Raw genomic sequence first — 126,409 nt, 5'->3', positions numbered from 1 at the left:
GCGGAAATGTTTCGGTGTCTGGATGACACGAGAAGAGATATCGCCACGCTGCAGGGCTATCCGGATATGAAGGCGGTATTTATTCACTGTAACGCAAATTTGTGATCGTATGCAGCGGTAGAGGGACTTTTCTTCTGTCGCGAGTCTTGTGCTGAGGCCGAACCGACGCTGTCTAGAAGACAGCCTATTTGAAATGCTCACACAGCAACCTTCTCAGCAAAGCAGAATTTATGTGCAAAATAAATGTATACTTTTTTCTCTGCTCACTGGTGTTCATTAGTGATTCGAGTGATTTGCTTAAACTGTGCAATTTCTAGCATAGCTCATTTTGTTGTCGCCAAGTATGTCGATTTCGGTGTCCAATTCTTGTTACTGTTGCTGTGAAATAGCGTATTTTTTTATTAGAATTGATACGTGCTATTATGTCATTATTACTAATTATGTACTTTGTAACCCCCCCCCCCCCCCGTCTGTAATGTCTTAATGGCGCTGAGGGTGCTGTAATAAATAAATAAGTGAACTGAAGGTATCAATGTATCAGTGCGCTGCTACTTTACTTACAACATTATGGTCCACTTATAAATGTCTTTGCGGAGTATGAGCATCCTTGAAATAAAAAAAAAAGTATTCCAGTATCTGTATTGCTGTATCTGTATTCCGGAATACTTTTTTCGTCCTATTGCGAAAGTACCTCCGAAATATCTCGTTACACTAAAGGCAAATATATCTCAGTATCTGTATTTTAGGCTTCCAGTCCATGTATTTCGATATCTGTATTCCGGAATACTTTTCCGAGTATCTCTGCCCAGCCCTGCCTTAGACCATGCAATGCATAACGTTCGCGTGTGCTCGAAAGCCGGACTTACGCCTTTTAATGAGCGGGTCCGAGTCCGACCCGGCCCGCAGCCTCAATCCCGCCCCAGGCCTGCAGCCTCAAGCCCGGCCCAGGCCCGCGGCTTCAAGCCCGGGCCCGGCCCGGGCACGCACTTTCAAGCCCGAGCCCAGCCCGGGTCCGCTGGAAAACGCTTCGGACGACCCGGGCATTCGGGCCGGCCCGGGCCCGTGCAGTGCTCTAACGTGGGTACAGGTGTGTGCGGGGGGGGGGGGGGGGGGGGGGGTACGCCCCTTTTACAGCGAAAGCTGTTATGAGATCATTTCACCGGCCGTTTTTGGCGCCGTAGTTGCCCGCCGCCGCCGCCGCCGGTGTCCGTAACCAGTATCGCTCGAAATAAGAAAAAAAAAACGAAATAAGAAAAAAATTCCAGGATGGAACGAGGTTCGAACCTGGGCCCTCTGCGCGGGAGCCCAGTATTCAACCTCTGAGCCATGCCGGTGCTTGAAACTGCTTTGCAAAAAGGTCCTATACAGGCTTCATGTCGGGAAGGAACCACATTAGCATATGCAATATAGCGTGGTAGAAGAGTAAAATAAGAACCAAGCGTCGCACAACGCGAATTCTGTAACCAGGCGTCACACAATGCGAATTGCGCAACGAGTAGGCTGTTGAATGCTTCCAACCCATTACAAAGGACTCTGCCATAATTCTTCATCGTCATCAGGCACAGTATCAACAATGTGCGCATAATGCCTTGCATGCGTTTAGCAGGTACCAACGCTCTCCGTAGAATGACGAAAAATGGCACAGTGCCTGCTGCCCTACTTCTCAAAAATTACAATGATTTATAGCGTAGTGGGCTCCTCGCAAGTGCACTTGTATTGGTTGCCAAGGAAGCCCATAAGCGCATGATCCATTTCCTCGGGGTCTCAGTAAAATTACAATAATTTATAGCGTAGTGGGTTCCTCGCAAGTGCACTTGTATTGGTTGGCAAGGAAGCCAATAAGCGCACGATCCATTTCCTCGGGTCTCAGTAAAGTTCTTCACCCCCCCTCCCCCCGTCTCTCTCCCACGTCAACGTATGTTATACAGCATGACGGGAGAGGGAAATAGCGACTGGGCGTCACCCAATGCAAATTACATAACTGGTGGGCCGTTTAAAGCTTCCGACCCATTACAAAGAGCTGAGCCATAATTCTTCATCGTCATTAGTCGTCGCGTCAACAAAGTTCACATGCCTTACAGACATGTAGCTGGTGCCTCGCTTCTCCGCAGAATGACAAATAATGACTTAGAAGGTGCTTCCCAACTTCACAGAAATTGTGATTTATGGCGTAGTGGGTACCTTTCTAGTGTACTTGTATTGTAGCCCCAAGAGAGTTTACAACGCGCTCTAGAAAGCTTTCGCTGTGACTGTGCTGCGGTTTCAGCGCAGGCCTGGCGTTTTTTTGTCCTTCATCCCAATCATCTCAGGATGGCGCCAAGTATGTCCCATTTCTTTAACAGTAGAAAACAGCGCTAAAAGACGGGACGAAGAAAGGACACAAACCACGTTCAAACTTCGTCCCGTCTTTTAGCGCTGTTTTCTGCTGTTAATCATGAACCAACCAACCCAAATGCGTAACCTGCTGCAGCCTATTTCTTTTCCTCAGGCGGACCTGTCCCGTTACTGTTTGATGTTCAGATTTAATATACTATGTTTTTCCGAAATGTTCTGCTTTCATCCAAGTGCTCCTTTTTTCGCCCAACCATGCAAATGTACCTTCGATGTGACGTTGAGACCACGTTATCTGAACTCGGTCGTGTCGTCATTTCCGCTCTTATTTCTCTTGCAGGATACGGATCGTGGTTTTACCTTATTGTTAGGAAAGCGTTGGATCCTCTCCCCAATTGGATATCCAAAAAGGCTAAACGGTATCTTGAGAATGTCCGGATACAGAGGAGAACTTCGGTGGCGTGTTAGATCTCGCTGTGAAAAATTCACTGGTATAGACGGTGGCTGTATTCCCTACACGATCTCCTTAGTATAAAAAGATCCGCCTTCGAAAAGAGGCAAATAAATGCACTCTTGCAAGATGTTGGCATTTTTGAACAAGTGTTTTTTTTTTATTTAAGCAAAACATTGTAAAGCTGCTTGCACGGTACTCTCATTGGGTTACACTTGAGACTTTCAGCGCAGGAACGAACAGCGCTGGGACAGAGTGATATATATAGGACAATGACAGGTGTTAACTACCAATAGTCTTATTTTCAGCGACCTTCGGTCCTCTGTTTCCTGAATGAAAGAATTTATGTGGCTATGTATTTTCAGTAGCGTCACCTACGTACGTAGCGATGTCCCGGCGCTCCTTTCGCCAAGAGTCAAGTGCTTCCTCAAATCGCCACGGGGGACCTGCGTTCCCGTAGCCATTTACGGGTTGTTTGTATACCCCGCACAAATCGTGCGTGCAAAACGAAATCATGCTGACACTACGACGAGTGCAGGCAATAAACGAAACGGAAAGAACGCGTTTAAAATAGCCCAAGGTTAATTTTACGCCAGTTGCCCGCGACGGCATAGCAGTCATGTAGCTGGGGGTTGGCCCACATGGTACGTGCCTCCCCCCCCTTCCCCCCAATTTTTTTCTGCCATGGAACAAAGATCAACAAACTGGCACAAGAGCACATCTGCCTGCCTGGCCCCCACTTCAGATCAAGGAGGTGCCACTCAAAACCTGGGAGGACATGGAAGATCTCGCTACGCTCCACCAACCCGGCAAGGCAGAAGATTGCCGCCAGCCAGGCTACCAGTGTCATGTACCTATTAGACATGAACGTTTGAGTCTGCTAAGGTCGCGCGGGGTCCCAGGGAGCCTGGAGGACCCGAATTCCCTCGCAATAAAGTTTCTTCCGATTCGACTCGACTTAAACTATCCTAGAATCCCTACTGCAGGTAGTACAGTTGCGAAGTGACCACTACGCCATAATTCTTTCTTTTGCGAATTGGCGAAGTACGCACTACGCCTCTGTAAGGCAACACGCGGACCTGCACACTTTGTCGCTGTTGTGATAATGATAATTAATTATGCATCTGCGCTTTGTAATTGGCGGGACACTAAAAAATTACTCTGCGCAATTCACATGTTTCGACGCATGGTGTGATTCTACGCTTCTGCCACGCAATATTACATGCGTTGAGTGCAAGCACTGGCGTGGCCCTATGGTAGAACACCTGTCTGCCGCGCGGAAGTCCTGGGTTCGATTCCCACTCGAAGATTTTTATCATTTATTTATTTGCGGCTATCTAGAATTTTCGCTCACCGACAACGCTGATTTTTTCGCTCACAGACGCCGACACCGGAATTTCTTCGAAATCGAAACGAGCTCTTTGACGCTATCGCGTTAAAAATGATGGAAGGAAGGAAGGAAGAAACAAGCGGAAAACGGAAAGAGAGGGAGGTTAGCCAGTTCTTAGACCGGCTGGCTACCCTGCCTCTGAAATGAAGATGTATAACTAGCCTAAAGGGTATGTGCCACAAAAATTGGGCAAGCTGCCCTGCTCACCTCCGGTTCACTAAACGTTCTGAATTTGAAATTTGAAGTACCTTCACTGACTTAACGTCGCGAAGACTGGTTAAACAGTTCAGATGGTGGCAAAACTACTATATAGAGCACAGTCAAGAAGCGAAATAGCAATATGATGTGACCAGCTGTAAGTCAGTGATGCTGCTTCAAGTTTTCAACGCCATTTCGCTAGATACGTATGCTCTGCAGCAAATTATGGCAATGCGTTCTCCAAATGCAGTGACGTTCATGGCGTCCGACCTTTACTTTTGATGGATGTCATCGCCACCATCGCTGCTATGCTCACGTGCCAGGAAAGAAGAAGAATACAGGCTCGTTCAAGCTGCTCGTTTGTTTGGTTCCTGATCTCGACCAACGAAGGCGACAACCTTCCGCGTTCATTCAGCATGCTACCTTCGTGTAAGTGGTTACAGATTGTTTTCAGCAATCGTACGCATTAGGAGACATTTCTTTAAACTTTTTTTTTTGGCAAAGCGGCTTGTCACTCAAGGTAACGGAACTTGGCATATGACACGGATAGTAGCGCTGCTTTGATACGTGGCTGTAAATATGTAACAGTTCGCGACTGTGGGGTGCGTGTTCACATAAACACAACTGAGATTTCCGTTAAGGCTGAACATCTTAGCAGTGGCTGTAGAATTCGTCTGGCGGCTGTGGCGTTGTGCTGCTTAGCTATACATATAGTGTGTTCGATCCTGGCAGCCTTGGGACACATTTCGATGGAGAAGAAATGCAAGTACGCCCATGTACTTAGGTCAGTGGCGTAGCCAGGGGGGGGGGAAGCAAACCAGGCCCGTGCCCCCCCCCCCCCCCCCAATTTTTTTACCATGGCATCCAAAAAATTTCTGGCTACGCCCCTGACTTAGACGCATTATAAGGGATTCCACGTGGTGAAAAGTAATACGGAGTTCTGCACTCGCGCGTGCGGCATCATTAGATCGTGCTTTTGACGAGTGAAACTCGACCATTTATTATAACTCGACAATTATTCTCTTAGTTACTTCTCTGAGGAAACCAGAGAGCCTTGAGCGTAATTGCAGCTGGTTCGTTCTCAGGCATGAACTGCCACGGACAGCGCGGTACACCCATGTTCTCGGTGCTGGTGGCCATGTGGCTTCTCTGCTGGTCCTTCCAGGGTTCAGAGCAGTCGAGAAGATCTATGCGACGGTATGTCGCCGGTCGCTCCCTGACGCCACTGGGATGTGAGTTGTGGCTATCAGCTAATTGCAGGCCGATGAAAAGCTTTTCTACAGTGTCGAATTTTCGGTAAATTTATATATGTGTTACTGGCGATGTAGTTGGCATTGTTTATAGAGCGAAATAAACCAATTGCTTGCTTATCCATTTTCAAAACCACGCAGCAATGCGAGGACGAAGAAAGATGCAACGGCCATCGTGTTGCTGAGCTTTTTTTTCATAATGAACCATAACCAACTGGCCGGAATGTCTGTTCTACTAATGTTTACTAATCGTTATGAACCAGTAGCGCTCAGGAAGACCTTAAGGATATTATCGATTATTCGGAAGGGGTAAAAGCTAGACGATGCTTAGGAACCCGTTATTAGCTAACCGTGGTAATGAATCATATGAAAGTTTGTAAGAAAATTTTGTCAGCTTGGCACGACCTGTAGTCGTGCGGTGCATATCCTAATGTTAATGGGTGCATCTGTTTTGCGCCAACAGCTCTAGGGTACTTTCAGAATGTAAGCCGCGTTCACCAACTAAGACGCTGGCTAATTAGGGCACCAATTAAGCTCGTGCCTTAACTGGTGCCCTACATGAGTGATGGGCGCAAACTTGCCCGATTCGCTACCCAATTTTGCATATTCATCGCGCCATTTGCGTACAAAACAAGGCATGGTGGTCTCAACTTTGATGCATGGTCATGTGCAACTCTGGTACTATATACATATCATAAGGCCCATTTCAATTTGATACGGCGAAAGCGCACACAGTTCTATAGAAATAGTGGTTTGCGTTCAAGCATCAAAGCGTGCATGCCTTGTGCAGGGGGCGAGTACTGCGATGGCACCAGGTGGGCTTACAAGACACCGCAGTGCGGAAACACGAGCAGGGCGGACACCGTTGACACGAAAAGTGAGTGAATGTGTCGACGCTATACGCGTGCGTCAAGTTGCGTTGATAAGAGCGTTTGTTGACAGCAGCGCCCTTGATACAAAGATTAGTGGATGAACGTCCGTGTTGCGCATTCAGCAACTGGGGCGTTGATTTGAAAAGTGAGTGAACCTCCATGGTGTATTCAATCTCGCGTCAACTGCGCCACGAAACTCACAGGGTCCCCTATGCATTCGCCTAAGACGACTCGAAGGCGAAAGCCGTCTTCTTTTTCGTCTCAGTCGATGTATTGATCGTGCACCACCCTCTTGCGGGTTGAGATCTGCACCGACAGGTGCCGCAAGACTGCCAGCCTTTCTCACTTTATTCTCCTGTACGCCTACAATCGGCAAACGCCAAGTAAGCGGACAAACAAAAAGTATTTGAGAGCGATCACCGATAAGCGTAAACACGGGCAATGATGTTGCGTGTTCAGGGACGGCGTTACAACAGCAGACGCGTTGATCCTGGCGTTGATCGGATAGCGAGAGCCTGACGCTCACTGCGCCGACGAGCTGAAGCGACTCCGCTCGCCAATTGCCTTACATGCCCTACACGATGTCGCAGCTTTACAAGTTACTAAGCGCTAGACTTGCGGCACACAACTCAGCTAGGGCAATTCATGGTGTCCGAGAAAAGAAACCTCGAGATACGTACTGTCGCGCAGCTCACGACAACACGGAGCACCTTGCAACACAAGCAGACGAAGCTCGCTGCCCACTGGAGGTTCGATGACATAGACTTCACATGATCAATCAGATTGATCGAAGCTGCTACGTAATATGGAACAATGCTACGTAGAAAGGACGCGGGAAATTTAAAACTCGTTCGGCTGAGTCGCTACGATCTGTATCGATTCGCATGTTTAAAGTCTTGTAAGTTACACAGTCGACGCAGAGAGCTTAAATCAGCCTGAAAATGATTCTTAGCACTTGCTCTACCGGCTCGATTCGCTTTTGCAAAATTTTAACCGTAAGTTGGATGAACCTTGCGTAGCCTAATGCGCTTATTATTCTCTAGAGACAAAAAAAAAAAGTGGAAGGAAGGGCCGACATTGCAAATGCATGTTTTTGTCAACTTAACCCAAGAGCGTCACTGAATGAGGCCGATCAGTACGGCGGAAGGCCCCAACAGAGAGGACGTTTATGAAAAGAAAAGGAAAAATTCACCTATCGGTATATAGTCCGAAGCTACACAATGATAGCACTTGGCTTCTCAAGAAGTACGCTTCGAATTTCACGAAAATTTCGTCCTCGGACGGGAATCGAACACAGAACCAAAGCCTTTGTATATAGCTCCCTGCCGATACCTGAATGACAATTTTCACTTTTAAGCATTTTAGTGAAGAATGGTCGTTCGTAATAAAATGGAAGATGAAGACATTTCGGTTAGATTAAGTGCGTAATGTGAATATCGATGGTGTTTAGAAACGCGATCAAGCACGTTGAAGCGTTGATGCATCGAGTAACAAGATTTGTATCAACTGTGCAGACGAGGCGGGCTGGCCGGCCTTCGAGAGCGCGTGTGGCAGTTCGGGCCAGTCACCGATCAACATCAACTTCTTGCAGACCAGCTTCAAGAGCTTCGGACCAATCTCCTTCCTCGGCTACAACGTGCCCTTCCGCTTCACCATCGAAAACGGAGGACACGCGCGTGAGCTCACTTATTTAAGTACCGTCGAGTCACTGCTCACCTCTGGCTACACTATGCTCACACCCCTGGAGATACCATGGCGGCATCACGAGTTAATGCAGATCTTTTTAAGCTCGCGTAGACGTTTCATTGTGATCCGAGTGATACAACTTGAATACATCGTGAACGGGCGACTTCATCTTTAGAGGGAAAGCTGTTACGAGATCACAACAGCCGATTTTTGTGCCGTAGTTGTCCGCCGCCGCCGGTGTCCGTAACCGCTATCGCGCGAAATGAGATAAAATATGATCGAGCGGGATTCGAATCCAGGCCCTCTACGTGGCAGGCGAGTATTCTACCACAGAGCCACGCCGGTGCTTGAAACTCTTGCGCAATAAGACAATATACGGGCGTCATATCGGGCAAGGAATCGCGGTTGAATATAGCGTGGTGTAGAACAGTAAAACAGCAACCAGTCGTCACACAATGCGAATTGCGTATCGATTGGCTGGTTTAAAGCTTCCTAACCGTTATAAAGGACTCGTGCCATAATTCTTCATCGTCATCAGCCACAGCATCAACAAAGTGCATACAATGCCTTAGCAGTACTGCAGGCGGGTACCTCGCTTCTCAAAGAAAGATGAATAATGGCATAGTGGGTGCTTCGTTACTTCGCAAACATTATGATCTATGGCGTAGTGGGTAACTTGCAAGTGTACTTGTAGTAGTTGCCGAAGAGAGTATACAATGGGCTCTAGAAAAGCCACTCCCAGCTTTCACTGTGACTGGGCTGCATGCGTGACAAGGACCAAAATAGGAGACTTCGTTTCAAAACTTTTGCTTTAAAAGAGCTTTCAGGACTAATATATCCTATGACCGAAATATTGGTTCGTTCGACATTCACGTAATTATAGTGCGGATATCTTTGTCTTTTATAGCTTTAAGAAAAACCACCCACCCACCCATTTTTTGCTGGCTTTTTAAGTACTGTGCTTAAGACGTATAGGTAGGCTCGTAGGTTAGCCATGGTGGCTTGTGCTGAGACAAAGATGGCACCTGTGCCAAGGAAATCAAGCTCAGAACATAGTGCTAGATAACTTAAAAGACGTAAGCGCTTGCGTCTTTTTTATACTCCTAAGTTTCTGTGTTGCCCTTCTTTCATGAAGCGCACTGCCATAAGTTATCTAGTACGCTTAATTTCTTTGGTACAGCTGCCATCTTTGCCTTAGCACGCTACATACATCGAGGGAGGCCGCAATTTTTCTTCCAACTTGCTCACCACAGCAAATGGCAGGGCTTGACGTCCCGAAGATGCTGTCGCAGTGTAACTAAGTGAGTTCAAATAAAATATTCTTATACAATATTTCCTTCTGAATGAAGTCTGCAACATCCGAGCTGTTCTGCAAAACGCGATTGGGCTACACGGCCGTTCTTGCAATAGGAAGATGAAAAAAGAAAAATGGATAGAGGAGACGCGTCAAATACAAATGTGGATTACCAACGTTCAATAGAACACTTTCAAAAAGGGTCCTCAAGCGCGCGGCGTCGAAGCACTGACTACTTAGCGAGGAAAAAAAATTATATATATATATATATATATATATATATATATATATATATATATATATATATATATATATATATATATATATATATATATATATATATATATATATATATATATATATATATATATACCAAGAATTTTACATATAGCGCGCAAAAATTACCCCATAAACGGAATCGCGAGTTCGAGCGATTCAATTAGTAATAAAAAAGCAGCGAAATGACCGCTAAGTTTATCAGTCATCGTTTTACTGAAACAGACACTAAAGTGAAACAATTGATCGGTTTAGATTGATAAATTTTATTCTGAAAACTCTAATGTCGTTAATTTCAGCATCATAGCTTTAGCTTTAATGGTAGAGGAGAAAATCAGGGTCAAAGTCTCACTTTTCGTCACGGATGTCAAAGTGCGTTCTTTATATTTTGGCGACATCGACCCAACGAAATTTACTGAAAATTGTTCATTCTTCATTTACCTCAATATAACCGACAATTCATTGTTCCCGTATTCGCTCTATGAGGAAGTCTGACTGGAATTAACTTTCATCGGCATCGTTTATTTGAGTCAAGAGCCAGCCGTTCCGTGTGACACCGCAGTGTACATCACGCCAATGAACGCCAACCTCGAGTCGTACGGTGGACCGCTGCCCGCGAGATACAACATGTCCAAGGGCATCTTTCACTTCGGCAACGAGACCAGCCCGCGAGGTTCCGAGCACACCATCGACGACCAGAACTTCGCCGCCGAGGTAGATGCAACACGCTTCACCGTGGCCTCCGCGATTAGCTCCGACAGCGGCGCGTTGCCGGAGCTGATCGCGGAGGCCACGTGCTTCACTATAAACCTCTCGCACGCGACCACCTTCATGAGCAGAACGCGAAATGTCGCTGACGCCAGTAGTAAGACCTAAGAATTGTGTCCTTGTGCACGCTACGTCGCTAATAATAATAAATTAATTATTTGCTGGGGTTTTACGCCCCAAGACCACGGTAAGATTATGAGGGACGCCGTATAGTGGAGGGCCACGCCGGTGCTTGAAACTCTTGCGTAATAAGACAATATTTAATCCTTTTGTTTTTCGGTCTCTTGCGCATGGCGAAGCGAGTGTACAGAAATCCAATATTTCGACAATATTTCGTAGAACCCTTGTCTTAAAATATATTAGTTGTTAGGGAGCGTTGGTCCTGTGTCTTTTCTCCCAGCGTTTCTGTCGTTTACCGCGCTGACTCAAAGCATGAAGAAACTTCTTTTATCTCGGAACGATTTTTCTTCCACTTGGAAGAAGCGAGCCATACAATATTGGTTCGTCATCGCATTTCGTTCAACCAGGCCCAACGTATTGGTGTATTATCAAATTCGTTGTTTAGATATCACGTGGCTACCACAGCACATTTACGCTATGGACCTTATGCAAAATTGCTGCCATCTGTCGGAGGTTTGACGAAGCTACTGATTCGGCGCCATGTTGGAGGCTTGTGTCCGAATCGTATTGCTGCCGCTGCTATAACTTCTTGCTTGTATCTGCTTTGGTAGTAATCAATCGTGGCACAAAATTGTCAGAAGAATCTGTGAGGACCTTCACATGTTACCGGCATTTCCTAGTCACTGCGTTGACATTTATTGCATGTAAAGAACTGCATCCCAACAGAACATGTAGGCCTGCCGTCGTTGAGAATGAAGCTATGCGATAGGTTATAAATTCTGTTTTCAGTGTAGCGAATAAAGCGTTGTTAGCTATCTGAATATCCTGCGTGTAGTGTAGGATGGTAGGGAAGAGGCTTTAGCCCGCGACACGACTAGGCACGGCGATGACAGTAAGAAAGTGCTGTTGACCTATTTCAAAGCGTATTTTATAAGCGACAGCCTACGTACTGATGTATTGTGTATTTAATTGAGAATAAAACGTTGTCCTCCTTTCTCCTTTAACAAAAAAATACTGTTGTCCCTTACAAAAGTTATGTATAGAATTACTGTGCGATGAAAATGTAAAAACAATTACGCATCTCACGCGCGTAAAAAGTGCACATAAAAAGTGTTACTTGCTCCAAAGAGTAGGTGCCGATTAGTTGGAATTTATGCAATATCTGTCTGACATGTGCTCGTAAATAACACGATACGCCATTATTATTCGCATTCATATCGTCGCTTTCGGGGCCTACTGCAGGAGTCCACGTTTCACTCGTTGTAGCAAGGCAGTCTTGCGTCGCCGACTGAACGCTTGCGAAACCACGCCAGCGCGTAACCAACGATAGCGCACCCGCGGTCGAATGCAACCCATTTCCCGGAACACTATTTTAAATGCGAATGCATTTCTTAGTCGGGCTATGTCAGGCGTCCGGCGTTGTCCGTGCGCCTCTCCGCTCTCACTCCCTCTCCCATAGCAAGAGCTTCGGGCGCGCGCGCTTATCCTCGCCCCTGGCAACCGGAGCAGGTGGTGCGGGCGGAGTAGCGGAGAGTGGAGAGGAGGAGCGCGCTCTGGTGTGTGAGGGCGCTCGCATCGCCGGAGCTCGGCGGAGCTCCCCAACATAGTCTAGGTGGTGTTGAGCTCCCACGTGTGTGGAGAAAGTGTACGAGAGGGTAGGTGCAGTGCTTCGCCGCTCCTTCTCTCGCCGTTCACTCTCTCTCCTCCCTACGCCGCGGCCTCAATGCAGTGCGTTTGAAACGCGTTTGTAGCGTTTGTGCTGCCTTGGCACAGCCTGAAAATAGCGCGTTCTAAACGCGTTTGTGCTGCATTGAAGGCGGTGGCAACCACTGATCTCCACTAGGAGGAGCTGGATGGCGCATCGAGCACGCGGGCGTGAAGCCACCGGAAGCCGCCGTTTTTGTCCCGGAAAAGAGCTTTTCTCTTCTTTTTTTAAAGAAATACTTGCTTGTAGCGCAGTAAACTGTACGAATCGACCGGAAAAGTCGTCAGGGAAGACATTTCACGCGTAAGTACCTCAAAGTTGCATTACTTTTTACGCATTTTGTGCGTTGCAGCACTCCGCCGTATTCGGACGGTGTCGGCACGGCGTCTGTCATCTTTCGTGTAGCGTTCGTCGGCGTCTAAAGCGACGCGTAATCGCAGAGTTTGAAAAAATAAAAAATAAAAGCGATCATAACAACAGCTGCCACCCGAGAATATTTGAATTGCGCGACTGAGACGCACAGAAGACGCCGGCTTCCGGGACAAAAAGGGGACCTTCCGGTGGCTTCACAAGCGCCCGCCTCGCAGAGCGGGGATGCGCCGTCCAGCCTTTTTAATGGAGGTCAGTGGTGGCAACATCCCTGAGGTGATTACGAACGCATGTAGGAAGCGTTCGTTGAAAGAGGCGCCCAAAAGGGAGACACTTGAGCGCGTCGATGTGTCCAGCTTTACGCCAATAAAATTACTACGCCGTGTACTCTCGGCGCAAGAAATGCATTCGCAGTTCCTCACGATTCCCTTCGGGGAGGTGGGGGCATTTTTTTTTTCAGTTTCATACGAAAAGTGCCACGCACTTACAGCATCTGTTAACATTTTATAGCACACATGGGTGGATACAGGATTTTTCCGAAGGGCGGCCGCGGGATCAGCTTTTGGGAGAACCTGATATTTCCTCTTCTTGGCGTATACATAAAAAAAGATTAACGGGGGCGGTCTGTACATGCGGGCCGCCCTTCTGAATTTGGCAGTGGTAGCACGTGAAATTCTTAAAAATACGCATAGTGAAGCAATACGCGCTCAAATCATTCCATGAAGCGGTACCTTGCTATGCCCCGCGATCGAAAACAAACTACAGACAACACGCTTCGTTCCGTTCGCTGAGAATGGATGACGCGCACAAGCTACATGTCTAACATGTAACTGTTATCGCAATGTGGTAAACAAAGTAATAGCGTCAACAGCAGTAGAGGTGTGCACGGGCTCCGGGTAGCCCGAGCCCGACCCGGCCCGCGGGCCGGGCTCGGGCGGGCCGACGTATTCTCACCTCGGGCCCGGGCCGGGCTCGGGCTACTTGGAGTTCTATCGGGCCGGGCTCGGGCCCGGCGCAAAGCCCGACTCAAGCCCGAAATATAGAGAATGAGCGGGAATTGTTTTCCAGCACGCATACAGCGCCTTTTTCGCGACCGCCCTTTACCGCTTTTCCTTTCCATTCGCTACTTTAAAAAGGGGAGCAGGTAAAGCACTGCCTCTGTTGCGCTCCGACAAACAGAGAAGTAACACCACCTGAGCTAGTGACGGCGCCACGCGACTGTTTGCGTTAGATTTAAGGCCAAATCCCATATTAGTGAAAATGTACGCGACAGCGCGAGCGACCGGACGTAGATCGCCTTCGTGCAAGCTTACGCTTGCATGGGCATAACCCATACACGTGACGACTTTGGCGAGCGAACTCTATTGTTGCTGGCATGAGGCCGTCTACTTGCTTGCTGTTTTTGCACGACAATTTGTAATCTGTGTAATAAAGACTGTTCGTCGTGTGTCGTCTGATCACATTTGCTATGCTCAATATAACGCCAAATTACCGGAAAACGATGTTTTGTTTTCGCAGCGAAGCTTCAAAAAGCCGGGCCGGGCCCGCGATTATGTTTTCGTACGTCGGGCCGGGCCGGGCGGGCTCGCAGCCCTTTGCTGTCGGGCTCGGGCGGGCCTTCGACAAAGTGAGCGGGCCCGGGCCGGGCTCGGGCTCGGAAATACGGCCCGTGCACAGCTCTAAACAGCAGTGCAGGGCATGCGCGAGTAGCCGAGATGCAGCTTCGAAGCTCGTACACGAAGCCGGTTTGTCTGCGCCTGCAAGCACACCGCGCGCAAACTGTCTCGTTCCAGCATGACACGAAAGAGCGTTCTCTGATGTGCGCCGATGCTGTCACACGATGTATCAAGAGTGGCGAACGTAAACACGGCGTTAGTCGTGGGCATGTAGCCGGAACAACGGAACGATCTGCTGCTCCTCGTCGGCCGCTAGGAAATCTAATAATGGAGGTTGCAGACATTTGTTGAGCATCCCAATTTCCTCAGTCTGAGCAACACGGCACACGAAAATATGTCGTCATTGCCGTTCCTATCAGCCGCCACACGTCGATACGTACACTCCGCGTGTTCACTTCACATACGGAGCACGCTTAGCCTTCAGCATGGCGGAAATGCACACGGCGGCCGCTAGATGGCAGCAGATTTTGCATAAGGTCTATAGCGAGTAATTACAGCATATTTCGTTAGTAAAATAGCGAAGTTTTACATGCTCGCTAAACTATCTCAGCAAACTCAAACAAATCAAATGTCAATGTTTATATGACCGCATACCATAGGACCTTACTGATAAGGGTGAGTAAGCGAACACAGTTTAAAAACGAACATCCCCTTTTTTGAGCCTCTGTGTAACTGAGAACACTTCCAGTTTACTACGGCATCTACCTGCCATGCATTATTCGTCTTTGGCGTTGCACAGCGAGCGTAAAAAGTATAGTGACTACGAGGCACAAGAAAAAGCCGAATAGTCTCGCTGCTTGGACAATGGACAGGCAGCCAGAGAGAGAGAAGAAACTTTATTAGCACTTGGCCGGCAGTTTGGTCTTGGTGGCCTCAGATGGCGGCGCTGAGTCCCTGAACTCGGGCGGCATCTTCGGCCTGCCGGACGGCCCAGAGCTGGTCGTTGAGCTCCGAGCTTCTGAGCGCCGCCTCCCAGCGGCGGCGTCGCCGACGGAGAAGGTCCCCCGCGGCTCCCGCAGCCGGGACGGCGGCGGGAACGAGTGAGCCCGAGGCTTCCTGTTGCCTGGTATTGGCAGCAGCCATAGGCGCATCGCGAACGGCGGGCGTTTCTCGACTGTTGTTGCCGGCGCATTCCCAGAGCATGTGGCGTAGCGTTGCTCTGTGCCCGCATGTTTTACATAGATCGGTGGTGTATAAGTGTGGGTAGCAGTGGCGTAAGACGACCGGGCTGGGGTAAGAGTTTGTTTGTAGTAAGCGATAGCTTACAGCATCGTGCCTGTTTAATTTGTCATGCGGTGGCGGGAACTTACGCCTTTCCAGTCTGTAGTGTTGGGTAATGTCTCGGAACGTGATGAGACGATCACCCCACGACCATTGTGGTCCGTGTTGTTGCTGCGTGTCTGTCGAAGTGTCTCGATCCGGCAGATCAGAAGCCCCGTTCTCGGGAGCGGAGGCGGTGGCCACGGAATGTGCCACGGCTCGGCGAGTGAGACCTCGAGCCGCGGCGTGGGCTGCCTCGTTGCCCGCAAGCGGGACCTCGGTGTGTGCCGGGGTCCAAAGGAGGAAGACTGTTGAATTTTGTGGTGGCAATCGCGACGCTGAGTCACCATCACCGCACATCTTAAGGATGCGGGCCGCTTCCCGCGAGACGCGGCCGCGCGCGAAGCCGCGGATTGCCGCCTGCGAGTCGCTGATTACTATCGTAGCGTTGGGCGCCGTGGCTATTGCTAGAGCTATCGCGGCTTCTTCGGCCGCCTCCGTATGTCCCGTGGTCACCGTGGCGCTCGTGAGGCATTTGCCCGTACGGTCAACGACCGCAGCGGCGTGTGCGTCTCTCCCGTCCCCATATCTCGCGGCATCTACGTACACAACTTCGTCGCTAGTGCCGTACTTCTTTTGAAGGTCCCTAGCTCGCTGGTTACGGCGCCCGACGTGGTGCGTCGGGTGCATATTCTTAGGAAGCGGCGGAACAATTAGGCGGTCACGAACCGAGGCAGGAACATTCGCTTTTTCTCCCTGCTGAGTGTGGTATCGGATGCCAAGCGACGCGAGGATGTGTCGACCAGTCTTAGACCCCGACAAGCGTTCGTTTTGCGAAACGACATGGGCCTCAATTAACTCATCGAGTGAGTTGTGCAGTCCAAGTTCTAGAAACTTTTCAGTGCTCGCATTCAGTGGAACTCCGATCGCTCTCTTGAAAGCCTTTCGAATCATGCATTCAATCTTGTTTTTTTCTGAGCCTGAATTAAGATTTACTGCCTGTTCTAAAACGCGCTAAAACATGTACTGTGCAGCCCGACCGAATAGAGTCACATTACTGGGATATTCGAAGTCTTTTCAGACTTAAAGTGGTCTCTAAACTTTTGACGCCGTCTGTACGTAGAACGAAAATACCAGATGCTTTTCGTCATGCTATGCGATTTCCAGCTTCAACTACTGGTGTCCTCGGAGAAGCCCACGCCTACTGAATGCATCCGTCGTGGACAAGGACTGGCCATCTTCGTCATACTTTTTGAGGTGAGCTATTATAAGCAGCCCGAGCATGTAGAGACACGCCCCACTCTGTTTCGCCGTCCTATTTTGAGGACATCGCTACAAAGGCTCCGAGGGTTATCCCAGCAAAGAGGCTTTTCTGGTTGCTCTCGTCTGCTCGAACGAGTGTGTTAAAAGGTTTTTAAGGCGAAAGCCTTAGATTCCTCATCAAACGCGAAAACTGACCGTCGGCGTCCGCGGAATCAACACGAGTAATGCAAAAAATCACCCCGTGATGACGTCGCGTGACCTCATCGTGACTTACAGATCGACAAAATTTGTGACGTCATCATGATGTCACGCAACGTGACGTCGTTTGATGACGCCATCACATGATATCGTCGCTTGGTCAAAGGTGGGCCGATCACGGAGGCAGTGCAAAACCACGTTAGGTGCAGAATGCTTTCGCAGGGGTGCGGGGGGGGGGGGGATTAATATAACCACTGAGAAGCAAAAGAAGGTGGCTTTCGTCTACGGGTCGTCTTAGGCGAATGCATAAGGGACCCTGTGAGTTTCTTTTTTTCTTTCTTTGCGGTGCTTTGGATATTCCTATGGGAACTGCAATTTGCAGACTTGTGAAGTACATTTCAGCAACATACTTCACTTGGGAAAAACAAAAAGAAAGAAATTTTGCATCCTTGTACTTGTGTCCTGCTCGAGCCCCATTAGAAATAACGTGCTTTTGTACTCTACAATCAGCTTGTGAAATTGAGCCTAAATAGAGAAAATCACTTACCTGTATGCTCTGAAAAACAATGGCAATCGTGTCTCCTTGGTGAATATTGAACAGCTAAACTTGCACCTTTATTTTCTCTTCGAATATTCAACCCATGATGGCGAAATCAACGACAATTAAGTTCTCAAAGAATGATTTATCAGTTTAAACTCATTTAGTGTTGCACTTTAGTGTCTCTTTAGAGAATGCAAACCCTTGTAGTCGGTCAAAATTATTCAAGGATCCTCAGCTATACGGGGTGTCGTTTCTCGCACGCCTGCGTTGCTTTGAGAGGTATGTAACTACAATTAAAAGTCGACCTAACGAATACCGGTTTTACGAAGTTCCCAATCGAACGAAGAAATTTTCATTCGCTTGCAGGTGCCCATAATGTTCATTGTTGTCAGTACCCGAATTACCGAACTAACTCGGCCACCAAACCCAATTTAACGAAGCTTTTTTGGGGGTGAATAAATCAGTCAAAAAGCGTTTATTTCCTTCTAAGTTTGACACAAACGGGCTTTGTTCGAGCGTCCTCGCTGAAGCTATCGCGTTAAAACATCTAGGCGCCCTACTAACGGCACTTCCTTTATCTTGACGAGCCTGCAAGCCACGCCTATGCACGAATCAACGGGACTCGGCTTTCGGTAGCACTCTTACGTGCCAAATGGTGGTGGTTGCTTTCGTTGTTTCATGGTTTATGCGATAGATAGCACTGATCGCCTCCTCGTAACTTTCTCGCTCGGTTGGCTTTAAGAATCACTATGCATTCGTTCGCCTCGTCTTTGCGTATCTGTATACCCTGTCATAGCTTCACGTGACTGTCCACTTGGCCTGCATCGCCCGGACGTGGAGCTCCCCATGGGTGACATGGGAGGCTCCATGTCTGGCCTTCCATGTCGTCCGTGGCCCATGGCCCATGTCCTATGAGCCTCCCATGTCGCCGATGGGGAGCTCCATGTCGGGCCGTCCTCGGGCTGCCCTCACCGGTTTTTCACATGAGCAGTCGTTGGTCGGCAGCTAAAACAATGCCGTGGTAGCTTTTTGGTGCTGCTACGTTACAAGTTTAGATATAGAAAGGACCGAAAAATCTCTTTCTCGATCTTACGATCTTCTCGATTTAACGAAATAATTCGAGCGTGGTCCGTCACTTCCCTAAATCGAGTTTCAAATAACAATAATAACTGTTGGGGTTTAACGTCCCAAAGTCACGATATGATTATGAGAGACGCCGTAGTGGAGTGCTCCGGAATTTTCGACCATTTGGGGTTCTTGAACGTGCACCTAAATCTAAGTACACGGGCCTCAAGCATTTTTGCCTCCATCGATAATCCGGCCGCCGCGGCCGCGATTCGATCCCGCGACCTGCTGGTCAGCACTGCTGGTCAGCGCCGTGGCGGGTCTCAACTGTATCGCGATTTCTTCTTGCAACGTGCACAGAAGCAGGAAGAGAACAATCCGTACCTGGACACGCTCATCAACGCCTCAGAGCACATGACGTTCCGCGGCAACAAGACGGAGGTGACGATGCCCCTGGCCTACCTGCTGCCGAACACGACGCAACACTACTACATCTACCTCGGCTCGCTCAGCTTCCCTCCGTGCACCAGCGACGCGTTCGTCGTGGTCTTCAGGAGCACCGTGGCCATCGGCGAGCAGCAGGCGAGCGTCCATCTCTCTCATTTTGATCTATCTACCTGTCTATTGCCAATACTCCTTTCATCACCATCTAACTAAGCTTTTTCTCTTTTCTGCGTTCACCTTACAGCTGACAAAGCTGAGGAACAACCTGTACACCTACACAGGCGGCTGCAAGTACAGGATCGCGGGAAACCTGCGTCAGCTGCAGCCCCTGGGGAACCGGGTCGTTTACCGCTCGTTCAAGTTTACCCCCTTCGCGGCCAGATCGAGGGCACCGTCGCAGTGGCCGCTAGTGATTGTAGTCGCAGTGACGTCTGCATCGCTGACCGTTGGCATCGGCCTGGTATAAGGTCTCTAGACGATAAGACGTGCACGAGGTGTAGACCATGGGTCGTGGGCCGCCTCGTTTTTTCGCTCCTTTAGTCGCCTCTGTGCGCACTAGCTGACACAAGCGACCATGTAAACTAAGAACAAAAAAATATAAAAGAAATGATGCGCCTTCGTAATATAGTTGTTGGGTGTTAATTGAGCAAGCTTCGATAAACGTTAAACGAAGTGAGAGAGAGATAAACAAAGAGGGAAACACACGTATCGGGTTGGCTACCTTTTTCCCGTTTTACAGCGAAGGTTAGAAGGCTTTACAGGATGGCTAGGAGGTTTAAAAATTCGTCGGTCCGAGAGTCCGTGAGTGCGCAGAAATTACAATGAAGCAATGCTATAGCATACCCTACCTCGAGGGATCTCAGTGGTTGCCCTAGTTTCTCTTCGGGTTTTGTCAGCATATATAGCTACAGGGATGATACCCGCCGCAGCATGAATCGCTACCCATAAAATCCTTTAGGTGTTCTTAAAGGGACACTAAAGAGCAACACGATTTTTCTCGCATTAGTAAAGTAGTCTTCCACGATACCAAAAACACCACGCTTGCTGCGAGAAGACGCTTAATAAGCGAGAAAACGCGCAAAAAGAAAATACAGGTGGCGACGCCACATTGGAATTCCCGCACCATTTGCCGCGACGTCACATATTTTTGACGCCGCCTGCTTAGGCCTACGTAGTTCCTATCGGTTAAATCGAAGTACATTGTCCTCTGAGGGGGCCAGAGACTTGACATAACGAGTTTGTGGAAATTTCGTCGAGCCAGTGGCGCCAACATACGTTAAATGATCTTTGAAGTTTTTTACGTCACGAATTACAAAGTTCGGCGCGAAATTTAAAAATGAAACTTTAAACTTGGTTTTCTCCTCTAATAATAAACCTATGGTGGTGAAATAAACTACACAAGAGTTCTCCGAGCACACTTTATCACTCTAAACCAATTCATTGTTTCTCTTTAGTGTCCCTTTAAGAACACAGGGTAGGGTAAAATGCAAAAAAAAAAAAAAATTTGGTTTTTCCTTGTTTGGAATGATAAGGCCTTCCTTAACAATATCCAGTGTCCCACACATTTTTGCGCGTTTTGATTGAGCCAAAAGGACAAGGTTTTCGAGACCAAATGACGAGCAGCCAAGCCCCCTTTTCTCAGACCGTGCACAACCTGAGCTTTCTGCCTCAAGCGACCATTTTAAAAAATCGAAACTGGTAGTTTCTCTGAGCTTAGCAGGTTTATAAAAAAGTACCCGGCTACTAAAGGCGCATCGTGCAGTTTTTTTTTAACACGCGTGGCATTTACCGAGTCCACTTGCCTTGCGTGTGTGAGACCCGCATGGAGGCGGAGTTCTGCGCATTTATTTTGAGTTTAGTGGCTCCTTTGTTGATTTTGTTGCGGCGGAAGAAGACATTCTCGTGTTGACAAATCAGATAAATTGTTTAGAAAGCGCATTATAATTGGAAATCGACACGCTTCGGCTACCAACAGAAACGAGACCGGGAGCACTCGTGCGAGCACTTCAGCAAGTAAGGCTTGTACTCATTTCGCGTCGCCGCAAGGACAAAATGTTACCGGGAGTAGAGGTGTGCACGGGCTCCGGGTAGCCCGAAAGCCCGAGCCCCACCCGGCCCGCGGGCCGGGCTCGGGCTGGCCGACGTATTTTCACCTCGGGCCCGGGCCGTGCTCGGGCCCGGCGCGAAGCCCGACTCAAGCCCGAAATATAGAGAATGACCGGGAATTGTTTTGAAGCACGCATACAGCGCCTTTTCCACGACCGCCCTTTACCGCTTTTCCTTTCCATTCGCTACTTTAAACAAATGGGGAGCAGGCAAAGCACTGCCTCTGTTGCACTCCGACAAACAGAGAAGTAACACCACCTGAGCTAGTGACGGCGCCACGCGACTGTTCGCGTTAGATTTAAGGCCAAATCCCATATGAGTGAAAATGTACGCGATAGCGACGAGCGACCCGATGTAGATCGCCTTCGTGGAAACTGACGCTTGCATGGGCATACCCCATACACGTGACGGCTTTGGCGAGCGAACTCCATTGTTGCTGGCATGAGGCCGTCTACTTGTATAGCAAAAGTGCCGCGAACAGTCTCTATTAGAGAGTGTTCGTATAGTGTGTCGTTTGGTCATATTTGATATGCTCAATAAAATGCCAAATTACCGGAAAACGATGTTTTGTTTTCGCACGAACCTTCAAAAAGCCGGGCCGGGCCGGGCCCGGGATTGTGTTTTCTTACGTCGGGCCGGGCCGGGCGGGTTCGCAGCGCTTTGCCGTCGGGCTCGGGCGGGCCTTCGACAAAGTCAGCGGGCCCGGGCCGGGCTCGGGCTCGGAAATACGGCCCGTGCACAGCTCTAAACTGTAGTGACAATGGCTGCGCTTTCACTTATGTGGATCTTCTACAAACCGTGATTGCGTTAAGAAAGAGAGCGAGAGAACAAAACATTTTAAATGAAAACTAGGGGTGTGCGAATATCAAATTTTTCGAATACGAATCGAATACGAATATCCACCTTCGAATATCGAATCGAATATCGAATATCAAAGGTAAAATGCCTCCACAGTAACAATATTTTATTTACACGTAGCTATATGAAAAAAAAAAAAAAACGTTAACAGCCTAAAGGGCAACACAACATACACTGCTATCTCGAGAACACAATGTCCAGGCTAGCACAAAGCACATCACAACACAAGCAAATATCACGGCACAATGAAAGTAATGAATAGATGTTATCATGAAGAAATATGAGTTGCTCCACATGATCAGGCAGCAGGCGCTCCCTTCTAACAGAGACACCCCCCCCCCCCCCTGCCACTGAAAAGGCACGCTCGCTTGGAAAAGAAGTGGCTGGTATAGGGAGGCACATGGGGCAAAGTTTTGCCAGACTGGGGTATCTGAAGGTGCCTACAGTCCGCCACCAGTCAAATGGGTCACTGTCTTTCTTCAGAAGTGGTCCCGCATAGTGAACGAGTGGTAGTGCGGCACGTTACGGCCACATAATATCGAAAATGTACGGTTACATGATCGCCAACAGCGCTGCACGTCGGAGATCCACCAGCAATAAATCATACTTATTGGGGCGTTCGTCGCAGGCAGATATCGTGCTTACGATATTTATTGCTCCTCTCGGCAACGTTTTTAGCTATACGAACGCAACAGAAATATGGAAGACGAGTTATTTTATGCATGATAATCGAATCGCATATTCGAATTTTTCGAATATGCGAAGTTATCGAATATTCGAAACTATTCGAATACACGATTTTCGAATCGAATACGAATATTTCGATTGTAATATTCGACGAATATTCGAAACTTTCGAATATTCGCACACCCCTAATGAAAACCAATGGCTTCCTCGATTGTGGGAGGCGACGACGGTTAGTCGGCCAGGAGCCCCTGCTCCTTGGCGGCTGCCTCTGCCCGCCCCGTGATCCAGACCTGCACGGCAGGGTCGGAGCTGAGCAGTGTGGCCTCCCATTGCTGCGGAGTGGTAATTTGCGAGTAACTGTGTCTGTACAGTAATGGGAGGAACCGTGGCACTCGTAGAGAACCCTTAGAACTGGAACCCTCAAAACTGCCACCTTTGAAATCGTTCGAACTTTCAAAAAGGCCTGCATGGTCCGAATAAACTTTCTCAAGGCCGTTTGGCATATTGCCGATATAGTTGGGTGAGATCGACCGCCATCAAAAGTATTTGGCCAATATAGCGCAAAAGATACAAGACAAGCCAGGAAATCAAGGAAACAAGAGAATCGAAAAACCGGTTCGTGTCATGACTATATGGCACGTTGTTATTAAATAAATTGTTCAGCACATCATCTTTTTGAACAAAACATGAAATAAACTTGTTTTTCTCTTTAACTCCCGATAACTCGAAATCAACTTTTTGTTACATTTGCGCCATTATCAAAAGAACTCGAAAAAGCAGAAGGCTGATTTTTAACCAGAATAAGCGAAAAATCAGTACGAAGCTACTAAACTAGAATGGTGTACGTACGCGGAATAGGTTTCATTTTTTTTTTGGCAGATTTATTTAAAATAATGACAATAACTACCTGCTTTGCAAAAAAATAGCACAAATGTAAACATTAGAAATAAAATTGTAATTCTAGTTCCATTGCAAGAAGAATCGCCGACGAATAAAATGAAACAAACCCGAACGCTTTACATATAGTAGTTTCTGAGAAAATGAGTCTTAAGAAAGCCTTAAAATACATGGGAGCTATAGGGCCTACCCTGTGCCCTTAAGATCATTTAAGCTAACGTCATCGAACACAAAGTCTCAAGCACGCACCTCTTAAATGCGGCGATAGAGAAATAAAAAGCTACAAGAGAAAACACTTCCATAGATCCCGGCTCATGGTAAACACCGGGGCTCCAGTTTCACTGGTTAACCACTTGTAATAAAGGGCTTCGGCGGCGATATTAACGTTCGAGTGATGTGACCGACCATGAACGAGGCTAAGATGTAATCATAATCACCTGATTCTCATTCCAAACCTAAATACACGCTCGAGCGGGACCGAACGGTTTCCAATGGACATTCTTACCTCCTCCGCACTTCTTCATCGTAGAACTCGTCGACGGGTCGCCTCAATAGTCAAATAGTCATGGCGCTGATCCGGCCACTAGTACTCTAGTCTGCAGCACCAACCGCTATGCGTTCACTCAGCATAACACGGCTGTCATTATGTTCTGCCATTTACCGAATAATTTCGATGGTTTTCAGGGCCCTTCTAGTTGTATTTCAGCAAAATGGGCACGATAGGGAACGCACGAGACCTTAGCTGCAGCAATGTTGACTACGGACCCGGAGGTCGCGGGATTGAATCCCGGCCTCGGCGTCCGCATTTCGATGGAACCTAAACGCTAGATGCCCGTGTGCTTAGATATAGGTGCTCGTTAAGGAAGCCGATGTGGCCGAAATTTACGGAGCCCTCTGTCATCATATCGTAGTTTTGGGACGTAAAACCATAACAATTATTGATTATTAGTTGCCGCAACAACGTTAACAACGTCAAACTGAACAAAATGTTGCTATAGAAAGAACGGCCGATCGTTTGCGTTGTTTTGCACAGAGGCAACTTCGTTTAAGTGCTAGCCTTCAGAGTTTTCTTTAATGCGTTAGAATCTCTTGGGTATACGTATAGATTGATTTGATTGACGTCAAGAGGGCACGAGGCGATAAAGGCAAGGAATCACTGTCACTTCGCGGCCATGATATATGCAACGTCGTAACCACCAGCGAATGTCTTAAAACTATCGGGGTACGAAGCTGTCATGTCCCCAACAAATGGAGCATGCAGCAAAGTCCTCGTTTATGTTCGTCGGGAACTCACTTATTTGTTGCATCCAATTGCGCCTCATGATGGCAATCAATATGTATGCCTGACAATTAAGAAGAACAAACTCATGTTCACTCTGATAGGCGTTTATATATCGCCTTCAAGTAATTTTGACTCAAAATGATTAGATAGTATCTTGGCCGTGTGTCCAGCTCCATGGGTCATCATAGGAGACTTCAATGCACATCATCTGGCATGGGGAAGTACGAGGACAAATGCAAGAGGGCGCCGATTAGCAAGTTTCGCTCACAATCACGACCTCACCCTCATGAACGACGGCAGCCCCTTTTCTTCGAGGTGTGACATATGGCAGCTGCCTTGTTCTTGCTTTCGTTTCCAACTCGTTCGCCAGGTGTGCTGATTGGTTTTCGGATATTGAGACACACGGGAGTGACCATATTCCCACTTATCTTCACATCAAAGGGATGTCCAGATCTGGTCCAGGGAAGGCCGTTCGAAGAATTGACTGGACCACTTTTAAGTCTGACATGGAAGATGCTTGCCAAGCGGGTCTAAGCACTGGGATAGAGCAAGTAATCAAGTGCACAATGCAAGATGCCACGCGCACGATACCGATTACATCCAGGCGGAACGATTTTCATGCCGAATTGGAAAGACTGCGAGCGCTTCGCTGCCGTGCGGAACGCAGATATTGGCGCACAAAATCCGTCCACGACCTTAGAACAGCCAGAAGAATGCAAAAGAAGATTCAGCGTCGTATGGACAAGTTACAGCCTCCGAACGTTGGAGAACGTTTTGTCAGACACTAGACCCCCGCAAGCCCCTATCTCATATCTGAAGAACGGTGTGTGGTCTGCGCTTCGTTTTCCGTTCAGGGCGCTCGCGCTCTTCCAAAAGCGGCGAGACATTGATGTCGCAGAAGACTTTTGCGCGAGGATAGCAGACCAAGTAGTTCGTCCAGGTGCTCTGGCCGGAAGTGACGCTCCTCATTCCCGTGACGGCCGCATGGACCTTCCATTTTCAATGGAGGAGCTTGAGGCGGCACTAGCCCTATGCAGGCGTTCTTCATCACCGGGGCCAGATGGTATATCATATCGAGCTCTGTGCAATCTGGGTGAGTCTGCGCGGGGAGAGCTGCTACGTCTGTACAACGCATCCTGGCAAGAGGGCAGTGTTCCTGACGAATGGAAGACAAGTCGTTTGGTACCACTTCTGAAGCAAGGCAAGTTGCGTGGCCAGCTGCGTGGGAAAGATAATGGAACGAATGATCTTTAGCCACCTCGAGTGGTATCTCGAACATTACAAGGTTTATCCAAACTCCATGGCTGGCTTTCGACGTGATCGCTCATCTATCGATAATGTCATTGATCTCGTAACGTATGTCCAACAGCAGAAATCACGCAGGCGTTTGTCTGCAGCCTTGTTCCTAGATGTAAAAGGCGCATACGATAACGTGCTACACGAGACCATTCTCGACGCCCTTGAGATGGTCGGCCTGGGTGGTCGAGGTTTTCGATGGATTGCTAGCTACCTGACAGCTAGATCTTTCTTTGTGTCAACCGACGACGGCCCAACCGCAGGACGCTATACGTGCAGGGGCGTTCCTCAGGGCGGAGTACTAAGTCCTACTCTGTTCAATCTCGCTCTCATTGATGTTACCGAATCCCTGCCATGCACAATCGAGACATCTATATACGCAGACGACATATGTGTCTGGACATCAGCCGTCACACGCCTCCAGATACGAGCGAGGCTTCAAAAAGCTGTAAGTTTGACAGCGAGCTATCTCGGGAAGCAAGGCCTTACAATATCCCCGGAAAAATGTGCATTAGTGGCCTTCACACGTAAAACAATGACGCACTATGCCACTTCTATCGAAGGACAGACCATTGCTTATGCCCGAAACCACAAATTTCTGAGTATAATCATAGATAGAGACCTTCGTTGGAGCCCGCATGTGTCTTACATGAAACAGCGCCTGACAGCAATCTCCCAGCTGTTCAAGTTCCTGGGTGGAAAACCTGGGGGATGTCGGTCGGCGCAATGCTGGAACTGTACAGATCACTGCTTCTCGGTTTTTTTTTTTGAGATATAGTCTGCCTGTACTGACTAATACATGCAAGACAAATATTCGCACTCTGCAGGCTGTACAAGCTCAGGCTCTCAGAGTTTGCCTTGGCTTGCCAAAGTGCGCGTCGACTGAGGCGACTATTTCCATCGCACGGGACCAACCAATGCAAACGCACATTGCGGTGGAAGCCTTGAGAGCTCATATTAGGCATTTTTCCCGGGCCCATTGCCACCACCTTGCAACATTGCCTTCATAAAGACCACGGGCATCGTATTGAGCAACGATTGCGAACCATTCTGCCCACCTTCCGTCAGGCTTCAGCCCCTCATCTAAGCCAGCGATACCTCCTTGGTGCTTCATTCGACCTCAACGTACCGGGAATCAGAAAAAAAAAAAACTGAGCTCTCATCTCCAGTGCTGAAACAGCTATCTCTGATTCTTTTACACGAGAAGTACGCTGATAATGTGCATGTTTATACCGATGGGTCAACTACCCTCCAGTGTTCGTCCGGAGCAGTGGTCGTCCCAGCGAAAGCTATCAGCGTCAGTTTCAACACAGACCACCCGACGACATCGACAGCAGCAGAACTTGCCGCTCTTCTCGCTGCACTTTGTGTAGTCAACCGCCAACTGCCTCAACGATGGTCGATCTTCTGCGATTCGAAGGCAGCCCTGCAATCTTTGCTATCAGCCCTGCGACACGGACCATACGAGCAGTTGGTCTTCGAGGTTAGATATCTCCTCCATACTTTGTTAGAGAAAGGACACCACGTGACATTTCAGTGGCTGCCAAGTCACTGCGGCCTGATAGGCAATGAACACGCCGACAATGCTGCTCGATCAGCTCTTCAGGGTGACAGGATCGAGACGATACCCCTATCAAGGACCGATGCTGTTAGCCAGCTTCGAGTGGCTGCACAAGAAATGACTTCCTCCACTTGTAATACAGCAAGCAGAGCGCACAACCACCACCGCCACTGCCCGACCAATTTGCGTCTTCAGACACCTACGGGACTACGCCGAAATGATGCCACTCTGCTTTGCCGTTTATGGCTAAGAGTGGCTTTCACAAAGTCATTCTCCTTTCGAATCCAAATGGCTGGCAACCCGTTTTGTGACAACTGTGGTAGCGAGGAGACACTACAGCACATATTCTGCGACTGCCCTCGCTACAATGCGCAGAGAAAATCCCTCGCAGTCGCTCTTGCTCGCATAGATCCCAGACCGATGACGGCAGAAACCATTCTGGAATGCCGTCCTGAGAGGTCATCGCGGGTGAAGGCGACGAAGGCAGTGCTCAACTTCTTGAAGGCATCAGACCTGCACCGTCGGTTATAGACTAACGACGTTAGCATGACTGTGAGATGTGTGTGACTTTTTGTGCGAGCGTGCTCTTTGTCTTTATATCTCCTCATCCCTTCCCCCAGTGTAGGGTAGCATACCGGTCCTTCTAGACTGGTTAACATAGGCGAAAGCCTTATCTGCCTCATGAGAAGGGTCACAAGGCGTACGAAAAAGCACTTGAATTACAAAAAAGCCAACCGCGTGCGACCCTCTGTCATAACAAAGCCCTACCAACAGCCCACGTTTTGTTTATTGAGGCTGTAGTTACATGCAGGGCTGGGCAAAGATACTTTGAAATTGTATCGCGATACGATACAAGATACTTGGGCAAGAAGTATTTGAAATACAGATACAAGATACTGCTGCATTAATTGTATCCGATACGATACTTTGCGATTGTATGTTAAGATACTTCGATACATTCGCAAATTTGTCATTATAGATCTATACAGGGTGATCAAATTTACCCTTGATGATTTTCTTACAATGCCCCAATTGCAAATATGTTGTGTGGTCAGGGGGACACAAAGTGAGAGGGTAATTTTCGCTGCAAGCCGCCCAGTTAATATGCAACGATGGACTTTTTATTTGCTATACTAAGCGGGCATGTTTGTATGGAAAAGTTAGGAGCAGTCGCTTTTCTACACAGATCAACATGAAAAAAATTCTAGCATTTCTGTGGTCCCAATTACCCAGCTGTAAACTTTAATTGCGGTTCAAATGATTAAGCATGCATGTTTCTCCGTGATGTGACGCGTAGTCATTCCTTGATATCGCCTGCTGGTAATTAAAGGATAACCGTCATCTTTGCCTAAACGCCACAAGAAACTTCCGCGGGACTTCGGAGCGTTGCTTTGCGCCAGTCTGTATACTGCCTTGCGTGCGTAATCATGTGAACCGCAATTAAAGTTCGCGGCCGGACATCCAGGTGCACGGACATGTTAGAAGAATTCTTGCAAGTGGAAGTGCGCAAAAACACTACTGACTTAATCTTTCAATACAGACATGCATTCCCATTTACTACAGTAAAAAAAAGCCACAGTTTCGCCGCAATGGCGAAGCAATGAATACGATAGCAACAAATTGGAATGTAACGCGAATAACGGAAAGCAGGTCGAAATTGCCGGTGCGTCGCTCGAGCCCAAAGGACGCACGAAAAGAACGCACACAGGACGAGCGCGAACTATCATGCGTCACAGCTCCATGAAGCGCACTGCTGAAACATAAAGCAGGACGCACGAAACGAAAGAACAGGTACACACAGGACGAGCGCGAACTAAATGTCGCAGTTGTTACTTATTTCTGCTTGAATAGAGCGCTCCTTTCGCAAACGCGGCCGCTGCAACGAGCGAAGTGACCTTCGTACGCTCTTTGATTTCAGCGTGGACATCGCGGGGAAAGCACAAGACATACAACCCCCCGCTCTACCCCCCGCCCACCCCCTTCTTTCCTCCAGATAAGCGCTCGAAGGTGACCACGCCTTGTAGGGCGAAGAGCATCGGCGTTCGCAGGAGCGGGGCGACGACCTTTAAAGCGCGCCTCGCGCACTTCACGCCATCTCGCTGGTGAGTAAGAAAGCACGCTGAAGTAAATGGTGTATATAAATAGCTCGCCGTTAGCATGCTGAAAGACGCGCGTTTCGGAGCGAGAGGTCGGCCGTTCGATTCCGAGCGTCGGAAAGTATTTCTGACTTATTTTTCTTTGTGGCTTTTATATTTATATATACACATATACATATACGGTGCATGAAGGCGGCGACGGCGACGGCAAAAACCAGACGCGCCTGTCCATATAATTGCTATCGCAATAAAAGGGTCAATGTGCAATCTTACATTGTTAAGTGGGCGGGCGTCAGCGATAATTATCATCCCACTTTGTGTCGTAACTCATTTGGAAAGGTGGTCTTCATGTACCTCAACGTGGGGAATTCTAAGAAAACCACAAAGCTTAATTCTGATCACAATCTATATTTTAGCATCAAATGTCTATTCGCAAAAATGTTTGCATTGAAAATTTTTTAACTGCGATCAACTTTGTGTCACTTGAACGAAATGTTTTTTAGTATCTCATAAGCTTTGTATTTCTTGCTCAAACTACAATAGTTTCATTCAGAAACAACTTATTTGGGTTGTTTTAGGTGCTTAATTCCCTTCCCTCATTATTTTCCCAGAAAGATATTCGATAAAACGGGTGCAACATTCGACCCAATGCATATGCGGGCTTTCCGCGTCTAAATGCATCCTTGTAAGCAAACAGAAAACAATTTCAAGCAGTCTCAAAAGTTGAATAAAGTCTCTGACACTTATGTGACAGTCACTCAAGAGCTTGACGCTTCCATAACAGTCAATACTATCTTCAACTGCCGACAGGACTTTCTCCTGAGGAATGTTGTAAGAGGCCTTTAGCGCCAGCGGTTAGGTAGTACATCCCTGTTTCCGAGTCATTGAAGTCGGTGGCAACTTCGGTATAATTGCTCACTAGGAAGGGAATGAACTCTTCGGCAAAGTGCGAACGTTTTTTGTGCGTCTTGTGTGTGAACATTGTTGTCGACATGTGGACATTATGCATGACGTGAGAACATTCCTTTTAAAATGACATCGCCATGAGTGAGTTTTACAATACTCTACTTTTATCTATAAGTTCGTGACGCAAATGAATAATAAGGTGATGTGACCGAGGAGGGTTCAGGCTGCCACCGAGGTTCCGGCGAAGGACGACTCTTGCGGCGCTTTACACGTACAAGAAAACCTGTTTAATTTACATATTTACATGAGGTTTAACAACCAAGGCGTAGAGACGCGCCTTTATATCACAAGGGCCCAGAGCGAGACGAGAGGGCGAGCGAAGGCCAGTGAGTCCCCAACGCACACCCGACGCGCTCCTTTTATCTCGGTCCGAGCACGCGCTAGACGCTGACTGCGTATAACAGGCCTGCCGATGCGCGTTCCTCGCAGCGCACCAGGTGATTTCTCGCGTTCCTGTGGAACGCGGACAGCGTATAGCAGGTACGCTGATGAGCGTCCCTTGCAGGCCGGATCCTTGTATTGCCGGTTACAACAAAGGGCAGAGGAGTAGCCGGAGCCATCTATAGGCACCAACCCTCTCCTTAAACACTAATATTAAAAAAAATTCGGCAGATCCCACGTACCGTGGGAATCGTTGTTATGCGAAGCATGCGCGGGATAGTGACTGTGGCATAATTTTTCATGTTGAGCGAAACGTTACGGAATGACGCTAAAGAAATGTGGAAGTGGTGTAAACACACTCATGTGCTGAAGAGTCGCATATGTTTTGTATAACCAGTTTAAAGTTGCGTAACGATGCCAAAAGCAACATGGGTGTTACCATGTTGCTTAGATGTCTACATCCAAGCCGTCTTTCACGCTGTATAAAAACCAGGCCTTGTTCGGTCTTGATAAGTCAATGTTGAAGCCACCGGTAATGATGAGGGACCTGGTCCTCTCGGCAGCTTACCAGACGCGGTAAGCTGATATGTAGTGCTTATATTCTTCAATACTGGATAGCGCGAATGCGAACAGCACAAAGAACAAATACAAATGCACAGGACAGGCGTAACTCGCAACTAAGCTTCATTAAGCAAAGTTCCCTTGGATAAACACACAGCTGAGTGGCACGCGCAGGCGCAGTCACAGTCACGGTACAGTCACAGTTGCAGTTGTTACAGTTGCGTTACAGTTGTTATGCTTATGCTTATCTGTTATGATGGGAACACACGCACGTTTCACGAACCCGGGTGTATGTGTAGAAGGGGTTCTTGACAGTTCTTGAACAAGGTCATTATCACCGTGATCAGTGAGCACCAGCAGCTGGACCGGACTTGTTAATCGGATCCGTTCGTGATCGCGGCTACGAGGGGTCTAAGTGTAGTGAAGTGCCAGGTGTAGCACAGCTGGTGGAAATTCTGGATGCCTCTTACGATGAATTGATCTATGATGCCTCCTGTCGTGGACGTGGCAGTGAGCTCTTTTGACGCCCTGTCCACATCCAAGCCGTCTTTCACGCAGTATAAAAACCAGGCCTTGCTGGGTCTTGATAAGTCAATGTAAGCTACCGGTATTGATGAGGGGCCTGGTTCTCTCGGCAGATTTATTGTAGGAAGCATTGACCCCGGTTCTTGCGCAATCGGCGTGGTCCAGTTGCGGACCACGTTACCGAGTGCATGGTAGTTGAGCGTCTTCAAGGGTTCTGTCTTCTGCTTCCTCATTTTCCTTGTGTCCGCCACGGTAGTGTAAAGGTTACGGTGCGCGGCTGCTGACCCGAAGGTCACGGGTTCGATCCCGGCCGCGGCGGTCGCATTGCGATTAATGCGAAATGCTAGACGCCCGTGTACTGTGCGATCTCGGTGCACGTTATAGAATACGAGATGGCCAAAATTAAAGCCCCAACAATTATTATTATTATCACTTTCCTTGCGTGTCAATGTGTGTGTTCGCGTTTACTGTGTTGGTTGAGACTGTATCACCTGTGGCACATACCCGCATAACTTAAACTCTGGTATGCGGGTATGTGCCATACATGACTGAGAGAAAGGGTTTCATGACGTACGCTACAGGTATTTTGCGTTATTCATGCCATGACCAGTGAATCGCGTTCACCATACACTGATGCCAATTTTGGTATATTAGAAGTTATGGAGACGACCAGGAGAGCGCCCAGAGGTAGGCGGCTAGATAGATAGATAGATAGATAGATACGTAGATAGAAACGCCCAAAGTGCCTGAGGTTCGCTAAGAAATGCTTCGCATTTAAAAGGGGGAGATGGATCTTGTACTTGTAGTCGCTTGAGATGAACTTGTGGAAATACTAACAGGTTGCGTGGCCAACACCTTTTGTCTTTCAGTGTTACCCTGAAAGGGCTGCCTTTTCATGTATGCCCCGATTTTTTATTTTCAGGGCATTGCATGTATGCCCTGTTTCTTTCTTTTGAGGACTGCATTTCATTAACTTCTGGTTTCGTGTGACAGAATAGTTGTGCCCTAATTTTACTTGTGCTCGAGCATTTCGTTTTGTACTTTGTACCACACACACTGTAGCCTAAACCATCACCAGCATGCTAGCAGCACGGTGTAAATCAGTCGCATTAAGCTGTTCCCAGATAGCTTGCAAAAATAACTGGAAAAGATTTTTACTCTCCTAATCCCTGCAGAACTCACCGGACATTTTTTAAATAAAGTTGCTCTCTCTATCTCTAACAAAGTTGTCACATTTATCCAGAAAATATTGCCACGCCCACTTCTTGTATTCGGGTTTGGCGAGCAAGGATGGTTATCAACGCTCGACGCTGTCCGCGAAGCAGTGTTCGAGAAGCATCGTGATTATAGTAGATCGTCTTGTTAAGATTGCGCGCCGCACGCGGATGTTCCAGCTTTGTCGAGAGATAACGCCGCCACCAGCGATATTGCTGGAAAGTTCGATAACGCCTGTATAAAAGCCGACGCGCTTGACCGCTTGTCAGTTTTTCGACGGTCGACGCTCTGTCCGCCGCTATCAGTGCATACCGTGTGTATTGCTGTAAATTAACTTTCAGTTTGCCGGCCACAAGTTCGGCCAAATAAAGTTTCTCGGACACTCTGACTGCTGCCTTCGTCGACGTCACAACCACGTGACATCTGGTGGAGGTGCTGGGTATCTTCGCGACGTGGGCTGGGTTCACGACTTGACGGGGGCGTCCGGAACATGAACGAACATGAACATGCCACGCCCACTTCTTGTCGGTGGGTGGCGCGAAGTCGGTGATGGCAATATTTTTAAACACTGGAAAAGACAAACATGAGCAACCTGGCATATGTCATTTTGCACGCAACACCCAAACTGCACATTTTGAGGTGTGTATCAGCGGTGGTACATAATGAATGACCAAAGTTGCTGATTCGGAAGTAGAGGAACAGCTTTACCTAGTGACATAAGTTGTTTGCTGTATATATACCGCAGAAACGATCGGGAGGAAAAAAATGATAAAGCTTCGGAAAACAGAAGTGCACTGTGGGCAACGCGCCCACGTTCTTATCCCCCTTCCACCGCAGCCGGTCAAGCTTTACACTATACAGTGACAGCCGACAACGTAAGCGGGGTCTGGACAAGCTCCTAAGCATTCCTCCTTTTATCGAAGAAATGTCTTTGACTTAGCCAAGCCACCACAGTGCACCCGGCAGTCAGGCCCAGGTGTATTCTGTAGAAACACCCACAACCAATTTACCGAACGAACTCGATATGACCACCTACCGATCAATGTTAGTTGCTTTTAAGCAGTCGACCTTTGATCTGGTGATTACTACGGAGGTTTAGAAGTTTATAAATCGGTTGTTAGCCAACCGGTAATTTTAGTATACCATTGCAATGCGATGAATCTTGGAATGTGATATGTCATTTTCGAGCATTTGGTCCCACGATGTGCTAGCAGTATATGCGCGGGACACAATTTATGCCGTGCGATTTGATCACGTTGATCCCAGCAGCGACCATTGGGAAAGCGCAGGACATACAACCCCCCGCTCCACCCCCCCCCCCCTCTTGTTTCTTCGAGATAAGCGCACGAAGGCGACCACGCCCTGTAGAGCGAAGAGCATCGGCGTTCGCAGGAGCGGGGCGACGATCTTTAAAGCGCGCCTCGCGCACTTCGCGCCATCTCACTGGTGAGTAAGAAAGCACGCTGAAGTAAATGGTGTAGATAAATAGCTCACCGTTAGCATGCTGAAAGACGCGCGTTTCGGAGCGAGAGGTCGGCCGTTCGATTCCGCGCATCGGAAAGTATTTCTGACTTATTTTTCTTTGTGGCTTGTATACTTATATATACACATATACATATACGGTGCATGAAAGCGGCGACGGCGACGGCAAAAACCAGCCGAGGCTGTCCATATAATTGATAACGCAATAAAAGGGTCAATGTGCAATCTTCGAGATAAGCGCACGAAGGCGACCACGCCCTGTAGAGCGAAGAGCATCGGCGTTCGCAGGAGCGGGGCGACGATCTTTAAAGCGCGCCTCGCGCACTTCGCGCCATCTCACTGGTGAGTAAGAAAGCACGCTGAAGTAAATGGTGTAGATAAATAGCTCACCGTTAGCATGCTGAAAGACGCGCGTTTCGGAGCGAGAGGTCGGCCGTTCGATTCCGCGCATCGGAAAGTATTTCTGACTTATTTTTCTTTGTGGCTTGTATACTTATATATACACATATACATATACGGTGCATGAAAGCGGCGACGGCGACGGCAAAAACCAGCCGAGGCTGTCCATATAATTGATAACGCAATAAAAGGGTCAATGTGCAATCTTACATTGTTAAGTGGGTGGGTGTCACGGCCTCCGCGATCGGCTCATCTTTGACCTATCGACGACGTCAAATGATGTCATCATGTGACGTCATGTAGTTAGGTCTTAGTGTGTCGTCATGATGATGTCGCATATTTTGGTGATCTATGACGTCGTGAGGACGTCATGGCTCGCAAGGTGGTCACGTGGATTTTCTCCACAGCCTCCGGGATCGGCCGACCGGTTGCATTGCCTCCGTGATCAGCCCATCTTTGAACGATCACCGATGTCAATGATGATGTCCTGTCACGGCATGACGACGTCATCACGACGTCACCAAATCTGGCGATCTGTGACGCCGTGGATGATTTCGCATATCGCTTACTGGGAGCCCACGCGTTTTTTTTTGTTGTTGTTGTTCGTGGACGGACGCAGACAGAAGACACAAATCGAGCAAGTGTTCAGCTCTGCTGTACTAAATTTGAAAAAGAATTTTCGGAGTTTATAGAGTTGCCGCTGTAACGACGCGAGTTTTATTATTATTACTGGCCCAAGGAAGAATACGTAAGTAAATAGAAGAACAAGAATTGCGCGGTTGAGAATTGCATATGATATCACAAAAAATCAATATCATCATGGGAGGCGTTGTTGAGAGCAAGGCTCATTCGCCTCCCTGGCAGCGTGTCACTCTGGAACACGAAGAGGCCGACGGTGTTCATGAGCAGGAATATGGCGACCAAGGCGGTGCACTTGAAGAAGACACCGTAAGCCACCTGCGTAGACAAGTAAGCCACACTCGCACAGCACTGTCCCAGTGTTTGAATCGAAATTTCGCTCGCGCAATAACACTAGATACACTGGGTGTTTCTCCGGAATGTCAAAAAAATCTTTAAAATGGAGAACTATGAGATGCGAATTTTAAAAGCTTAATTATTCAATCAAAACGTCAGAAAAGTTACGTGTAATAATATCCTAGCTAACTGCGCTGTCAATTGGCGTAGTTACGTATCTACTCACATTGGGAAGTTCGTAGCTACTGTCGAAGTGACACCATCAGAATTGGCTGAAACTTTCTCTAACGAACAAAATTGTAGCGTAAGTGCTTACTGCGAATATGAGCCCAGGCATGTAGGAAACACCAGCTGAGGACGTGTTCTGACGTCTCACACTTTATACTCGCGTGGAAACTAACTCGCGTTGCGTTTACAAAGGTTTAACCGAACCTTGCGGCTGGAGGGCTACATATCTAACAGGGGCTGCGTAAACGCACCGAACACGAAACTCTATTGACGCGTGACCCAGGGCAAAACTTGACCTCTCAAATTCCTTGCCGGTTTAGAGTATGCCAAGAACTAATAATAATAATAATAATAATAATAATAATAATAATAATAATAATAATAATAATAATAATAATAATAATAATAATATCTGGTGCTTCACGCGCGAAAACCACGATATCATACATGCACGCCATAGTTGAGGGCTCCGGGAATTTAGACCATCTGGTGGTCTTTTAACATGCACTGACATCACACAGTACACGGGCCTTTAGCATTTCGCCTCCATCAAAATGCGACTGCCGCGGCCGGGATCGAACCCGGGACTTCCGGGTCAGCAGACGAGCGCCGTAACCACTGTGCACCACCGTGGCGGACGGTGCCAAGAACAAAAGGGCTGTGTCGTCAATTAGTCTTTCATGCCACGGACTCGTCGCCCAGAGGTGGTTGCGGATCGATGTTATGAAGATAATCAGGGGATAAGAAGAAAGCTCACTGATGTTTTGTTGTTAGATCCCCGAAATACCATTGGCTGTACCAACACACGCTCACCATCTGTGCACACTTGGTGTGTAGATACTCGCGCATGACGAGCAGCGGCAGTGACACGGGCAGCATCACGTTGATCGAGGCGGCCAGACTCACCGGTACCACGTAGAAGGACACCGGGGTCTCTGTCACTAACGCCTGCGAAGTCACGATCGAAGTTGCACTTTAAACGGAACATCCGCGAACAAAATACAGTTCTAAACATTTCTATAGTGTATACATACTAGCTTGTTTTCGTTACCTTGTATGATATAGAAAGCATTTTTCTTAGCTGTGAAAAAAAAAAAATTACGCTTTATTTGCTCGAAATATTCGGATCAGATAAATTTCTTGTTGCCTGTCACTTGAACTTTAAGACACGACTCGACTAAAGAGGTGGCCGATTTTTCCACCTTAAAGAGGCCCTGAGTGACTTTTTACAAGTAATCATCGATTGACCTCAGTACCGGAGTTCATTGCTCCCGAATCGATCACCGCCAAAATTTTTCGGAACCGCCAAGAACGAGCGGAGTTACAGAGGTTTGCTGCACGCTTTAATGGGGCATTCACACTTGAGAAGCGAAGAGAAAGTGAAACCCCCACAGCGACCGGAAAATCATGTTCGCGCGCGTCGAACATGTTTACATTTGTTCTGCCCCTCCTGCATGCCGTCGCCGCCGCCGTCTTCGCCACTTCAAGAATTCATTCTATTTTGTCCAAGCATTTCCTGAGCATTTAATTTCTTACCGAATTCAAGTAATGCATGCGAAACACGGAAAAGAAATAGCTTCCACCTTTTCAAACCGTTGTTTCGGGAGGTACACCAGCAGAAACTGCATAAGCGGGCACGCCAGAAGCGACGGCGGCGGATTCAGCCGGCTGTGCAAAAGCGAGATATGTTGCGGCACCCCGACTCGCTGCTGCTTCATCTTCTGCGAATTCCAGATATCTGGGCACTCTTAATCGAAACCAGGTTCTCGAGGAACACGTCCTTGTCGAGGCTGTGAGTTTTGTCGTACTGCACGGGTAGCTAGCAATTGCGCCGATGCGAGCCATCGCCGACGCCCTGGCCGCCATGTTGAATTTGCGGCCAGCCGTTGTCTACATCACGTGGCGGTCATCCTCCCGTACCGGGTACATTTGTGCACTTAAACGTGGGAGTGTTAGTCAGCGCCGCTCATGGCCATAAAGGTGAGTGTGGAACACTCTTCTATTGCCTGCTGGCGTCACGTAGCACGTGATCTTTTCACGGGCTGGCACTGACCAATAATCGCTCGCATACTACATGAAGGCATGAAGTAACACAAAGTACGAGTGATTTAATTAACACGAAGCAGCATAAATATGAACTCTTCTTTTGCTGCAAGTGCAGGAATTGTTGGGAAACGGGAAGTGAAAGTGATAGAAAAGGCAGTTTGTCTTTGGTCGGAACCTACACTCTAAGCCAAAAATGGAAAAAAAGAGAGTAACTGCCGGTTTTAGTACTAAAGACCAACTGTTACTCCCCAAAAAGACCAACTGGAACAAGATGGCTGACATGGCACAAGTTGGGGGAGTAAGCGTTTAGGGTTAGGTTGGAAGGGAGCAACAGAAGGACGAACGGCAACAGTTTCTCTCGGCGCGCAACCGCTGCTCTCCTGCAGGACGCACCCTGTATCGGTCGATGCATGGGCCACATTTTCTTGCGGGCTGGCATAAGGAAACTAGTTTTTGTAAACTGAACAGAGAGATACGCACGCTAATAGGGACATTACCGGAACACATGTTTTAGAAAGGTTTTACCTCCCCGTACGTAAACGGATACCTTTACGTTTGAATAAACCATGAAATGTTGACGATAACGGCATTTAAATTATATTTATTTATATAAGATTGTATAACCGCTGCAGAAATATCTCGAGGGGTTTTTAGCGTAGAATACCGGGTTATCCGACGATGGTGTCGCCATCTTGTGACGCTTCGTGCAACCATAGTCGTGGACACGTTTGTTTTCGCCTAGTGTTTTAGAGGAAAAAAAATGATTGAAAAGGTAACTCATTCGTAATAATGCCGCGGCAAGGCATTTACACCAGAAGTGGAACGCACGACGTTTCTGAAATAACAATTTTTGCTTGCCTGCTTCATCTTGTTCCCGCTAGATGGCGTCACCTATCCAGCCTGTTCAGACACCAATGGCAAGTTATTGCTAGATCTCTGCGAGCAACATAGTCTTGAGATAGTTAACGTGGGGCCTAAGTGTGAGGGGCAGATCACGTAGGAAGTCAGAAACAGGCAATCGAGCATTGATTACTGTCTCATGACAGAAGGAATATATGACAAACTTAGAGAGATGAGAATAGACGAAGAAGGCATTAACAGCTTGGGTAGTGATCATAAACGCATAATATTACAAATGGGATATAAAACTGAAAATAAGAACACAGAATCAAAGTTTGGCAGCTCGTATCTAAATGACAAACAAATAACAAATATAGCCGCAAGAGTCGAGGAAAAAGTAGACGAACTACCAGGCAAAGACTGGAAGTATAGTGAGCTGCTACATGTAATCACGAAAGAAATGGAAATAGAGAAGAAAACTATTTGTTGGAAAGGAAAGAAAAAGCCAAAAAGTTGGCGGAACAAAGAAATCCGGGAAGCAATCGAGATGCGACGTCAGGCATCACGGGAGCACAGACAGGCAAAAAAGGAGAAGCGGCCACAGGACGAAGTCAACCAAATATGGGAAATATATTTAGAGCAAAAATCCATTGTGCAGAAATTAGTCGAGGCAAAAATTAAAGGTGAAAGTGAACGCTGGATGACAGAGATTCGCGAAAAGAAGAAGGCCGCGCCTAGGATATTTTGGAGCCACCTAAAAGCGCTGGGTAGGAAGTCTGTCACAATGCAACAGCATATGGTAGATGAAGGAGGAAATAAATTGGAAGGATATGAAGCGCTAGGTTACATCCGAAAGATAACAGCCGATTCGTTTAAAAAGGTCCCCCAGGGGATTCCCCCAGTGAGTAAAAGTACGCAAAGGAGTGCAACCGACGAAGATGTAGTACTAGAGAATTTCAATTGGAAGAAGGCCGAAGGAAAAATTCCTAAGCGCACTACTCCGGGCTTAGATGGGGTTCCCGTCAGCCTCATTAACGAACTCGGACATAACACTAAAGAAGCACTGCTGAAAGCCGTAGAAAAGTGCTTGCAGAAGAGGGAAATACCAGACAGTTGGCGAAAAAGTAGAATGAACTTAATCTATAAAGGCAAGGGAGAAAAGGATAACATTCGCTCGTATAGACCGCTAACAATTACATCGGTGATATACAGGTTGGCGATGCAGGCAGTAAAATTAAAAATAGAAGCGTGGGTAGAACAAAATGATATTTTGGGAGAACTTCAGAATGGATTTCGAATCGACAGGCGGTTAGACGATAATCTGTTTGTTCTTACCCAGTGTATAGAAATATCTAAAATAGAAAACAGGCCCTTATACGTAGCTTATCTAGATATCACCGGGGCGTATGACAACGTTAATCAGGAAATTTTGTGGGATATATTGAAGGAAGTGGGCATAGGTGACGACTGTGTACAGCTTTTGAGGGAAATATACCGAGAAAATGCAGTTTGTATAGAATGGGAAGGAATAAGTGGCAAGGACAGCGTTAAAATTAGCAAGGGGCTGAGACAGGGATGCCCTCTGTCCCCGCTGTTATTCATGCTGTACATGGCGAGGATGGAAAAAACGCTAGAAGGTAGCAACATTGGATTTAATTTGTCACACAAACAGGTCGGAGCGATGGTTGAGCAGAAGCTTCCTGGTCTATTTTATGCTGATGATATTGTCTTATTTGCGGACAGTCAAGATGATATACAGCGACTGGCAGATATATGCGGAAGGGAGTGTGAGGCTCTAGGACTAGGATTTAGTGCAACAAAATGTGGATTGATGGTATTCAATGATCACGGAGACCATACGGTCTTAATACAGGGCCAAAAAATACCGAGGGTAAGCGAGTACAAGTACCTCGGAGTATGGGTAAATGAGGGGGATAGATATATGGAAGTACAAGAGAAAGCATCGGTAGCAAAGGGAAAGAGGAATGCTGCAATTATGAAGCACAGAGCTTTATGGGGATACAATAGGTACGAGGTGCTTCGAGGGCTGTGGAAGGGTGTGATGGTTCCGGGGCTTACATTTGGGAACTCAGTGGTGTGCATGAAGTCAGAGGTGCAATCAGGAATGGATGTAAATCAAAGGACGGTGGGCCGCCTCGCGTTGGGCGCTCACGGGAAGACGACAAATGAGGCGGTAAAGGGTGATATGGGATGGACAGGCTTTGAAGTGAGGGAAGCGCAGAGCAAAATGAGATTCGAAGAGAGGCTGAGGAAAATGAAGGAGAGTAGATGGGCAGAGAAGGTTTTCAGGTATTTGTATAGAAAAAGCGTTGACACGCAGTGGAGAAAAAGAACTAGGAGGCTCACCAGTAAATATACGGCTGGCAGTGCGGGCGATATGACAACAAGGAGCATTAAGCGGAAGGTCAGAGAGGCGGAGAGGACTTATTGGATGACAGCGATGGAAAAGAAGCCGGCTCTGAGTAACTACCGAAAAGGAAAAAACGAAATAAGGAGGGAAAGGTTTTATGATAATTCAAGGGGAAGCGCTTTACTGTTTGAAGCAAGGTCGGGCTGCCTTAGAACGCGTAGTTATAAAGCGAAATTCAGTAACGAAGAAGAACAATGTACATGCTGCGGGGGAACTAAGGAAACGATGGAACATGTACTGATTGAATGTGGCGATATTCACCCAGGTATACGTGTGGGCACGAGTCTACATGAAGCCTTGGGTTTTAGGGACAACAATGGAAAGCTGAACACGTCCGCGATAGAAATAAGTAAGAGACGGTTAGAGTATTGGTGGCAGAAAAGTAGAGATAAAGTACAAAAATAAATAACTGGGAAAAAAAAAGGTCATTCTGCCTTAAGAGGCAGAGAGATGGACCGTGAATTTATATTTTTTTTTGGTATAATAACGTAGATTTATTCAATGTAGATAAGGCATTAGGACAACATGAAACAAGGAAGTTTATTTTATTGCGATAGCAATTATATGGACAGTCTCGGCTGAATTTTGCCGTCGCCGTCGCCGTCATGCACCGTATATGTATAAGTATGTATATATACATAAAAGCCCCAAAGAAAAATAATTCAGAAAAATGCTTCCGAGGCGCGGAATCGAACCAGGGACCTCTTCCTCCGCAGCGAGTGGCGCTAGCCACTACGCCACGAAACGCAGATCCTCCACGGAGGTAACGGCGAGCGTTATATACACACCCTTTAGCGCTGGACGGACTCAGAGACGGCTGCGCTCATAAGCGTTTCTTCATTACCAGCGAGATGGCGTTAGGAGCACGACAGGCGCATTTAAAAGTCGTCAGCTCGCGCGCTCGCTTCTTCGTATACTTGCGCAGGGAGAACCTTGCCCTTCCGCTGTCTGCTCGCGCGGGTTTCTTGTGCTGAGGGGAAGAGGAGTGTTTCACGCTTTCACCGTGATGTCCGCGCTCATGTTACGCAGCGTACGAAAGCCACTCGAGCTCAAGGGACGCCGCTAAACGAACAAGCAGAAGATGAGCGCGAACTATCAAGTGTCACAGCTCGACACTTGAAGCACGCTAGTTTCTTTCGCTGCTTCGGCCACCTTTGCAACAGGAGCGCTGTTCAAACTTAGAGTATCCATTGGCGAGCCTCGCTTGATATAGCATTTAGTTTCTTGCTATCGCATTCATTGCTTCGCCCTTGCGGCGAAACTGTGACTTTTTTTTTTCTTTCCTTTTTTTTCGCCTTCGAGCCTGGTGGCAGACATGTCACCGCCCCGTTATAAAGGGGACGCTCATAGCATCCATCCATCCATCCATCGTCGGGGTATTTATGTCAAGGCTTCTCACGTTTTTACCGCTTCGGTAGGGTTAGCTTCGGTATTGTAATTCTAGGTCACTCTAGTGACTCTAGCCGCTGAAACAAAGTGATCGCAATTACCGCTCGCACTTCGGCTTATTTTTACTCGGCGGCTGGAGCCTCGGCAAAGCGGGCATCGCGAGTAGCCGCGAACGAATGTGGATTTTCGAGATAGGGCCGTAAACGTAAAGCCAATCCGGCGAGTAGTTCACGTTCCGTAAAGGCCCGCGTATGCGCAGATTCGTTCCGGCAACTCGTAACACGGTAACGTAAAGCTAAAAGCCCACAATACAAGCTAAAATCGCCCAATAAAAGGCATGGTTGCACTAGAACGCCAGCACCTGAAGCTGTTGTCGTCGCAAGTCAAATGGCGTGTTTGCGTATAACATTTGGCATAAATATATAGCCTGAGAGTGTGGCAATAAAATGCGAAGCTTCGCGAGACTCCGTGTATACTTCGCGACAAACAAGCGGTTGAGAGAAGTACACAGTTGATAGACTTTAGATTTGCGGTTTTATGCTGACAACGAGACTGACAGCGAGCTAACGCCGCTGCCTCCCCTACCCCCTCATCTCTACCTTGTCACTGGCTGATTTTGGCGGGAGGACAGTTATCGCAATCGGGTCCGGTAGTTTGAATTTGTGTTTAATCTAAGAGCAAACGGACGTTATCAGCTCGGGCGGTGTTGTCTTTTCAAAGGGGAGGTGACTCTTCCGCAAAAAATAATATTATTAATATTGATATTAATAATAACAATGATAATAAAGAAGAAGAAAACACACCTCCGGGGAAAAAAGAAAAAAAGAAAAAACTGGCCTTTTAGCTAGCGCAAAGGGAGCACGGCAAAGCCTGTGTTTTCGCGAGAGACTCATTGTCTTGACGTTTTCAGATGTATACATTGTTACCTTCTATTCTCTTTCGAACATCACCAGTGGTTCTGCACGCCTATACTCATTTCACTAACATGTCAGAACGCGCAACGACCCGTCGGTACCTACATAACCCCGTTTCCTTTCAGACGGCGCCGTAGCGTTTGGTGGCGCAGTGGTTAGCGTGCGCGCATGGTGATTAAGTGGTCGCGCGTTCGAATCCTGTGTGTTTGTTGCGAATTTTCTGAAATTTCTTTCTGAACGAGATGTCTGTGTATCATTTGTACATCCCAAAAAAATATGTGTATAAACGTCAATGTGCTCTAGAAGTCAATCAAAAACGAATTTTTTTTTCGGCCCAAGAAGAAACTAAGGAGTAACGGGAAGGAGCATCCGTTGCTCCCTTGAGGAGCATCAGAAAGGAGTAACAGTTTGTCCTCAAGGAGAGCAACGATTCGTCCCCTTGCCGTTGCTCCTTTTAGGAGAGTAATGGGAGTGGCAATGCACTTGCTCCCTCAAAGGAGGAACCCCTATACCCCCGTTGCTCTCTTTTGGCTTAGAGTGTAAGCTCATACCATCTGCGCATGCGTCACCCGAGCGGTACTTCTTTTTTTCTCGTAGAACAATATCCCATTTATTTTCTTAGCCGCCATATGGTTTCAAACAACAAAAAAAAGGGGGACCATGAGGCGATGCGAAGCCGGAGCACTTGCACGATCGCGTTCCGTTGGCGTTCGTTGGGCATGCTACCGACCTCGCGTCGTGGAACGCGAGGAGGGACGCTACGCGCGTCGTATCTTCCATCTAGCCTGGCCGTTAATTCTCACAGGGCGAGCGGGGAACCAACGCCACCTAGACAAACTTTTGTCTAGGTGGCGTTGGGGGAACGCGGTCGACAGGCGGGCGAGAGGGGGGCAGCGTGGGAGAGGAGAGAGAAGCGGAGGGGACGCGCATGCGCTCGAGCTCATCGCGGCGTTGCGCAGGAGGGAATTTCGGCATGTCTAGCCCGCGTTTCAGAGGAAGAGTGGAAAGGGGGAGGGGAGAGGGGAGAGGGTGAGTGGAGAGGAGGTGTGTGGAGAGGGTATGCGCATGCGCAGTAAGGGTGGTCACGCCGCACACCACCACCACCACCACCGGATTGAGCTCCGCCTTAAGATACTTCGCATCTAAAAAAAAGTAACCCCTTGTTTCCGCTTGTCCTTGTGGTATTTGGTATTGACAAATTTTTGTGGCGTTATTCAAATGTACGGACCAGCAGTGACCGCGGCGCCGAACCTATAGTGTAACACAGAAATATCGGACATCTATGTTCTCATCCGGCACAAAAGCACGACGTTCCACGACACTCCACCGCATGGAGAAGCTCCACCATTGAGAAGCTTACCACTCGAAGAACCGTGGTCGCCATCGACCGGGCGAGCGAGTCTCCAAGCACGATCTCGGACAGAATGGCAGCCACGCTGACCAGGATGAACTGGCAGGACTTGGTCGACCGCTGTGACCAGAAATTGTCGTCCAGCTTCGACAGTCCCATCTCTACCAGCTGGAAGTCCTGTCATGTTGTGCGTACGATATGTTACACGGTAAAGAGTTTAACAACATCGTTTATTCAGCAGAACATGCTGCTGGGCTAGTTGGTACACAACTCCGAGAAAAACCTAGATGCCTAAGCACCACCAGCAGACAGAAATTCCGTATCATTTGCTCCGCTTAGTGATAGCCTGGCAATCCGGTGCAGCTGGGCTAATACTATAAACGCTAGGCTAATCGGAAGATAAACGTTCGTTGCTTTTAGCGAAAATATATTTGACCGAAGGCTAATATCAGGATTCTTCTAGCTATAATGGGCCAAGACCGTTCAAATTTCATCCCAAAGGCACTGAGTTAAATATGTACGGTAAAATTAACCGTTTTACATAGGCGAGAGCCCCTTTGCGTCACTTAATTGAGCGAACCTAACTGACTGGTACGTCTACACAAATTCTCCTTGAGGCAGAGATGAAAAAAGAGAGTGACTACAGGCGGAACATGTTTGCATTTCCTAAGTTGTCCCACACACTGCGCCTTCCGCCTTGTTCATCATAGGCGAGGTAAGGGGGGGGGGGGGGCTCCACATCTATCACCTGAGGAGGGCGCAAAGTATGGCACACACTTTTAGTCAGTCGGACCTGTCCCAACATTGCTTAAAGATCACGGTTATGGACACGCAAGTTTTTCACGATAATGGCGGTCGAGGGACCCTGATGTTGCATTCCAAGTACAATATTTACTTCTTATCTTTACTCCTGGAAAGTCAGGGACCAAAGGCAAGTGAGAAGTACGTCGCTGCTTCATTTAGTACATCATTTCTCCGTCGTGATTATCGTGAACGACGTCATTGCTCCATCGTGGAGTATGTTGTCTTTGGAACACGATCAACAGAGGGAAAATGCACTTGCCCCCCCCCCCCCCCCCAATGGGAAACTCCGCGCACTCTTACGTTGTTCATGCATGGCTGTTGCTGTAGTTCAAAGAAGCAATGAATTGGGCTAGTTGTTGGCTGTTAGTGGTTTTTTTTGCGCATCGTTTGTTAGTACATTGCGCCCCAAGAAAGCATGAATGCTTTCCCTGTAATGCGTTCAGAAATGACCTTCGCAGCAGCTAGACCCGGTGTTCCTCTCAGCAATCACTGTATTCCAATCTATATGCTACGAGAGGCGTTCCTCCGCAGGCAGGTGTTTGCACCTCGATGGTCCTGGTGAGCGCCGCGACCGAGCCAAGCATGAGGATGATGTTCCACGGCATGCGCGAGCAGAGTTGGCGCCAGCAAAGCATGCGATGCGTCCAGCAGCTACGCAGTGAATATGCCGGCGAAACGCTCAGTCCAAGCAACGTGAGGCCCAGTAAAGGGCCTTCAATGTACCTGCATGCGGTGCGCAACATCGCGTATTGGAATACAAGTGCAGTCGTATGTCTAAGGCACTCCTGTCACTAACGAGACGCTGACGAACCTGCAAGCGAACATGTCCTTCTCAAAGTGTTTGTTTACCGCTTATTGCTGCGAGAGAACCTCGAGCCTGAACGCGAGAGAATAGATATTGAACTAAACTTCAAGGATCCGACAACACAGCGCACTGTGGGCTCTAATACGCTGTTAAGCCGAGGTAGAACGGCGCTAGCGTGAATGACTCCGGTGCGACCGTATATTTGCATTCGTAATCCAAACAGGAGCACTGCAGTGCTTATAACATTCATAAAGCAATAGTTCTGGATAAAGCTACACCTGTCAGACTCCGCTATGTCCTATAAATGGCCTAAAGTTAACAACACAGTTTTGTCACAAACAGCATATTCATAAAACCAAGTTCCTGCTGTAAAATTTCATAATTGCAGTTCGTGCATTCTATGAATGCTAGCTATATGAGTTTAACGTTTAAGAATTGCAGGTGATGACGGTGGCAAAAAAAATAAAAAATACTCATTCACAACAAGCAATTGAGTCGTCGGGAGCTTACTTATCAGCGTTTGTAATATACGTTTAAGACCAGTGCCTTGTTATGCGAAAGTGCAAGCTACGAACTAACCCCACATCCTGTGCTGGAACATCCAAGTGCCGTACGTATAGCTCAACCTGCTCAGAGTAGCCTTTCGAATTTCTTCTACATTCCAGCACTAAAATATCCGGTAAACCAACGTGACGCTTATGGAAAGGCTATGGCGCCCGCCCTGCTATCTGTAGCCAGCACCTATATAGTCGGATACAAGAAGTCTGAAGAGGCCCCGCCTTGATGACCGAAGCGCGGAAGCCGGTCGCCTCTGGGACAAAAGAAATAGTCCCGTTCATGCACTCGGCAATGCTCTCAGAAGGCGGGGCGGGGTCACCGGCCGTCCGACTCATGACGTCGGTCTGGACTGCGTGCTCATTGGTGCAGGCCTGCGTGCATCCGCCTTTGAGAAAGAAATGCTGCCGACTTCTACAGTTGCATTCGACTATAGTTCCTTCTCACTTCATGGTACCGCAGCAAAGCTTACTTAATCAATACTCCAGTGTTATGGAACAGTTTATTTGGAGGATAGACGCACATTCCTATGCTGATGGATACAAACTGGCACTGATGAAGCCACTTACTCATCCGGGTGGCGGATGCCGTATGCGCAGGAAGCGGCGGGAATTCCCACAATCCAGTAGAACACCACGGCTTCCCACATGCTGCAAGGGTAGACGTAACGTGGCGCGTTGCTCATGCGTGCTGCCGCTTGAACGCGTTACGCAACAAAGATGTGCGAAAGGAACGGTGACGGCTTCAAGCGATCGATAGCGAATCATCAATGGAAACTGAGAGAATTATAAATATATATATAGTATAAAGCCAACATAGGCTAAATAGTCGCTTGGAACACTTTCTAGATACCTTCGATGATTCACTAACAATAAAAAATATATAGAGCTTGCGTTCTAAAAACGTCTAAAAACTCTAAAACGTTAGAGGGCGTGTACTAAGAACTTCGGTATTTCACGGTTTTTTGTTTAATTTTTAAGCGAAGCAAACTACGGTAGCTAAACTGGGTTTTCAGAAGCAGTCTTTAAGTAAGCATAAAAAAGACAAACTTGATACGAGCTAATATTGGTAAAACAATATCGAGATATCTAGAGTAGGAAATACAATGTATCTTTTAGAATCAAGGCTAAATACACAAATTAGTTTTGAAGATAACAAAAGGTGTATATAGTTTGTTTGCAACTGACTGTGCTTACACGCATAATACTAGCATTCGCTAATGTTGGTTATGGTTGGCTATAATGTACACTACAATGTCGCTCCCTTATTGCATGACACGTTTCGCACACTACAACAGTAGTGCTTAGAAAAATCACACGATTACGTTTTTGTTTGCCTATTTCGCACTATTTCATAAAGCGAATCCGCACAGATATAATGTTAGTTTATTTTGTTAGCGAACAAAATGAACATTCCTTTACGAGTAAGTTAGCTAGCCTCAGCCATATGATGTCCCAGCTGCAGCGTCCATCTCTTTCGTGTTTCTTCTGCTGACACGTGCGCTTCCTCTAATATTACAAACGAAGGAAGCCTTACACAAGGCCGACATTTCAAAGAAGGCGACACATGTTCGTCAGCGTCACTGCTTCATTTTCTCGCTGTTAAAGGAATGGTAAACTCACGTGTGCCTCTTCAAGTCACGATGGCGTATGCGGGCGCTCTTGGACATGTCGTCATGTATTTGCTCGTTGATGTCGTCATCGCTGTTGTGGGGGAGGCAGAGGGGGGCCTTGTTAAAACGTGACACTATGAATAGCAACAAAAGAAGCTTCTTTACGGTAGTGACTTTTTCAAAACACCTTTTTAAAAGGCGAAAGCCTATAGGGGTGATTCCACGTAAGATCGAACAAACGATGGCTGGTCGACCTCTTAAATTTATTTCAAAAGTTTATATATTATTGCCTGATGAGTGGAAAGAAGAGATCCGCAATTTGTTTTGCCGCCAAAATTTTTTTCTAAGAACAGGAAATCAATAATGACGAGGAGGTTGAGTGGAGCGCTCATCCGCTCTGCTGTTTTGGCCAACTTTCGTTATGATTTGCACAAAATATATTAAAGTTAGGTAGCTGAAATTTCTTTACCTAAATATATCCATGTTTTTGCTTATGCTCAGGTATTTTTAGTTTTTATGTGTAGTGCAGACGTTTTTATAAAAAAACCTCAAAATTGGCCCAGGAAACGTTATTTTCTTTACTTTGAAGGTCTTTATCTCAAACAAAACGTTGTAGCAGAGCGACAAAAATTCCGCATAACGTTCTTCGCATGCTTATCTACCAAACTGCCGAATCTTATACTTATATAACGTTTCAGTAATGAGATATAATCGGGCTAATTTCAAGAAAACACCGATCAATGGAAACTTCTGACGACAATTAAAAAAAAACATTTTTTACATTTCTTAAACTTTGTCCACTTATTCTCCTCCACATCAGCTTTCGCAATCATTAAAAACATGTTGCATAATGTCGTTGCACTAATAGTTACGGCCCCTCCAATAAGACCCTTAGGCAAGGATTGGCAATTCCGACTTCTTGCCCAGCAAGTGTATAAAATGCAGGCAGATTGAATTTCTTTTTATTAAAAGGCCAGCAGCACCGAAAAATGTGTTGCCGGCACTGAAGACGTTAATGTTGAAATTATTTGGTCACTGCAGCGTCCACGGGCGCTGGGCTACGAGCAGGCGCGCGCGCACCCGAGATGCTCGTTGTAAGAGACGGCGCAGTGAGAGCTCGTTTTCGCGTCCTCAGACCGATTGAGTTCGAAACAGTAACACCTCTCGGGTGACTTGAACGCACGTGCACCGGTAGTTGCAGTGATCTGGTTAATGACGTGAATTTCTTTTTCAGGGGGCATAAGAATGTCATCGTTAAATTGTGCGTTCCGTGAAGATCTTTCATTGCAGTGGTAGCAAAAGCACGCGTAGCACAAGTAGTCCGTCTCACTGACAGTCGCTGATCTTTCGGGCGTTAACGTTCCTTCAAAGCATTTATGCCTAGGTCGGGAACTCTGCGAAATTTTGGCTTCTTTGCAATAATTAAAGGAGTACTGACACGATTTTGAGACATCGCAAAAGGGACATTTTTTTGCTTCGTTGGTACGTAGTGTCAACGCTGTGGAGTCGGAGAACACGTATAAAATATTTTAATTTGATTTTGAAGTTTTCGTCGCTGAGCATCTGCAAGCCAGCCCCACTGCAAGGACATTATCCCGACGAGTCAAGACAGTTCCTCCGAGTTTGCGAGTTCTGCATCCTGCATGCAGCCTAAATCGTAGAAATCACTGTCAGGGTCACTCGACGACAATTCACTCATCGTTGTTTATGTGCACCACGAGCAGATGACGGATTTGCCGCTAGTACGTCGCGAGTTTCTGTATCTCCGTGACGTCACACTGCTATGAAACGGCAAAGGTGGCGCTAATTAAAATATATACGATGCATTCCGAGGCCCCACAATAGTCGTTTAAATTTCTCGACACCAGTATTTTTATTTAGAGCAACAATCCGAAATTTTTTAAAATTCGTGTCAGTACTCCTTTAAGCTTCTTGTGCTTCGAAAGGTAGTCTCCACAATACACTCATTCAGAGCTATACTTTCTCGCCATGAGACACACAGGAGGAGCAGAGTAAGAGAAAAGCACAAGAACTATCCGCGCCGAATGAAGTGTGAACTGCGCACCGAACGCGCGGCCAGTTCAGGCCGTCTGCTGCCGACATCTAAGATAGGCAAGCGCATCCGGTTACCGATAGTGATGCTTTTCTTTCCTTTGACATTCCATATTTTGCTTTGCCACTGGAGCGCCACGTTCATGCTTTCCACTGATAGCAACTGGCGCAGCGCAGTTTCTGTGGCAGCAGCGTGCGTGAAGCGAGCGCTCATAGCTCCCTTATAGAGTTTTCATCTTGCTTCCATCTCCGCCGTGTTATCAGCGCCTAGCTGCGATGGGCACAGAGGGCGGATAGAATAGCGAAGCTCCAGTGCACGTGCGTTCAAGTCACCCGAAAGGTGTTGCTGTTTCGAACTAATCGGTCTGAGGACGCGAAAACGAGCTCTCACTGCGCCGTCTCTTACAACGAGCATCTCGGGTGCGCGCGCGCCTGCTCGGTAGCCCCGCGCTCGTGGACGCTGCAGTGACCAAATAATTTCAACATTAACGTTTTCAGTGCCGGCAACACATTTTTCGGTGCTACTGGCCTTTTAATAAAAAGAAATTCAATCCTGCCTGCATTTTATACACTTGCTGGGCGAGAAGTCGGAATTGCCAATCCTTGCCTAAGGGTCTTATTGGAGGGGCCGTAACTATTAGTGCAACGACATTATGCAACATGTTTTTAATGATTGTGAAAGCTGATGTGGAGGAGAATAAGTGGACAAAGTTTAAGAAATGTAAAAAATGATTTTTTTTTATTGTCGTCAGAAGTTTCCATTGTTCGGTGTTTTCTTGAACTTAGCCCGATCATATCTCTTTACTGAAACGTTATATAAGTATAAGATTCGGCAGTTTGGTAGATAAGCATGCGAAGAACGTAATACAGAATATTTGTTGCTCTGCTACAACGTTTTTTTGAGATAAAGACCTTCAAAGTAAAGAGAATAACGTTTCCTGGGCCAATTTTGAGGTTTTTTATAAAAACATCTGCACTACACATAAAAACTAAAAATACCTGAGCAGAAGCAAAAACATGGATATATTTAGTTAAAGAAATTTCAGCTACCTAACTTTAACATATTTTGTGCAATTCATAACAAAAGTTGGCCAAAACAGCAGAGCGGATGAGCGCTCCACTCCACCTCTTCGTCATTACTGATTTCCTGTGCTTCGAAAAAAAATTTGGCGGCAAAACAAATTGCGGATCTCTTTTTTCCACTCATCAGGCAATAATATATAAAATTTTGAAATAAATTTAAGAGGTCGACCAGCCATCGTTTGTTCGATCTTACGTAGAATCACCCTAGATGCCTCATCAAACGCGAATACTTACTGTCGGCGGCGTCGGCAGTTTCAACACGAGTGATGCAGAAATCATCATCACGTGATAAGGTCACCATACGACGTCGTCATGACGTCACAGATCGCCAAAATTTGTGACGTCATGAAGAATTCCCATAACGTGACGTCACATAATGGCATCATCACATGACGTCATCGCTTTGCACTGCCTCCGTACGTGATCGGCCCACGGATCACGGAGGCAGTGCGACACCAGGTGAGGTGTAGAAAGTTTGCAATGCCTCGGATCCTGAAGGCAGCGCAAAACCACGTTACGTCAGAAAGCTTTCGGAGGGGGGGGGGGGAGGAACGATACATCGGCTGCAAAAAGAGAAGACGACGGCTTTCGCCTTCGAGTCGTCTTAGGCAAATGCGTAAGGTACCCTGCGAGTTTCTCCTTTTCATAATAGCGGAAAGCTAGCTGCCTTTTTGTTTTGTTTTCTGTAGCTTGACAACACACAGGAACACAAAAGAAAACTAGAACGTTACACATAAGATACGAGACAAAGGTTTATTGGGCAGTTGCCTAGACGCTCGTGTCCAACGTGTCCGCTACATACCGTTAGAAAGGCATTCAATGTTTGCCGCTATGACTATCAGGCGATAAAGGTTAATTCGCAATGTACTGCGCCCCTCCATGCATACGGCGTGCTTCTGCGCAGCCACTTTCAGGTTTATTCTACGAAGAGGAGTTTCTAGAACCGACACTAATTATGGCTGCAGAAATGTTGTGTGTGTGTGTGTGTGTGTGTGTGTGTGTGTGTGTGTGTGTGTGTGTGTGTGTGTGTGTGTGTGTGTGTGTGTGTGTGTGTGTGTGGTGTGTGTGTGTGTGTGTGTGTGTGTGTGTGTGTGTGTGTGTGTGTGTGTGTGTGTGTGTGTGTGTGTGTGTGTGTGTGTGTGTGTGTGTGTGTGTGTGTGTGTGTGTGTGTGTGTGTGTGTGTGTGTGTGTGTGTGTGTGTGTGTGTGTGTGTGTGTGTGTGTGTGTGTGGTGTGTGTGTGTGTGTGTGTGTGTGTGGTGTGTGTGTGTGTGTGTGTGTGGTGTGTGTGTGGTGTGTGTGGTGTGTGTGTGTGTGTGTGTGTGTGTGTGTGTGTGTGTGTGTGTGTGTGTGTGTGTGTGTGTTGTGGGTGTGTGTGTGTGTGTGTGTGTGTGTGTGTGTGTGTGTGTGTGTGTGTGTGTGTGTGTGTGTGTGTGCGTGCGCGCGTGCGCGCGCGCGCGCGCGCCTTGCGCTTCATTCAAACCTTCTTTCAGACCTGGGGCCCAATTCCGTAACAATTCCGTTTCCGAAGAGCTCACTTTGCCAACATGCGAATGGGTGACACGCCGCGGGGGCGTGTCGATAGCATACCCCAATCGCGCGTTGGCAATGTGATCTATTCGAAAACCGAATCGTTAAAGAATATGGCCCCTGGTGGCAGGTCCTTGCGATAACGGCGAGTCGAAAACCATGGAGGGAAAAAGACCGATAAGTTAGTGAGACGAATAGTCACAAAATCTGATACGGGCAGCACAGCCGGCAACTTCTTAATTGGTTGCTTTTTTTTAAACATCTTTGAAGGCGGGCGCTCACCAGCTGACGAGGCTGGCGCAGTAAATGGTCATCCAAGACGTGACGCAGCAAATCAACGCAACGGGCAGCGACACTGCCAGCCAGCTCCAAAAGTTGACCGGACATTCGTCGTCTTGGCTGGAATGTTAAAAAAAAAAACATTTTTCTCTTTGCAGTCAAAGAGAAAAATTCCTAAATTCTGCGAATAAAAAATAATGTGCAAAACTGGAATATAAATGGCATTTATTTTCAGCACGCACGTCACAATTCAATTTACTAACACAGGTTACAAGAAAAAAAAACACTTTCGATGCGACTTTTGGTGCTAAACATTCTTAGCCAATTCGCAAATATCTGCATCAAGATTGCTCACCGACAGACGCAAACGTTCGCGGAGGTTTGCGAAGTTAACCAGCACGAAAGACGAGACGAAACACACATGTACAAATAGGACCACATGTGCAAACAGGAGCACATGTACAAACAGGAACAGGACACATAGGACCAGTACAAACAGGACCAGCACTGGTCTTGTTTGTACATGTGTCTTTCGTCTCGTCTTTCGTTCTGGTTAACTTCGCGAATGTCGCACCAACTTGCCCAGGCAAAAACACTTCGTGGAGGTGTTCGTCGGTTAGTCGGGAGCGCAAGTTTGATGAACTTCGTTCTCGAGAAAGTCTGTTCGCAGACGTATGTACTGCCGAGCACTGCTGTCATGGTTGCTGCTGCTTTCCACAAGCTCGAAAACTTTGAGGCTTGGAGGCGAGCGTACACCTTGACAGTGTCTTTCGCGTCAAGTGCGTCTTTGAGCTCATGGTCCGTCTGCAGATCAGCCAGCTACAACTGGTACACATTCCCACCTTAAAAATTATGCAAGAATTGGATGCTACTCGAAGATTTTGGAATATCAGAGAACCCAACTTCTCTAAATTGACTCCATCTTTAAATTCCGCAATATTTGATGGAGCTATTCAGCGGGAATAGGCGTGTTCGTATCTCCCACAGACCTTTTGCAGCAAGGAAATTGACAAAGATTATACTCACTAGCCTGCTGTTGGAAAAGGTTGAGTTTCAGCTCAAAAGCCTTAACGTCTGCGAGCATGCCGAACACGAGTTTCCCTTTTTCTTGGATGAATGTCCTTCCCTCATCTAGTATTTCCACAAAGAATTTTTCTTGCCCCTTTTTTGGACCTATGTGCAAAGAAAGGAAGTGAAGACGTTATCTGGCTGAGTGTGAAGATGGACGATGCCAAATGGAAGCGATCTTTCTTTGTTTCTATCTAACCCCATTTGAGGTCAAAACTGCCGTGTCGGCCTTCGGATAGGAAGTGACATGAGGAGGGGGTGTGTGTTTCTGATATCATGCCGGGGACCGCATAAAACTGCCCTACGGGCCGCAGGTTACCGTCCTCTGTCCTACGCAATCAACTCCGGCAGAACTGCTTCTGAAACATGTTTACTTCTGGGAGAGTTCTTCGCAATAAAGCACATAAACAAACAAGAAACGCGCGTAATACTGACTGCATCGTTTAAAAGCAGTGTCATTGAAATGATCGGACCCGCGTTTTGAGCCGTACGAGCCTGACAAGCCATTGCACAGCGGCGTTATTTGCGTCTAACCATCTAGAAAAGCTTGAGCCACTGTGAAGGTAATGTCGAGCTTAACACGGCTTCTTTTGCAAATGTTACCGTAGCATCACGGTTTATCGTTTTATCTTCCGCATTATTGATGTTAACCGTCTGTGATAATAAATTTTTCTAAACACCTTTCTCGTTTTTCTTCGATAGCTTGCCGTTTTCATAAGTATCTTAATTGTTTTCCTAAACACAAACAGTACACATGGTACTCTAAATTGTTTTTTTTTTCTAAACACAAACGCCGTTCACTCATTCATTTAACAGAGATATATTACTGCACTTCTATAGTAGAGTACATTCAGTGCGCAGTGCTGCAAATTGTATCCATATTTTGTAAATGCGCCTGCTACAGTTTTGTTACGATTGCCATCGAAACTAGAGCTTGCAGAGTGAGCACACTAGATGGAACCCTGGGACCGCTATCGTCCAGATGTCATGACAATGGAGCTAAGTACGACGCGGATTCCCCTATGGCTCCGCTCACTACTGTCTACCTTTAACGCTCATGAGTTCGCGATTATCCTATACTCATCTAAACGCAGATGCCAATAAGGCGCTGCGCGCATCCGCAGTCACTGCGGACTTTTTAAGAGCGATATCTCGACGAAAGTCTGTTTGTATAGCCATAAGAGCCATAAGGACAGACATGTTTGTCTTTTCTATGTTGATTGAACGGATCATCTTTCAGATTCAGCGTACATTAGCGCCAGTGTTTCATTTAGGAATTTTGGTAGGATAAACACTGCTCTAAAAAAGCTACAAACTACATTCGCTGTAAAATGCGACTCTCCACGAGCCCCCTCTCCTAATGAGGAAAGCTTAATGTTCTTTGACGGTTCATGTGATGAAGCTTGTCGTACGCATAACCTTGATGATGGTGTTATGGTTCTTATTGGCGTAAGGACCTGGTGTGGCATACGCGTAAGCTTGGATAAATAAACAATTTTCTTTGGCGAGGAACCCCACAGCAAGAGAGGCACGCCAAACACTCCACGGTAGCGAGCAAAGAAAGTTTGATTTCAAGACATCGATTGATTGCACTTCCGAAGTGGTAGCCACTCAATTATTTCTTACCGACTATAGGTTTCTCACCAGTCGAGGATGGCGAGTAGGGTCTTTCGCGTGGTCAGCGTGTTGAAGTTAACGAGGTTACCAAAGATGGCTGTGTACGCGGCTCCAGCAATGAAGGCCGGGCGGGCAGAGGCGGTGAGACTGCGAAAAGTAAAATATTAAAAAGTTTTTAAAAAATACATCTGCACAAGCGGCTGGTCATCTACCCTAACAAACTTACGCTCTCACTTTCAACGATGAGGTCTGCTGCTCGGCTCCGGTGTAATCTGAAAAGGAAAGAAAATTGATTTTCGTAAAATGTGGGTGGAAAAAAAATTGACACGGTGCCTTATACATTCGCCTAAGACGACTCGAAGGTGCGAAAGTCATCTTTCTTTTCTGCCTCTTTTTCTTCTGAGTCATTTGTATTGATCCATCCGCTGAAAGCTTTCCGCACCTAACGTGGTTTCGCCTTGCCTCCGTGATGTGAAGCGCTGCAAGCTTTCGCACCTCACATGGCTTTACGCTGCCTCCGTGATCGGCCCGCATTTGACCAAGCGACGACGTCGTGTGATGACGTCATCATGTAACGTCATGTTATAACTTCATTGTGACGTCCCATATTCTCGCGATATATGACGCCATTGATAAAGTCATGTTAAATTGAGGGCCCAGTGTTGGCGGTAACGCGTTACCGGTAACGCGTTACTTTTCTCAGTAACTTAGTAACGTACTCGTTACTATTTCGGAACTGTAACGGATAACGTACTTACGTTACCATTTTTCGGTAACGTGAGGTGTCGCGTTACTCGTTACTTTTAATTCCAATTATCCCGGGAGTTTTACACAAAATTCATTCGTCTTGTATATAGGAGCCACTTTCCCTGAGCTCGCCCCGACATTATTGTGTAACATTATTGCGAAATGCCGAAATTTCTTGAACGAATCTGCTATATTTTCGGCCACATTGCTATCGATGTTCAAGTTGTCGTTGGTTGTCGCTGAAGTGAAGCGAAATGCAGTCCTCGTAACAGTCAAAAGCAAACTGTCGAGATTCGCTTGGCCTGTGGACATCAAGACTGCAGCTGCTTACAATCAGCAATTTGTAGTTACATTAGGAAGTTGTCCCTGCAATATTTTAGTACAGTTAATAAACTTATTATCCAAAATGAGCTTTCCTTCTAGCTATCTGCAAATGCGACTACGTTTCAGGACCCTGAACACCTTTATACACACAGTCGCAATAATTGCGGTAATTATACAGGCTAAACTGAAAAAAAATTCTTCATGTGCTCAAATACTTTTTCCCCATCAGGTTTATGCCATTTAGGCATTTCTTTATTGCGACAAAATTTGTAAGTAGAAACGCGCCGTCATAATTACTGCAAATTTGTTCAGAGACTTTTTTTTGCGGATCGTTGATGATGAAATCGATAACATTTTGTGTAATGCCCCACTGCAAAAAATGGCTTCCCCATGTGAGACAGAGTCAGAAGTCATCACATGTAGCTGTACAGGCAACTTTAGGCCACTACCAAGTACTGCCAAGGTACAGCGCACTTGTGTAAATTATTCTCGTTAAATCATTACTTCGGGTAAAATTGTTGCTTGGTCCAGAACTTTTGTGTGGAAATATAAATATAAGCTTTATTAAGTTGCTATTGTATGTTCCTGCTGCGAAGATGCACAGATTAAGATTCTTGACCATGGAATAACGGCAGAAGTAACGTCCGTTACTTTTTTTTCGGTAACTGTAACGGTAACGCATTAACTTTTTTATGCGTAACGCAGGGCGATAACGCGTTACTTTTTCTTTATCGTAACATATTTAGTTACTTTTTTTCGGTAACGCATGCAAAACTGCACTGAGGTCATGGGACTTTCGGTACGCCGTCGGCCCACGTACTATCGTGCTCAGTATGAGTTTACCTCGCGAGCGCGCGGCAAGATTGTTACGTGGCGCCGATCGCGGCATATTTTCGAGTCATCGGGGGAAAGTTTGGCTGTTCCTGTGAGCGCACATCGCTCCCATTTGCTTGCTTTCATCCTCGCCCTCCTTTATTTGAAGGAACTTTTTGCCATTTATTTAGCTTTAGTGAAGAAAAATGCGAGGTTTGGCTTTCAAGCCACGGTGACAGTTATTTTCGAAGCTGACATCCCGACAGGGCAAAATGAGGGCGAGCGTGAAAGCAAGTGGAGGCGATTCGTACTCACAGGAACAGCTAAACCCTCACCTGATAGCTCGAAGACATGTCACGATCGGCGACACTGTACAACCTTACAGTGCGCTTGGCCAGCGCTCCCGCGGTGTAGCTCATACTGAGCGCGATAGTACATGCACTTGAGTATCACGTGGCTTTGACCGACATTTATTAAATTTTTTAAAAGCATCATTCGCGTTGACGCCGCTGTCTCGTCAGGTCTTTCCAAATGTCGAAATTTCTCGACTCAATGAGACATATTGTTCTCTCGCATTAAAATAACCTGCCGTATTCCTTAGGCTTGATAGCCGTGGCATTAATCGAATATAGCCAGGGGCGTAGGCAGATTTTTTTCGGGGGGGGGGGGGGAGAGGGGCATCTGCTTAATCTGGAGTGGGGGCTAGGCAGGCAGATGCGGTCGAGTGTCATATTGCGCTCTGTATGCCATGGTGAACAAAAAAGTCACAGTTTCGCCGCAAGGGCGAAGCAATGAATGCGATAGCAAGGAACTAATGCTATACGAAGTGAGGCTCGCCAATGGATACTCTCAGTTTGAACAGCGCTTCTGTTGCAAAGGCGGCCGAAGCAGCGAAGGAAACTAGCGTGCTTCAAGTGTCGAGCTGTGACACTTGATAGTTCGCGCTCATCTTCTGTTTGTTTGTTTAGCGGCGTCCCTGAGCTCGAGTGACATTCGTACGCGCCGTAACATGAGCGCGGACATCACGGTGAAAGCGTGAAACATTCCTCTATCCCGCGCCACGAGAAAACCGCGCGAGCGACAGCGGAAGGGCAAGCTTCTCCCATGCGCAAATATAAGAAGCGAGCGAGCTCGCCGACGACTTTTAAATGCGCCCGTCGGGCTCCTAGCGCCACCTCGCTGGTAATGAAGAAACGCTTATTATCGCCTTCTGTCTCTGAGTCCGTCCAGCGCTAAATGGTGTGTATATAACGCTCGCCGTTAGCTACGTGGAGTATCTGCGTTTCGTGGCGTAGTGGATAGCGCCGCTCGCTGCGGAGCAAGAAGTCCCTGGTTCGATTCCGCGCTTCGGAAGCATTTTTCTGAGTTATTTTTCTTTGGGGCCTTTATATATATATACATACTTATACATATACGGTGCATGACGGCGGCGACGGCGACGGCAAAATCCAGCCGAGACTGTCCATATAATTGCTATCGCAATAAAAATCGGGGGAGGGGGGGGGAGTGAGCACGGGCCTGGTGTGCCACCCCCTGGCTACGCCACTGGATATAGCTGTGCTAACGCTGCATCGACATGCAGCTGCCGATTCTGAAGTGCGAGATAGTGCGAACGTCAAGCACGCGCTCTCGCTTTCTCGCACGCTGACATTTGAGCCTGATGGACTCCTGATACACCCGGTGTCATTGTCGATAAGCTTATCAAATAGGGCAAGCAATTGTTTTCCGTGAGGACACTTACGTATATGTTTCAATATACCCTCAAGTGCGCGCTTCTGTAGCAAACAAGGAGCGGGAAGGGCAGCGTAAGAGGAGGTTGGCTTACCGAGACATAGCGGAATCACATGACGCTCCCTCCTATGTACCGATCACTTTGTTTCTACATGACGCTTACGAGCCGTCGTAACACTCACAGATACTTGAGACCTTGTCCACGGGCGCCTTGGAGTCGATCAGTGGAGTCTGTGGTGCGACGAGGCTGTCCACTGAGGCTTGCGGCAACAGCGACTTCCTCGCAAGCACGCTGCCCCTGCGACTGCCAAGACTTGGCTGTAGGGACGTGTTTCGTTTCTTGAGGACACCGCGGACTTCCTGCTTCGTCTCGGTATCTTGCTGCTGCTGCTGCTCTACAGCGACTGCCAGTTGGGCCTCGGCCTTTTTCTCGGGTACAACGACGCATTTCGGTGTCGCAGATGGTTCGACGGCCTTCAGCTCAGGCTTCGGCTCGGAAGTAGGCGTCGCCGTTTGCTTCGGCTTCGGGGAACGCTGCGATTCAAGCTTTTTCTCCGTCAACGATGCGGACTGGCTTTGCTGATCACGGGATTGCCGAGTTTCCCCGGCTGGTTGCATCGGCGCTTGGATTAGGGTCTGGAAATGGGCGGTGTGGAGTATTGACACGCGGCGGTGCATAATAATTAAGAAAATGTGACATCAGAGCCTTCGGTACAACTATGCCTGTACAGCAATACCTTCAGTATATCTGTACTGAGTACACAGAAAACGGCTGTTATGTCATAGCTTAATTTTCCACGGGGACACAAACTTAAACTCGGACACGTTCACAAGGCAGGGCACAAAAGGACGCAAGCCACCTCGATGAGCGCTGCCTATGCTCCTTGATGCCTCTTCCATGCCTCGTCAAAACAAAAGGAATTTCCTCCCTACCTCACCTTGGTCTAAGGGTTCTAGATATGCTGCTGATTTCGCACAGGCAATCACGTCAAAAGCATTACGTAATCAAGTGAAAAGCGTTACGTACTATGGAATATTGCTGCCGTTAAGTATACCGTCGAATCACTGCAGCGACTCTAGGTGTCACCATGAGTATATGATCGCCAGTGAAACTTCATGCAAGTTCTTTAAGATCGTCTAGACGTCTCCTTGCGGCCTCCTGAATACTATCGAATCTTCGTTTGCATGGGGGCGGGGGGGGGATCTCTCTTATCTTTTACACTTAACAGCATTAATTTTTCTGCAATCAAGCTGTTAGCGCGCGTGACATGACCAATAAAAAAGCTTTAGTTTGACTAAAACGCGTTGGCTACCTATGTTTTGAATGAACATTCAGAATGGGCTTCTTTTATGACCGATAGATTTCTTCGTTATGTGGAAGAAGAAATCGTGACACCTATAGGGAGACATTGCAGTAAGGTTGAAGTGTGGGTCAGTTGGTACCAGTGCTGGGCAGTATCGAAGATACATGTATCTTCGATACTATCTTAGATACTTTTTGGGTATCTTGTATCTGTATCGCGATACGTCTCGCAAAACAAGTATCTGTATCTGCATTTCCGATACATTGAAGAATGTATCGTGTATCTTAAGATACAAGATACTGCGATTGCACCACCACCGTGCTAAGCCGTAAACGTTGGCTGAGCTCGAGCTTCTCAAGCTGATACTGCTGCCACTAAGTCACGGGAATAAAACTAAAGGCAGTGACATTATTTTGTCTTTCCGAAAGAGTTTTCCAGTGAGGATACGCGATAAGCTCCGAGTGTCCCTATATATTGGTTGAGCAGAGTTACGAGGTGGCGCTCGCGTCGTCTCGACAGACAAGCGCGCAAACGTCTGCGCCCAGCCGAATTTTCGTTTAATTGTTTCTTTAGTTTTGTCAGTGCCATGACACTGGGCACTTAGCCACTCTCCTTTGCCGCGTACTACAATGCGAGCGGCGTCTTTCGCACACATGCTGGTGCCGCTGTAAAGTCATTATCGAAGTTCCTCTTGTGTAGTGCTTCGTTACGAAGTCTGAAGAATGCAAGAATGGCGGGTTTCTTTGCCTGTCGTGGCTTTCACACTTCGGCGATTTGAAGGATCTCGTGAATGTAAGTTTGCATTGCATGCAATGAGATTTTCTTATATGCAAATAAGATTCTAACAGCTATAGCACCAACGGTACCGATGCTGGATTTAACAGAACAAGCATTCACCTAACAGACGCTATCTTGGCGTACGTCTGTTTTACAGCGAAAGCTGTTATGAGATCATTTCACCGGCCGTTTTTGGCGCCGTAGTTGTCCGCTGCCGCCGCCGCCGCCGGTGTCCGTAACCAGTATCGCTCGAAATAAGAAAAAAAAACAAAATAAGAAAAATTCCAGGATGGAACGAGGTTCGAACCTGGGCCCTCTGCGTGTGAGCCCAGTATTCAACCTCTGAGCCATGCCGGCGGTTGAAACTGCTTTGCAAAAAGGTCCTATACACGCTTCGTGTCGGGAACGAACCACATTAGCATATGCAATATAGCGTGGTAGAAGAGTAAAATAAGCACCAAGCGTCGCACAACGCGAATTCTATAACCAGGCGTCACACAATGCGAATTGCGCAACGAGTAGGTTGTTGATTGCTTCCAACCCATTACAAAGGTCTCTGCCATAATTCTTCGTCGTCATCAGGCACAGCATCAACAAAGTGCGCATAATGCCTTGCATGCGTTTAGCAGATAGCACGGCTCTCCGTAGAATGACGAAAAATGGCACAGTGCCTGCTGCCCTACTTCTCAAAAATTACAATGATTTATAGCGTAGTGGGTTCCTCGCAAGTGCACTTGTATTGGTTGCCAAGGAAGCCCATAAGCGCATGATCCATTTCCTTGGGGTCTCAGTAAAGTTCTTCGCACCCCTCCCCCGTCTCTCTCCCACGTCAGCGTATGTTATACAGCATGACGGCAGAGGGAAATAGCGACCGGGCGTCACCCAGTGCCAATTACATAACTGGTGGGCCGTTTAAAGCTTCCAACCCATTACAAAGGGCTGAGCCGTAATTCTTCATCGTCATCAGTCGTCGCGTCAACAAAAGTGCACATAATCCCTTACAGACGTGTAGCTGGTGCCTCGCTTCTCCGCAGAATGACGAATAATGGCTTAGTAGGCGCTTCCCAACTTCACGAAAATTTGATTTATGGTGTAGTGGGTACCTTTCTAGTGTACTTGTATTGTAGCCCCAAGAGAGCTTACAACGGGCTCTTGAAACGCCGCTCTTCCAGCTTTCGCTGTGGACTGTGCTGCGGTTTCAGCGCAGGCCTGGCGTTTTTTTTCTTTTATTCAAAGAGTTTTTAAAATCATAATTTCATTGTTAGCAGAAGTTATTTCTTAGCTGTCCTTCTTCTCCATCCCGTACATACCTATGTCTCTATATTGTTTTTTTTTTTTCTGGCGGTCTGCTTATGCCTTTAACGTGCTGCCAATGTAAGCTCTCTGCTTTATTCCTAGTTTTAACTGTCTGCGTCATTTCTGCTTCTGTTCTTCTGCAAGTGGAATATAAGTTTATATACTTATATTCCACTTGAATTTACTGTTATGTAAAGGTGATGTTGAGAACAAATATATAATAATCTGGGCGTGCCTGGAGTATACAGTAACGATAATCCTGCTTACTGCTAAGTAAATTAGCAAATTTGAGGTTGCATTATAATAACGTAAATTATTAGGCGCCATCTTAAATACGTTGGCAAAGATATTCGAGATACACTGTTATACCACATGCTCCGTTTTTCTCATGAGCGTCCCAAAGAGTCGTTTTACGCCATTTTTCATAGGCACCGAATTTAATTGTCGTAGCTGTTATGGGTTAGCCGCCGCGGGGGTCCAGTGCTTATGGCGCTTGACTGCTGGCCCGAAGGTCGCGGTAGCCGGATTTCGATGGAGGGAAAATGGTAGAGGCTCGTGTGCTTATATGTAGCTTTTAGAACCCCAGGTGGTCAAAATTTCCGGAGCCCTCCATACAGCGTCTTTCATAATCATATCGTGGTTTTTCGACGTAAAACGCAACAATTATTATTAGCTCTGGGGGTACCTCCTGTATCGTGTTTCTATACTTATTCTATGTGTTTGATACAGAACCGCTTTTGTATTTTACTTGGATATATTTGTTTTCATTGTTTAGGCTTCCCTGAATCCTATTACTGTTGCTATCACCAGGTAATCGGATCTATAAGTCTCAATAACGTGAATAGTGGCGGTGTCCAGCAGCGCTTTGCGCAACTGTACAATTCGTCTGAAACGTTTCTAGGCTGCATATGTTCTTGGTGGCGTACGTACACCTGTCCGGTGATCCGCTATTGCGAAAACCGTAATATGCTTACCGGCAAGGTAAAACTCCACAGCGGTATTTGCACAATCGTGCGGAGGCTTCATATTGAGTTCATATGGTTACTTGCGAACCCGCTTGCTGGTCAGCAAGCAGAGCAGCGACTAGCGCCCATCAGTTACAAAAGCTACAAGCATGAACCGCTATCAGCGAAATGTATAAAGAGCTGTCATGTTAAGCAGCTAAAACAGCGTCAATAAGTTGTTTCAGAATGAAACAGATATGCCTTGAACAAGAAGTACAAAACTTTTGAGATACTAACAGAGATTTCATTCAAATGAAACACAATTGGTCGCAGTTAATTTTCAAGAGAACATCTATGTGCATAGGCGTTTAATGCAGCATTATATAGATATAGTATATTAACACATTTGAGAATGTATCGAAGTATCTTAAGATACAATTGGAATGTATCGTATCGGATACAATGAGTGTTGCAGTATCTTGTATCTGTATCTCAAATACTTCTTGCCTGAGTATCTTGTATCGTATCGCGATACAATTTGAAAGTATCTTTGCCCAGCCCTGGTTGGTACATAACGCTGAAAGAACTAACCCATCAAAAGGACGAAGGACCAAAGAGAGCGAAATGGCACACACAACAACTCGACGATCAACTGTGCTTTATTAACAAACACCATATTCCAGGAAAACCAGGGGTGCATGCGCTGTTCAAACAACAAAATAGCAAAGGGCTACTTGAAAACCGAGAAGCTAACGCCAATGTGATAGGAACCCAAGTTCCTTGACAGCGCGTGCACCAGTGGTTTTCCTGAAAGATGGTGTTTCTTAATGAAGCACAGGTGATAGTCCAGTTATTGTCTCTGCCATAGAGTTTCCTACAAAATTTACTAGAGTTAACTGTGGCGCTGCGTTCGTTGAGCCATCATGGGTATCAGGCCCCTAGCCAGGAATTTTTTTTTTTTTTTGGGGGGGGGGGGGGGGGCACTTGCTGAAGGCCTTGACTATTTGAAAAAAACCCCTATTTTGATTATTTATTTTCGGTAAAACACCCTCCCCCCTCCACCCCCGTCAATATTCCGGCCCCTCTGGCTATGGAACCGATGGGGATGGGATGACGGGTAGTACATGGATTGACCTACCCTTCGTGCTAGTGGCTTCGAACGCACTTGTGGCTTTGTTGACTGTTGTGTTTTGGCTTTCGTTTCGGATAAAAGAGTGTCTCGCTCTGAACCTCGTGAGCTGATTTGAGTTGGCGTGCTTGAAAGGTTTGAGGTGGTGCAGTGGTACCGCTGAACTTTTGCTAAACTGCCTCTTGCGAGAAAGCGGCTGCAGGCCACACGAAACCACACGCAGCCGAAAGAACTGAAGCTTAGGCAAATCCATCTACTACCCATCATTCCCATGTTGGCTGAAGCGTCATGCGTTGCAGCTCCCACGGACATTAGCGCCAGATTTCCCTCTAGTGTACTGTTATGAAACTTTATGGTGTGTGCCACTGTTCTTCTTTGTCCGTCCTTTTGACAGGTTAATTCTTTCAGCTATAGAAAGAGATCCGATAGTCGTCATGCCGGTCTACAGTACTTCGCCTGTGGCCTGTCCAGCGCGCAATGTTACGACGTCAGGCTCTTTACCTTCGTAGACAGGGAGCTAACGGCCTGTTGACGACGCTTGGCCCTCATTCGTGACGGCGAGGGGTTCGCAATGCTCGCCGCGCTCTTGCCCAAACCCGGGGACGGCGAGGACCAGGTCCCCGAGGTGGAGGACGTCGGCTGCTGCGACACGGCGGCCGCATACGAATCCGCCGGCAGCGCAATAGTGTCCCGTTTATTTTCGGGACTCGCCATTGCACTGCACTGGGCTGTTGAAGGAAATGCGTGTTGCGAAAGGTTAATTGTATGTTGTGCGAGCGCACATATATGACTGACATTCGTCCTCACCTCTACACAGCATCCCTTGTGTATGTACATGCTGTTTCCCACTTAGGGGAAAACTCGAAGCACATTGCAATGCGCTTCGAGTTTTCCACAAAGTGTGAAATGGCCTGTACATCTTAATCGTCTATGTACCGGGTGTTCAAACTTAAGCTTTATGATTTCGTTAAAATTCAGCACTGGGAATAAGAACGTGAAAGCCACCTTTGCAGATAGGTTATGTATACTGGGGGACACAAAGTCACACAATACTTATCGCTGTCAGACGCCTAATTAACTGAGATTGAATAAGAAACTTTTTAATGAGTGCAGCAAGCGGGCATGTTTGTATTATTAAAAAGTTGGAGGCAGTTGCGTTTCTGCATCGTTCCACTTGAAAGAATTCTTCTAGCATGTCTGTACCCCGAGATATCCCGCTGCAAAATTTAATTGCGATTTGCATGATTACGCATGCAAGACGGTGAACACTGGCGCAAAGCTCCTCCGGTTGCTTTTTTTTCTTTGACCTTTTAAAAGCATTCGTGTCGACGTAGACGCCGCGACGACTATATAGGCGTTAGCGGGCTTCCCCAATGTCCCCGATGCGGACGTAAGACGCTCATTGTAAACCCTTGGGAACGGATGTGACGGAGGCTACAGGTAAACAGCTTCGCCGGTAAAAAAAAAATGCTTACCCGTCGAGAACGAAGACGAGGATGAAGACATGGCGATGGACGCCGGGACAGTGCGTGGCATCGACGCATCATCGTGCCAGTCGCGGGAGCTGGTCGGAGTCGCGAAGAGAGCCGCTTCCTGCATCTGCATCCAGAATTCCCCCATGGGCAAGGTGTCCCTTCGCCCTTCGATTCCTCCGGTAATGCCAACAGTCCATGGTTTCATGTCTTGTGACGCCAGCGGCGACGAAGGCGGCGGTGGTGGAGCCGGGCTGCGCTTCAGAATGGATGAGGGTTGATTGGGCTCCACGCTGAACGAGCGGATACGCCGAACGGGCAGGTGGCACGGCTCGTCGCCTTCGTACTGGTCGAATCCGCTGAAGGAAGTCTTGCGCGCGCCCTTCGGCATCTGCTGCCAGAGATTTAGAGGTCACGCAAAAGTCTTTTTAACACGAAAGTGTTTTATGTCGGGGTCCACCATGCACCCACTGACGCATTTCCTTCACGGATATGACGTTCTAAAATATAAAGACTAACATATGGCAAAGAAAAAAACTGAAGAAGAAGTTGCGCCACCGGGAGTCGAACTTACGACCCGTCGATCGCCAGCGCGCAGCGCGAAACGACTCCGCCACAGGCGGCACGTTCTTGGATATACTAACGGCGTGCTATTTATATACACCATTTGCCGGTGCCTGCAATCGGAGATCGCGGTACATCAGCGTGTTTTCGTTTTCACTAGCGAGATGGCGCGAACGGCGCGCGTCGCCCCACGCGTTGAAATGAACGTGCGCCTCTACAGGGCGTGGTCGCTCCTGCGCGCGCGCTTATCTTGTACGTCTTGTGCATCACCGCAAGTTTGCGCTGAAGTTACAGAGAGCACGAAGGTCACTTCGCTCACTGCAGCGGACGCTTTTGCGAAAGGAGCGCGCTGCTTACAAACAAATAAGTTACAACTGTGACAGTTCGCGCTCATCCTGTGTATACTTGTGCGTTCGTTTCGTGCGTCCTTCTTTGTATTTGACCAGCGCGCTTTAACTGTCAAGCTGTGACAGTTGTTAGTTCGCGCTCATCCTGTGTATGTTCGTTGCGTGCGTCCTTTCTGCTTGAGCAGCGCGTTGCAAGTTTCGAGCAGCTTGCCGTTCTTCACGTCACATTACAACTTGTTGCTATAGCATTGATTCTTTCGCCCTCGGGGCGAAACAGTCCACAACAAGCGCTCAACTACGTCTGTGAAGACACGTTTTACTTTCGTGTTATGCCGATTCCTATGACAGAGGGATCAACCATGTTTTATTGCGATAGCAATTATATGGACAGTCTTGACGGGTTTTTGCCGTCGCCGTTGCCGTCGCCGTCCCGTCCTTCCGGTATGAAGTCCAAATTGATAAGATCCCCCCGCGCATTGCTGTTCTACCGCGGGTAAAAGCGCGCGAGCGGGGGGACGACCGCGGCCGAAGCAGAGATCAAACGAGCCGGCCTGTTTCTGTCGCTCGGACGGTGCATGCGATAACATCCCCCCGCTCGAAAGGCCTGCCGTCGAAGCAGACAGAAAACGCCCCACCGTCTTTAACGACCATGAAAAAAGACGCGAGATGGGGAGCGGCGGGGGGGGGGGGGGTGTTGTCGCGCGAGCAGCCACTACTTTGAACTTTGGATTTAAGGGCGCGATCGCGATCGCTGGCGCGCGCGATATCTTCAATGCCATCACAGCGGGCGGCTCGTATACCCTTCTTCGTGCTGCGCTCTCAACGCAAAGTTACTGTGCGGAGAGCATCCCCCTGGAGCGGCCGTATTCTCTTACACCAGCGTTGTGTAGTTACGCGAGGCCGGATACAAAACAGTTAGCTGCCAGCCTCACTTCGTTAAACACTACAATTTGCTTCAATCGCATTCATTGCTTCGCCCTTGCGGTGAAACTGACTTTTTTTTCCTACATCGAAGGTTAAGAGGTATTCGTTATCTCCGAATGTGGCAGAGAGCCGTCCCCTTCAATGAAATAAAGGTATGATTCATGGTAAAAAAAAAAGAAAGAACGCCGAGACCACAAGACTGCATGCACGGTTCAAGAAAATACATTGATTAAGCAATAAGGTAGGAATACGTTGAGTAATACACAGTAACACAATTTCAGTAATCAAGCAAGTCGCTTGTGCGCGTTATTATTGCTTTGTGACAAATGCTCGGCCAATTATTTCGCGCTAGGGACGCAACAGGAAATTTGGAGTACTCAGTACATTTTTGTTCTTTCTTTGTGTCCCGTCTGCTGCGAAGTTTGCTAGATTTCTCGAAGGTGATGCTTGACACTGAGCATTAGGAAAGTCTGCCCATTCCGCAGAAGCAATATAAGTGCCACTCGTACAAATCGCCACAAACGCGCGCTGACGTATACGCGTAGCACTAGTAAACCACCATGACGTCAGTCGTCAGTCGCGAAAAATGCGAGCTCGCGTAGCTTCTGCACGAATGCAAAGAGCACAGGCACAATACAATTGCTACGGTAGAGTGAACGCAGAGTAGGTACCGAGCCAATCGCCTAAACCCACCCAAATCGAGAAACCATGGAAGATCTTCAACAGCGTTATCGCTGGCGCCGATCTCGCTCGCTTCTTCCAATGTCACAGCCATCGCAACGCAGATTCAAGCACTATCCTGTCTGACCTAGATTGCAAGGGTGAAAGGGAAAGCTTACACAGCATACAATGCCAACGTGCACCCGGATGTTCCACTCTGCTCGGCGAGCCTTCCCAACCTCCAAACCTGCCTCTAGCGTGCTGCGGAGGCGCGGACCTATAGGAGCAGAGACGAGGGGTATTCGAGGACCGGCGCCGTGACTAGTCACAGTGTGTACTTCACTTGCCTTGTCATTGTGATAACAGCGCTCGTAAAATGTGGCGCCTCTTGCTCGTTGAAGGGAGGGTGAAGGTTGCCAGTGGCGGCCACGGAGTCTGACGACGACAACGTGAACGAAGCCCGTGCACTAAAGTCGTCGTGCGATGTGCGCGGCGCGCCATATTGCATTTCAGCCGTCGCCGCCATAGAGTTTCCTACAATACTTACTAGAGGGAACTCTGGCGCTAGTGTCTATGGGAGCTGCAATGCATGACGCTTCAGCCAGCATGGGAATGATGGGTAGTACACAAATTTGTCTAAACTTCGTACTTTCGGCTCCGTTTGGCTCCGCGTCGGCTGCATCCGCTTTGTCGAAAAACAAAGTTCAGCAAAAGTCAGCAGTTTCACTTCGACACTTTAACTTCTTTAGGCTCAGCAATTCAAATCTGGTCATGAAGTTCACAACGGTCTATTCTTTTATCCGAAACGAACGCCAAAACTCGGCAATAAACAAAGCCACAAGTAAGTTTGCAGCCGCAAGCACGAAGACTAGGCAAATTTGTGTACTACCCATCATTCCCATGGTAGCTGAACGATCGCAGTGCCAGAGTCCCCTCTAGTTAATTTTAGGAAACTCTATGGTCGCCGCAACTTTAGATAGCCAAACCAAACAGAGCTCACTCTAAGAAAATATTATTGCTTAGGAGTTACTCGGACCCATATTCACAAAACGAATACTCATTGTTGCTCACTCCGACTGAAACACGGCAAAAATAATACTCAGGCAAGCTCACTCGGAATATAACTCCGTCGAAATTATTAACACCACCGAACTCACTTGGACTCGGACTTAACGAAATTATATTACACTGAGCTCACTCAAACTCGCCGAAATCATACTGAGTCGGGCTTACTAGGCTCGTGGCTAGGTCTGAATCATTGTGAGCATGAGTTAGTCGTCTCATGAATGAATTTGCCGATCTGTGGAAAGAACTGCTGCATGCCGGCATCCCTCATTACTAGAGACCGGATTTTAGGCAAATGTCTATTTTGTTCCTTGCGCTCCTATCGTGCCACTTTGGTATATGAGCATGAATTAGAGGTTAAGAAGGGCTTTTATAGTGTTTTTTATAGAGCCTATAAATGCCTATTTTTGTCGTTTGTGCCTAAATGCTCACAAATGCCTATAAATGCCTATTTTCAAAACTGGCCCTTGTATTAACACTACTGATCCTCAAGTTGCGCTCCCGGAAGCAGTTTGAGACCGTTATTCATGCTAGCGCGCAACACTGACTGTTCGGAACAATGGGGTTCAACCTAGTCCTCTAGTTCGACCAACTCCCGGAAACAACTGCTAGCAGCCGTGAAGTGGGACATGCACATTCGCCGCCGCAGAGACATGGCTTGCGCGGTTCACGAATGGGAGACCGTGGCAGAAAGGAGAGTGAAGAGCAAAAAAAAGAAAGGAAAATATGATGTGCACGCGGCTTTTGTTTTTGTAAGTTAACTTGTAAGGTGTTCACGGTATCAGCGTAGCCAGATACTTTTTTCGGAAGGGACGGGGGGGGGGGGGTGTTTCAACCATACTCTATGTATGTTCGCGAGTGCGCTTGTATGCATGCGCGCATATATACGCATGCAAAACTGACAAGTTTCGGGGGGGGGGGGGGTGTTGAACCCCCTTTCCCCCCTGGTTACGCCAGTGATTCACTGGCAGGGGAGAAATTGGCTCTACGCGATTCGACCCGGACAATAGGAGGAATCCCTCCCTTCTGGTGTTTTAGCGATCTGGCTTTCTGCTCCTACTCTGCCCTTCTCAGTCATGCCGAGAAGACACCCAGGAGTGTGTTGATTCGGCAGTGGAATCTTGACTCACCGTGCAGAACACGGGAGAGACCGTGTTCTGCGAACCATGCGGGACAAAGCACATTGCACTGCTATGTTCAACTGTTTAACGCCTTTGTGCCATCTTAAGCAATAACATTTTTGATTTCCTTTCGTAGATAGAGCTCGCGCACGTCTTCGTTTCAAATTATTTGCATTTATGTGAAAACTTATTGTGCCTATATTTACTATTTTGGAAGCCTGAGACGTTGTTTTTCCTGCCTATTTTTGGCGCCTAAAACGAGCTGTTTTAGTGCCTACAAATCCGGCCTCTACTTATTACACACGCACGAATTGACTGAAAACGAATGGCGAACACCGATGCCCACCTTTACGTATTTCTGTGCTCGCCAAGAGCTTCAATCAACTTGTCAATACCACTGTCTGAATTTAATAGTAGCTCCTATATGGAAGGCATCGCAGTAATCATAACTGCATTAGTATTCCTTATCATCAACCTGTCAACGTCCACTACAGTGGTGTAAAGGCCTCTCCCATTTTTTCTGCATCTAACACGGTTCTGTGCTTGCTGCGGCGATGTTATCCCCGCAAACTTCTGAATAATATGTGCCCACCTAACTTTCTGCTTCCCATCGAACGGGTGGCGTACTGCGCAAGCGCGAAGGAAGGAAGCAGAAAAAGCGACAGGAAAGAACGCAGGCAGGAAAGAGCTGTCTGTTTTTCTGCTTCCTTCTTTCATGCTTGCAAAGTTTACGCCACCCGTTCGATATGAACCAACTAGCCTTCAAGACGGTCTTCTGCTTGCACCTCGCACGATTACCTTCTCTTTGAGTCTAGTCTGTTACTCTTGATGACCAGCGGTTGTAGGTGTATCGTAGTATGCGCGTACAAAAGCCATGGTAATGAGAAGCATTTCCCTCACTTTCCAGTCCGATGGCGAGGTGTCCGGCGCTTCCAACGTGGGCGAGGCCGGGTGCATCCTGTACTGCCTGATGACCGAACTTCCGGCGGAAGCCTCGCTTGCGGCAGTCGTGTCGCTTACCATGGACACGCTGCGTGCCCTGCGGCCGAGGGCGGTTATGCTGCTGCGGCGACCCCACCGCGGACGCCTGCCTTCGTCGAAGTAGTTGAGCGTCGAGCTCGTCTGGATGCGCACGCTGCTGCGCTGGTCCGTGCTGCCCACGATCTCGTTGTGCACGGTGGTGACGAAGCGGTCGATGAAGACGGTGCTGAAGACCACGATCAGGTTGCTGGGCAACAGCAGGCTGAGCGCGAACACCAGGAACTGCAGGTACAGGAAGAGCGGCTGCATCCGCAGGGCGTAACGCTGCAAGGCGTACAGGCACAGCCGGAAGAAGACGGTCGTCTCGTCGCCCAAGATGGCGATGGCGAACAGAAGGAACGCCATCAGCACGTGGGGCTGCACAGATTGGCAAAGAAGAAGAAAATTTACATATCAGGGCTTGGAATGGTTAGGGTGGGTGATGCCCCTCTTCCCAGTGGCGTAGCCGGGGGGGGGGGCACACTGGGCCCGTGACCCCCCCCCCCGCCCCCCAAAATTTTGTAGCGTTAGCTACACTTGCCTAGCCGGAGCTGATTTCGCGTGGAGGGTCATGAGCCGTGCTGCGCATGCGCGAGTATCAGTGATGTCGCACAGCTGGGTCACCGGAGCTGGCATCTTATGCACTCTCCGACACCGCCGCGCGCGGCTCGCCGCTGATGGTCTGCGCCGCATTCGAGAGGAGTGACGTCGCAGCCATAGACACAATTGCGCCGGCGCGCGCGCAGCTATTCGCCTTCGCTGTTCGCCGTCTGACACTGCGCTGGGGCCGCTTGATAGCGCCTCTGACTGGCGTTTGCAGGTGGGTAACGCCATGGAGAAGGAGAGCGCAAATGCTGCTCGACGGCGCAGAAGATCCGAGAAGCTTATCTCATCGGATCCCGAAGTAGTTGCCTGGCAATTAGCGGTTCAGCGTACGAAGAATGAACAGAAGGCTAATATTCCCAGACAATCTGGAAAGCTAAGAATAATCAGCTGAACCTTTGCTAACGCTACGTATATCCTGGCATGGCCGAGCTAAGCCACTGCATTTTTTTTCTTTTGCCATGGCATACACAGCCCAAAATGACACTCGATCACATCTGCCTGCCCTGCCCCCACTTCAGAACATAGAGGTGCCCCCCCCCCCCCCCGAAAAAAATTTCTGCCTACCCCCTTGCCTCTTCCAGGGCCCCACTGGCTACAGCGGCTCGCCGGGCCTGGTCAAGGGTCGCCGGTTGGCTTCCCATTTCCAGTTCCGCGAGCCGCGCCTCCCACGACCAGTTCAAAGAATGTTGTTCAACAGAGGCGAGATGGCAGCCTCCGGACGCTGCGTACACTGATATGTAATGTGCAAGTAACAACGGTGACAATGACAAGTGAAGGCTCTTTTCCTTGCAGTGTTTCGCATAGGAAAGGACAGAGGAGGTCTTATTAGAAGTTGCATTTTACGGTTCGCCTGGACACTGCCGTCCCGCGGGATTAAAGCTGTCGCCAAACACAACAAACATCAGGCGCGTCCCGATTCTCCGCAGGCTTCCTTGAGAAGACGGAACAAATCTTGCCCGAGCGTATTTGCGTGTGCATGTGTCGTTTTTGTGAACAGCAGGCAGTCGGACGCTCACTCATTGGGAGACGGCGAGGAAACATACGTTCCAGTGTGGCCCAGCATGTCAGAGCAAGAGCATACAGCTAACGTAACTCCATTTTGTCACCAAGGCGGCTGCCTCATTCAGAAACTATGGCGGACCGCTTTGCCGCCGAAGAACTAGCCACTTAATTCTCCCTTCTACACCTTGTCGCTTCAAGCTCACGAATGTCCTCGCACCTCGGAGCGCGGTTTTCTGGAGTGACCATATACGTAATAAACGTCAGCTAATTTCAGCTAAACCCCTTTAGAGCTCCGTCGAGCTCTAAAGGGGTTTGCTTGGATCCTCACTGCCTCGGAACTGGCGGCAGCGATAGGGGCATGCCACGTTTACCGAAGTTAACGATGCAAATGGCTCTGAAATAACGAGGCAACGGATGTATTGAAGAAAGTTCTAAACGCAATCGCATATTATACTGACGCCCAGGTATTCAGCGGCCAGCCTGTCCGCGCTGGAGACGTCGCCGAGTGGTAGGATTACGATGGGAAGCATGGCAGCGACGGTCGCCGGAAGAAGGCGGCCCATGAGACCCGCAAGTGTAAACAGGACACAGTAGATGCTGGTGCCGGCCTGCGTGTGGAAAGGCATGCGCACAACTCTATAAAGTTTGACGCATCTATCTAATCAATCAATCGATCAATCAATCAATCAATCAATCTATCTATCTAATCTATCTATCTATCTATCTATCTATCTATCTATCTATCTATCTATCTATCTATCTATCTATCTATCTATCTATCTATCTATCTATCTATCTATCTATCTATCTATCTATCTATCTATCTATCTATCTATCTATCTATCTATCTATCTATCCGTCTGTATGTCTGTCTGTCTGTCTGTCTGTCTGTCTGTCTGTCTGTCTGTCTGTCTGTCTGTAAATGGACACTAAAACAGTCTTACCCTGTCGCCGATGACGAAAGGCAGCAGGTAGACGGGCATGAGAAACGCGAGGCATTCCTGGAAGCTGCGTTCCTTTCGCTGCAGGTCCCTCTCCTGCGTTATCGAGTTCCGCTTGCTCGTGTCGGCTGCGATTATACATACAGTCAGTCCGTACAGGGTTGCATCCTTTTCACTAGAAACATCTCTCACAGCCACGGCAATACACAGTACTACTTCATGCGCTTTGTCATAACACCGGTTGACGCTTCTGTTATGACATTTCTCCTTGCTTTGGTGCCCGCGGAATACTTCAAAATAAAAGAAATGGGATCATCATAGCCGGCTAATCCAAATGCAAATCTAAGTGAAAGGAAAAAAAAATGCGCTGACAGAAAGGTTACTATAGTACCCGCATTATTGTGATCACAAGTCACGGCCATATATAGTGACGCCACGAATGCTGACCGCAGCTGCTCACTATTTACAGACCACACTGTCCCAATGTATCCCAGTTGTATATATTATCCTTTTCCACGAAGGTTTGTCCCGAGCAGGCCAGGTTTCATATAAGCTACCGACTACGCTCACGCGGGCCGCCGACAAACCTCGCTCTGGAGCCGCCGAGGAATAGTGGTCTTGGGCATAGCTCGGCAAACTCACTCATGAGTCGACTCGCTCAGCCTCACTCAGACTCAGATCGAGCCGTGAGTCTGAGTGAGTGCGGGTGAGTAATATTTTGGTGAGCTTGAGTCCGAGTTAGTCCGGTTGTGAAATAATTTAGTGAGTCTGAGTCAGAGTGAGGAAAATTTTGGACAGTCTGATTCCGAGTGAGCTGTAAGCTCAAACTATACTTCGTGCGTGAGTCTGAGCGAGCTGCACACTTTTTTAGCCGACCTATGTTCTATCTACAGAACTTCAGCATTACTATCAGCCTTATGTCGGCTCACGTTTATACTGCCGTCGACTCACACATACTTCAAAGCACTAGCGTTCATACGCCAGCTCAATATTTATTAATCAGAGGCGTGAGTTAGGGAGGAAGGGAGGCAGGTTGACCTCCCCCTGCAAACTCTTTCACAGGAAGTGCTTGATAAAAATATCTTGTGTGTGTCACCTCTTTCAATAAAGAAGTCACAGATTCGCCGCAAGGGCGAAGCAATGAATGCGATAGCAAGAAAAGCGGCCCGTGATGGACGCGCTGCTACGCTGCAGAAACATCTGCCCCCCGGCAGCAACTACCGCGCGAGCAGACAGCGGAAGGGCAAGGTTCTCCCTGCGCAAATATTAGGAGGAGCGAGCGAGCTGGCCGACGACTGTTAAATGCGCCCGTTGCGCTCCTCGCGCCATCTAGCTGGTAATGAAGAAACGCTTACAAGCGCCTGCCGTCTCCGAGTCCTGCCAGCGGTAAAGGGTGTGTATATAACGCTCGCCGTTAGCTACATGAAGGATCTGCGCTTTGTGGCCTAGTGGTTAGCACCACGCGGCGTAGCCGGGCGAGAGGTCGCTGGTTCGATTCCGCGCTTCGGAAGCATTTTTCTGAATAATTTTTTTCTTGGGACTTTTATATATATATATATATATATATATATATATATATATATATATATATATATACGGTGCATGATGGCGGCGGCAAAAAGCAGCCGAGACTGTCCATATAATTGCTATCGCCATAAAATGTCCTTACTGGATCGCAACCACTGATAACTCATATTCGGAGGTACTAGATCAAAAGGCACCTAGTAGAGTACTAATTATATGCGCGATATTGGTGTTAAAGAGCATTGACACCATGGTCGAAAAAGCCAATTATACGCTAACAGACACATAAGTCAACTCCCTCACTCAGACTCAGAGAGAGCCGTGAGTCTGAGTCTGAGTGAGTCCGAGTAACATTTTGGTGAGATTGAGTCCAAGTGAGTCCGGTTGAGGAATTTCTCCTTGCACTTGGAATTTATACTGAACCGCACGGCGACGGCGCTTCTATAGCTATCACAGTAAAGAAAAAAAAGAATCACTTCCAAGTTAGCAACCTTGCCGAATTTAGTGAGAACAATCAACGCTTTGCCATGGATGCTTGTCACGAATATTCCGTGTGTGGTAGCCTTGTACCCATACACGACGCAAACACGAGGGCACGGGTTCGATTCGCGTCCGCGGCATCCACATTGTCATGGGGGCGAAAAGCAAGGACACTGTGTACTTCAATTTTGCACGGTAAAGAGCCTCGAGCAGTCAAAATGAATCCGGATTCCTCCTTACTAATGCATGCCTCGCGATTACTTACAGGATTTGGCACGCAAAAGCTCAGAATTATCAAGTTACTACGCTAGGTCGCTCACCTGGCATGTACCGCTCGCTGCTCGGTGGCATCGACGCCGGTTTGGCGCCCGTCGTCGTCATGACTACAACGCGCCAAGAACGACAAATGGAAAAGATACGTGCAGCACCGGGCCTTACGACTCTTTAGGAGCTTATGACCGAATGAGGGCCGGTTTCATGTTTGGCTGGGTCGCTAGCTGCTCCCAAGAGCACGAGCTACACGCGCTGGAGGCGATGTCGATGCGCTTTAAAACTATTACACGTGACGGCACTTGGCAGTGGGCCAAGAATTAGGTGGTTGTTTGCGCAGCGATTAAGCAAAATATTTTAAAACGCAACAGTTCGAATGGAGGAATATTGTGTAATTGAGAAATTAAAAGTGGGAGGCATTATATCTAAAGTACGTAGCGGGAGAAAATATAAACGGTAGTAGCTTTCACTTCCACTAGATAAGCGCGCGACTGTTGTTGAACTATAGACTCATGGCACAGGGAACTATCAATGCTATCAATGAACTCGTTTCGTCAAGAGTACTCGTCTTGGTCAGGGCAGCAACTTTGACAATGACGTGCCCTCCCTTGACGAAGACGAGGCTTCATCATAAAGATGCAGGCTTGAAGTATAGTAACAGATTCATTATCATTGTGTTCTGCTTTAAGAACCCCAGCTGAATCACGTACTCGGATATTATTGCGCGTATTTGGTCCACAGCATTTGCGAAACCTGCGGTTAATTTGGGTTCCGGGGCATAAAGGAATAGTATTGAATGAAGTTGCAGACACTTTGGCAAAGGCTTCCCTTGCAGGCCCAGTCCTTGATCTACTTCCAGTTACGGTGTTCGTCGCTGCGGCCAGATTTAGAAAGCACGCTTTATCATTGCTTACTCCAAGTCTCACTTCATCATCGGATTTTCGGCACCTTCAGTTCCCCTGGAGCAGAAAATGATGTAAAACAAGGCAGACAGAAGTAGCAATGACAAGACTGCGATGCAGAATCCCAACTCTTAATTTATACACGCACAGATCTGGTCTGGCGATCTCTCCTACATGTTCCTTTTGCAATGAGGTATGAACACTCGAACATTTCTTGCTGGAATGCCGACGTTTTTCCTCTCTCAGAAAATGAACCATCGAAATTGTAATGCGGCACCTTGGTCTGCCAGTTACTTCAACTATACTTTTGTCATCTGGGGCTTCTGTGCTGGGGAACTCGAACAGGAATATATTCAGTGCTATGGAGAAATTCATATGCGAATCAAATCGGCTTATTCGACACATCAACCGCTAATAATTTTTAAATTGTCATAACGACATAATCATTTTGGCCATTTGGGAGGTCATGAAACACGGTCTAATCTAAAACTAGTATTCATTAAAGATAACTTTTGATTATAATTGACACTGTACCCTCTATTAGCACTAAAAAATTTCAGACTATATATGATCCGCCCAACACTTGGCCGATCCCCCTGAGTGGGTAGGTGCCAATCATCCCAGGAGCATCATAATCATCAACAATGACTCTTCATACTTCAAACCTCCATGATGATCATGATCATGATCACGATGTTTCTGTAACATGGAGCAAACTTTGGCGTGCTTGATCGCGGTCAAGCCAAGCTTGTCGAGCGATAGCTCGGTTTTGCTTGCCTTCGGAAAAGACGAGACCATTGGTTTCCAGAGATTTAGCTTTATTGCATGTCTTGGTTTAGGCAAGGACGATGAGAAGTCCACACACTTCGACTACACGTCGCGACTAGGAGTCCAACGTGTTGCACCACAGGACAACACACGGACGCTGCACAGCGTCGTCGGCGCTGACTGACGCGAGCATGTCAGGGCCTTGTCTTGGAATGCGTCCCCAATTACGTTACGAAGCGGTGGGGAAAAAACGCAGCTGTGAAGAAATCGTAGAGATTCCGCTTCGAATGCGGGAGTTAGCAAGTTCGATTCCCATAGTGGATTGCTAATGGGCAGGCAAGTACACTTTGCTGGCGTTGGGTGGGGTACGGGTACTCATCTCGAAAGGTGGCCCCACAATTACCTGCGAAGTTCTGTGGGCATATCTTCGCACACCACAGCCTTGGTGAAATGGACGAGCATCCGGCACTGCTGTGGGATCCGAGGCAGAAAAATTGGGGGACCTTTAAGCTTCGCCTTTAAGAGTTGAACGCGATAACGAAATCCGGCCCCTATAGTGCGCAGTTAAACCACTAAATGCATACTGATTAATGTGTGTTTGTTGTTACACACACACACACACACACACACACACACACACACACACACACACACACACACACACACACACACACACACACACACACACACACACACACACACACACACACACACACACACACACACACACACACACACACACACACAGACGCGCGCGCGATGCACCTATAGTAATGGTACAGGTTTTCGATCTAAAGCAGTTCCCTATGCTTGAATGGAGACATGTTTCTCACAACGCCTCACAGATGGCAGTACATTATCTAATGTTTGCTGTTTGCTTGATGTTTTCTGCTAGATGGACTTAGTTCTCCATTTTTGGAACTGTTTGCAACCTTGTGTGTGTTTTTAGCGGTGATGGCTGCACTATCCCGGCTCTTTTCGAAGCATGGCATCGCGCAAAAAACGTAGTTTGATGGCCTCGCCAATGCGCCTACAAATCGCCGAATGGGCTCATTTTCGTCGTAACACCTGCTGAACAAAATGCGTTAAGGAGACTCCTTCCAATACATGGCATTTATGTAGTGTTTTTTTTTTTCGAAGCAGGCGCAAGTAACATCGTGGCTTTGTGGTCGGACACATGCTTACCACGCAAACGGCGCGGGTTCTATCCTCAATGGGACCGCAGGTTTTTTTGTTTATTTTATTTGCATCTTTCTCGATTTTTCGCTCACAAACGACGCGTCACCGACGCCGGCGGCGGAATTCGTGAGAAACGAGCTCTCTAGCGCTATCGCGTTAAAATTGCTGCCGCCGGGTACCTACCTACCCGTAAAGCCGTGTGAAGCTGGCACTGCCGGCGAGGTTCTCGACAGAGCGAAGTTCCTAGTCACTTAGGAAGACACCCACATGTGCACGAATCGCCTAAACACCTAGTCTGAGCCTGGTGCCCATGCACCGTCGTAATGCTACATAAAACTAGAACTACATTCAAGACCAATGAAAAAGTGTTTCTCTTCAAAGAAAATAATCTGCCAAATATGCCTTTGAGCGAACAGCAGCACTGCATCGAACGAGTGACATCATTCGACTTCTACATGCCAATAATGTAGTTTCCGTTACTGCCACATCATAGTTTAGTGCACGCTCATTTTTGCTCTAGAAAGCGGTGTCATTTACATAGGGCAAGTGATCTCCTGCAATAGGATGGCAGTATACATGTACGCGCCTATAAATTGTCTTTTTCTAAAATGGGATGGCAACAAGAGCGGGCTGCAGTGTCTAATCCATGGAGGAAAAAAAAAAAAACCCAGGAGGGAGCGTCACGTGACATTTTTGAAGCCCAGCCAAAAGAAATGAAACAGGGGCATGCTGGGAAATGAGCACCCTCACGTGATAGGCAAGCGGTGAGAGGGGGGAGTGGCGTCCGAGGAGGTTGGCTTGTGGACGCTAGACGCGCGCGCTCGTCAATTTTTGTTTTTTGTTCATGAGCCCACCAAAAAAAGGAAACGAAACAGGAGCATCATGGGAAGTGAGCCTCGAACGCGAGGAGCCAGCGGCTTCAGAGGAGGTTGGCGCGGTTTCAAAGGAGGATGGCGCGGCTTCAGAGGAGGTTGGCTTGTGAACGCTAAGCGCGCTCCCTCCTATTTTTTTCTTTCCTCCATGCTCTAATCACGACCTACCCTGTTTGAACGGTGTCTATCTGGTACCTGGATGTTCACGTTGTCGCCGGAGTCACTGTGCACCAGGCTCCTTATCTTGGCGAAATTTCCGACTATCTTAGGGCAGGGGCGTGGGTAGAAATTTTTTTTCGGGGGGGGGGGGGGTGCACCTTCTTGATCTAAGTGGGGGCCGGGCAGGCAGGTGGGGTCGAGAGTCATTTTACGCTCTGTATGCCATGGCAAAAAAGAATTTCGGGGGGGGGGGGGGGCACGGGCCCGGTGTCACCCCCCCCCCCCCCTTGGTTACCCCACTGTCTCAGAGTCACTTGCAAGCAGTTACGTGAACAAACTTTCATTTTATTACATGATATATACTTGCATATACCGCTATTGCGCAGCTGCAAAGAAGCCTGTTGCAGCGTGGTAATCACTGAACTGCAGGCTAGCTTCCCAAAGTAAACACCGAACGCCACTTAGAGAACAATAATGCGTCTCTTTCGCAAAAATCAGCAGATATCCGTAGGATCGGCGGCTCCCGTTGGCGGCACTGTGAACGCGATTGACAGCGAATGTGACGGACGGTCCACATATCGACACTGCTGGAACCACGGCTTTGTGTATCACCGCATATACGTATAGTCAGCGAATTGGAGAAAGCGTTTCACAATTCCAGTGTAATATAAACCGACCCCGACGGAGATATAAGCTTAGCAGTAGGAGTTGTCAGATTTGTTTCGTTGGTTACGGCGAGACCTGATATTCATTCGCGATGTGTTGCGTATTGCCGCTGTGCAAGCAATATGTTGTACTGCATTGGTGGCCTGCAGATCTCGGTTAATACATATGTGTGTATACGGTGTGCCGTTTGCAGACTGTATTAGGCACGATGGGGGAGGCGTTAGAATGTTCGTGCGTAGAAGTGGATGGAAAGGCGCTCAAGGTTCACTGTCGAATCAGTGCCGGGGTCACGGGGTCGCCGGAGAGCACTTCGCAGGGATCGGAGTGGGAGTAGATGCGCACGTCAGCCCCGCAGAAGTCGACCACCTTGCGCTCGTGCGAGAAGGCGAGAAATACGTCAGCGAGCGAGGCCTCGCTCAGCACATAGTCCTCCAAGTCGAGCTTGTCCTTGATCTTCTCCATGCGCACAAACTCACTCCACGGTAAGGCCGCGTCCTACACGGTGTGCTGCAGCATGTCCTGCGAGGATTTCAGAAAATGCGTATCGAAGCGGAAGCTCCCTAATATAGCGTGTTGGAAGGCAAGGTGTAAGCATTACATTGAATTACATCACTAAAACAACAAGCTTCCAAACTTGCCTAGGTTAGGCATCATGTAGCCAACATTAGCCAGCCCTAGCCTTAAGTGAACCTGTCATTAGCCCACACTAGCCGAGATTCTTTGCATTGGTCCACGCCAGCCGACATTAACCAGAGCTGAACACTACTTGCAGTACGCGAGCACGTGCCGCAAGCCACATGCTGATAGTATGGTTCTAAACACGGTAGGCCTCCGTCAGCATTCACCGCTATGCGCTCTCGGCAGATTTATCTTAACGTGTTACAGGCAGACGGGCCGATGGATGGAGGTAGCGTACAGCATCCCAAGAATGCTCGCGCGCTTAAAACCCGCACGTCCTTCCTTTATAGCCTCTTGTTACACTCAGTCCTTAAAGTCAGGGGGCGCCCGAAGGGGGGGGGGGGGCGCCCCCCCTCCATTTTTTAAGGAGGGGCTCGCCCCCTCCCCCCTCGGTAGTCCAACTGTGGCGCTGCGGCGCCCGTTTGACAAGTGCTGGAGTTGATTTTTTTTTGGCAACAGTGCATGTGCAGGGAAATTATACTCTGCAATTAAAGTACTGATTTAATCGCGATGATTTGGTTGATGGGGCGTCAGCAACGCAGAACAAAACAGGTATCGTTGTACTGCTGAATACAGCATACCGAGACACTGAACACCACGGGCCATTAACGCCTCCTGAAACCACGGGTCACTACGCTGTTCAACAGAGCTTCTTGGCACAGCATACTGCTTGACGAAGCATTTGAGTGTGAAGCTACCTGCTCGTGAATCAATAATGGTCCACCTTGGTCAATTTAGTTTACCACTCTATTTGAATTCTCTTGGCTGTGCATTACAAGTCTGCTGTAATGCCAAAGACGCATGTATCTTGCCTACTCTTTTAGGCAACTAGTAGTGAAAATACTATAGACCACTGTCGTGCGTGAGGTTCTCAATCCAGTGAATCAAGGAATGTTATTTACTTTTAGCTCACATACCTTTAAGCCATTACATCCCGAGTTATTTTTAACAAATCGTTCCCAAGATAATTTCATTTATTGCTTGATTGGACTGGCACGTTAAGAAATGACCGAAATGCATTCGGAATAATATAAGTATTTGTATAACATTCATAAGCATTCGTTCAGTTGAAAAGACAGTTGGCTTCACTGCACTGTGATCTTCGCAAACGCTTCTCTTATCGCTTAACCTGTAGCATATTATATATATATATATATATATATATATATATATATATATATATATATATATATATATATATATATATATATACACATATATATATATACAGTGCAATCTCGTTGATACGATTCTGCATAATACGTCTTTAGGCCTAATACGTTTTTGTTTTTATTCCCGGCCAACATTTCTTGAAAATAATGCATTTGTCGTCCGTTTAATATGATCACATTTTTGCCCGATTTTGGTAATACGACCGCGAAAGGGGATCTTGACCGATAAATCTGAAAATCCTGCGTTTATTCTTCGGTATCCTAGGTCAAACAGCGTTCCAACAACTCACCATCTTAATGCAGTTTGATACGCTTGTCGATGATTCGACGGCAAACAGGGCAGACCGACAGGGCGGGCGCGCATTCTTCGCACACCGAGTGTCCGCATGAAAACACCGTTTTCCGCCTGTTATGGAAGCAGATGAGGCAGCTGGCGTCCGCCTCGAGACGGCTGACACGGTCTCGCAGTTCTTGCAGCGTGAGGTCTGCGACATCCCTACTCCTCTCGTCTGGAATCACAGAAGGGGCGGAACAAAACGTCGTAAAGGAGGACTATGGATGGATTGTGGCCACGTGCGTTTATATAAGGTTAACGTAAACCTAATTACAAGGGTGTTATTGCATTACCAAAACCCGCTGGGAATCTAACCCACGTCCTCGCGCTCGCAATGATATAAGAGCAGGGGTGAATACAAACACACTAACGTCTTCATCGCAATATGCTACCAGACTACCGGGTGCTGGTTACAGGGAGAAATTTATGGCACCGTTTTGGAAGCTCCTATTATACGAAAGAACAAATGACTGTCAAGAACACCATTATTTGATGACCTCTTAGAAGGTAACGTAATGTGCGAACCATTTAATAGAATGAGCCAATTACGCAGTAGAACACATGTATATTTATTACATTGCTAAATGAGCGTATAGCCAACATTAGCAAATACCAGCCAGAGCAAGTTCTATGTGAGTAAATACGGCAGGCTTCTCACAAACACTGAACTTCCTTTTTGAATATTCTTCAGGTTTTCATTACTTTTATTAGTTTTGTTGGCCTTAGTGTACGTGACTATAATTTTTTTTATGCTAGCTCGAAAAAAAATGCTTTTTATGTGAGGACTCATAAACTGACCGAACAACTTCTCCCTATAACGCATGTCGCATTAAAATATGGCGCATAACACGTGCACAGTTTTCAACTGTGCACGTGTTAACAGTTTTAACATGTGCTTAACACTTTTCAATTTCCTGCAAACAGTTTGCTCTGGAAGGCCTGGTTGCCACCTGGAATTAAACGCTTTTGGATGCAGCAACCGGCGAGAATCGGGCAAAACCACTTTTTTTATTCGGATCAGGAAAAAAGACACCAAGCGACGGGCTCTGTGGCTGCACCGAATTAGGCGTGAGAAATTTATTCCCACGAATGATACCCGTCTTTGTGAGGTAAACTTTTCGTCGAGTATTCAGAAACGTTGTTCCGAGTAATAGACAGTTATAGTTTAGCGGGCTTAGCGGAATAGCGGGTTCGAAATGCGCATGCGCAGAACGCTAAAAGACCCGTAGCGCTTACCGTAGGCACGCTATTTCAGATTTAGCGTTACCGTGTTTGCGTGGTTAACGTAGTGTACGTAAAACAAGGCGGTGGTTTTGGACGCCCGCTTCCAATTGAATTTAGCGTTGACGTGGACGGATTCACTTCTTTCGCAGCAAGCGACTGCGTAGAATGGATTCGCTGGCCTCAGGTAGCTTCGACGCCCGAGAATTGCGGACAACTTAGCGTAGTTCTTGAGATCGCTTCCTATTTCGAACGTCCCTAGGCCGAACTGGGAGATTGGTGTAAACGAATCTGCAACTTAAAAATTTTCGCTTTTGGTGCGTGGTTCATATTTATTTACTTTTATTGTAGCTAAAAAAAATGTAGTAATATTGCTGCGTGGGGGGATACAGGCGAGCATTCTCAGTTTTTTTTCTTTTCACTTTTTTTAACGCATTCACCCTCCTCTAGGTGGCGCCACCGTCCCAGCTTGGGCACATAAACGTTATCCCGCTAAACTAAGAACGCGCTGTCGGCAACGAACGTTTGCGGCACGGTGACGCTCCAGTCGCCACTCCAGCCGCTCCCGCGGACGAGAGTGGCGACTGGTTGAGGTGATGCGGGCGCGTATCGCCGAAACAAAACTAAAGGATGCTGGCGGTACTGTTGCGCATTCAAGTGCCACAATACGTAGAAATGAGGGAGGACGTATCCTTCTAAGATTTTCCTTCTAAAACATAAGAATAGGAACGGATGTGGCGTTGCATCCCAGCAGTCAGGCGAGCACAGTACGTTCCGCTCTTGCTCTCCTGTCTAGTGGCGTCAGACTGGTTTCTAAACGGAATTGCGCGTGTCTGCTAGATTTATTCGATAGTGAGGGCCACTACTGGAAACGGGGGCCAACGAGCAGAATTTAATCGGTGTTTTGTCGTAAATAAAAAGTACATATTATGCAGCATGCGGCATGTGTAAGTGTTTTTTTCATCTGACCACCACCAAGCTCCTTCTGATGCCACCGTGTGCAGTGAATATGATACGATAGGCAGGTAGTCTACATTATTTGCAAACAGCTAAGCAGAAGGAAAGCTGTCTGTCTACGAGATGCGTACGGGGGCACGTTCGCCGAAGCCGCTGAACTGTTATGAGAAATACGCACGCGATGGATGCCTCCGTTGAACTTCACTTGTGCTACAGACAGAGTTCTTGTCACGAACAAAACAGTGGACTACTCGAAGCTTAGTTTTCTGGAGACAGCCCATGCGGCAAAGCTTCTTTGTGCATTGGCTGTTGCTGGCGTTTTACGTGCCAAACAAGGTATGATTATGAGGCACGCCGTAGAGTGGGAATCAGGATTAATTTTGACCGCTTGGGGTTCCTTAATGTGCACATGACTCTCAGTACGCGGGTGTTCTTTGTATTTCAACCCGATCGAAATGCAGCCACCGTGGCAGGGAATCTATCCCGCGCCCTCGAGCATAACAGCGCAACACCATACATGCTATGCTAGCACGGTGATTTGCTTGATCAACGTCCGCGTGCATACACACCGCGGGCTGGGCATACATACCACGGCAGAAAAACATTGACGCAGCTACCCCTTGCCTCTTACTGGGCTGGTGCATTGGACGTTTGATAACCTCGTTAATTTCATGTCACGGCATGGGTAATAGAAAGTCAGAAGGCAGGGAAGTTAACTAGAAATGCTTCCGGTTGGCTACCTTTGGGGAAGCATTGGGGAAGGAGATTACAAAGATGCGCGCACTCGTGCGTTTGTGTGTTTGTGTGTGTGTGTTTGCGTGAGTGTATGTGTGTGCGTGCGTATGTTTGCGTGTGTGTGTGTATGTGTGTGTGTATGTGTGTGTGTGCGTGCGTGCGTGCGTGACGCCCACAAATTCAAAAATAAAATCGTGTATGATAGCGCCTTTACAGCTTACGAATAATTCTGCAGTACGCTTGACCACTCCGCCTTAAAAATGTCGCTGACAATATCTTGAGACAAAGCATGCACATTTTTGTTCTACTCTATCATTTTTGTGAGCGCGTTTTGAGGGCAGAAACCGATACCTACAGTCAAGTTTCTCAAACATATCTGATGCAACCCCCGACGAATTAAGAAGCAATTTTTCTTACCTCATGTTTTCAAACCGCTTAAGCAGGGATTATGTTTAACGTGCATATACGAAGGACTAAGAAGGGGACGATACGAGCTGTGGTCACTTACCGGTGTCACGGCGTCCAGCTAAGCACGGGGCCGAGCTTGACCGCCGGGGAAGCACAACAGCGGGAGGCCAGTCATTCTGAAAAAAAAGAAAAAGAAAAAAAGATGGCACATAATACCATTTGTGAACCTACTGCAGCGCATAAGTTATACGTGAAAGCATGTAAGGGATGTTCTTATGCTATCATTAACAGAATTATAAAAGAAAGCTTTTCTGCGGTATGTACCATGGTGCGCGAATACTCGTGGCACACACGCGACGAGACGCCCAGCCTCATCGCGGTTGTTTCCGTCGTTCTTAGCGCCTAAAGCGCCGCACATTCTGTTACTCAAACTGAAAAGACCGTCCGTGCTTAGGCACTGGCAGGGAAGACTCCGCCATGCCGTAAGGTTTAATCCTGACCTCCGATATCAGTGACTGATAAACATTCACTCAAACTCATTACCACAGCTACTGCACGCAATAAAACGTGACTTTTAGAGTTTCTAAACGATGGAAGCTCACAGTCAGTTTTAATGAAGGTAAGGTGGCCGGGTGATAATTACCGCAGCGAACGCAGAAAGGCGTACGCTCACTAATTTCAACATGACACACATATCGACACTTCGGCGCCCGTGCGGGGTACCTTACACACACACCTTAATGTATGCACGTGAAATAACGCTTTCGAATAGATGAAAGGGCGAGGGCCGTCCCTCGTTTAGCCTATGCATTATGTGCGACGCCTCTCTAAAACACGACAGAACAAAAAGTGCTATTTTTAATGCCTATAGAGAACTAGTTGTTTTATTTAAGGCCTTTTTTTTTTTGCTCTATTTGGTATCGATGTGAAAGCACCTGAGAAATTATGTATTTTACCAACGTTACTGATTCTGGCGATCCTCTTCTAGCTTTCTTTCAAGTTTCCGGTTTCACCCTCGTAGCTTGCTCGATAACACCTGGAAAGCGTTCGTTTACGATGCAATCACGGCGCATAAAATTTTGACGAGCTGGCCGTCCTTCTCGGGAGATGACGTTGCGTCATACCTTAGCCTTGACGGCGTAGCATGCAGGGACGTGAAAGAGCGCCGTACGGTGTGAACTATAAGATGGCCAACCTGAAAGCGAATCCACGCGTGCTTCGTTCGCATAGAGAAATGAAAACACCTCGCCTAGCCAAAGAGCGATTAGAAAACCATTATAATGATGATACGCAAAAGCTTTTACGGGCATAACGGACGAATTGTGTTGGGGAGTGAGCGCACATGTCCGTTAAACTTAGTTTGCTTAGGAAGGCCAGCGCAAAGACAAAAGGACGAATAAACGCAGTACACGCCACGGGCACTGAATAACCTAACAAGTCATAACAAATTTTGGCAGGGTACCGTTTGTGGTTGCGTAAGTCCATTTGCTAGACAGTGTTGCCCGAGTGCCGTCAAATCTGGCGGTTAAATTCGCCCTGCAGTTCCAGCTTTCCGGTAAGGTTCCTGTGTAAGCCGCTGTGCATTTCGCAAGCGCTCGTGCGATCCATTGTTGCAGATGTTGGAGACCTTCCTTTCGCTGGATGCACCGTTCTACAAATAACAGCTCGGACTCGTTTGAGTTTCAGAAGTAGGGAATTCACGCGCTCAGACTTCATCGTGTCTCAAATGTAGGAGATCTATGAGCAACAACGTGTTTAATAGGGAAACTGGATGGCGTCGCTGAAGTCCGGGCAATGCGTGCACCTCGTTGCGATACAACGGACTCGTTATCCCCTAAGTACGGAATATCTTCGTTGCGGCGCGTGCTGCGTCGACTACGCACAGCGACGCGTTAGCTGGGGAAACTGAATAGCGTCGCAAAAGGCGGGGCTCTCCCTCCAGATCGCTCTCGATCGTGTCTCAGTAGCGGGGGATCTCATCTGTACAGGTGAGCCTGACATGCCGAGCACGCGCGATCACGGGGACACTGGAGCGCTTGCCATCGCTGCGCGCTCTGCGTGTATACAATACATATTGCTCGGACTCGTGTCGCCCCTTTTCAATTTGTGAGTATCTTTTTTCGCATTCTCTGAGGCCTCTGGAGCTATATGCTACTGGTCGCCAATCTGAACCATGCCTTTGGAAGAATGCTGCTCCAAGCCCGAATCCGGAGGCAGACAATTTAAATCCTCTTTTGGGATCGTAGACTTCTAGCACAGGTGAGCTCCTTAACCCTTTCAGCCCTGAATTTTTTTTAACGGGTAGATAATTTTTTTCTTGTTGATATTGCTTTTTTATCACCTCAAGAGCACGAAAATATTATTTTCTGAGCATCCCATCAGTGTATGAGAAAAATAGCGCCATGTCCTATATATAGGACACCAGGGCTTAGTGGTTGTGAAGGGAAATATGATGAATTTCCATATTGCCATTTATTTTACTCTGTTTACGCCTGAAATTGTTGTGAAGCTAGCAGGCCAGCAACCATATATTATTTACTGCGTCTCAAAGGTCCAAAAGCAAGTTTTCGCGCTCGTGACATAGCGCTCTTCAATGCACTTGAATGTCCATTATCTAGTTATTGGACGCCTATACCTGGCGACAACTTTCTGTGGCAGCACAGCCAAAGCTACGTGGGCGGAGCTTCTGCACATGTGTTACTACGCCAAGTAGTCCGTTCGCGGGCGATTTCGGTCTTGGTTTCGCGAGCGCATAGAACATGTGCGTTTTCATGCGAGTATTCATGGCTCATGATGTTATTTGGAAATTTATGCAGATAGTTTATTCACAGATGTAATCGAAATCTACCACATGACTTCATATACTTAAGGATGCAGCACAAATACCTGGAATCATTGCTGAGCTCTTCTGCAAATCAAATACTATAACGCTGTGCTAGCGGTTCAAGTCCACGTGCAAAGCGAGCACCATTTGGTATTGTATACATTTCTTTTTTGGGAAAGCGATAGAATGTTTTGTATTGGGAAGGAACGCAGGAATCAGCTTTATTAAAGCGGTCGGTTTTACTTTTCAAAGAACAAAAGAAAAAGCTGCGGCCAAGCAGTAACTGCGCAATTGGAAATCTTACGCAAAATAACAAGCCATTTTCTGAATTTCGGTGCACACAGGGTCGACATCGTCGTTTTCCTACATTTGGAGACGCAATAACTTTCTGGAGACGCTCACGTTATTTTGTCAGGAGACGCGAAGGCATCGAAAGGCAGCAGATATCTTGGCCACGACCGGTCAGGAGCGGGCGTCTCACGCTTGCGATTACAAACGGCTGAAACGCGTTCCTTACTCGCGTGGTCAAGAATGCTTTTTTTTTTTCACATTAAAAATCACGCTGTCAGTCGCGTAATAGACATGAACGCGTCTGTTGCCGAGGCAAAGCTGTGCACAGGTTATTTTGTCACCGTAAATCGCTCTCATTGCAAAGCGCCAAAACGCCTCCCGCCGTAGACGCCGACGGGCACGGTGTTAGACGCAATCTTCGGCTCGATTGTATCAGAAATAGTAGGCAATCGAAATACCGACCATGTATGCAACGCAATTTATGAAATGGGCCACTTATTTTACGTACTGTTTCCAATCGCAGTTTTGCTTTCAAGCGGCTCTTCTTGCTGAAGACTTGCAGGTAGCCGTCGTCACTGTCAAGGAAGCTATCGCGATGAGAGACCCACTTGCGATGGTGGTATCACTTGCACACTTCTCTCTCGGTGATAGTATGGGAAAATTAACAAAATAATTCAAATTGCACCCCTGTCTTCGTTTCTTTCTGGTCGATGAACACAGATCACCTATATAACGGACACGCGCTTACGCTCACTTGGAAGCTTCGAGGTGCACCTGTTGCAGCCGAGCGACGCCATCTTTGTTTAGTGGGGACGGAAAACGTGAAATGGACACCAGAAAACCTGAAAACTCGAAAGAGCAAAAATCGCAAATCCTTTATGGGATAATCATTCTTGCTTTCAATGCAAGCAATCTTGAACGTAATACCTATTTCTTTTCTTTTTATGTTTTCTCTTATTACGCTAGCTACAGAGAAAATAGTTATTCAGTAAAATGTCATCAAATATTTGGTTTCAGCGTTTGTCGTCTTTTTCACCTTCCGCCGTCTTGTTTTCAACATTGCAGACTTCCGAAGAAGACGATGATGGAAAAACTACTACCTATGTTTGCACAGGTGTATTGAGGATACCACAGACACATTCTTTAGTTTTTTTAGTAATTTATGCCACAATTTATAGCAATGCTTCTTCGTGTCCTTTTTATAGGACGCCAGGGCCGAAAGGGTTAATGGCTTCTAACTCTTTTGTATGCTCGGGTCCACGTGAGAAGTCTCTATCGTGCTTTAGCAGTTCACGGACAAGAGTAGTCCTGTCTGAGAGATGCGGCACATATTTTCCGAAATATGTAACCATGCCTAGGACGCGCTGAAGCTCTTGCTTTGTCCTTGGCTCTGACATTTGAAAGACGCTGCTGATGAATTCGGGCGATGGCTGTGTGCCTTTCTCACTCATCTTATCGCCCAGAACAATTATTTCTTTCATGCCCTTTTCACACTTCTCAGCGTTTAACGTGACTCCATGTTCCTGAGCCGCGTACAGCGCAGCCCTCGAACGCTCTTTATGCTCTTTTTCATTCGAGCCCAATATGAGCCGACAAGGGTACCAATATGGGCTTGTTGGTTCATCGTAAACATGCTAGTGGCATATCACGGGAAGACACAAGGACATAAGCACTTGTGTTCGTCTCGTACTACTTCTTTGTCCTTGTTTGTTCCCGCGTTATGCTACAGCCCATATAAGCACATCATCGACGTATACTATCACACCCGAGAGGCCATCAAATACTTGCGGCATGGCCTTCTGGCACATCTCTGGCGAAGACGCTAAACCAAATTGCATGCGAAGAAATCTGAAACACCCGAATGGCGTGCTGAATGTAGCAAATGCGAGAGCTCTGTTCGTCTAACGGAATCTGATAGAAACCACAGTTGGCGTCTAATCATGAGAAGATACGCGCGCCTGTCAGCTTCGGCCTTCAATTTTTTCCCGCTTCGGCATTTCGAAGTGCTCACGCTTGAGGCATTCACAAATGTTCCGTGGATTCATAGAAATTCTCAAGAGCACCCCTTTTTTTCGAACTATAACCAAGGGACTCACCCATTCAGTCGGTTCATCAACCCTTGGGATGATGCCTACGTCGCTCATAAGCTACAACTCATCATTTAGCAGGTGCTTGAGGAGATGGGGGACTCGACGCGGAAGTCGAATAACTGGGTGCGTTCCTTGTCGATGCACTGTCTGATACGGCATTTGAACGCATCCCAGGCCGCCAAACAAGTCCGGGTAGCCTTTCATGACGCGTTCCCGAAGTGTTGCGAGTCCCGGTCCAACATGAGACAGCACTGCCGATACCTCCGCGGTGCGACGCACGAGGACAAAGTCCTTACAAGCAGGAAGTCCGAGTAGGGCACATCTTTTTAACACCACGAAAAATTTCAGGCTGACAGTCTTGCCTTGGTAAGTAACTGGCATCACTACTGTTCCAAGATGCTTGATGGATTGACCATGCAACTGCGTAGCGTCGCCTTGCTCTCCTGTAGATCGTGTTCGTGCCCTCCGAAATTCTTCAGCCAACGCACAGGAAATTACGTTTACCTGTGATCCTGTGTCTGATTTGAGCTTCACTTTTCTGTTTTTAACGGTTGCATTTATCATACATTCCGAACTCTTGCTGGCACAAACTTGCAAGACATCACACTACGCCTCCGACGAGTTGCTGCGCGTCTCTCTTACATCGTCTACCATTTTTGTCGTTCTGCAGGCCGCTGCAAAATGATTCTTCCGGCCACACTTTCTGCTTCGTTGACCGTACGCCGGGCATTTTTCCGGTTCATACCACCACTTGCACTTGTTGCAGGCTCTTTTTTGGTTCGGCGTCTTGTCCTTGCTTGACACTTTTCCTTTGCTGATGGCTTCTAGAGCTTTTCTTTCCGGAGCTTGCCACACTCCTTTCTGATTTCCTGCTATTTCTGTGGATTGCGCTGCTTTAACGGCACTTTCCAGCGTAAGCGGCTCTTTTCTGAGTAGGCGCTCTCGAAGCTGCTCGTCAGCTGTTCCGAACACAATTTGATCCCGTATCGTGGATTCCCGCAGAACTTGCAATTTTGTGCTTTTAACTGCATGTAGATTCTCCAGAAGCTTTCAAAAGGTTCGCCATACACCCGGACGCGCTTCCGAAACAAGTACCGTTCGAAAGTCTCATTCATGCGAGGCTGACAATAGCTTTCAAGCTTTTGAAGAAGCGTGGCTTCGAGGTAGAGTTCAAAACGCCGACGGAACTATATTCCTGGAAAATACGAGATCGCCCGGAAATATTCCCGGAAAATACGAGATCGCCCGGCGGGCGTAGTCCTTCCATGGCTTGTAGCGTTTAGACCATGCACTTCTGACACCATGTAACCGACGCTGAGCCTAAGCTATACTATTGGAACAGACGAACCCTGACGCGAGAGACCACACGACGCTGCGGCGTCTCATAAGCGAGTGACGGTTTATTATTAGAGCACTCGGAAGGGGACGCAGCCCAAGGTTTGCAGACAACTATGTAAGGTCCGCTGCATCCTATTTTTGAGGATGTTCTGACACATTTCTTGAAACACCCTGTCAGTTTGCGCTCGCCCAGTAAAGTCCTTGTTGGCAGTCACCGCCCGTCCTCTTGTGTCCTTCCGTTGTGCGTGTGTAAATTAACGCTGTTTCTTTAGATGAGTCCTTATCAACGAGCTCGCTTTTAAACACTTTCACGAAAAATAACAACGAAGGAATTGGCATGAAAGAAAAGCATAGGTACACTTAGTCGTGCAATTATACATAAAATTACTTATGCTTTACCTTCGTGCCATTTACTATGATGTAATCGTTGTGTGATGCAAGTGTGGTTGGTGTGCACGCAAACATCTTCGACAGAGATCTGCATGGCTGGGTGAAATAAATCGAGATACTGAAATGGCACCGGCCACATGTTTTATATAGTCCCATAGTTACGAGAGCGGTTCAATCCCTTTGTCAGCGTTTGACCGCGTCGGTCGTGGATGCAAAGTGCGCCGATTCTGTATACTTGTACTGCATATACTGCATTGCTTACTTTCTGTTAATTGCACTGAAAATGATGAGCTAGGAAAAGGCCAACGGAACAAAAGGGCTGCTCAGGCAACGGTTTCAGCTTGAACGTAAGATGATCGACGTTGCGTTTGAAAGGGCGAGCGACACGGTATGGCATCCCGGGTACTTCAAGGACCCACTAAAGTGGGGTGCCAATACCTTTGAGTACAACTTATTCGAAAGAAAGGCGAAAGTTGGGTGCGCAGAATTTCGCATGCATTGAAACACAAAGTTTGAGTGCGCGACGAACTGTCACGTAAAGCAAGATTGGAAGACGTAAAAGATAAGTTAAAAACAAAAAACTGCGAGAGTTGTTCAGTTTTGGAGTAAAAAAATATTATACTATCGCCATCCACTATACCGCACCTTAGATGGTGTCTTAATTTTGTAGCGCAAAAGAAAATAAAGAATTTTACGAGTTCGGAACCGGAAGGAAGATGTATGAGGCTCACATTGAACGGTTATTTATTGTCACTAGGACGGGCAACAAATCTTTACACAGCACAAAACATGCGGTAGAGTACTCTCTGCTTCGAAGCAACATGGAGGTGTCCAGATGTGCGAGCCACTTGAATAGAGGAAAGACCGTCAGTACCTTTCATGACTGTCCAGTAATGACAGCATTTGTTATTCAACTAAGCTGCAGAGCCTTCAAGATGTTATCCAGTAATTTGAAAGAAAATATGAGAGCGAATGCCGATTGAAAGACGCAGAAAAGCGGGGGCAGAAGCAACAATGCCCGTACGGCGGCACGGCGTGTCGAACCAGAAGTCGGTACCGACGGGTGCCGTAGCCCACAATACAGACTCACAGGACGCATGCCGCCTATACCTGCGGGGAGTCATGCCAGCCAGTGTCCTACGCATCCTGGGACCGACCCTCACACAGGACCACCGAATAACCTGGTGCCCAGCACATGCCGGAGTGGACGGCAACGAACGGGTGGACCGCCTTGCTCGAGGTATGACAGGCCGAGCCGCGGACCACTCCGCCCCAACGAACGCCCCCACACCCGGCACGCCACGAGAAATTCTGGAGTTTCAGAGATTCGGACAAAGATCCAAGGCTCCTCCCCATCCCAAGCTCAAAAGGGGCCAGGCGAGAGATTGGCGCCGACTACAGACAAACACATTTCCTCACTTGCAAAGACTACACAAGATGTACCCCGACAGACACGAAAATAAATGCCCTTGGTGTGAAGACACACCAACACTCCGCCACATCACATACGAATGCCAGATGCGCCCTGCAGGCGCCGTCTCGCCGCTAGTCAAAGACTCACAAGCAAACTGGTCGTGGGAGGCGCGACTCTCCGATCTGGACTTGGGAAGCCAGCTGGCAACCCTCGGCCAGGCCCGGCGAGCCGCAGAAGCCAGTGGGGCCCTGGAATAGGGGCTCCATCCCATCTGCACCAGGACTACCTGTGCGCATTAATAAAGTTGTTCTTCTTCTTCTTCCTTTGCGAGCGTCAGGTTTTTGCTATCCACGTACTGGCAACGTTCCCAACGAGCGATTAATGCTGCCGGGGATGTTCTGAATGTACGAAGAGATCCAGGAACAGCCTCCATCCCCAGTTTGTCTTAGTGTACACAGCAAAAGCGCCCTCTATATAGTTGACATCTCACGCTTCTCAGGGTCACCCGACCGCTCACTTTACGCGTATACAGGTCGTCCCACGTTACTTGAGCGAATACTAACAATGAAAGGCGCGTCAGAATCGGATTCAACCTAACGCATACCATTCACGCTAGCCTATAGTTACGCAGGGATTCCCCCCCCCCCCCCCTTAACTGAATCATTACGTTCAATCGCACAACTCTACTCTTTAGTTATTGGCTGCAGGCCCAAACAATGGTTTCAGAGTTGCAGATCACCTTCAGAAAATACGGGTTCAGTTGTTTCCTGTACTATAAGTCCCACGTAGTCCTTTTATCCGCGCCAGAAAGAAAGCCCGCGAAATACGAAAAAATGCACTTGATCGATTGCTTGCGTAATGCTATCGCGCTCCTCTCAATCGTGCAATCGGTGAACAAGGTCGTCTGCAGCATGACTGTGGCCAAGGAAAAGCGGCAGAGTGCTTTGATGGCGGTCGGCATACGGGCCCCCGGCTTTTGTCGAATGACGGCCATAGGCGTGCGCGGGGTTCCACTTCAGGGGGAGCGATGGTTCGTCGCAGCTCCCCCCCTCCCAATTATGTCAATGGCGCTGACAATGCGCCCCCCCCCCCCGAGTCGCAGCGCCCCCCTCCCTGTATGTCAATGTGTGGGGCTGACTTTGCCCCCCCCCCCCCTCTTAGGTGAATAGTGGGGGGCGGCCGCCCCCCCCCCCTGCCCCCCTCGTGCGCACGCCTATGATGACGGCGCAAATGCATGCGGCTCACCGAGCGCTCCCGAGGCGATAAGGCGCACATAAAACGCTGGAGGCGATCTGGTTCTCCAATCGGATGCTTGAGAAGTAGCACGATAACAGCTCGCCAGTGGTCACTCACGTGGCTTTTTGCCGCTTCGTGGGCTCTCCTTGCACGAAGTGCATGTGGATTTGCGCCAGTTGATTGGTTGCAGGATTTGCTATAGGATTTGATAGGCTGTAGGACTTGCGCGCGCGCGCACGCACGCACGCACCCCCCCCCCCCCCCCCCCACACACACACACAAATATAGATATACCAACCCTCACCCGTGGAGGCAGTCCACGATGTTGAAGAGCGGCCACTCGAGGAGCGTCCACTGCTCGAGAAACTTGTCCAACTCGAGCTCTTGAAACTCCTGGATTCCGATGACGTCGATCGGTGGGACGCTTCGTGAACCCACTGACACACAAATGCGCATAAACGGTGAGAACGTCGTCACAACAACAACAACAACAACAACGACAGCAACTGCAACAACAACAACCTTCAATGGATAAATTGTATACACTTATATTGCCGAGGAAAAAGCCCAAGCTCTTAGCGTTGGCGCGCGCTTCGGGCAGACGATCATTTAAAGAAGAATAACGTTAAGGCAGGTTATAAGAGAGAATACGCACAGAACGAGGCAAAAATAGAAGAATTAAAAATGACAAGGCACATAATACGACAACAGAAGACAAGAGAAATAGATGGAGCAGGATGATAAAAGACAGTTCATATAGAATAAGATCGATGGCAAGCGGAAAAAGATAGAAAGAGAAGACGATGAAATGACTTCTGCCTATTTTGTGATCTTCAATAATACCTCTTTCTGAGCGAGATCGTCCATAGTTAAATCCTCAGTAACCGCGTGCGAGTGCGTGTTGTCGCTTCCGTGGTCATTTCTGCCGTTAGTGTGAATTGTGTAAAACTGCGCGACAATAGCGGGAACTTGCAAAAATATGTGTTTTAAGTACTACCATAAAAATAATCATGGTAAGATTTCTGTAGGCGGCTGGGTGATGCCCGTGGTAGGCCGTGGCAGTAGCACTGGTAGGTAAGTATTGTTAGGTGCAAGAGCTCTGCGCTTTCTGGTCATTTTACGCGGAATTTTCAAAGTAATACAAATGAACAGTTTGAGGCAGATGACACCTTGAAGACGTTTGAAATAAATTAACATGTCATTGCGATTTCATCGGCCATGGTGCAATGGCGATGACCATAATCCAACGCTCCAAGAATGAGATCCAGAGTAATTTCGAGCAAGTGATTCAGACGCTTAGTGATTTCTTCTGGGTCGTTATTTATTGTAAATGCTGAATTTAGAAATACCAGATCACAGACGTGTGTTCGAGCTGGAGGAGACAAACTGTCGCGTAGAATTAGCAAAAATGTTGCTTGCAAGCTTAATGACATGCGAAGCAGGAGGAGGATGAACAGCGCTGTTGTTTGTCCCTTATCTTCGTCCTTTGTCGTTTGCGCTCCGGCCCCCTTACAAGAATGTACCGATTATCTCAGCCGTTCGCTGTGGAGCGAAAAGATACGTAAAAACTGAATCCTCTCGATAGTCTTTAAACATAGCGGAGAAATCGAATCGACCGCATCGAAACGCGCATATTGTGAGCGGGAAAGTGTGCATCAATAATAACACCAAGGTTACGATTTTCACAAACCTTTCGCAAGAATACAGAATCAATAGTAAAAAAATTATAGGCTTGCTGTTTCGCAAATGAAGGTGAAGGCTTTGATCTTGGCAGTATTCACGATGTCGTTTAGTTTTCCATACTCGAGATAAGGAATTGATACCACATTGCAGGATGCGATAGCGATAAACTTCGTGACGCTTCTTAAATTCATGCGTTCTTTCCAAATGCTCATAGAAGTAAAGAATTACGAATGGTAGGCAAAGCTTCACTGCAAATATAAAAAGAGGAGTGCATCCTTGAGGCACCCCTCTATTTGTCTTCGCCATTTGCGGTAACACAAAACTATCTACAGGAGATAGCTATGCAGGATATTGCAAAAGTGCACAGGCCTAAGAATGAGCAGTATAAGAGGCTGACTGCGTCAGAACCTTTACTAGGGTTGGAATACGTAAATGGTGTCTACCTGCTGTCTCTGAAGCACGGATGTGGAGATCTGGTTGCTGAAGCTAGCCAGATTTCAGACAGTTGAGCCACCAGAGAGAAATGCATGTTGATTTGGAATCGGAAGTCTCTTCACGCTAAATGACATTGAAGAGTTAAAGTATCGGTTCGTAGGGTGTGCGCTGATTGGGTACGCACGCATTTCTTGAAATATAACGTGCGCACCCAAGAGGTTACTGCATCGTACATGCGCAGTGCCAATAAACGTGAACGCAAAGCCTTGGGTAGCCTATTCTAAAGCTGCTTGGTATGCTGTAAGTAGCTTATTCGCTCCATTTGGTTAGTGCTATTGTGTTGCGCTTATAAGCATGATGTCGCAAATTTGATTGAGGTTAAATGCGAAAGACGTTAGTGGACCTAGATTTATATGCTCTTTAAGAGGTATGAAGATGCTCTTGGAATAATCATTCTTAGCTATACATGAATGTTCGGTATATACAGGGTGTTTCAGCTAGAAAGCAGGAAATATTAAAAAAAATTAAACATAGGCGCCACGCGTCTCCAGCTAGCGCAATATTGTTGTGAGAGATATAGAATTATTTTTTTCCAATCCGCTAAACTCGGCAATTAACAAAGATTGCTTAACGAACTTTTTAAATAGTAACACTTGAGAAAAATCTTCAAGAGCGCCAGAAAAGAGCGCCTATATATAAGAGCGCCATTTAAACTATCGGAGAGACGCCCGGCAGAAAGCAGTTTGGCAGTCTACAGAATGTCTGTCGGCACGTTGTTCTGTTTCTTTGTCGTTCTAGTTTCGGTTTCATTAAGACGATGACAGTTCGCGCCTCATTTGGTACCGATGTTCTGTGACTGCGCCGCTATGGGCGGTTCGAGGCGCATTGTAGACAAGACATTAGGCCAACATAAAAAAAAAGAAAAATGTTTTTTTTTTTTTGTCGAGCCCCACACATGTGAATGTTCTTCTAGTTTTCCCCATTCATTTTTTCTTTCAAATTCTCCGCTTCAGTGCTTATATTATATCCTATTATTTTACTCTGTTCTTAACATTCTTTTGTTTCATTTTTACTTCTTTGACCTTAAAGAGACAAAATTTAACCTTTAATTTAATAATTGTCTTTTAGAAAGAGCGTACCTTTACCAGCCCGTAGAAAGAGACGAATGAAAGCGTCTTTCAGCTGCACTAACGTGAAGCCAGGGGAGGGGGAAGCATGCAGTGTGCGCCGGTGTTTCCCAAAAAGAAAAATCGCTGCTAATGGGCAATGAGAGGCAGAAGACGCGTCCATCCACGAAGTCTTTGTGGGTGAAGCTTCAACTCATGAAATATAAGACTCGCGGCAATATGTTGTAAATAGCTTATTCGCCCCGTTTGGTTAGTGCTATTGTGTTGCGCTTATAAGCATGATGTCGCAGGTTTGATTGAGGTTAAATACGAAAGACGTTAGTGGACCTAGATTCATATACTCTTTAAAAGAGGTATTAAGATGCTCTTAAAATAAACATCCTGAGCTATATATGAATAAATGGCATATACAGAGTGCTTCAGCTAGAACGCACGAAATGTTAAAAAAATTTAACATAGGCACTCCGCCTCTCCAATTAGCGCATTATTGTTCTGAGCCATACAGAGAACATCAGAATATTTTTTTCCGATCCGCCAAGCTCGGCGATTAGCAAAGATTGCTTAATGAACTTTTTAAATGGTAACTGTTGAGAAAAATCTTCAATAGAAAAGCTGTAGCGCTTGTTCAGCAACATCGAATTTTTCAATCTATAGTAGGATAACTCCCCTGCTTAATTTTTTTCCCGGGCTTTCTTTAAAGCACGCGGATTTTAAAAATCGCGCGGCCTTTTGAGTGCTCTCAAATGTAAGTGCAACGAATTATGAGAGGCTGCTCCGCACACGAAGGTCGATTGAACAGGCTATCGGTGACTGCGATGGACGTTAAGCGACAAAAGGAGCATACCGTTTCAACAACCAAAAAAATTATTCAATTAGTCACCGATAGCCTGCTCAACCGACATTCGTGCGCGGAGCAGCCTCTGATAATTCGTTACACTTACATTTGAGGGCACTAAAAGCGCCACGCGTTAGGCGGCAGTCGCGTGGTATCTTTTAAAATTTCGCACGCTTTAAAGAAAGGCCGGGAAAAACTTAAACAGGGGAGTTATCTTATCATACACTGAAAAATTCGATGTTTCTAAAAGAGCGCTACAACTTTTGTGTTAGAGATTTTGCTCTAGAGTTACTATTTAAAAAGTTCATTAAGCGATCTTTGTTAAATGCTGAGCTTGGCGGATTAGAAAAAAAAATATTCTGACGTGCTCAGAACAATGCTGCACTTATTGGAGACACGAAGCGCCTAGGTTTAATTTTGTAATACTAGGTGGTTTTGAGCTGAAACACCCTATATATATATATATATATATATATATATATATATATATATATATATATATATATATATATATATATATATAATATATATATATATATATGTGTGTGTGTGTGTGTGTGTGTGTGTTTGTGTGTGTGTTGATCAGCACAGCGTTTGCATGCGTCCCTTTCCCAATCATATTGCGAACCTACGACTGCAACAAATGGAAATACGAACGCCCTGCATGACGGTCTTTAGGTTAGATGCGTGTAAAGACCGAAATGCGAACACAAATGTTGTAGCGATGAAATAAAATGAAACGTATCTCACCTCTTGTACTTTGAACTCAGCATAGTCATCGTTGTCCGACCAGCTTGGCCCCGCCGCTCCTGCCCAGCTCGGCCCCGCCCCTGCATCGATAGAGCTTGCAGAACACTCGGCTTCAAGCTCTTCTTTTCCACGGCAGAGCTTCTTCCTCTTCTGCGTAGGGTTTCCATATCTGTGGGCCTGGGCTTGAAAATCGTCATCCCCACTCACTGTGTCCTCGTCGTCGCTTAGGTCTCCGGGTTGGTAGCCAGGGCGTTTCCCGGCGCGTTGACTGGTCATTGTACGGCGCGCGGCTGCAGGGTCTACAGCCACTGACGAAGAACGGAACTCTCCTGACTTGTCCCCAAGAGGATCACCAACTTCGGGCTGTCCGGAGAGCCGACGACACGAACTGATGATGATGATGATGATGATGCCTCTACACATGGCTCATACCCACTCTGGGGGATTGGCCAAGAATTGTAGATATGAAGATTTAAAACTACTAAGTTAACACAAAAGACAAGCAAACACAAAAAGAACTAGTGCAATAATTATTTCTACATTCAGCCCAGACTTCTCATCCTAACTAGAAATTAGAATAATGAAATTAATGTGGTACCGAACGTCGTCTTTTTCATTGATTTTTTTTCTTATTGATTCATTGCTATTATCGGAACAGGTTTGCAATAAAGAACTTAAAAACACATTCGTTTTGTTTCCTGAAGGAAAGCAATTACAGCATCAAAAACATTCCTGTGGCTGACGCCCAAATCCGAAGCACCGAAGGTGAGAATAGCGTCTATTGTTAAAATTATCCCCAGCTTAGCACAATGAGTTTCAAGAAGTCTTTTTCTTTGTAATATATAGCGGCAACACGATAAAAAATAATGCTCTATGATTCGATTTCTGAACAAAAGTGACAGAGGGGAGATATCGCCAGACCTGCCCTGTGTGCATACAGATTCAACGGGGGCACTCGGCATCGTAATCTAGTTAATAATACTTCTAATTGTCTAGAATAACAGAGAGCTGAGCTAGTTGGTACGTATTCATTCTAAAAAGAGACAGGGCGTGCAAACACGGACACAAGAAGAGATCAGGACACCACAAACGCCGACTAACAACTGAAGAGACGCACAACGGCTGAAAAGAAAGAAGGCACGAAAACTTATCTGCGCATGCCCATGCAACCGGCGAACCTATCAATCCGGCACGCGTGGCGGTCTACGTGGAAGATAACTGTTAAGGCATTTGATTTCATCTTTATGCAAGCTAATCGACGGTTGGCTCACGCATGCGCTACCACTATTCTCGATATGCCATGCTTCAATCATCAGACGCGTTTCCTTCATTTCTATGCCGGTACAACACTGCGCATTCATCGAATTTTGGCGTGCACTTACAATCTCGACAATGTAAAGATAGATTAGATGGTGAGCCTCCTGTTAGCGATCTCTTATGTTCCAACACTTCTGTGTCCGTGTTTGCACGCCCTGTCTCTTTTTAGAACTAATTGTCTAGTTTGACACCACTGGATTTTCCATGGAAATTTTAAATGTCTAAATTCTGTCTATGAAGTTATTGATTCTGTGGCGTCTGCTCGAAGGGAAGATTTCCTATACCTAATCGCAGTTATGCTGGCCAGTACAGGAAGGAAAATTTTAAATGTCTAAATTCTGTCTATGAAGTTATTGATTCTGTGGCGTCTGCTCGAAGGGAAAATTTCCTATACCTAATCGCAGTTATGCTGGCCAGTACAGGAAGGACCGAAATTATTGGACCGTTCAATGCCGCTCTCGCTAGTGTGTCGGCCATTTCATTTATTTCTAATCCACAATGGCCAGGTACCCATAATAATTTCAAAATTTTCAACTGTGGAGGAACTAGCGTAAGGAGCGTTTTTAAGGCAATTGATTTTGATGAAGTTGTTAGAGATGTACATACTGACAGGGAATCTGTTATTATTATTGCGCAATGGTCGTTCAAATCTAGTTTTCGCAGCGCTAGTATAATTGCCGAGAGTTCCGCTTCAAACACAGGGGTGAAGTCCGGCACCGTCGTCGGCACTTCTTCCTCTAGGCTAATGCAGCGTAATGATGATGATGATGTCCTTTTCCTGATGGCGCTTAACCACTAAGGGGGATGGTCCAAGAACCGGGCGGCAGGATGCTTAGGGTAAAGACCTATGAAACTAAACAAATCTGGAAATTTAGATTAAGAATAGAATAAATGCAATAGAATAGAATAAATGCAATTGTTTAACGAGCAAGCCTGTTTCGCGTGGTTGCCACACGGTGTTGTTATCCTTGTTGTTTTCCACTGAGCATGGCACACACCCAATACAGGGTATTGGGTATTGGGTGAGTAGGGCGTATTTATCCCCTACTCACCCAATTGGCTGAGTAGGGGGTAAAATTTTCCAATATTTGATGTGAAGCAGCTTTTGCTCGGGGCTGTGTCCGGCGGTGGCGCCCGCGTTCTACCACCTAGCATAGCCATCTGAGCACGCGCTCACGCCAAGGAGAAGTCTTCTTCCTCATGTTCTTCGACCGCCTTGATGATGATACGTGCAGAGCCCTTTAGGGGCCCTGGGCTGCCGTATGCTGTCCTAGCTTGGCGTAATGCAGACAAAACCATGTGTGCTGGCACGCGCTAACGCGTTCGAGCCTGTGTAAGGGGCTGGGTAAGACGCTGTGGCCTCTCCCCTTTACACTCTCTCAGCAATCACGTGATGCCGTCTGGGAACGAGATCTGCAGACGCGCGATGAACCCGCGTGGCGTGCTCCAACAAGAGTTCGGGACGAGTAACACCAACAGCAACTACAGTAAATTCATGGTGGGCTCCACTTGCAAAAACGCGTTAACATCGGGCAAGGTGCCCCTGATGAACGGAACTTTAAGTCGACCCATGCGCTGCTTCGCATCCCCATATGGTTCCCTTTAGTGGGATATGGTGTAATTTTTTCCCTAAGTGTGTCATTCGTAGAAGCTATAATTACCTAGTGTAATGAAGCCATGTACCAATTATTGGTAATGAAATATTTAAAGCAGGCAGAATTTAGCTAGATATTACTTTAGATTGTCTGGTGAATTCCTCAATGGCGAAGAAAACATCCCTGTGGCTGTATCCCAGAGTTGTGGCTCCAAAAGAAAGTATAACCGGTTCTGATACTTCCAGGCCTAGCTTTCGAAGAGGTGGTACTATGATTCTTTTCCTCAATGCTGTGAACTGGCGACAGGATAGAAAGAAATGGCCAATGGTTTCCTCCTGAGTGCAGAAGAGGAAGCGGGCAAGTCGCTAAACATGCTACATGTAACTAAATATTGAGGGAAGTAACGCGGCAACGAAATTTCGTTATGGCTACTTATATTATTCTTCACGTGGATAGATCGCTGCGCCAGAAAAATAAGAGGAGGCGTATACTCTGGAGAAGCAGTCAATAATGGGTCTGAGAAACTTCTTTTGCTAAAGCAATTATATGGACAGTCAATTATATGGAGAGGTTTTGCCGTCACAGACATGTCTCTCCCTTATGAAGTGCGACATAATAAGATCCCTCGCGCATCCTTTGTTCTACCGCGGGTAAAAGCGCGGAAGCGGGGGCGACGAACGCGGCCGAAGCAGAGATCAAACCAGCCGGCCCATTTCCGTCACTTGGAGGGTGCATGCGATAACATCACCCCACTCGGGAGGCCTACCGTCGAGCAGAGAGGAAACGCCCCGCCCGTGTTTAACGAGCATGAAAAGACGCAAGGAGGGGAGGGTGGGAGTCGCGCGAGCGGCAACATTGAACTTTGAATTTAAGGGCGCGGTCGCGATCGTTGGCGCGCGCGCTATCTCGAGAACCATCACGAAGACCGCTCGTATACCCTTCTACGTGCTACGCTCTCCACGCGAAGTGACCGTGCGGAGTGCGTCTCTCCCTGGTGCGGCCGTATACTCTTACACCATAGTTTTGTAGTTACGCGAGATCGGATACTAAACAGTTAGCTGCGCGGCTCACTTTGTATAATACTACAATTTGTTGCTGTCGCATTCATTGCTTCGCCCTTCCGGTGAAACTGTGACCTTTTTCTGAATGTTAGTAATCGAAATCTTTCCATCGTGATGTACGCTGTTGGCGGGAAAACACGAATAATCGGCGCCAAAAGCGACGCCTTTGCTAAAAAATTAGCAATTTCATTTAACAACAAAAATTTGTGTCCTGGTACCCAGATTAAATTAATGTATTGAAGATGAGCGGGAACTAGTACCTTAAAGAGCTTTAGTATGGGCGTTTCGCGAGATGCGGAAAGAGAACAGCATACAGATAAAGGGTGGGTTATAATTGCAACTACTCTAACTGAAATACAGTGAAACCTCGGTGATACGATCACGGCTCATACGAATTTCGGGGTGATACAAATTTTTTGTTGGTCCCGGCCAAGGCCCATTGGCCTGCAATAAAATGGAGTACGGTTGTTGCGAACCGATTTTCACCCAGCGACGTTTCATACGAACTTACGCTACCGCCCATGTACGAAGAGGTGCTTTCCGCGTTGTCCGAGGAAGGCGCGCCGAGCACGTGCGAGTGCGGCAACGCAAGCGTGGGCATGCGCGCCGCACCGCCAAATCGTCAAAATCACGGTGTAAAGAAAACACGCTTCTTACGTTCAGAATAAATTTTCAGAGGCGCGTCACGGCCTCCGAGATTGTGTGCGCGAATCTTTGAGGCTCTTATGAGCCTCCGTGTGCCTTCCTGTTTAGATTACAGAGGTCATTAGCGCCATGCTTTCTTTTTCTAACGCGTCGACGCGGGCTGCTGTCGTTGTTACTGTGTTTACACGTGCCTGCCTCGTGCATAGGACATCCTATGAACGGTGGACGAGGACAGAAAGAAGGCGAGGACGGACTTGGCGAAGGAGTCAGGCCTCACAACGTCAACATGCGCGACCGTTGAGGTCGCTCTTCTGCAGGCATGGCCGTAAATCTCCCAAAAAACATCCGCAACACCTTCGCGATAACAGAATTGTAACACAGGACCGTAGTTCTGTAATTGCTTGGTCTTAATCCATCGCGTCAAAGCACTTTCTTTTTTTTTTACTTTCGCTGCAGTACTCCGATGTCATGCAAAAAAGCATACTAAAATTTGGAAGGGGTTACTGCTGTCGCGGGTCACAACCAGTGTTGTACGGAACGTCGTTCCAAGGAACGACGTTCCAGGAACTAGTTCCTTTTTGGAGGAATGGAGGAACGCCACCGTTCCAATGAGGATCGGTGGAACTGTAACGGTAACTCGTTGCGTTTACGTAGGAACGGCAGATGGAACGGCGTTCCTTCTGCAAACGTTCCTCGGCGTTGAACATGCGCACGAACGCGATGCCGAGACGAACCACGTGCGGGAGGAGCGGATGATTTTTTCTTCTTTTTGTCTCAGCCTTTCTGACAGCAATCAAGGGCCGTTCTGGAGTGTATAGACACACCTTGGATAACTTTTACTTGACATTCGAGAATCATCTAACCCCATTGTAAAGCCGCTGCCAGGAAAGGGCGCGCTATTGTTTTACCTCGGTAACTTAATTGTTCGTTCAACTGGAAAGTAGCTTGTTTTTTTTTTTAAACACGAAAGTGTTTTATGCCAGGGTCCACCAATACTTCAGTGACGTATTTCCGTCACGGAAATGACGTCGAAAAAATGTACACGATCAGATGGCAAAGAAAAAAAGTTCCGTCAACGGGCATCGAACTCACGTCCGCTCGGTCCGCAAGAACAGCTGCCGGGCGCGTTATCCACTGCGCCACGGTCACAGATCCTAGAGGCTTTACAAACGCGCCTTTTATATCTACCACTCTTCCGGTCGGCGGGGTGATGCTGCCCTCTGGGAGCGGCAAAGTAAAGTAACTCCTCATTACTGTGGCCTCTGCGATTAAATCCTGCAACGCGTTACACGTTCGTCCCATTCGGCGCGTTTTCAATAGAAGTGCAATTTTGTCAGTGCCTTAACACACCGCGATGTGGCGACCTTAACGCGATGTGGCAACCTCCATTTCTTAAGGAGGGGCTCACCCCCTCCCCCCTCGGTAGTGCAACTGTAGCACTGCGGCACCCGTTTGACAAGTGGTGGAGTTGTTTTTTTTTTTTTTAGCAGCAGTGCATTGTGCGAGGAAATTATACTCTGCAATTAATGTACTGATTTAATCGCGATTATTTGGTTGATGGGGCGTCAGCAACGCAGAACAAAACAGGTATCGTTGTACTGCTGAATACAGCTTTCCGAGACACTGAACACCACGGGCAATTAACGCCTCCTGAAACCACGGGTCACCACCCTGTTCAACAGAGCTTCTTGGCACAGCATACTGTTTGACGAAGCATTTGAGCGTGAAGCTACCTGCTCGTGAATCAATAATGGTCCACCTTGGTCTATTTAGTTTACCACTCCATTTGAATTCTCTTGGCTGTGCATTACAAGTCTGCTGTAATGCCAAAGACGCATGTATCTTGCCTACTCATTTAGTCAAATAGTAGTGAGAATACTATACACCACTGTCGTGCGTGAGGTTCTCAATCCAGTGAGTCAAGGAATGTTATTTACTTTTAGCTCACATACCTTTAAGGCATTACCTCTCGAGTTATTTTTAACAAATCGTTCCCAAGATAATTTCATTTATTGCTTGATTGGATTGGCACGTTAAGAAATGCCCGAAATGCATTCGGAATAATATAAGTATGTGTAACATTCATAAGCATTTGTTCAGTTGAAGAGACAGTTGGCTTCACTGCACTGTGATCTTCAGAAACGCTTCTCTTACGGCTTAATCTGTAGCATATATTATATATATATATATATATATATATATATATATATATATATATATATATATATATATATATATATATATATATATATATATACAGTGCAATCTCGTTGATACGATTCTGCATAACACGTCTTTAGGCCCAATACGTTTTTCCCGGCCAATATTTCTTGAAAATAATGCATTTGTCGTCCGTTTAATATGATCACATTTTTGCCCGATTTGGGTAATACGACCGCGAAAGGGGATCTTGACCGATAAATCTGAAAATCCTGCGTTTATTCTTCGGTATCCTAGGTCACACAGCGTTCCAACAACTCACCATCTTAATGCAGTTTGATACGCTTGCCGGTGCTTCGACGGCAAACCGGGCAGACCGACAGGCGGGGCGCGCAGTGTTCACACACCGAGTGTCCGCATCGGAACGCCGTGTTCCGCCTGCGATCGAAGCAGATGAGGCAGGTGGCCTCCGCCTCGAGGCGGCTGACACGGTCTCGCAGTTCTTGCAGCGTGAGGTCTGCGACGTCCCTACTCCTCTCGTCTGGAATCACAGAAGGGGCGGAACAAAACGTCGTAAAGGAGGACTATGGATGGATTGTGGCCACGTGCGTTTATATAAGGTTAACGTAAACCTAATTACAAGGGTGTTATTGCATTACCAAAACCCGCCGGGAATCTAACCCACGTCCTCGCGCTCGCAATGATATAAGGGCAGGGGTGAATACAAACACACTAACGTCTTCATCGCAATATGCTACCAGACTACCGGATGCTGGTTACAGGGAGAAACTTATGGCACCGTTTTGGAAGCTCCTATTATACGAAAGAACAAATGACTGACAAGAACACCATTATTTGACGACCTCTTAGAACGTAACGTATGAATGTGCGAACCATTTAACAGAATGAGCCAATTACACAGTAGAACACATGTATATTTATTACATTGCTAAATGAGCGTATAGCCAACATTAGCAAATACGAGCCAGAGCAAGTTCTATGTGAGTAAATACGGCAGGCTTCTCACAAACACTGAACTTCCTTTTTGAATATTCTTCAGGTTTTCATTACTTTTATTAGTTTTGTTGGCCTTAGTGTACGTCACTATAATTTTTTTTTTATGCTAGCTCGAAAAAAAAATGCTTTTTATGTGAGGACTCATAAACTGACCGAACAACTTCTCCCTATAACGCATGTCGCATTAAAATATGGCGCATAACACGTGCACAGTTTTCAACTGTGCACGTGTTAACAGTTTTAACATGTGCTTAACACTTTTCAATTTCCTGCAAACAGTTTGCTCTGGAAGGCCTGGTTGCCACCTGGAACAAAACGCTTTTGGACGCAGCAACCGGCGAGAATCGGACAAAACCACTCTTTTTATTCGGATCAGGAAAAAAGACACCAAGCGACGGGCTCTGTGGCTGTACCGAATTAGGCGGGAAAAATTTATTCCCACGAATGATACCCGTCTTTGTGAGGTAAACTTTTCGTCGAGCATTCGAAAACGTTGTTCCGAGTAATAGACAGTTATAGTTTAGCGGGCTTAGCGGAATAGCGGGTTCGAAATGCGCATGCGCAGAACGTTAAAAGACCCGTAGCGCTTACCGTAGGCACGCTATTTCAGATTTAGCGTTACCGTGTTTGCGTGGTTAACGTAGTGTACGTAAAACAAGGCGGTGGTTTTGGACGCCCGCTTCGAACTGAATTTAGCGTTGATGTGGACGGATTCACTTCTTTCGCAGCAATCGACTGCGTAGAATGGATTCGCTGGCCTCAGGTAGCTTCGACGCCCGAGAATTACGGACAACTTAGCGTAGTTCTTGAGATCGCTTCCTATTTCGAACGTCCCTAGGCCGAACTGGGAGATCGGTGTAAACGAATCTGCAACTTAAAAATTTTCACTTTTGGTGCGTGGTTCATATTTATTTACTTTTATTGTAGCTAAAAAAATGTAGTAATATTGCTGCGTGGGGGGATACAGGCGAGCATTCTCAGTTTTTTTGTTTTCACTTTTTTTTAACGCATTCACCCTCCTCTATAGGTGGCGCTACCGTCCCAGCTTGGACACAAACGTTATCCCGCTAAACTAAGAACGCGCTGTCGGCAACGAACGTTTGCGGCACGGTAACGCTCCAGTCGCCACTCCAGCCGCTCCCACGGACGAGAGTGGCGACTGGTTGAGGCAATGCGGGAGCGTATCGCCGAAACAAAACTAAAGGATGCTGGCGGTACTGTTGCGCATTCAAGTGCCACAATACGTAGAAATCAGGGAGGACGTATCCTTCTATGATTTTCCTTCTAAAACATATGAAGAGGAACGAATGCGGCGTTGCATCCCAGCAGTCAGGCGAGCACAGTATGTTCCGCTCTTGCTCTCCTGTCTAGTGGCGTGAGACTGGTTTCTAAACGGAATTGCGCGTGTCTGCTAGATTTATTCGATAGTGAGGGCCACTAGTGGAAACGGGGGCCAACGAGCAGAATTTAATCGGTGTTTTGTGGTAAATAAAAAGTACATATTATGCAGCATGCGGCATGTGTAAGTGTTTTTTCATCTGACCACCACCAAGCTCCTTCTGATGCCACCGTGTGCAGTGAATATGATACGATAGGCAGGTAGTCTACATTATTTGCAAACAGCTAAGCAGAAGGAAAGCTGTCTGTCTACGAGATGCGTACGGGGGCACGTTCGCCGAAGACACTGAACTGTTATGAGAAATACGCACGCGATGGATGCCTCCGTTGAACTTCACTTGTGCTACAGACAGAGTTCTTGTCACGAACATAACAGCGGACTACTCGAAGCTTAGTTTTCTGGAGTCAGCCCATGCGGCAAAGCTTCTTTGTGCATTGGCTGTTGCTGGCGTTTTACGTGCCAAACAAGGTATGATTATGAGGCACGCCGTAGAGTGGGAATCAGGATTAATTTTGACCGCTTGGGGTTCCTTAATGTGCACATAACTCTCAGTACGCGGGTGTTCTTTGTATTTCAACCCGATCGAAATGCGGCCACCGTGGCAGGGAATCTATCCCGCGCCCTCGAGCATAACAGCGCGTCACCATACATGCTATGCTAGCACGGTTATTTGCTTGATCAACGTCCGCGTGCATACACACCGCGGGCTGGGCATACATACCACGGCAGAAAAACATTGACGCATCTACCCCTTGCCTCTTACTTTTTTTTTACTGCAGTAGTGGGCAGCTGGTATCGACGCAGCACGTACTTATCAATGGAGACTTGTGAGCCTGCACTAGCTTGACACAAATCCCAGGACGCAACCAGAAAATGGTGACGACGGAGTCGCCACCACGGCACAGTAACTCTTCGACGGCGTATCTACAGACGTAGTCTGCTTTGCAGGGCTTCTGTTCGTTTTCCAGTGCTTTCCTGAGAAAGGAGCCTTCAGACAAAGTTATTTCTTTCTAAGCCATAGAGCAGTATTACTGGCGCAATGGCTGCTCGAGCTGTTCGCGTCAAAATGAAGCACGGGAACAGCGCACACGCTTGTGCTTACCGCGGTACAGTGCGGCCGGTCGTATGAGCGCGAGCGGCATGGCCTCCGAGATTAGCCGGCGGCGCGGAGGCCATGCGAGCGGCTGAGTTATGCCGCGACTCCCCGCCAGGCGCCATTTTTCGGCGCGCCACCTATCCAGCGCTGGTCTCCCATATTAGTCCAGCGTGTTTCGCGCGAATGTCGGAACAAGGTGCATGCACAATAACGTTGCCGGGCAACTGTTGTTGTGTTTCGCGTAAGATTGACGCATTTGGGCTCACAGATCACTGCGCCGTTGCAACTGACGTCTACAACATTTCCGGTGCAATTACTTTTCCACTGGGCTCACTTTTAATCGCTGCTTTTTTATGACGTGCATGATATTGTTGCTCTTATACATACCTATGCAACACAACACGCAGGGAGCTGCAAATTTTCTGGGAACGTTCACCGCATTTTTTTCTTCTCTACAGCGAGGTATGTGTGGCACACTTGTTTTTAAAGCTCCTGAAAGCGATTTCCAACCTCATTTCTTGAATGGCACGAAGTGTGTATAAATGAAAATTGGTGAACGCGGGGTGTCACTGGAGCCGACGTTTCGACTGGTGGACTTGTCTTCTTCAAGAACAAAAGTTGCAGCTCTGAAGGAGACAGACCCACTTGTCGAAACGACGGCCCCAGTGACACCCCGTTTTCACGAATTTTCACAACTTCACGCTTCCATTCTGCCCCGATCTTCTGCCTTACTAGAGAGTGTGTATGTTCTTTTGGGTGTAGGCTTTAGTCCTGCTTTATTAGCTTCACGAAATAGCTATCCGGTTGTACGAAATGTTTCTTATGGTTTACCTTAAGGAAAAATAATCAGGAGCTGTTCAAGAAAATTCCGGAGAAAGAGAAATGGGGCTCTAATAGCATGGGTATGTGCGCTGGTGAGGCAAGATTGGCGTAAAATAACTCTCACATGGGTCACTATGCATCTGTTGTGTGGCTGCATGTAGTTCTATATCTTTCCTTACGCATGCAGGTCACGTGTTCCAGCATTTACCGAGGCGGTCAAGAGAACTGCGAACAGCGCGGCGCCTGCGCACTCCGCTGTTCGCATTTGTTTTCATCGCGCTCGCGCCAAAAACAGACCTTAGAATCATCCTTGATTAAATTACGAGCGACTATAGCGTGTATTTATTAACTAATAGGTTACAAGCACTTGAACATATATGCCAACAGCAAAACGGGTAAGTGCCCCTAAGTTCACAATTTTAAACTTCTTTCAAACAGTTTGCTGTGGGACGCCTGGTTGCAACCTGCAATCGCAAGACTTATATAGATGCGCATACAAACTGCTGGTGGCAGGAAACCAATTTATTATCGTGAAGAGACGTCCCGGTATACCAATCAAAGAAAGGTATCCATTCATCCAGGAAGGCCCTTCCGCTTTACTGTTCGATCCACTCAGGCATCACATTCCTCTCCCAGACCTCTGACGTAGAGAAGCATGCTTATTAGCTTGCCCTTTATTCCGCTCATTGTCGCATGAACATGGTTGAAGCAGTTCAGAACAGAGCCGCTCGTTACATTTCAAGAAACTACGACAATCATTCCATTGTGATTAAGCTTGTGATTAAGTTTGCCGCGTACAATCACTAGACTTGTTCCTGAAGAAGAGCGTTCCCACTGCATTTCAGACTGCGTTGCTAGCATCAAGGGTTCTAATATGCATCTCAAGTGTTCTGATCCTATCCGGCCTTTGGTTAATTACTGTGTCGAGAAGAAACTCAGGCCAGTAGTTTCAGATAAGGAAGGGTATTTTGTAATTATGCCGGACAGTTTGTTCTCAGAAAAAGCCTTAACAGCCATAGAAAAGAATTTTAGGACGGTAAAACTTAAGCCATCGGTAGTTAGGCAACGTGCTGTCGACCTTTTGTGAAGACATAATCTTGAGAGAATAGCTTGTAATGTCAAGAAGGCCAAATCACTTACTATAGAATTGCTTTTTTTTTTCAGCCAAAACACATAAGAACGAGATTCCGTTTCGAGCAATCGTTTCAGAGCAAGGCACCTGGCAAGTCGCTGTAACTAGTTATTTGCAGAACTGCTTAACCTCCGAGTTTTTCAGACCCTTTTCGTATGCGTAATTCTCAGGCGCTAGTTCAGTTCCTCTCAGAGGAGAACCCCGGCTGTTGTAAGGCCTTTAGTATGGATATTGAAGACCTGTATTATTCTTTGCCGCATGAGGACTTGTTAAAATGTGTTAATGAATGTATTAACGAACAAGAGCACCAGACGGTTTTCCCCGAAAATGTGGTGTTTCTACCGGGGCATTTCTAGAAATCCTTTCCATGTATTTAAAGTCGACGCTGGTAGGTTGGAAGGAAGGCGTTTATGTGCAGAAATCAGGGATATGTATTGGTTCTAAAGTTGCTCCGGTTCTTAGCGATTTATACCTTAGCAAGATTGACAATCTTTTGGAAGGCGCCTTAGGGAATTCGGTTATTAAGGTTTTTCGTTATGTGGACGATTACTTGATTTTTTGTAGTGGTGAGGACTTTGAAAAGATGGTAACTTCCGTGAGCGAAAAATTTGAATTAAACGGAGGAGGGCTGAGCTTTACTAAAGAGGTGCCTCAGAATAATGGAATACAATTTCTAGACATTTTCTTAACGTTCCAGAAGAACCACGTGTGTTGGCAGTATTCTCCTAGATCTTCGAAACCGCTGTTAAATTTTTCGTCAAAGCACTCGAAAGTTGTAAAAAACGGCATCGCCATGTCCTGCCTTAAGTCAGCCCTCACCAAGTCGTGTGAGCACAAAATGAGTGATAGCTTTAACGCACAGGTTACACGTCTTTTAGATGTAGGGTATCCTCGTGATGCAGTGGCCACGGTCGCTGAACGTTTAAAGAAGTCTATTGTGTCAAGTCCGAGCATGGTTGCAGAAAGCGATAGCAAGAAACGTGTGGTAGGTATACCGTACATTGATCGCGTATCTCACAGGCTAAAGAAAGTAGGAAGTTCATCGCGTATCTCACAGGCTAAAGAAAGTAGGAAGTAGATACGGCGTTAATGTTGTTTTCACGGCTGCCAATAAGCTAGGTAAGATTTGTGCCGCTGTGCAGAGGAAGAATGAGGGAGTAAAAGACAAGAAGCGGACCGATATTTGTTTCGTAAAACACACCAACAAATTCACTGATTGCCGTACGAGTGTGGTGTATAAGATCCCTTTCAGCTGCGGCCGCTTCTACGTAGGACAGACGGGCCGATGCATCAACCAGAAATTGTTGGAACATAAGAGATCGCTAACAGGAGGCTCACCTTCTAATCTATCTTTACATTGTCGAGATTGCAAGTGCACGCCAAAATTTGATGAATGCGCAGTATTGTACCACCATAGAAAGGAAGAAACGCGCCTGATGATTGAAGCATGGCATATCGAGAATAGTGGTAGTGCATGCGTGAGCCAACCGTCGATTAACTTGCATAAAGATGAAATCGAATGCCTTAACAGTTATCTTCCACGTAGACCGCCACGCGTGCCGGATTGATAGGTTCGCCTGTTGCATGGGCATGCTCAGATAAGTTTTCGTACCTTCTTTCTCTTCAGCCGTTGTGCGTCTCTTCAGTCTCTTCAGACTTCTTTCTTGTGTCCGTGTTTGCACGCCCTGTCTTTTTAGTATTTATTTAATTCCAATCAGGTATAAAGCTGGTTTTAATTGCAGCACCGCGTGGTATATATTGCGGCTCAATGTCGACCAAACCGAAGAATTTCCGAAATTCGCGATTCTTTTTCTCGTAAGGTTAAAGGAGCACTGACACAAAATTTTGCACCTTGTTTTTTTTTTGTTGCAATAGATAGCTTATGATCCACTTATCACGGCTGCAAACCTCGTTTGCGCGAGTGCGCGACGGTTATTTATTTAGAGACGTTCTTAGAGCGCCCAGTCGCAGTTTCGGTTTCAGAGAGCACCGAGCTAGGCAGCACTACTCCCGGAGGACGAGCTGACACAGCTGGCCACGTGACCACGCAAAATTGTGACGTAGGCGGCGCCCGAGCGTGGGTGCGGTGGGCGCCGAACCAGGTCAAGCGGCGCCAGCTATGGAGGATTAGAAACAACTAACAAACGTGTAATCTATGTCCTCCGAGCATTCGGAAGCGCCCATCTCGACTCGCTAAGCTCACAGCATCGATTATTTGACTATGGCTCTCAAGAACGGCGCCAAATCGGGACGAATACATTGCTGTGGAAGCTTAAGGACATGAATCTAAAGCAAATGGAAGCATCAGTTCGGAACTTACACGTTACAGAGCGCACGGCGGCCACTTGATAGATTCGAAGTGGACGACAACCGCTTTTGGCAGTGCTGCCATGTTTTTCGGAGGCGCGAATGCCTCGCCGGCGAAGCTTGCCGTGCTAGTTGGACAGCTCTCGCGCGTGCGGCGACGGCCGACGTTCTGCGGCACCGCGCCGTTGCGGCAGGCTTGCCGCTAGCGTGAGCGGGCCATAACATCTGCCAACGGGAACGACGAGCGAACAGCGGAAGAGAACGCAACTAGCACACGCAAAGCCGCAGGCACGGAGGAAGAAATGGCAGGTAGCACGGCACAAGCGCAAGGTCACAACCAGCCACCAGCCAACACAAACTCGTGACGTCGGTTTGTTTACACATCCGCCGCGTTGATGTCGGCGTCGCGAAGCGCTCGCATCTCGCTCAGTCGCGCGGCATGCACTTTAAAATTGATTTTAAATATGTTCTAGGCTATATTGGCCCTTGACATTTCGTAGACGTTGTGTACGGCTCCACATACATCTACTTCACTCATTATCTCGCCTTCGAAATTTTGTGTCAGTGCTCCTTTAACAAACTTCATTGGTCTGCAAATATTTTTAACGCAAAATATACCTTTCGTAGAGTAAGTTTTCATTCCTCAGATATTTACAGACTGCGCAATAATAAAAGAGAAAAATGCAAACAGAACAGTTTGGCAAGATTTCTGGAGGCGCATTTGGCACAAACGTTGCAGTAATAGTATTGCGCATCGAACACCTTACACAAACACCTTTGCTTAATATATTAAGCAAAATTGGTAGTGAAACGAAAAATTGTACTGAGAATAAATTTTCTGACAAACATCAGTCAGACCACATTCTGCGGCATTCGGAAGGCTCCCACGTCACCAAAACATTTCTTCTTTTTGACATATTCCAGAACTGAAGTGTTTTAAATGCAATAAATCAGCATAATTTTTTTCAAACACATTTGAGACGGTCGTCCAAATAGCTAGGACGTTTGGCGTGGAATGACCCTAGTTTAATAAAGGCTTGGTGCGCTAGACCACTCCGCTTAAAATGTCGCCGCCAATATCTTGAGACAAAGCATAAATATTTATGTTGCACTCTTATTATTTTTGTGGGCGCGTTTTCAGGTCAGAAACCGATACCTACAGTCACGTTTCTCAAATATATCTGACGCAACTTCCGACGAATTAAGAAGCAATTTTTCTTACATCCTGTTGTGAAACTGCTTAAGCAGGGAATAGGTTTAACGTGCAGCGCGGCATATACAAAGGACTAAGAAGGGGACGATACGAGCTGTGGTCACTTACTGGTGCCAGGGCGTGCAGCTAAGCACGGGGCCGAGATTGACCGCCGGGGCAGCACAGCAGCGCGAGGCCAGTCATCCTGAAAAAAAAAGAAAAAATAAGATGGCATATATTACCATTTGTGAACCTACTGCAACGCATAAGTTATACGTGAAAGCGTGTAAGGGATGTTCTTATGCTATCATTAACAGAATTATCAAAGAAAGCTTTTCTGCGGTATGTGCCATGGTGCGCGAATACTGGTGGCACACACGCGACAATACGCTCAGCCTCATCGCGGTTGTTTCCGTCGTTCTTAGCGCCTAAAGCGCCGCACATTCTGTTAGTAAAACTTAAAAGACCGTCCGTGCTATAGCACTGGCAGGGAAGACTCCGTCATGCCGCAAGGTTTAATCTTGACCTCCGATATGAGTTACTGATAAACATTCACTCGAGCTTATTACCACAGCTACTGCAGGCAATAAAACGTGATTTTTAGAGTTTCTAAACGATGGAGGCTCAAAGTCAGTTCTATTGAAGGAAAGGTAGCCGGGTGATAACTACCGCAACGAACGCAGAAAGCGCGCATACAATAACGCGTACGCTCACTAATTTCAAAATGAAACACATATCGACACTTCGGCGCCCGTGCGGTGTACCTTACACACACACACCTAAATGCGTTGCAAGCGCTATAATGCATGCACGTGAAAGAACGCTTCCGAATAGATGAAAGGGCGGGGGCCGCCTCTCGTTTAGCCTATGCATTATGTGCGACGCCTCTCCAAAACACTGACAGAACAAGTCCTATTGTTTAATGCCTATAGAGAACTAGTTGTAGTTTTAAATATGGACTTTTTTTTTGCTCTATTTGGTATCGATGTGAGAGCATCTGAGAAATGATGCATTTTACCAATGTCACTGATTCTGGCGATCCTTTTTAGCGTTGCTTGAAGTTTCCGGTTTCACCCTCGAAGCTTGCTCGATAACATCTGGGAAGCGTTCGTTTCTGATGCAATCACGCAACACAATTTTGGCGAGGTGGCCGTCCTTCTCAGGAGATGACGTTGCGTCATACCTCAGCCTTGACGGCGTAGCATGCAGGGACGTGAAAGAGCACCGTACGGTGTGAACTACAAGATGGCCCGTATGAAAGGGAATCCACGGGTGCTTCTTCGCATAGAAAAATGACAACACCTCTCCTAGCCAAAGAGCGATTAGAAAGCCATTATAATGATGATACGCAAAAGCTTTTACGGGCATAACGGACCACTTGTGTTGGGGAGTGAGCACACATGTCCGTTCAACTTAGCTTGTTTAGGAAGGCCAGCGCAAAGACAAAAGGATGAAGAAACACAGTAGACGCCACGGGCACTGACTAACCTAACATGTCATAACAAGTGTTGGCAGGGTTCCGTTTGGTGTTGCATAAGTCTGTTCCTTGACTCCTTGCAGTTCCACCTTTTCCGTAAGGTTCCCATGTAAACCGCTGTGCATTTCGCAAGTGCCTGTGCAATCCGTTGTGTCAGACGTCGGAGCTGTTCCTTTCGCTGTATGCACCCTTCTACAATTAACAGCTCGGACTCGTTTGTGTTCTAGAAGTAGGGAATTGACACGCTTGGACTTGATCGTGTCTCAAAAGTAGAAATCCACGCGCAACAACGCGTTTACCGGGGAAACTGAATGGCGTCACTGAAGGCCGGACACTGCGTGCGTGCGCCTCGTTGCGATACATCGGACTCGTTGTCCCCGAACTTCCGAATATCTCCGTAGCTGCGCGTGCCGCGTCGATATACGCACAACGACGCGTTTGCTGGGGAAACTGAATAGCGTCGCAGAAGGCTGGGCGCTTCCTTTAAAGGGCCCCTCACCAGGTTTGACAATTTTGAGCTGACGAGCGCAATGCATGCACTGAGCGTTCACAATTGCGCCTGCCAAAATTTGAACGCTACGCGCCGCGTAAATGGGTCAAATTTCAAGCTGAACGCTGCTTGCCCTTCTCGCGGCCGCGCGCCTAGAGAACGAGGGGATGACGTACATGGTGGAATGGGTGGAATTGCCCTACGTATACTCGCGGACAACTTTCTGTGGCAATGAAGCGAACGCTACAGAGCCACAATGCCCGCATCCTACCGCTAATAAATGTAGTCCCACAATTGCGTCCGTATTTTCTGCGTGAGATATATAAAATATTCCTTCATTTTCCACATGTAGCTTTTTGAGACGGAACGCAGCGCTCACAAGCGAGATATATGTATTTCTTTTACTTTATACGTTGTCACTTTGCGTTTTTGCGTGCTTGAAAAAGTCGCGCCTTTTACCCGTACCTGAGACGCTAAGCAGCGTTTGCGTCGACATGCAACGCTAGCCATCACTTTCTACGGCGTTGCGAGACGCACGCCAAACCAGACTATAGCAGTACACGTGCAGACGCTCCGCCCCCGTAGCTTTCCCTTCATTGCCACAGAAAGTTTTTGTCCCCGATTATAGATGACAGTGCTGTGACGTAGCTCCTCTAAATAGACGACGGTGCTCTGACGTCGCCAACAGTAGCACGTGACGCTGCGATAAGTATTTGACACGACGTGTAGATTGTGTAATTTGTTGCTTGAATGGATGAATAAAACTTGAAAGCAATAATGAAACACACAAAAAGAATGTGTGCGTTTTCTTTTTTTTATTTTTTACTGCGAATCGCAACGTTTCGCACGCGTTCGTATTCTGGCGCTTTGCGCATCGTGCAGACGTCACCCTTTACAATTTTCTACCGCGTTCCAGTGCTCATTAGGCTCATTTATCCTCCCGCGTCTAACTAGATGTTCACGCGGCACACCGCTAGTCTAGCGTCCGTATACAAATATCGCAGCTTTCGTTCTCAGTCGAAAGCCAAGTGATCGGCGAGGGCGCATTCGGCATAACTTGCAGAGATGAAGTGCAAAGAACGCCGCCACAACACCGCTCGCGTGTCGGGGGCTCTGGCTGGTTCGGGCACGTCATGCGCTCGTGACATTGTGTGCGCATGACGTTTTCATGCGTACGCGTTATGTGATCCACCTGCTCGAGTGCCGAAGAGGGCAGGGAAGGGATTTGGCTCCCGAAGGCTACACGGGGCGAGCGGCAAGGGTTTGCTGCTCGCCTCCTCGCATCTGGTTTTGCGCCGCTACAAATTATTGTTTTTCTCAGCTTCTAACGGACCGATTAGAAAAATTCTTGTGGCATAATGATCTTTACTGGGCTCGCAACAACTTCCAATGTCTAACTAAAATTCGTTATGTCACCCGTTGAGCGGCCCTTTAACAGATCGTGCTCGGTCGTGTCTCAGCAGTGGGGGATCTCATCTGTACAGGTGAGCCTGCCGTGCCGACCACGCGCGATGACGGGGACACCGGATCTCTTGCCTTCACTGCGCGCTGTGTGCGCATGCAATGCATATCGCTCGGATTCGTGCCGCTCCTTTTCAATTTGTATCTTTTTTCGCATTCTGTGAGGCGTCTGGAGCTATATGCTACTGGTCGCCAATCTGAACCATGCCTCTGGAAGAATGCTGAGCCAAGCCCGAATCCTGAGGCAGACACTTTATATCCTCTTTCGGAATCGTAGACTGCAAGCACAAGTGAGCCAGTTATGGCCTCCTTAATGGCTTTTAACTCTTTTGTACGCTCGACTCCACATGATAAATCTCTATCGTGCTTTAACAGTTCACGGAGAACAGAAGTCCTGTCTGAGATAAGCGGCATATATTTTCTGAAATACGCAACCATGCCTATAGGATGTGCTGAAGCTCTTGCTTTGTACTTGGCTCTGACATTTGAAAGACGCTGCTGACAAATTCGGGCGATGGCTGTATGCCTTTCTCACTGATCTTTTCGCCCAGAAAAATTATTTCTTTCATGCCCATTTCACACTTCTCAGCGTTTAACATGACACCAAATTTCTGAGCCGCGTTCAGCGCCCTCAAACGCTCTTCATGCTCGTTTTCATTTGAGGTTCATATGAACACATCATCGACGTATACTCCCACACACGCGAGACCATCAAATACTTGCGACACGGCCTTCTGGTACACCTCTGGTGCAGACGCTAAACCAAATGGAATGCGAAGAAATCTGAAACGCCCGAATGGCGTGCTGAATGTAGAAAGGCGAGAGCGTCTAACGGAATCTTATAGAAACCAGTTTGCGTCTAATCTTGAGAAGTTACGCGCGCCTGTCAGGTCGGCTTCAATTTCTTCCCGCTTCGGCATTTCGAAGTGCTCACGCTTGAGGCATTCATTAATGTTCCGTGGATCCATACAAAATCTCAGAGCACCACTTTTTTTTTTTCAAACTATAACCAAGGGACTCACCCATTCAGTTGGTTCATCAACCCTTGCGATGATGCCTACGTCGCTCATACGCTGCAACTCATCCTTTAGCGGTTCTTGAGGAGGCGGGGCACTCGACGTGGGTGTTGAATAACTGGACGCGTTCCTTGTCGAAGCACTATCTTATACGGCGTTCGAACGCATCCCAAGCCGCGAAACACGTTCGGGTAGTCTTTCATGACGCGTTCCCGAAGCGTTGCCTGTCCCGGTCCCACATGAGACAACACTGCCGATACCTCCGCGGTGCGACGCACAAGGTCAAAGTCCTCAGACGCAGCAAGTCTGAGTAGGGCACATCTTTTTACTACCACAAAAAATTTCAGGCTCACAGCCTTGCCTTGATAACTGGCATCACTACTGTTCCAAGATGCTTGACGGCTTGACCGCTGCAGCTGCGTAGCGTCGCCTTGCTCTCCTGTATATACCATTTGTGGCCTCCGAAATCCTTGAGCCAACGCACAGGAATTAAGTTTACCTGTGATCCTGTGTGTACTTTGAGCTTCAGTTTGCTGTTTTTCACGATTGCGTTTATCATCCATTCCGAACTCTTGCTGGAACAAACTTGCAAGACTTCATACTGCGCGTTCGACTAGTTCTTGCGCGTCTCTTCCACATCGTCGACCATTTTTTTTTCGTTCTGCAGGCCGCTCCAAAATGATTCTTCGGGCCACACTTTATGCGTCGTTGACCGTACGCCGGGCATTTTTTGGTCCATGCCACCTCTTGGACTGGTTGCAGGCTTGTCCGGCGTCTTGTCCTTGCTTGACACTTTTTCTTTGCTGATGGCTTCAACAGCTTTTGTTTCCGGAGCTTGCCACACTCTTTTCTGATTTGCTGCTATTTCTGTGGATTGCGCTGCTTTAATGGCACTTTCCAACGATAGCGAGTCTTCTCTGAGAAGGCGCTCTCGAAGCTGCTCGTCAGCTGTTCCTAACCCAATTTGATCTCGTATCATAGATTCCCGCAAAGTTCCGAACTTTCAGCTCTGTGCTTTTAACTGCAGGTCTCTCAAGAAGGTTTCAAAAGGTTCGCCATCCGCCTAAACGCGCTTCCGAAACAAGTACCGTTCGAAAGTCTAATTCACGCTAGGCTGGCAATAGTTTTCAAACTATTGAAGACGCGTGGCTTCGAAGTATATAGAGTTCAAATCACCGGCGAAACTTACGCCAGTTCTCAGCGATATTCCTGGAAAATACGAGATGGCCCGGCGGACGTTCCTTCCATGGCTTGAAGAAGCTTTCACACCGTGCCCTTCTGAGACCATGTAACCGATGCTGGGCCTAAGGAACAGACGAACCCAGTCGCGAGAGGCGACACGACGCTGTGTCGCGTCTCATGAGCGAGGGCCGGTGTATTATTAGAGCACTCGGAAGGGGACGCAGCCCAATGTTGCCAGAAAACTATGTAATGTCCGCTGCATCCTTGTTTTTGAGGATGTTCTGACACATTTCTTGAAACACGCTGCATATTTGTGTTCGCACAATAAAATCCTTGTTGGCAGTCAGCGCCCGTCCTCGTGTGTCCTTCCCTTGTGCGTGTGTAAATTGGCGCCGTTTGTTTAGATCAATCCTTATCAACGAGCGCGCTTCTCAACACTTTAGAGTCACGAAAAATATCTACAAAGGAATTCACATAAAAGAAAAGCATAGGTACATTTCGTCGTGCAATTATCTATAAAATTACTTATGTTTCACCTTCGTGCCACTTACTCTGATGTAATCGTTGTTTAATGCAAGTGCGGTTGGTGTACACGCAACATCCTCGTGGCTGGGTGAAATAAATCGAGAAACTGAAAGCAAACCGGCCACATGTTTTATATAGTCCCAACGTTACGAGAGCCGTTCAATCTCTTTCTCATGGTTCGACGGCGTCGGTCGTGGATGCAAAGTGAGCCGATTCAATGCACTTGTACTGCATATACTGCATTGCTTACTTTCTGTCAAATGCACTCAAAATGCTGAGCGAGGAAAAAGCCAACGGAACAGAACTGCTGCTCAGGTAACGGTTTCAGCTTGAACGTAAAACTATCGACGTTGCTTTTGAAAGTGCGAGCGACATGGTATGGCATCCCGGGTACTTCAAGGCAGTGTTGTACGGAACGGTGTCCCAAGGAACGACGTTCCAGGAACTAGTTCCTTTTTGGAGGTACGGAGGAACGCCACCGTTCCATTGAGGATCGGTGGAACTGTAACGGTAACTCGTTACGTTTACGTAGGAACGGTAGAGGGAACGGCGTTCCTTCTGTAAACGTTCCTCGGCATTTAACAGGCTCACGAACGCAGCACGTCGTGCAGCCGACGCCAGCCGACATTAACCAGAGCTGAACACTACTTGCAGTATCCGAGCACGTGCCGCAAGCCACATGCTGATAGTATAGTTGTAAACACGGTAGGCCTCCGTCAGTATTCACCGCTATGCGCTCTCTTAACGATCGGCAGACTTATCGTAACGTGTTAAAGGCAGACGGGGAGATGGATAGAGATAGCGTACAGTATCCCAAGAACGCTCGCGCGCTTAAAACCCGTACGTTCTTCCTTTAGAGCCTCTTGTCATACTCGGGCCTTAAAGTCAGAGGGCGGCCCCCCCCCCCCCGCCCTCCATTTTTTAAGGAGGGGCTTGGCCCCCCCTCGGCAGTCCAACTGTGGCGCTGCGGCACCCGTTTTGACAAGTGCTGGAGTTGATTTTTTTTTTTTTTGGGGGGAGGCAGCAGTGCATGTGCGGGGAAATTATACTCTGCAATTAATGTAATGGTTTAATCGCGATTATTTGGTTGATGGTGCGTCAGCAAAACGGAACAAAACATATATCGTTGCACTGCTGAATACAGCTTACCGAGGCACTGAACACCACGGGCAATTAACGCCTCCTGAAACCACGGGTCACCACCCTGTTCAACAGAGCTTCTTGGCACAGCATATACTGTTTGACGAAGCATTTGAGCGTGAAGCTACCTGCTCGTGAATCAGTAATGGTTCACCTTGGTCTATTTAGTTTACCACTCTATTTGAATTCTCTTGGCTGTGCATTACAAGTCTGCTGTAACGCCAAAGACGCATGCATCTTGCCTATTCTTTTAGGCAACTAGCAGTGTAAATAAAATATAGCACTGTCGTGCGTGAGGTTCTCAATCCAGTCAAACAGCGTTCCAACAACTCACGATCTTAATGGAGTTTGCGAGGCCTGGCGGTGGGTCCTCGGCACACCGGGCACATTGACAAGCGGGACGCGCAACGATCGCAGAGAGAGTGCCCGCACCGGAACACCGTGTTCCGCCTGCGATCAACGCAGACGAGGCACGTTGCGTCCGCTTCGAGGCGGCTGACGCGGTCCCCGAGCTCTTGCAGCGTCAGGTCTGCAACGTCCCTGCTCCTCTCATCTGGAATCGCAGAAGGGGTAGAACAAAACGTCGTAAAGGAGGACTATGGATGAATTGTGGCAACGTGCGTTTACATGAAGTTAACGCAAACCTAATTACAATGGTGTTATTGCATTTCCAAAACCCGCCGGGAATCGAACCCACGTCCTCGCGCTCGCAACGATATAAGGGCAGGGGTGAATACAAACACACTAACATCTTCATCGCAATATGCTACCAGACTACCGGATGCTGGTTACAGGGAGAAACTT

At 47.4% G+C, this 126,409-nt stretch overlaps 3 protein-coding genes across 3 annotated transcripts; 1 reads left to right on the top strand and 2 right to left on the bottom strand.

Annotated features, from left to right (window-relative positions):
* Positions 1-5,446: 5,446 nt before the first annotated feature.
* On the top strand, positions 5,447-19,623 carry LOC119391284 (carbonic anhydrase 7). Its single transcript, XM_049415223.1, has 7 exons — positions 5,447-5,602; positions 6,411-6,497; positions 8,007-8,168; positions 10,311-10,462; positions 16,814-16,903; positions 19,074-19,301; positions 19,402-19,623. The coding sequence occupies exons 1-7, from the start codon at positions 5,458-5,460 to the stop codon at positions 19,621-19,623; spliced, it is 1,086 nt and encodes a 361-aa protein (XP_049271180.1). The 5' UTR covers positions 5,447-5,457.
* A 16,549-nt stretch (positions 19,624-36,172) lies between these two features.
* Positions 36,173-78,226, bottom strand: LOC119390195 (uncharacterized). The gene is made up of 15 exons (XM_049414689.1): positions 78,158-78,226; positions 75,837-75,961; positions 73,165-73,662; positions 67,587-67,974; positions 66,613-66,839; positions 60,844-61,297; positions 57,273-57,318; positions 57,074-57,193; positions 54,365-54,481; positions 49,430-49,510; positions 48,377-48,457; positions 46,993-47,170; positions 45,653-45,820; positions 37,486-37,620; positions 36,173-36,426 (listed from the first exon to the last, which is right to left on the bottom strand). Exons 1-15 carry the CDS (start codon positions 78,216-78,218, stop codon positions 36,268-36,270), a joined length of 2,838 nt encoding a protein of 945 aa, XP_049270646.1. The 5' UTR covers positions 78,219-78,226; the 3' UTR covers positions 36,173-36,267.
* Positions 78,227-88,258: 10,032 nt separating this feature from the next.
* Positions 88,259-102,929, bottom strand: LOC119390196 (uncharacterized). The gene is made up of 3 exons (XM_037657764.1): positions 102,572-102,929; positions 98,046-98,178; positions 88,259-88,334 (listed from the first exon to the last, which is right to left on the bottom strand). Exons 1-3 carry the CDS (start codon positions 102,845-102,847, stop codon positions 88,330-88,332), a joined length of 414 nt encoding a protein of 137 aa, XP_037513692.1. The 5' UTR covers positions 102,848-102,929; the 3' UTR covers positions 88,259-88,329.
* Positions 102,930-126,409: the final 23,480 nt, after the last annotated feature.

The sequence above is a fragment of the Rhipicephalus sanguineus genome, chromosome 4, assembly GCF_013339695.2.
Source record: "Rhipicephalus sanguineus isolate Rsan-2018 chromosome 4, BIME_Rsan_1.4, whole genome shotgun sequence".
NCBI classification, from domain to species: domain Eukaryota; kingdom Metazoa; phylum Arthropoda; class Arachnida; order Ixodida; family Ixodidae; genus Rhipicephalus; species Rhipicephalus sanguineus.
Note: the sequence above shows the minus strand (reverse complement) of the source record. Positions and strands in the feature narration are given on the sequence as shown.

Bases quoted from the DNA above. Each gene is read 5' to 3' on its own strand.
- LOC119391284 (XM_049415223.1), top strand. From the start codon at position 5,458: ATGAACTGCCACGGACAGCGCGGTACACCCATGTTCTCGGTGCTGGTG. The intron at 8,169-10,310 runs GTGAGCTCACTT...GTGACACCGCAG, and splicing joins CGAAAACGGAGGACACGCGC to TGTACATCACGCCAATGAAC. The intron at 19,302-19,401 runs GTCCATCTCTCT...TTCACCTTACAG, and splicing joins TCGGCGAGCAGCAGGCGAGC to CTGACAAAGCTGAGGAACAA.
- LOC119390195 (XM_049414689.1), bottom strand. From the start codon at position 78,218: ATGACGACGACGGGCGCCAAACCGGCGTCGATGCCACCGAGCAGCGAG. The intron at 61,298-66,612 runs GTAAAGAGCCTG...GCCCATTTCCAG, and splicing joins TTAGCTCCCTGTCTACGAAG to ACCCTAATCCAAGCGCCGAT. The intron at 47,171-48,376 runs GTAAGTGGCTTC...CACCGCATGCAG, and splicing joins GGCATCCGCCACCCGGATGA to GTACATTGAAGGCCCTTTAC.
- LOC119390196 (XM_037657764.1), bottom strand. From the start codon at position 102,847: ATGACCAGTCAACGCGCCGGGAAACGCCCTGGCTACCAACCCGGAGAC. The intron at 98,179-102,571 runs GTGAGATACGTT...TTTGTGTGTCAG, and splicing joins CTGAGTTCAAAGTACAAGAG to TGGGTTCACGAAGCGTCCCA.